This window comes from Ovis canadensis, chromosome 16 (genome assembly GCF_042477335.2).
Source record: "Ovis canadensis isolate MfBH-ARS-UI-01 breed Bighorn chromosome 16, ARS-UI_OviCan_v2, whole genome shotgun sequence".
Lineage (NCBI taxonomy): Eukaryota > Metazoa > Chordata > Mammalia > Artiodactyla > Bovidae > Ovis > Ovis canadensis.
The window spans coordinates 84,692,338-84,831,087 of NC_091260.1; the positions used below are offsets into that span (position 1 = coordinate 84,692,338).

At 55.8% G+C, this 138,750-nt stretch overlaps 3 protein-coding genes, 2 long non-coding RNA genes and 1 other non-coding gene across 23 annotated transcripts; 4 read left to right on the forward strand and 2 right to left on the reverse strand.

Annotated features, from left to right (window-relative positions):
- The first annotated feature begins 7,927 nt into the window (after positions 1 to 7,927).
- Positions 7,928 to 45,067, forward strand: LOC138421734 (probable palmitoyltransferase ZDHHC11B). 3 transcript variants are annotated; one of them, XM_069556095.2, is made up of 14 exons: positions 7,928 to 9,114; positions 9,505 to 9,606; positions 10,220 to 10,344; positions 12,015 to 12,170; positions 14,239 to 14,351; positions 15,553 to 15,587; positions 23,272 to 23,365; positions 24,266 to 24,307; positions 26,675 to 26,709; positions 31,491 to 31,581; positions 34,155 to 34,189; positions 34,613 to 34,706; positions 42,357 to 42,429; positions 44,187 to 45,067. In XM_069556095.2, exons 1-14 carry the CDS (start codon positions 9,041 to 9,043, stop codon positions 44,639 to 44,641), a joined length of 1,524 nt encoding a protein of 507 aa, XP_069412196.2. In that variant the 5' UTR covers positions 7,928 to 9,040; the 3' UTR covers positions 44,642 to 45,067. The 3 variants fall into 3 exon arrangements, with proteins under 3 accessions (XP_069412196.2, XP_070145439.1, XP_070145438.1); XM_070289338.1 differs by lacking the exon at positions 24,266 to 24,307 and having other exon boundaries at positions 7,929 to 8,606; positions 8,939 to 9,114; XM_070289337.1 differs by lacking the exon at positions 24,266 to 24,307 and having other exon boundaries at positions 7,929 to 9,114.
- TRNAS-GGA (transfer RNA serine (anticodon GGA)) lies at positions 29,039 to 29,110 on the reverse strand. Its single transcript has one exon. It is a non-coding gene; the product is annotated as a tRNA-Ser (tRNA).
- A 4,868-nt stretch (positions 45,068 to 49,935) lies between the features above and the next one.
- TPPP (tubulin polymerization promoting protein) lies at positions 49,936 to 70,643 on the forward strand. Of its 2 annotated transcripts, none has more exons than XM_069556343.1 (4): positions 49,936 to 50,042; positions 61,652 to 61,972; positions 66,644 to 66,797; positions 66,908 to 70,643. In XM_069556343.1, the coding sequence occupies exons 2-4, from the start codon at positions 61,656 to 61,658 to the stop codon at positions 67,100 to 67,102; spliced, it is 666 nt and encodes a 221-aa protein (XP_069412444.1). In that variant the 5' UTR covers positions 49,936 to 50,042; positions 61,652 to 61,655; the 3' UTR covers positions 67,103 to 70,643. The 2 variants fall into 2 exon arrangements, with proteins under 2 accessions (XP_069412444.1, XP_069412443.1); XM_069556342.1 differs by lacking the exon at positions 49,936 to 50,042 and adding an exon at positions 50,403 to 50,568.
- On the forward strand, positions 53,237 to 55,107 carry LOC138421888 (uncharacterized). The gene is made up of 3 exons (XR_011249671.1): positions 53,237 to 53,427; positions 53,819 to 53,981; positions 54,546 to 55,107. It is a non-coding gene; the product is annotated as an uncharacterized lncRNA (long non-coding RNA).
- A 2,644-nt stretch (positions 70,644 to 73,287) lies between the features above and the next one.
- On the reverse strand, positions 73,288 to 112,179 carry CEP72 (centrosomal protein 72). Of its 15 annotated transcripts, none has more exons than XR_011249670.1 (14): positions 112,009 to 112,116; positions 109,259 to 109,411; positions 105,604 to 105,731; positions 104,571 to 104,763; positions 102,012 to 102,120; positions 93,112 to 93,290; positions 91,610 to 91,771; positions 85,691 to 85,965; positions 83,761 to 83,899; positions 83,103 to 83,299; positions 82,802 to 82,952; positions 76,136 to 76,262; positions 75,339 to 75,450; positions 73,288 to 74,275 (listed from the first exon to the last, which is right to left on the reverse strand). XR_011249670.1 is itself a non-coding variant. In XM_069556331.1 (13 exons), exons 1-13 carry the CDS (start codon positions 112,085 to 112,087, stop codon positions 74,062 to 74,064), a joined length of 2,067 nt encoding a protein of 688 aa, XP_069412432.1. In that variant the 5' UTR covers positions 112,088 to 112,113; the 3' UTR covers positions 73,288 to 74,061. The 15 variants fall into 15 exon arrangements, 11 of the variants coding, with proteins under 11 accessions (XP_069412432.1, XP_069412431.1, XP_069412434.1 ...); XR_011249669.1 differs by having other exon boundaries at positions 73,873 to 74,275; positions 91,610 to 91,774; XR_011249668.1 differs by lacking the exon at positions 82,802 to 82,952 and adding an exon at positions 75,042 to 75,162 and having other exon boundaries at positions 73,873 to 74,275; positions 75,289 to 75,450; positions 91,610 to 91,774; positions 112,009 to 112,114.
- A 211-nt stretch (positions 112,180 to 112,390) lies between these two features.
- On the forward strand, positions 112,391 to 119,349 carry LOC138421769 (uncharacterized). The gene is made up of 2 exons (XR_011249627.1): positions 112,391 to 112,655; positions 117,549 to 119,349. It is a non-coding gene; the product is annotated as an uncharacterized lncRNA (long non-coding RNA).
- The last annotated feature ends 19,401 nt before the right edge of the window (positions 119,350 to 138,750 follow it).

Sequence of the window (138,750 nt, forward strand, 5' to 3'; positions counted from 1 at the left end):
GATTTAGGGCTGAAGTCTTCAGTCCCCTGCAACACACACACGCTTCCCTTGTTTCTTTGTTTCTTCTTACACCCTCTTCCTTTTCCTCACCTGGAAACCCTAACAGACCAGCGTCATGCTGTGTCTCCAGCTTTTAGTCTCATAACGATTGCTTCCCCACACCTCTGTCCAAGACCTGCAGGAATCCTTGACGCGACCTTCTGCATGCCTGCTGCGTGGGGGGTGATGTCAGCCCTTCCATCCCATGTTTCTATCTGGGAATCATGTTTCAGCTTCAGGCCTGCCCCTCAGGGTTCCAATTCCCAGGTGCCTTGGCCTTGTTGCACACATGTGCCATTTGATTCGCTAGACCCCAGCAAACTCAGGACTGCTGTGGCCTCTGTCCGAGTGGCATCTCATCCGAGGACCTGGGTGGACGGCCAGCAGAGGCAGCAGCTGAGATTTACCCTTAGGACAGCCCCCAGGGGGAGTCACAGCTCACACAAGAGCTGGAATCTTTTTCAGTGTTTCTGTCTCTTCCTAAAGTGATGAACTCCTGTCAGCTACTCTTGCTATGTAGGCTGTGCACAGGGTCTTCTAAACTCCCCCAAGTTCCACCTGTAGCAGCTGTTAACAGTGTCACCCCTCAGTTCAGTTCAGTTCAGTTGCTCAGTCGTGTCCGACTCTTTGCGACCCCATGAATCGCAGCACGCCAGGCCTCCCTGTCCATGACCAACTCCCGGAGCTCACTCAGACTCACGTCCATCGAGTCCGTGATGCCATCCAGCCATCTCATCCTCTGTCGTCCCCTTCTCCTCCTGTGCCCAATCCCTCCCAGCATCAGAGTCTTTCCCAGTGAGTCAACTCTTCGCATGAGGTGGCCAAAGTACTGGAGCTTCAGCTTTAGCATCATTCCTTCCAAAGAACACCCACGGCTGATCTCTTTCAGAATGGACTGGTTGGATCTCCTTGCAGTCCAAGGGACTCTCAAGAGTCTTCTCCAACACCACAGTTCAAAAGCATCAATTCTTCAGCGCTCAGCTTTCTTCACAGTCCAACTCTCACATCCATACATGACCACAGGAAAATCCATAGCCTTGACTAGATGGACCCTAGTCGGCAAAGTAATGTCTCTGCTTTTGAATATGCTATCTAGGTTGGTCATAACTTTTCTTCCAAGGAGTAAGCGTCTTTTAATTTCATGGCTGCAGTCACCATCTGCAGTGACTTTGCAGTGACACTCCATGGCCTCTCCAGGACACATCCCTCCCGTTCCTGGCAGGCCTGCCCACCTGACAGGCCAGAAGGCCCCGGTTCCCTCCCACCCCTGCAGGGCACACCCATGGGCCAGGACCCTGGCCTGCAGCCCTCCTGCCCTGGGGAAACACACAGGGCTTCTGGTGGGTGAAAGCATCTGACTGACCTGGCTCCAGCTGCCTTTTGCTCCCACTCTGGGCTTTCCCAGGGCTTTGGACCTCCTCCTCATGTGGGTCCCCCGCATCCGTGGATTTTCTGATGAGGTGTGTGCATTTGGAAAGTGACCAGCAGATGGTCGCTGCAGGTGGCCCGCCGGCTGCAAGGGACTAGTAATGGCCCACCCTGGGGTCCCGGCAGGGGCGGGGGCCCGGGGACCACACACAGCCTGGAACTGCTGGCCCAGCTGTGGCGTCCCGGGCTGCATGGGCAGCGGGCAGCGCCCACGGCCCCCTGCGCCCCTGCTGTCTTGCAGATGGTCTTCTGCGCCAGGAGGCCGAGGCAGGTCCTCCCAGGAGCTGCGTCCAGCAGGAGCACGCAGGTGTCGCCACCCCGCCTGTCCAGGGTGAATGGCTGGTCGCGGCCCTTGCATTCCTTCCAGATCGTGGCCTGGACGGTGTTCCTGATTCTGGCCTTCACCACCTTCCTGGTCTTCATCCCCCTCCTGCCCCAGGACTCGAGATACATCGCCTACAGTGTATCCTTTTCCCCGGGACAGCGCTGCGGTCTAAGCCGGGAGGGGCTTCCCAAGGGGCCTCCAGCAGGCCTGGCTCCGCCCACAGGGGTGGTCAGACCTGCCTCCGCCCCGGCTCCCACGGTTCAGTCGTGGTTCACGCCTGCTGCCTGCACCAGAAACCCCACAGCCGCCCTGCGGCGGCTGCTCGATCGGGGTCCCGGCTGCCAGTGCCCACCTGTGCTGGGCAGGGGGAGGGCGCCCAGCTGGCAGCAGGGATAGGAGGGTCCTTGGTGGGCAGAGACCCCAGGAGGGGAGGAGCTGCAGACAGGCTGCAAGCTGCCCTGACTGTGGCTACACAGCCAGTCTGTGCTGTCCGAGAGGAATGGCGTGCGTGTGTGTGTGCGTGTGCGTGTTGTGTGTGCACGTGTGCTTGTCATGTGCGCACTGTGTGTGCGCGTGCATGTTGTGCATTTGCACACACGTGCGTGCGCGTGCATGATGTGTGTGTGTTGTGTGTGCGTGTGCAGGTGTGTGCAGGTGTGCATGCGTGTGCATGTTGTGTGTGCGTGCATGTGTGCACTTGTGTATGTGAATGTTGTGCGTTTGCACACACATGCGTGTGCGCATGTGCATGTTCTGTGTGCATGTGTTTGCGTGTGTGCGTATGTGCATGTGTTTGTGTATGTGCATGTGTGTGCATGTGTTTGTGTTTGTGCGTGTGTGCGCATGTGTTTGCGTGTGTGTGGTATGTGTGCATGTGTTTGCGTGTGTGCGCGTGTGTGCATGTGTTTGTGTATGTGCATGTGTGTGCATGTGTTTGTGTATGTGCGTGTGTGCATGTGTTTGCGTGTGCGTGTGTGCATGCATGTGCGTGTGTGTTAGTATTTGCTTTCTCCGTCTGTCTGGCTGCACTGGGTCTTAGCTATGGCTCTCAAGATCTTTAGTCACAGCATGTGGGGTCTCGTTCCCTGGCTGGGGTGTGAAGCTGGGCCTCTTGCGTTGGGAGTGCAGAGTCTTATCCACTGTACCGACTTGAGGTGCTCACATGCCCCGCTCAGTGTCAGGTGCGTGGAACCCCGCCCCCGATGCCTTCCCACTGAGGCGCTGTGTCTGTGACCCCCGGCGTGGCCTTGTTCTGGGCACAGACATCTGATCCCTCAGGTGGGCATCAGGGTGGTGTGGGGCTCCGCCAGGAACCCTGGTCCCCACCCCAAGGGCCACTGCACATCAGAGCCGGTGGACCAGCTGTGTGTTAGTCACTTCAGTCGTGTCTGACTCTGTGACCCTGTGGACTGTAGCCCAGCAGGCTCCTCCATCCATGGGATTCTCCAGGCAAGAATACTGGAGTGGGCTGCCATTCCCTCCTCCAGGGGATCTTCCTGACCCAGGGATCAAACCCACATCCCTTACATCCCCTGCATTGGCAGGCGGGTTCTTTACCACTGGCGCTCCCTGGGAAGCCCCGTGGACAGGCTGGGCTGCTGTACAGTGGGCGCTGGAGCCGTCTTCTGAAAGTGGGGTGTTTGCGCCTGCACCATCGCTCTGCACTGAGGAAACGGGCTACTCCACCCACCCGCCAGGCATCTGTGGCCAGGTGGTGGAGGTGGCAGGGCAGGAAAGGCTCTCGCAGACTCACAAAGCTGCCCAAGCCTTGAGCTCAGCATCTTTCAGCTTTGAAAAAGCAGGGAGAACAAAGCAACGGACCTCAAATACTGGGTGCTAATGAAGACTGCCAGTCTTGCATCCCGCCTCACACACGCTGGGCATCCCGCCTCATACACGGGCGTCCTGTCTCACATGTGCTGAGCATCCTGTCTCACACATGCTGAGCCTCGTTAAAGCCCACCCCCCACCCCCCGTGATGAGATGTCGCCGGAATGCCCAGGCTGCCTCTGACAAGACATCTGTCTCCGCACCATTCTGTTTTCTCACCTACAAAAGTCCCTGGGAAGTTACCACATGCTCCCTAATACCAAGGTTGGCACTCCTCCATTTCTAAAGTCCTTCTGCAGATGTGGGGCTACACTGAGCCCCAAAGCACCCGCACCCCGCCCTGCCTCCATCAGCCAGAGACACCAGGGCATCTGTGTGGGTATCTCTCCCTCAGATGAGGACTGTCTGTCCCTGCCCCGAGTCAGCAGAGACTTCTTTGTGATAAGACTTGTCATGATCAATTTCCTCAGTAGGAAAAGGGCGTTTCAGCTCCTCTGTTTGATCTTGTCTGTTCTGGCAAGTTGTGCTTTGGGGAAACTTAAGCATGTGGCCTGCACTGTCCTGTTTCTTGGAGTAAAGCTCTTCGCGGGGTTCCTTGTTGCCCGGCCAGTGTCTGTAGCGTCTGTGCTGATGGCACCAGTGACCATCTTCCTAGGGTTTATCACTTTTGTTGATTATTCAGGTTATTTGCTTTTGGACTTACTGATTTTCCCTGTTTACTTTTTTTGAATTTCTGCTTTTATTTTTACCATTTCCTTTCAATGTACCAGCTTTAATTGCTCTTTTTCTGCCTCCTTAATGTGGAAGCTTCAGTCACTGGTTTTATTGTATCTGAAGCACACAGACCCCCCCCACACACACACACATACACATAGAATGCACAAGTGACCCACTGGCTGCACGCATGAACACCCAGTGCACGCATGAACACCCAGTGTCACGCATGAACACCCAGTGTCACGCATGAACACCCAGTGCACGCATGAACACCCAGTGTCACGCATGAACACCCAGTGCACGCATGAACACCCAGTGTCACACACGCTGAGGCGCAGATGCACAGGAGGGGAGAGAGAGCCCTAGGACGTTCGGGGGGAGGGGGCCATGCCCCCTGAGAAGCTCCTGGGAACCGTCCCAACTCTGCTGGCCCCAGGCGTCCACTGGCTTCAGATCTGGCTGCCTGCGTGTCCTCACAGGGTCGTCCCCATGCATGTCTGAGTCCTGGGCTTCTCATCTCATAAGGATACCAGTCCCATGAGGTCCAGACACATCGCAAGGACCTCAGCCTAACTCGATCATCTGCAAAGACCCCATTCTCAAGTGAAATCACGACAGCTCCTGGGGTTGGGACTTCAGTGCCGTTCAGGGACACAGCTTCACCTCACCCGTGCGGCTCTGCTTACGTTGTTGGCCTTCAGTCGCTCAGTCGTGTCCAACTCGTCGTGACCCATGGATGGCACACACAGGCTTCCCTATCCTTCACTGTCTCCAGAGCTTCTTCAAACCTATGTCCACCGAGCCGGTGATGCCATCCAACTTTCTCATCCTCTGTCGTCCTTTCTCCTCCCACCTTCACCATCTTCCACCATCAGGATCTTCTCCAGTGAGTGAGTTCTTTGCATCAGGTGGCCAAAGTATTGGAGTTTGAGCTTAATCATCAGTTCTTTCAGTGAATATTCAGGACTGATCTCCTTTAGGATGGACTGGTTGGATCTCCTTGCAGTCCAAAGGGCTCTCAAGAGTCTTTTCCACGACCACAGTTCCAAAGCATCAGTTCTTCAGTGCTCACCTGTCTTTATGGTCCAACTCTCACATCCATACATGACTACCGGAAAAAACACAGCTTTGGCAAGACGGGCCTTTGTCAGCAGAGGGTTGTGTCTGCTTTTAACACGCTGTCCAGGTGAGCTTTGTGCTGGGCTATAACCCAGTCTCTTTTGACCCAAAACTTAGCTGCGTTTTGGCCCTGGGAGTCTTTTCAAGGGACCCACGTGCCCTGTCCAGTAGCCCCTGTGAGTGCGCACCTGCTTTGGGCCCAGCAAGGAGCCCCAGGTGGACAGTCCTTTCTCCCCCACCCCCGTGGCCCCCGCCCCTGGGTGGCTCCGTGAGCCCCTCCTGCCTGTCCCAGCCGTGGACACAGGGTGGACTTCCTGGCTGCCCAGAGCTCAGTCTTCCTGCGGGACATGTTTTCTGGCCAAGCCTCCTGCGGCCCGGACCCGCCCTGTGTCAGCGAAGTCCCTGAAGGGTGGCAGTGCACTGAAGTGCTGCTCTCTGGCCACGGCAGGGCGCCAGCGCCCCTTGGCACCTGTAGGGAACCAGGAGCAAAGCCAACGGAGGGCCAGGGCCAGGGCCAGGGTCAGGGCTGTGGGGCTTCCAGAAGTCGGGAGGCACCCCGCAGGCCCCCTGGAGATAGGGGGGTCAGCAAGTTGGACCCTGGCCACCCTGTGTGTGCAGGAGGGGCCGGAGGGGCGGGGGTCTTCGGGGACTCAGGCGGTAGGGAGGCAGCCCCAGTGTGGGCCCCGCCCCCGGCCCAGGGCCGGCCCGGCAGCCAGGGGGCAGGGCGGGTGTCCTGGGCTGCGCCCAGCGCCGTTTGTTTACTGAACACAGATAGTTGCTAGGGACCAGCCGAGTCCTCCTCCTGGAGCGGCTAGGGTCCTGTTTGCTGGAAGTGAGACGCCGGACCTGGTTCTTTGTATTATTAACTTGAACCTAAGACTCTCCTCAGATAAAATTACTTCTGAAAGTGAAAGCCAGTAACTGGAGGGTGCGCCACCCGCCTGCACCCTTCTGTTTTGGGGCTCAGTGCCACTCCCCCTTGGTGCGACCAACGGGCCTGGCCAGGCGATCGCGGGCAAGCATGGCCGACCTGGCCTCCCCACCGGCAGACAGACCCAGGTGTATGCCTGCCCACCTGCAGACGGGCCCAGGTGTGTGCTTGCCGTGGACTCTTGGTGTCTGAGGGGCCCCAGCAGCTTGGCCCACTGTGTCTAGGCGGCACACTGTCCTGGGGTCCCTGGCACCTGCAGTTTTGGGAAGTCTGCAGAGCTACCTGTCGGCTGTGGGTCGGGCATCTCCACATAAGGCCGAGGGTCTGAGCGTAGGCGCCATGCCCACACTCCCTGCCTGGTCTCATGGGGAGAGAGCACGTGGGCCACCCGCCTGCCATCCTGCCCATTGTCCCAGCCCTGCCAGAAGGTGCCTGGTGGGGTCAAGCCCACTGCGGCCTGCAGAGCAGGGCCTCACCTGGGCAGTGAGCCACTTCCTGCCCCGCCCATCCCGCTGGCCCCTCCCGTCTGCGCTCCGGATGCATCCTGTTGCCCCGGGAACCACACAAACAGAGCAGCCCGCTGTGTTCTGGGAAGTGGGTGCCGGGGGGTCAGCGGGCACAGACCATGTGGTGCCCCCAGCTGTGACACCACAGGTTGGCCATGGAGCCCCGCCCACCGCCCCACACCCTGCACGGGGCAGGGCCCTGTCTGCTGGTCAGCATGGGCAGAGGCGGGCCTCACCCCCAGCCCAGCCCTGCAGGGTCCCAGTGGCTCTGAGGGATCCGGCAGCCCCGCCTCCATGGGGGTCCCTGACCCAGCTGGTCCTCGGTCAGTCGCGCTTCCCACGTCCTTCAGGCCGTGCGCCTGGTCAGCCCTGACCCGGGCGACAGGTCCGACCCGGGCACCAGCCCTCCGGTCGGCCTCACCCTCTGACCCCACTCACTGCAGCCCGCGTGGTGGTCTCCATGCCCCCTGGCCGGCCCGGGCCCCTCTCGCCCCATGCCTGGCACCCAGGGCCCGAGGTCTGCACTGGAGGCTGGAGGACAGGGGGCCAATCGGCTTCGGTCAAAGCAGCCCCCAATTGAGGCCAGCTGCGCCCTGCAGGTGGTGGGTCCAGGGAGGCCAATGCAGGCCGTGAATGGACTCCCGAGCCCAGGGGTCCCTGCCGAGCCGAGTGGCGCAGGGGCCGCAGGAGCCTGGACCCGACGGCAGTGCTGGGGGCCCAGGAGGCTGGCCCTGCCCAGAGCCCACACATGGCGCGGCCCTGCAGACCCTGCCGGTGGGCGGGGAGTGGGCCGGAGGTTCTGCCCGCCGCACCCAGGCAGCCCTTGCGGAGCAGGCCTGTGCACCCAACCCCGCCCCCCCCCCCGCAACAGGACCGTCCTGGGAAGCAGGGCAGGGCTGCGGGGGCCCAGAGCGGGCTTCCTCCCGTCTGTTTGGTTTCCATGGGAACAGTGTGTTGGTCCCTGAAGAGAACGTGCAGAGGGTGGATCTGAGCGCGTCAGCTCACCCTGGGAGCCGCGGGGGTGGGGGAACGCTGAGAGGGCTCGGGGGCAGACAGACAGACAGAGACAGAGAGAGACACAGACAGACAGGCAGACAGAGACAGAGAGAGACGAGAGACACAGAGATACAGGGACAGACAGACACAGAGAGACAGAGAGAGAGAGACACACAGACAGACAGACAGAGACAGAGAGAGACAAGAGACACAGAGATACAGGGACAGACAGACACAGAGAGACAGAGAGAGAGACACAGACAGAGACACAGGGACAGAGACACAGAGATTCAGGGACAGACAGACACAGAGAGAGACAGACAGAGACAGAGAGGGAGTGGAAGCCAAGAGGGCTGGGGGAGAGAGAGGGACAGAGAGACACAGAGACACAGGCAGACAGACAGGGAGATAGAGACACAGGGACAGAGAAACAGACAGAGATACAGGGACAGACAGAGACAGAGAGAGACAGAGACAGACAGACACAGGGGCCGACAGAGACAGACACAGGGAGACAGAGACACAGAGAGAGACAGACAGAGAGAGACAAATAGAGAGAGGGTGGACGCCAAGAGGGCTGGCAGGGAGAGAGAGGGACAGAGAGACACAGAGAGACACAGACAGGGAGACAGAGACACAGAGAGACAGAGAGACAGAGGCAGGCAGGCAGACACAGACAGTGGAGGGCCCACCGGCCACAGAGGCTCACTGGCAGGTGTTTGAACCCTCCCACCCTCCTCGTTTTCTGAGGACTCAAGCTCAGCATGGCCGCCCTGCCCCAAGGACCCCCATGGGCACGCATAGGCCTGATCTGCGCCTCCCTGAGGCTCGGGGGATCTCAGGGCCATGGGCCACTCTGCTCTTGCCCTGGAGGATGGGAGGGCTCGAGGGTCCTGCTGGGCACGCAGCTGTCAGAGGGGCGGGCCTGCTCCCTGCCGCCAGCCATGCACGGGCCCCCCCCCCGGCGGCTGAGGGCCCGACCAGGCACCTCCTGGGCGGGCCCCGCGCGTGCTGCCTGGGCCGAGTTGCTCCTTGACACCCTTGCAGGTGGCCGGCGGGATATTCTTCTTCCACTTCTTAGTCCACCTGATTGCCATTTCCATCGACCCGGCCGAAGCCAGCGTCCGCTTGAAGAACTACTCCCAGCCTATGCCGACCTTCGACCGGTCCAAACACCTGCATGTCATCCAGAACCAGTACTGTCATCTCTGCGAGGTCACCGTGTGCGTGTCCGGGGTTAGCAGTCATGGCAGGGGCGCCGCAGTGTGTCCAGGGTTGAGGAGGGGGTTGCGAGCGGGCTGGACTCAGGCGCCCCTGTTCCCCTGCAAGTGCCTAGCACAGCCCCCTTCAGAGAGGCGGGGTCCTGGGCACAGCCCCCCACCCTCTCCTGGGCCAAGTGCCTGCCTGAGGTCTCAGACGAGCCGCTGACCCCGGCCCGATCACGGCCTGGGCTGCTCAGGGCCCCGGGGACGTCCGTGGGCGGGCAGGAGCGACCTGAAGCAGGCCCAGGGAAGGCGCCCACTGTGTCGGGTGGGCCCTCTGAGCAGACAGGCTCTGTCCGGCCCCCCACCGCACAGCCTACTGACAGGGTGCCCGTTCACCCTTCCTCCCAGGAGCGCCAAAGCCAAGCACTGCAGCGCCTGCAACAAGTGCGTCTCGGGCTTCGACCATCACTGCAAGTGGCTGAACAACTGCGTGGGGAGCAGGAACTACTGGTGAGGCCCCCCCCCCGGCGCCCTGGTGAGGGGCACGACCAGGGCAGGGCCCGCCTCCGCAGCCTGCTCAGGGCCCCTCCTCTGGGGCACAACCCCTCAGGGTGCCTGCTCCCTGCCTGCACGCCTGGAGGAGGGCCGAGGGGGCTGAGCTCACGGGCGCTGCAGCTCCTGACACAGAGCAGGCTCAGAGGGGCTCCGGGCAGGGCAGGTGAGCCCGGGAGTCCCCATGTCCACAGACAGCATTGGCAGGACGGGGCCATCGGGGACAGGGGGCTGGAGGCCTGGCGGCAGGTGTAAGGGACCTTCAGGAAAAGCGGGGAACCAACTAAGTCTCGGGTGAACTAAGACCCTGTTTAACGCTGGAAATGCTAACGGCGTAACAGCAGGAAGACTGAGGGAGACACTTCAGTGAAGCCCCTCTGAGGGCTGCTGCCTGGGGCTTACTGTTCTCATTCTGGTCACAGGCTCTTGACAAGGGTCCGGGGCTCAGCGGGGTCCCGGGGGCTCGGCGGGGGTCCCGGGGGCCCGGCGGGGACACTCCAGAGCTGGCGGCACCCCTGCTGGGCCGGCGCCCCCCCCCCCCCCCCCGGGCGCTCACCAGCTCCGCCCGCAGGTGCTTCTTCGGCTCGGTGGCCTCCGCTTCGGCCGGTCTGCTCTGCGTCATCGCTATCCTTCTGGGCCTCTTCTTCCAGTACCTCTTCAACCCCGCCGCCCTGCGCACCGACTCACGCTACCAGAGTACGCACCCCCTGCCCCCAGGCCGGCCGCCGTGCCTGCCCAAGCACCTGTCCAGACCTAGCTGTGCGGTGAAGACAGTTCAGCTGAAACTCGGCCTTCAGTGGCCCGCACACGACCCCTCCCTGCTTCTCCTCACTTGGTTTTGGAACCTGTGTGGTTGTGGTGTCAGGCCCCCTTGTCACACAAGACTGTGTCCTGGAAATGCCCCAAGGTGGTAGCTGTGGCCTTTCAGCTCTAGGGACAGTGGAGAGGGCCCAGCACAGTGGGCACCAGGGTCAGGCTCTGTGACGTGGGCATTTAGTTGCCCTCTCCCAGCCTTACCTTCCAGACCCACAAGGGGAACCATAATGCCCACTGTAGAGAGGAGGGGCTGCAAGGGTACTTAACTCAGGCAGAGCAATGAGGAGGGGCCCACCTCGGCAGGGAGGAGACCACCTAGGCAGGGAGGAGCTCGCCTGGGCAGGGAGGGGCCCACCTGTGCAGGGAGGAGCTCACCTGGGCAGGGAGGGGCTCACCTGGGCAGGGAGGGGCTCACCTGGGAAGGGAGGGGCTCACCTGGGAAGGGAGGGGCTCACCTGGACAGGGAGGGGCTCACCTGGGAAGGGAGGGGCTCACTTGGACAGAGAGGGGCCCACCTGGGCAGGGAGGGGCCCACCTGGGCAGGAAGGGGCCCACCTCGGCAGGGAGGAGCTCGCCTGGGCAGGGAGGGGGTCATCTGGACAGGGAGGGGCTCGCCTGGGCAGGGAGGGGCTCACCTGGGCAGGGAGGGGCTCACCTGGGAAGGGAGGGGCTCACCTGGACAGGGAGGGGCTCACCTGGGAAGGGAGGGGCTCACTTGGACAAGGAGGGGCTCACCTGCCAAGGGAGGGGCTCACCTGGGCAGGGAGGTGCTCACCTGGACAGAGAGGGTCTCACCTGGGAAGGGAGGGGCTCACCTGGGAAGGGAGAGGCTCACCTGGGCAGGGAGGGGCTCACATAGGCAGGGAGGGGCTCACCTGGACAGGGAGGGGCTCACCTGGACAGGGAGGGGCTCACCTGGACAGAGAGGAGCTCACCTGGGAAGGGAGAGGCTCACCTGGGCAGGGAGGGGCTCACATAGGCAGGGAGGGGCTCACCTGGACAGGGAGGGGCTCACCTGGGCAGGGAGGAGCTCACCTGGGCAGGGAGGGGGTCATCTGGGAAGGGAGGGGCTCACTTGGGCAGGGAAGGACCCACCTGGGCAGGGAGGGGCTCACCTGGGCAGGGAGGGGGTCATCTGGGAAGGGAGGGGCTCACTTGGGCAGGGAAGGACCCACCTGGGCAGGGAGGGGCTCACCTGGGCAGGGAGGGGGTCATCTGGGAAGGGAGGGGCTCACTTGGGCAGGGAAGGGCCCACCTGGGCAGGGAGGGGCTCACCTGGACAGGGAGGGGCTCACCTTGGCAGGGAGGGTCTCACCTGGGCAGGGAGGGCCTCACCTGGACAGGGAGGGGCTCACCTTGGCAGGGAGGGGCTCACCTGGGAGGCAGGGACTCACCTGGACAGGGAGGGCCTCACCTGGGCAGGGAGGGGCTCACCTGGGCAGGGAGGGGCTCACCTGGGAGGCAGGGAGGGGCTCTCTCGGGCTGGTGTCCCCTCCCCCACTGCCCGGCGCTGAGCCCAGGACGCACCTGACGAGGTGCTGCCTCCACAGGCATCTCCAGCAAGGACACGTGGCTGCTGTTCCTCCCGGGCTCCCCCGTGAGGACCAGCACCTGCGTCCTCCTGGCGCTCGGGCTCCTGGTGCTGCTGCTGGCCCTCATCAGCCTGCTGCTGCTCGGCCACCTGCTCTTCTTCCACCTCTACCTGAGTACGCGCCCCAGGGTGCCCCCCACCTCCACCTGGGCACGTGCTCCAGGCTCCCCTCCACCTGAGCAGGTGCTCCACGGGTGCCCTCCACCTGAGCAGGTGCTCCACGGGTGCCCTCCACCTGAGCACGTGCTCCCCGGGTGCCCTCCACCTGAGCAGGTGCTCCAGGCTCCCCTCCACCTGGGCACGTGCTCCCTGGGTGCCCTCCACCTGAGCACGTGCTCCCCGGCTCCCATCCACCTGGGCACGTGCTCCCCGGGTGCCCTCCACCTGGGCACGTGCTCCAGGCTCCTCTCCACCTGAGCAGGTGCTCCCCGGGTGCCCTCCACCTGAGCACGTGCTCCCTGGGTGCCCTCCACCTGAGTACATGCTCCCCGGGTGCCCTCCACCTGGGCACATGCTCCCAGGCTCCCCTCCACCTGAGCACGTGCTCCCCGGGTGCCCTCCACCTGAGCACGTGCTCCCCGGGTGCCCTCCACCTGAGCATGTGCTCCCCGGGTGCCCTCCACCTGGGCACGTGCTCCAGGCTCCCCTCCACCTGAGCACGTGCTCCCCAGGTGCCCTCCACCTGAGCACGTGCTCCAGGCTCCCATCCACCTGAGCAGGTGCTCCCCGGCTCCCATCCACCTGGGCACATGCTCCCAGGCTCCCCTCCACCTGAGCACATGCTCCCCGGGTGCCCTCCACCTGAGCACGTGCTCCCCGGGTGCCCTCCACCTGGGCACGCGCTCCCAGGCTCCCCTCCACCTGAGCACGTGCTGCCCAGGTTGGCTGGCCTTCACCCCTGTGCTCACACGGGTCCCCGGCAGGCCGCCCCCTCCAGCAGTGAGTTCAGGGTAGAAAGGAGGGGTATGTGCTCACGCCGAGAGGGCCGAGGGCTGAGTTCTGCCCTGAGACCTGCAGAAACAGAGGGCTAGAAAGCGGGCGGTGCCAGTGTTGAGAGAGATGAGGGGAGGAACAGGGCATTTAGAGAAGCTCCCGCCAGAATCCCTGATGATGAAGAACACTGGACCCACCGACGCCGTCTCCAGCTCCCGTGTGGTTGGGGGCCAGAGGGGTGGAGGACGGGCTCCTGCAGACACGGGGCCCGAGGCAGAGCCACCAGGCCAGCACACAGACGTGGCCGCGAGGAGCCTGGCCCCACTGTGGCGAGTCCTCAGCGAGCCAGGCGGGAGACGGCCTCAGGCGGAGGCGCCAGAAGGCCCCGGGAAGCCGCGCGGAGGCCCTTCCTGCATCTCCTCCTCTGTGTGCTCGCCGCCGTCCATGCCCGAGTCACACCAGGCAGGTTCTGGGAGACACGCAGAGCCTGCCGGCAGCCCTCGTCTGGGGGCCTTTGTGCAGACCTGGGCAGAAGACGGGATGTCTTCACTAGAATGTCAGCAAGGCCCAGTTCGCATCCTCAGACTGCAAGGGCCTCTGAGGGAGTGTGTGCAGTTAATGGAGAAAGAATTCAAGGTCCAAGAAGACACAGCCATTGTAGGGGCCCCCGGGGAGGGGTGAGCCCAGGCCCCCCTCGGGGAGCAGACCCCCCGCCAGGGGCCGTGGGGGCGGCGGCCTTCCGTCTGCTCCTCAAGCTGCAAATAGGCTTCTGTGGGTGGCCTTTTCTCTTTCCAGAAATAATTATAAACCATCTGTTCCCATGTTTGTCAGTTTTCAGAGAAAGAGAAATGGAAAAGTTAGCCCCACCCCACACCACCAGGGCGGAGACGCGTGAGTGGGTCGTGCTTGCTTTCATTAGTGGTGGTCTTCTGTTGACTGAGCACGTTGGAGACTCTAATTACCTGAGTCTGTCTGCCATGTACTGGCTGCTGTCTCCCCTTAATTAAGACAGAGCTGGGCTCCGCGCTTGCTGCATCCACACTCACTTTACGGGCCTGTGAAGCCCCCTGGGGCCAGGGCTGGTGGGCTCCATGGGTGCAGGTACCTGCCGGCTTCGGCCAGAAGGTCAGCCGGGCTCAGGGTGGCCTCCCGGCCGCTCCCCAGGCTCCAGGTTGGGAGCCAGCTCCCAGCACTGCGGGCGGTGGACGGGGGGCGGTGACTCTGTCTCTTGCCTGCATTCTCCTTTCTAGTGGCCAAAAGGTTGAGCACGTTTGATTACATGACACAGGGCCGCCAGCAGCAAAACTCAGAACACCAGACAGGCAAGAGGAGTGTGAATTTACAGATGGAAGATTTGTCAGAGGTACGGGCGCCCCTGCCCCCATCTATCCGTCTAGCACTGGGGGCGGCCCCAGGCCAGCGGGAGGCTGGGACCTCCGTGTTGGTGTGGTGAGTGTGGGTGCACATATGTGTGAGTGTGTTTGGTGTGTGTGTGTGTGTGTGTGACGCAGTGCACGTGTGGGGTTCTGTGTATGTGGGTCTTGTGTGTTTGGTGTGTGTGTGTGACGCAGTGTGCCTGTGGGGTTCTGTGTATGTAGGTCTTCGGTGAGTGTGGGTGCACATATGTGTGAGTGTGTTTGGTGTGTGTGTGTGTGATGCAGTGTGTGTGTGGGGTTCTGTGTATGTGGGTCTTCTGTGTTTGGTGTGTGTGTGTGACGCAGTGTGCCTGTGGGGTTCTGTGTATGTGGGTCTTCGGTGAGTGTGGGTGCACATATGTGTGAGTGTGTTTGGTGTGTGTGTGTGTGTGTGTGTGACAGTGCACGTGTGGGGTTCTGTGTATGTGGGTCTTTGGCGAGTCCTGAGTGTGTGTGTGTTATATCGTTTCTGAATTCACTCTCCAAAAGATCAAGCCAGCGGGGCTGACTCCTTTCAGACCCACCCATTTCTGCAGCTCCTTAACAGAGTTAAGTCTTAGTCTTTAAAGGTCACCATTCAGAAAATGAAAATATAAGCCGCAGAGAGAAATAATTATTTGCAAATCATATACATGTACCCAGAATATGTATAGAACTTTCAAAACTCAATCACAAGAACACTGACTAGGTTTTTTAAATGGGCAAAATATCTGAACACACTTCACCAAAGGGGGGTGCCACGGGTGGTAGACAAACCCTGACGGCCAACATCAGCATCATCCCACGTTAAGGAAACACGATTAGACACCGCTGCTTGCCCCCCAGAGTGGCCGTAATCGAAAAGCCCAACCCCCGGGCCTGGCACGGCCAGACACAGCAGGCTCACATGTGGCCGGCAGGCTGTGAAGCTACAACCCTTTGCAAAGAGTTGGCATTTTCTTCTAAAATAAACACATGTCTCGTGACCCAGCCTTCTCCTTCTTGTCTCTTACCATTGAGAAGTGGAGACACACACACGAGCAAGGGCATGGGGAAGGGGGGCCCCGTGAGACCCCGAGGCGCCTCCCCTTCACGTCAGCTGCAGGCGTGCGGGTGCTGTGCTGGCAGGCACAGCGCCCAGAGTCGTCACCGTGTGCTCTCCCCCCGCAGCCTCTGGACAGCCCCCTGGGACCCTCCGAGCAGGGGTAAGTCGCCATTTCCCTAGAGCTCTTTTGTGCGTCTGAAGTAGCTATATTCTCCTCTGCTGCCTTGCTTTAAATAACCGTTCTTTTTTCACAGAATACCCTCCATACTCCTTGCCAACACTTTTGGAATTTTTATTTGCTTCATATTTTGGTTTTCAAACCATCTTCAATTAATTCTTTTATTTAGTGAAGTAGGAGCCAAGGCCGTCTTATTACAGCCTACCTGGTGGTGGTCGTCTCGTTAACTAAATGGTCCTCTCTTCCTCATCAAATCCAAAGGCGCCTCCCTGACACCCCAAGTTTCCCTGGAAGCTGACCCGTCTGCCTCCGGACGCTGCTCCGCCCGTCTGCGGCGTGCGCTGCAGGACTCCACGCTGTTTCGAGGGCTGGCCCGCGCTTGGCGCTGCTCCCTCACTCAGTCGAGTCCGACTCGGCCTCTGCAGCCCCATGGACTGCAGCGCGCCAGGCTGCTCTGTCCTCCACTGTCTCCCGGAGTTTGCTCAAACTCACGTGTACCGAGTCGGTGATGCTATCTAACCGTCTCATCCTCTGTTGCACCCTTCTCCTTTTGCCTTCAGTATTTGTCAGCATCAGGGTCTTTTCTAGCGAGTCATTTCTTCTCATCAGATGGCCAAAGGACTGGAGCTTCAGCTTCAGCATCAGTCCTTCCAGTGAATATTCAGGGGTGATTTCCTTTAGGACTGACTGGTTAGATCTCCTTGCTGTCCAAGGGACTCTCAAGAGTCTTCTCCAACACCACAGTTCAAAAGCATCAGTTCTTCAGCACTCAGCCTTCTTTATGGTCCAACTCTCACATCCATACATGACTATTGGAAAAGCCAGACCTTTGATTAGATGGACCTTTGTCGACAAAATGATGTCTCTCCTTTTTAATACATGGACTAGTTTTGTCATTGATTTCCTTCCAAAGAGCAAGTGCCTTTTAATTTCATGGCTACAGTCATCGTCTGCAGTGAGTTTGGAGCCCAAGAAAATAAAGTCTGACACTGCTGCTACTTTGTCCCCTTCTATTTCCCATGAAGTGATGGGACCAGAGGCTATGATCTTAGTTTTTTTCATATTGAGTTTCAAGCCAACTTTTCACTCTCTTCTTTTACCCTCATCAAGACTCTCTTCAATTCTTCACTTTCTGCCATTAGAGTGGTTTCATATGCATTCCTGAGGTTGTTGATATTTCTCCCGGCAATCTTGAGTCTAGCTTGAAATTCATCTAGCCCGGCATTTTGCATCAGGTGCTCTGCATATAAGTTAAATAAGCGGTGACAATATGCAGCCTTGACGCACTCCTTTCCCAATTTGGAACCAGTCTGTTCTTCCATGTCCAGCTCTAACTGTTGCTTCCTGACCTGCATAAGGGTTTTTCAGGAGGCGGGTCAGGTGTTCTGGTATTCCCATCTCCCATCACTTGAAGAATTTTCCATGGTTTGTTGTGATCCGCACATTCAAAGACTTTAGAGTAGTCAGTGAAGCAGAGGTCGATGTTTTTTTCAGGAATTCTCTTGCTTTTTCTATGATCCAACAGATGTTGGCAACTTGATCCCTGCCTCCTCTGCCTCTTTGATACCTTCATGGTCCACTGGAGAAGGAAACAGCAACCCACCCCAGTATTCTTGCCAGGAGAACCCCATGAACAAGCAGTATGAAGAGGCGAAAGTGTAGGACATCAGAAGACAAGTCTCCCAGGTCGGAAGGTGTCCAGTGTGCCCCTGGGGAAGCGTGGAGGACAATTACTACTAGCTCCACAAAGAACAGAGCGGCTGGGCCAAGGCGGAGACGACGCTCCGCTGTGAGTGTGTCTGGCGGTGAAAGCACAGTCCGATGGCTGTAAAGAGCAATATCGCATAAGAACCTGGAATGTTATGTCCATGAATCAAGGTAAACTGGACGTGGTCAAGCAGGAGATGGCAAGGTTGATCAGTGACATTTTAGGAATGGGTGAGCTAAAATGGATAGGAACGGGAAAATTTAACTCAGATGACCATGATATCTACTACCACAGGCAAGAATCCCCTAGAATAAATGGAATAGCCCTTATAGCCAATCAAAGAGTCTGAAATGCAGTACTTGGGTGCCATCTCAAAAACGATAGAAAGATCTCAGCTTGTCTCCAAGGTAAACCTTTCAACGTCACAGTAATCCAAGTCTATGCCCCAGCCACTAATTCTGGAGAAGATGGAGTTGAACAGTTCTGTGAAGACCTAGGGCTTCCCTGGTGGCTCAGAAGGTAAAGCGTCTGCCTGGAATGCGGGAGACCCGGGTTCGATCCCTGTGTCAGGGAAGATCCCCTGGAGAAGGAAATGGCAACCCACTCCAGTATTCTTGCCTGGAAAATCCCATGGACTGAGAAGCCTGGTAGGCTACAGTCCATGGGGTCGCAGAGAGTCAGACATGACTGAGCGACTTCACTTTATGAAGACCTATAAGACCTTCTAGAACAAACTCCAAAAAAAAAAAAAAAGTCCTTTTCATCACAAGGGACTGGAATACAAAAGCAAACAGTTGAGAGATACCTGGAATAACAGGCAAGTTTGGCCTTAGAGTACGAAGTGAAGCAGGGAAAGGCCAACAGTTTTGTCAGCAGCCTGCCTGAAGAACTATGGGCAGAGGTTGATAACACTGTACAGGGGGAAGCGACCAAAAGCATCCCAAAGAAACAGAAATGCCAGAAGGTGAAGTGGTTGTCTGAGGAGGCTTTGCAAATAGCTGAGCAAAGAAGAGAAGGATATGCCCAACTGAATGCAGAGTTCCAGAGAATAGTGAGGAGAGGTTAGGAGGCCTTCTTCAATGAGCAATGCAAAAAAATAGAGGAAAACAATAGAGTGGAGAATACTAGAGATCCCATCAAGAAAATTGGAAATGCCAAGGGACTATTTCATGCAAGAATGGGCGTGATAAAGGGCAGAGACAGTAAAGCCCTGACGGAGGCAGAAGAGATGGAGAGGCGGCAAGAACACTCAGAACAGCTGCACACAAATGGGCCCTCGTGACCCAGGTGACCACGAGGGTGTGGGCACGCACCGAGAGCCGGGCGTCGCGGGGTGCGGAATCAGCTGGGCCTTAGGAGCCGTCAGTGTGAACAGAGCCAGCGGCGGTGATGGAATTCCAGCTCAGCTATTTAAAATCCTAAAGGGTGATGCTGTCAAAGTGCTGCACTCAATATGTCAGCAAATTTGGGAAACTCACCAGTGGCCACAGGACTGGAAAAGTCAGTTTTCATTTCAATCTCAAAAAACGACATCATTTAGCTACCTTTTAACACCTAGTAGTTAAATCCTCCTCTCATATTTTTATTTCTGCTTTTTTTTTTACATTTGACAATTCTTTCACATTTATTTTTCCCTATAAGCTTACAGATCATTTTGTGCAGTTCCAAGAAACCTGGGATTTGAACTAGAGTTAGGTTAGGTATGCACTTTACATGAGAGGGACAAAGCCTGCCTTCCCACCTCCCCGCTCAGCATCTGCATTGAGAAGAACCAGGAAGCCAGTCTCCCGGGGGTGGCGGGGGCATCGAGGGCCTGGAAGTGCCGGGCGCACCCACCCCTAGCGGGCTCCTTCTTCCTGGAAACTTGCAGGGCAGGTGCTAGCGTTCCTGGCGGAGAAGATCGGGCCTCTGGGGGCTCCACGTCTCCCCACCCTCCAGCCCAGCTGGCAGAGAGGCCTGGAAAAGGGAGGCGTGCACCATGGGTCTGTTCCCCCAAAGCTGACAGTCGATACAGATTTCTGCTTAGTTTAATGATCAAGGAGTATAGTTTAGTGTGAAAAGTCAGTCCCTTTCGAACGCGTTAGAAACCTGCTGGCACCAACACTGTGAAAACCTTAGTCAGTTTGAATTCCACCTTCACGAATCACACGGCTGTATAGCCCTTTCTTTATCCCTTGGTAAGAAACTGACCAGAATCAGTCTGGAAACTTAGCTCTAAAAGTAAGCAAGACAAAAGCCTCTTTTTTTCAAATTGCCTAATCAATGTATATTCATTACAGGAAATTTGGAAACTGCGAAACTTCCCAGTGTGAAAACGAACATCCCTTCTTTCCCCACCCCCCAGTCGCCACTGCTGGCATTTCAATTAGTATCTTTCGGGTCTTCCTTTAAAAATTTTTTGTGTGTATTAACATACATCATGTCTTATAAAGTTATAATTATATTGTATAACTCTTTAGAAGACTTGAAAACTTCATATATTGTGAATATATGGATTTTTATGAATATAAGTTATTGCATCTTTGGAACATATTGTATTCCTCATTTTTAGAATCCCATTTTTCATTTTCAATCTAATCCTGTGTTCCTTTACTGAAAGGTTAATTGTGTGGGAAGTGTGCAAGTTTCCAGCCCTCCAGACCCAGTGAGCAAGAGAACTTGCGTCCCTTTTGCTGCGGAAATCTTCCTGGGCTGGTCTGCAGTCAGCCTAGCAACTGACTAGTTCTTGTTCAGTTGCTCAGTCGTGTCCGACTCTTTGTGACCCCATGGACTGCAGCACCCCAGCCTTCCCTGTCCTTCACTATCTCCTGGAGTCTGATCAAATTCATGTCCATTGAGTCAGTGGTGCTATCCAACCATCTCATCCTCTGCCGCCCTCTTCTTTTGCATCACATGGCCAAAATATTGAATATTTTGCTTCAGCATTTATCCTTCCAATGAATATTCAGAGATGATTTCCGTAAGGATGGGCTGGTTTGATCTCCTCGCAGCCCAAGGGACTCTCAAGAGTCTTCTCCAACACTACAATTCAAAAGCATCATTTTTTCGGCACTCAGCCGTCTATCCAGCTCTCACAACCGTACATGACTACTGGAAAAACCAGAGCTTTGACTACACAGACCTTTGTCAGCAAAGTGATGCCTCTGCTTTTCAATGTGCTGTCTAGGTTTGTCGTAGCTTTCCTTCCGAGGAGCAGGCGCCCGTTAATTTCACAGCTGCAGTCACTGTCCGCGGTGGCTTTGGAGCCCAAGGAGGTCAAGTCTGCCACCTTTCTGCTCCCCCCTCCTTCTATTTGCCATGAGGTGATGGGACCTGATGCCGTGGTCTCAGATGTCTGAACTGAGCCCTCTTTCCACCGGCCTCTTTCACCCTCAGCAAGAGGTTCTTAATTCCTCCTCTTTCTGCCGTTAGAGTGGTATCGTCTGCATATCTAAGTTAAACAGAGTGAGGATGTATCCTTTGATGTAGTCCTTTCCTGATTTGGAACCACTCAGCTGTTCCATGTCCAGTTTTAACTGTTGCTTCTTGACTCTCATACAGGTTTCTCAGGAGACAGGCAAGGTGGTCTGGTATTCCCAGTCTCCTGAAGAATTTTCCACAGTTTGTCGTGATCCACACAGTCAAAGGCTTTAGCATAGTCAATGAAGCAGAAGTAGATGTTTTTCTGGAATTCCCTTGCTTTCTCTATGATCCAATGAATGTTGGCAATTTGATCTCTAGTTCCTCTGCCTTTTCTAAATCCAGCTTATACATCTGGAAGTTCTCAGTTCATGTACTGCTGAAGCCTAGCTTGAAGGATTTTGAGCATAACCTTACTAACATGTGAAATGAGAACAATTGTCCTATAGTTTGAATGTTCTTTGGCATTGCCCTTCTTTAGGACTGGAATGAAAACTGAGCTTTTTGAGTCCTGTGGCCCCTGCTGAGTTTTCCAAATTTCCTGACGTATTGACGTGCTGACTTTAACAGGACCATCTTTTAGGATTTTAAATAGTTCAACTGGAATTCCATCACCTCCACTAGCTTTGTTCATAGTAATACTTCCCAGGGCCCACTTCCTTTCACACTCCATGTTGTCTGGCTCTAGGTGAGTGACCACACCATCGTGGTTATCCGCGTCATGAAGACATGTTTCATATAGTTCTGTGTGTTCATGGGGTTGCAAAGAGTTGGACACGACTGAGCAGCTGAACTGAGCTGGACTCTGTGTGTTCTTGCCACTTCTTCTCAATCTCTTCTGCCTCGGTTAGGTCCTTACCATTTCTGTCCTTTTCATTCCCTTGATAGCTCCAGCTTTCTTGAAGAGATCTCTAGTCTTTCCCATTCTATTGATTTCCTCTATTTCTTTGCGTTGTTCATAGAAGAAGGCCTTCTTATCTCTCCTTGCTGTTTTCTGGAACTCTGCATTCGGTTGGGCATATCGTTCCCTTTCCCCCTTGCTTTTTGCTTCTCTTCTTCGCTCAGCTATTTGCAAAGTCTCCTCGGACAAGCCCTCTGCCTTCTTGCATTTCTTTTGGGGGGCGGTTTTGGTCTCTGCCGCCTGCACAGTGTTATGAGCCTCTGCCCACAGTTCTCCAGGCGCTCTGTCAGATCCAGTCCCTTAAATCTACTAATCACCTCCACTGTATAATCACAAGAGATTTGATTTAGGTCATACTTGAATGGCTTGGTGATTTTCCCTACTTTCTTCAATTTAAGTCTGAATTTTACAATAAGGAGCCGATGATATGAGCCAGTCAGCTCTAGCTCATGTTTTTGCTGACTATATAGAGCTTCTCCATCTTCAGCTGCAAAGAAGATAGTCGGGTTAATTTTGGTATTGATCATCTGGCGATGTCCACATGTAGAGCTGTCTCTTGTGTTGTTGGAAGAGGGTGTTTGCTATGACCAGTGCGTTCTCTTGACAGAACTCTGTTAGCCTTCGCCTGCTTCACTCTGTTCTCCAAAGCCAAACTTGCCTGTTAGTCCAGGTATCTCTTGACTTCCTACTTTGCATTCCAATCCCTTGTGAAGAAAAGGATGTCTTTTTATAAGTGTTACTTCTAGAAGGTCTTGTAGGTCACCTTCAGCATCTCTGGCTTCAGTGTTGGGGCACAGACGTGGATTAGTGTGATGTTGAACACGTGGCCTTGGAAATGAATGCCGAGCAGCAGACACAGCCTGGGGGGACGCTGCTGGAGCAGGCCAGGCAGCTGGGCTTCTGGAGACCCGGGCGGCCGCTCGAGTCCTGGGCACTGCCGTGCCTCACGGGCGCTTAGCGGAAGCACTCTGTAGCACGTTGCGGAGTGTGTCTCTAGCAGCAGTGATCCGACCGACTTACTGGGAGTGTTCCTTTTGGACTGTTTGCTGCCGCGGGACTGTAACTGGACTGGATGATTGGGGCTGACCGGCCAGGATCAAACGTGAGTCCGGATGGCCACACACGGGCAGGCGTGCACTGTCCAGTCTCGCAGGCGTGGCCTGCGCCCGTCCCTGTCGCTACTCAGACCGGGTGGCAAAGCGGACACGGTCCCGGCGGCTTGCACGCCAGCCGGCGCGTCAGGCTGTGCTCAGTGCTGTGCGCGAGCGGTCAAGACTCCCGGGGCCGCGTCCCCATGGATGGAGGGCCTGGAGCCCTGGCTGGCCCGAGCTGCCCTCACTCTCTGCCGTCAGGTTGGCAGTGCAGGGCCGAGCCCCTCTCCTGTCCGTGTGATGACGCCGCCCCCCGAGGGTCCATCTCCCGGGGACTCCGTGGGGAGGGGCCGTGCTGTGGCCGTGGGCCCAGCACTGTGCCCTTGTGTGCTGCTGCCGGCTCCTGCCCCACTGCCGCCAGACTGGCACATGCAGGGGTCGGGGTGCTCAGGGTGGGGGACAAGCCCAGGGAGCCGCTCGGAGCCCTGCGGGTGAGGAGGGCCGTGTGCCCGGCCCACCCGCAGCCAGGCCCCCCCCGCTGACCGCCCCCCACCCCTGTCCTCACAGAGAGACGCCCAAGGAGCCCCTGCCCTCCTCCCGGCACCCGAGTCTGTGTTCCACCGCCACCACACAGCCAGAGGACACCCCGCCGTCTCTGAAGGTGAGCCCCCAGCCCCCCGGCATGAACCGGCCCACCGGGCCAGAGCCAGGGCTGGGCCCCAGGCCCTCCAAGAACCAGGCCAGAGCCATGTTTGGAACCGCTTGTGTGAACTGCAGCCCTATGCCGTGCCTGGGGAGTGCCACTCACAGGGGGATGAGGTGGGGACAGGAGAGGAAGTGAGGGACAGGACTCAGCTGAACCGTGGGCGAGCACTGTGAGTGTGAGTGTGTGAGTGTGTGAGTGTGAGTGGTGTGTGAGTGTGATGGGATGCGTGTGTTTTCTGTGGGATGTGAGTGTGTATGATGTGTGAATTCTGTGCATGTTCTATGAGTGTGAAGTGTGTGTGTGTTCTGTGTGTGTGTGTATCCTGTGTGTGTGTATGTAGTCTGTGCGTGATGTGTGTGTATTCTGTGTGAGTGTGTATTGTGTGTGTGTGTATCCTGTGTGTGTGTGTGTGTGTGGTGTGAGGGTGTGACGTGTGAGCATGCTCCATCATCTCGGCCATCCCAGGATGGAGCCAGCGGGGCTGCCACCTTCCCCTTTGGCGTTCAGGAACGTGAAACCCAAATTGCCAATGCACCAATGAGTTGCTAACGCAAAAATAGTAACGCCATGGGTCTGGGTCTCTTAAACTTTTCTATACTTAATTATAAGTGTTCCAAGGTTGAAACATGCTTTATTACTTAAGAAAGGGATTTACCATTCTACTTAATTGATACAAATTACTAATCGATTCAAGAAGAAATAGAAAATTCAAATGGACATATAACAAGTAAAAACTGTGAACTAGTGATTTTAAATTATCCACAAAGAAAATCCTAGGCCCTAATGGCTCCATTGGCGAATACTACCTGATGTTTTAAGGGAAAAAACCCAAATCAATCATGCATAAACTTTCAGAAAATGGAAGAGGAAGAAACACCACCCAGTTCATCCTACGAGGTGAGTACATAATCAGTTCAGTTCAGTCGCTCAGTCGTGTCTGACTCTGCAGCCCCATGGACTGCAGCACGCCAGGCTTCCCTGTCCATCACCAACTCCCGGAGCTTACTCAAACTCATGTCCATCAAGTCAGCAATGCCATCTAACCCTCTCATCCTCTGTACATATATGATTTACATAATACTAAGGCCAGATCCTGTTGCCAAAAAAGAATCTTATAAGCTGATGTCACCCATGACTATAGAGGCAAATATCATTGACCAGACACAGGCATATATGCACACACATAACAGGTTCGTACACTGAAACTATGGGAGGATTAGTCCAGAAACGCAAGGTCGGCTTAGCATCTGAAATTGTATTAATGTAATAAGCATATTAATAAAATAAAGCACAATAAACAGGAGCACACCCAGTCAGAAAAGCATTTGTGAGCAGCACAGCTAGATATGATGGAACAGTCTCACAACCTAAGGCTGGAGCCCCCTGCATCTGGTAAAGAACTCCGGTGAGACTTGCCACAAACGCATACTTAGCTCACACTGAAGCTTTTCCCTTAAGACTGGGACCGAGACAGAAATGTGCACTCCAAACTCTACCTGACACTTCACTAAAGCTTCCAGCCAGCACAGTGAAGCAGGAAATAGACGTTAGACGCACATAAATCTGAAGGTGAAACTGCATTTATTTGCAGGTATCATGATCCTAATAAACCTGCAGAAAAGCTAATAGAAATGATAGGATAACTTAGCAAGGTGGCAGGATACAAAATCAATATTAAAAACTTGAATTATATTCCTGTATACTAGCAGTGAGAAATCTTAAAACAGCACTGAGAAAAGTATTCCCTTCACAGCAGCATCAAAAAATAATAAAACAACAAATACAAAATCCGTGTATGTGAAGCTACAAGCGATTGTTGAGAAAAATTAAACACAATCCAAATAAATGGAAAGATTATAATATCTAAGGATTGGAGTACTCAGTATTGTCATGATAGGAAATTTCCCCCACACTGATCTATAAACTTACATGATCCCCATTGAATTCCCAGCAAGCTTTTTCCTTTAAGGGAATATCAAGCTGTATGTGGAAATTCAAAACCCTTAAGAATGACCAAAATAATTTAGAAAAAGAAGAAACAAATTGGAAAACTTCCATAATCTGATTTCAAAATTTACTATGAAGCTACTGTATGGTTCCAGCGTAAGGACAGACATGCAGCTCGGTGAAACAGAGTCGAAACTCCAGAAATGGAACATTTACACTTCTGGTCATTGGGTTTCAAACCAAGAGGCCAAGGCAATTCAATGGGGAGAGATGTATTTTCAATAAATGGTACTGGAACAATCAGATAGATACCCACAAGGAAAAAAAATGAACCTAATGTGCTATTTCACAGCAGATACAAAAATAACTCAAAATCAAGAAGGTAACGGCACCCAACTCCAGTACTCTTGCTTGGAAAATCCCATGGACGGAGGAGCCTGGTGGGCCGCAGTCCATGGGGTTGCTAACAGTCGGACGCGACTGAGTGACTTCCCTTTCCCTTTTCACTTTCACGCATTGGAGAAGGAAATGGCAACCCACTCCAGTGTTCTTGCCTGGAGAATCCCAGGGACGGGGGATCCTGGTGGGCTGCCGTCTATGGGGTCGCACAGAGTCGGACACGACTGAAGCGGCTTAGCAGCATATATATACATATATGGGTGGCAAATAAGCACGTGAAAAGATGGCCAACACCACTGGACATTAGGGGAATGCACATTAAAACCACAGTAAGACACCACCGCGCGGGAGCCAGGGCTTCCCAGGTGACTCAGTGGAAGAGAATCTGCCTGCCGATGCTGGAGATGCAGGTTCGATCCCTGGGTCGGGAAGACCCCCTGGAGGAGGGCATGGCAACCCAGTCCAGGATTCTTGCCTGGAAAATCCCGCGAGGAGGAGCCTGGCGGGCCGCAGTCCACAGGGCTGCAGAGAGCTGGACACGACCGCGCGTGCACACACTCGCGCACGCGTGAGCCAGAACGGCTGATGCTGGAGGCCGCGCCACGCGACGGAGCTGCAGACGGACGGGTGTCTCCTGCATCGGCAGCAAAGAGAGGGCTTCGGTGACACCACTTGGGAAGCCGTTTGGCAGTGTCCTTACCCTTTAAATAGCCATGCTCACTAAGGAGAAAAGAAGCCCGCCCTGGCCGCGCAGCACGGCTGGGGAGGACAGAAGCGGTGCCCGCGGTGAGAGCCCTCCCCGGGCCTCAGACACCCCGGCAGCAGCATCCGGTGGAGCCGCTGATGACAGCCGGAGAGAGCCTCAGCGTCGGCACTGCCTTCTTGTGCAGCGTTACTGATTCTTATTTATTCTCACAGAAACCAGTTGCCAACCCGAGTTCATCTGTACAGAGGTAAGTCAGATAAAAGAGTTCGCTTAACATTACTAACAATTATTCAGTTTTACTTACTTTGCAAAAAGTACAATAATTCTTCTCAGCCTGCTTTACAACTAACGTCTGAACGAACACACAAAAGTGAGACAACGCTCATCTGTTTTCTACGCCACCTGGAGAACGTGGGCAGTGTTGAGTCTGAATGTGTTCTGTACGGTCCGTGATAACATTTGGCTTTTGTTAAGCTCCTAAAAGTCAGGATGGCTCATTCTGGGTCCGTTGATCAGTTAACGCTTACGCTTCGGGGCTCCAATGCAGCCGTCCTTCGTTCTCGTGGAAGGTTGGCTCCAGGAGCCCTTGTGTTTAACAAAATTCACGGATGCTCAAGTCCCGTAGTTAGCCATCCATATCCATGAGTTCTGGATCCAAGGGCTCAACCAAACACAGACATTTCAGTCCAAGGTTTGGTGAGCCTTGGGTATGAGACCCATGAGTCCAGAGGGCCAAGGGTATACTGAAACACACACACACATGTTAACCTGCACAGTTCAAACTCGTGTTGTTCGAGGGTCAACCACTCATCTTTTTTGAAGAGACACAATTTGGTCCATACCGTCTGCCCTCTGGCCCCCGAAAGCCCACCGTCTTCTGTCACACAGAATAATTCATTGCATCGCAACTTCCCTGAGTTCAACCATCAGCTCTAAGTCCCAAAGCCTGTCACCTAAGCCGCACAGATCTGCGATGGCTGAGACTGTGGGCAGGATTCATCCTGGACCAAAGTCCTCTCCATCTGTGAACCTGTGAAACCAGACAAGCCATTTGCTTCCAAAATGCACTGCGGGCACCATCATAGGCTAGACACACCCATTCAAGAAGGAAGAAATCTGAAGGAGCAAAGGTCACCAGCCCCAAGCCAGTCTGAAACCCAGCAGAGCAAGTGCCTCAGATTCCAAGTGTTGAGAGCAACCCCCTTTGGCTCAGCCATCTGTGGCCTTGCCAGACCCCCCAGCTCCATGCCAGGAAGCCGGACTGGCTACCCCTTTAGTGTGAGAATCAGTTGAGATTAGTTCCTCACCACTTCTTCGTTATTATATCGTGACACGGGCTCGTGAACCAGTGTAAAGACAGTGGCCCCCCAGCAGAACCTCAAGGGTGACGCCCGAGCAGCTCTCGGCGCTCTCCATCCATGTGAGAAACTTACGGGGTTAGGGTTAGATGATACCGCCCCGTCCGTCTGCCGCGCCCTCGTTCACACCCCCCACCGGAGGTCCGGGGCGGCTCCTGTGACCCGGGGGGCGGCTCCTGTGACTGGGGGGGCGGCTCCTGTGACCTGGGGGGCAGACGCGGCCGCCTCTCATCGGCAGACCCCACGGGCAGGCCAGGATTTAGTCGGCCACCCCCCGACAGGCCGTGGGGCTCCGGCCGCGTGGCTTGTTTGGCCGCGTGGCTTGTTTGGCCGCGTGGCTTGTTTGGCCGTGGGGCTCCGGCCGCGTGGCTTGCTCAGACAGTTCACCAGAAGTGACTTGGTGCCAACTTTGTCAGGCGCACGCGTGTGCTAAGTCGCGTCCGTCATGTCTGACTCTTTGCTACCCTGTGGTCGGTAGCCCGCCAGGCTCCTCTGTCCATGGAATTCTCCAGGCAAGAACCCTGGAGTGGGCGGCCACGGCCTTCTCCAGGGGATCTTCCTGACGCAGGCACCGAGCCCGCGTCTCTCGCGCTGTAGCTGGACTCTTCCCCGCTGAGCCTCCGAGGGGCCCTGGTGTCAGGGGCAGCTGGTTTTACTTCTGTCGGACGTCCAAAGGCAAAGGGCTGCCTGTGCTAAATCTTCATAAGTCTGCACGATTACTTCCTCCAAAGCTAGAGTGACTCACACTCCACCGGTTTCCCCAGCTTCTGCAGCACAGGGACAGTGTATCTGGTTTAATCCAAGGAAAACAAGTGACTGTCTCTACGCGCGTTCCTCTCAGCACCAGTGGGAATGTCCATCGTCTCATCTGTTGTAACTGTCTGACAATCTCTTGTGTGCATTGCATTAGGTTTTCAAATATTTTCCCCATTTTTATGCTGGGGTATTTGTATATTATCCATTTTAAGAGCTCTTGACTATTGAAAATACTAATTACTTCTTTGTTCCTTGTGTCTCAAATACATTTCATCCAATCTGTCATTTTAAAAAGTTTCTTTATTATGTCTTTTGCAATGTGAAGTGAAGTGAAGTGAATTTGCTCAGTTGTGTCCTACTCTTTGCAACCTCATGGACTGTAGCCCACCAGGCTCCTCCCTCCATGGGATTCTCCAGGCAAGAGTACTGGCGTGGGTTGCCATTTCCTTCTCCAGGGGGATCTTCCCAATCCAGGGATCGAACCTGGGCCTCCTGCATTCCAGGCAGATGCTTTAACCTCTGGGCCACCAGGGAAGCCCCTTTTGCACCGTAGGGGCCACAGATTTTTCTGAAGCCAAATGTGTCAAATTTTTATTTTTCTTTTAAAAATCTTCTTTGCTCCCGAGTTTTCCAAACATCCCTCCAAGTCTTTGTGAGATTCTCGCAGTGTTGCTTGCTTTCTTTGCACTTTGCTCCTCAGGACATCTTGGCTTTTGGATACAACAAGAGAGGGAACAAGCTCAGTGGTCCCCGTGGCATAGACGGCCCACGACCCTCCGTGTCTGGACGCGCCAGCTTCTGCCTCCTCCGTCCTCTCTCTCTTCTGCAGCCTCTCTTTACTCCCTAGTAGACAAATTCCTCCCAAGCCTTTTTCATTCTCAGATTGTTTGACAATTCTTGCACAGTTGTTTTCCCGTGTAAACTTTCAAGTGATTTTGTCAGTTCCAAGCCACCTGCCTTTGGGGTTGGCGTTGTGCTGAATACACTTTCACTCGCGGGAGACTAGGCTCCTCCCGGCGTCGCTGCCCCAGGTGGGGGAACAGAGTCGTCTCCCCTGGGGGCGGGGAAGAGGCCTGGAGTGCCTTCAGCAGGGGCGCCCTGGGGCCGGGGTGGGGCGCTGGGGCTGTGGCCCTGGGGTCACTGCGTCCCCGTCCTGCATTCAGGGGGCAGAGAGGGCCCACTGAACCCCAGGAGGCGGAGCTAAGAGAAAGACAGCACTCGGCAGTGTCCCAAAGGCTCAGAGTTCCTGAGGTTCTTGCTTAGTTAACAGCTGGCCAGGAAACCCAGTTCACTGTGCAAGGACTGTTCTCTTTCAAACAACCCAATAAGTTTTCTTCCAGTTTTCCTTCCTTAGAAATCTGATTGGCAACACTAACGTGTAAACCCTCATCATTTTGAATTTCACTTCAAAGTATCATTTAACCGTGATCCTTGAAGGGAAATCTAAGAGCACTTTCTACTTCTCCCTTTTCTGGTAAGAAAGGCAGAAACTTAACTGGAACCAGGACGGTAGACTTTTGCCTTAATTTTTTTTTTTTAGAATCAACATGTATTTATTATAGAAAATTTGGAAATACAAATTCCCAGTATAAAAGCAGAAACACACAGATTTCCCCGCCCACTAATGACTATTGCTGGGACATTGATTTGTATCTTTCACATCTTTCTTTCCAGTACCTTTTCTGGGCATATATATATATATATATATATATATACAATGTTTTATTTTATAAAAGTGATCATGTACGATTCCTTAGGAGCCTCTTGTTTTGCCTCATGTATTGTGAGGTTCTTTCTGTTAAAAGAAAACAACACGACTTTTACGGGTCCACTCACCCCCCTTGGGCAGCTGCCTCATGCATATTTTTACGGGGACATTTGTTTTCATTTCCGATCCAGCTTGTGTTCTTTCTCCTGGAGAGGAGCTGGCCCTGTTTAATCAAGGGTTGACAATGGGTAAAATGTGATACAAGCAAGTTACAAATCCTCTAGATGAGACGGGAAGTAAATTCTGGTAGTCTCTTTTGTCGCAGGGAATGTTTTCCCGGTAACGCAGTTTCTGGGTCCAGTTGAGCAAATTGGCACTACTGGCAGCCATTCCCAGCCCCACCCCCGAGGCTGATCCTCTTAGAGCCAGTCAGAGCCGGTGGGATCGAGTTCACAGCGATCAGAGGAAGTTTCTAAGCCTCGTGACACCTGCTGAAGAGGAACACGCCCGGCACACACCCATGCGGTGTGCGGGGGCTCCGAGGGCACGTTTCAGAGGAAAGCCTCTACGGAGGACTTTACCAAGTGTCCCTGGTGGTGGTGATTGTCCCGTTTCTAAGAGAGTTTCTTCTGGACTGTTCCCTCTGTTCTGAAATGTGAAGTGGGTGGGATGAGAATATGAACAAGGATCACGGCCTCTCACGTGGAGACACACCGGCACGCATCCTCTCCTGGCTTCCTCGGAGCAGAAGCCCAGCCAGGTGAGCCTGGCCTCTGCTCTGCCCCCGCGGGGGAGGACCCGGGAGTGCCGGGAGACAGGCTCCTCCCGCCCTCCGCAGCGGTCCCAGTCCTCCTCCCGTTCCGATCTCTCCGCTAGCCTTCCCGGGTCTCCGTTCCTCAAGACTCAGATGACCACACGCGGATAATTCAACGGGACCCTCCTGTGTGCATTTTGGGTTCAGTGCGACAAATTCCCACAAAACGGGGGCTGAAGACAGGAGGCCCCGGTTCTCCGTCCACTCGGAGGCTCCGGGGCTCAGCAAGGCTGCTTGCTTTCTGACTTTTCTGGGGCAGGGGAGCCCGCGACCCATCCCAAGCTGTGAGGTCCTCAGGAAAATGGAAAACCACGACCGTGAGACTTGCTGGGCCCCCAGGAATCCCCGTCTGCTGACACGCGCTCTCTCTCTCTCCTGTGCGTCCCCGCCAGCGTGAAGTCCATGCACCTCTTGCCAGCAACCCCGGACTACTCGCAGGCCTCCAACCTCGGCATCCGTGCCAACAGCTGCTCATCACAGCAGGTGAGCCTGGTGCGGGGGGGTGGGGGCCGGGGCCAGGGGCGCGGCCACCCCAGGACCCCGCAGAGGGCCGCACGGCACAGGCGGTGCCGGTCTCGCACGCCCGCTTCAGGTGTTTGCAGTGTTTGGGGGCCGTGCTCCTTGCCCGGGAACGGTGGTGGGCGCGTGGCATGGTGTCTGTAGCCGTGAGGCACGCGTGCGAGAGAAGCAGATGTGAGCCATGTGCTGTGAGGCTTGTAGGGCCAAGCGCACCGTGTCTGCGTGGCCCCAGCCCGTCTGCTGCGGGTTCGCCCCTCGGGGGCTCAGCAGCCCGTGGGCGCAGTGCGAGGCCCTCCGAGGCCTCCCGGGGCAGCAGCGTGGACACGGTCTGCCTCTGAGGACACGCTGGTCCTGGGCCCTCACCGGGTTGGCCTTCAGCACAGAGGCTGGTCGGTCCCCGCCGGTCCTCGCGGGCCTGGGTGTGAGCGTCTGGAGACGCTGCAGCTGCCCCACCTTCCCCGCCCCGGTGCAGACGCGGCACCGCGTCTGAGGCTTGGGTCGGGTGAGGGTTGGACAACCATCGTATTGACGCGGCTGTGCAGAGCGAGGACCGGATGGCAACAAACTCCCACTCATGATTTTAAAGCAGCCCCAGCTTGGGAACGCAAGGACAAGGTCCCATTCCCTCAGGGGGCACCTTGAAAGCTCACAGCTTACATCTTACCTCGCGATGAAAAGCTGAGAGCTCCCCCTTGAGACACGGGGTCCACACTCCGTACGTTTACCCAATGTTGTGCTCGAGCCCAGCCCAGGTGAGGGTGAGGGTCTGGGCTCCTGAATGTAGGTCCCTGGTCACTCTTGAGACACGTGTCTGTGTGGGCGAAGCAGGGTTCTGTGTCCGTTCTCAGGCCCAGACGGGCACTCACACACACACCCGTCTCTCCCCGGTCACTGCTCTGGAGGAAATCGCGTGTGATCTTGTGTTAAGATTTCCTGTGTAAGGCCTCCTTTGATACGGTGCAGAGTGCTACCTACTAAAGAGGAAAGTGACCCGTGTGTCCATCGTGAGATGACTGCAAGGTGTCACCTCTCGTCTCCTTCGTGTGTGGGAGACGACCTTGAGATGCACCCTGAAACTGCAAGGTCAGTCACCATGAGGCATGTTAGGTCACTGGTTTGCTTTTAAAGGGTCTTCCTTTGGGTAAATCCACTGATAAACGTTTGGACCCAGGAAGTGCACTCCCAAGAATGAAAATAGACTCCAAGGCTTCCCGGGTCCAACCCTGTTCTGCAGTTACCTGGGCAGGGGGCCCCGCACAAACCTCTGAGTGTGTGGGTGATGATTACAGGAGGTGACCCCGGCACAGCCCTCAGCACGTGGGAGCATCGGCTGTCTACCACCATTAACTTAAAGCCCAATCTTAGAAAAACAGACAAAGCTCTATGACAGAGATGTTCCCTGTAACATTTTATAAACATTGTTTATAAAAACAAAAATCTGAAATAACCTGAGTTCAGTCAGGTCAGTTGCTCAGTCACATCCACCTCTTTGTGATCCCATGAACCGCAGCACGCCAGGCCTCCCTGTCCATCACCAGCTTCCGGAGTTTACTCAGACTCATGTCCATTGAGTCGGTGATGCCATCCAACCATCTCATCCTCTGTCGTCCCCTTCTCCTCCTGCCCTCAATCTTTCCCAGCATCAGGGTCTTTTCCAATGAGTCAGTTCTTCACATCAGGTGGCCAAAGTATTGGAGCTTCAGCATCAGTCCTTCCAATGAATATTCAGGACTGATTTCCTTCAGGATTGACTGGTTTGATCTCCTTGCAGTCCAAGGGACTCTCAGGAGTCTTCTCCAGCACCACAGTTAAAACTGTAGATTTGAACAAACTCTTCACTGAAAGCAATTTATTGGATGGCAAATGAGCACCTGAAAAGATGCCCAGAATCGGGCCCCGAGGACGCGCAGAAGAGAGCCACAGGGAGGGTCACCACACACCTGCCCGTGAGGCTCCAAACTGCGGATGCCAAGTCTGAGTCAGAGGCAGGGAGGCCAGGCCCATGCCCGGAGGCCAAATGGGCGCCTTCTGGGGCCAGGCTGTCCTGCCCCCCCGACCAAGGAGAAGTGCGCCCGAGCGCCTGTGACGCTGCGCTTCGCTGCTGGGGCTGCAGAGGCCAAGCCGCCCAGGCAGCTCACCTCCTTCTCCCGCCCTGGAGCTAGAAGTCTGCGGTGGGGCATCGCCAGGGCTGGTGCCTCTGAGCCGTCAGCGCCACCTGGGCCCACGGTCTTCGTCCGGAGCTCATCCTCCTGCGAGGACATCAGGCCTCGAGGGCCGGGACCCACACGGGTGACCTGGCTCCCCTGTTGATAGCCTCCCAGCGGCCCGGTTTCCAAGGACGGTCACGTGCTGCGTCATGAAGGACAGGACTTGAACCACGGAAGGGAGGGGGCGCAGCTCAGCCAGAGCTCGCGGGTGGGGCCGGGCGCCATCCTCCAGCGCCCTCCCTGGACCCGGGGCCCCCAGGAGCCCTGACGTGACGGCCAGGGCGGGGCTTGGCTCCTTCTGACCCGCTGCTCTTCCCCTCCTGCCTGCAGGAAGCGAGCGCCGGCAGGATCGCGTCCGCAGTGCGGTGAGTTGCCAGCCTTTCCACCCGACGGGGGCTGGGAGCGCGCCTCGGCGCAGGTCTCCTAGGAGAGAGAGCATCTGTGACGGAGCATATGGGGCAGGAAAGCCCTGTGCGGAGCTCAGTCGCTGCCTCTGCCTCTCAGCTCTGCCCCAGCATGGAAGGCACGACCCCTCGAGGTCACTCTGCTCACGGCTGGCGCCTGAGCTGGACACCAGGCATCACGCTCGCTTGACTTCTGTCTGTGGAAGTGTAGGCGTGCGTGTTCACACACACACGAGCACACACGCCCAAGCGTGCACACACACGCGCACGGGCACACACACACTCTCCCCTGCAGCCCTCAGACACCCCAGCCCCGGCCCCCCGGCTCCCTCGTGGCGCCGCCCCACGCCCGATCCCGTGTCTCCGTGTCTCTCGGTCCCACAGAGTCAAGCGGAAGGAGTTCCTGCCCCCGCTGTCCGGGTGCTCCAGCCTGACCTCCGTCAGCACCATCACCCCTGAGAGCTCCCCGCCACCCCAGGTGAGCCCACGAATATTTCAGAGATAGTGCTTTGGCGCTCTGTTCACAAATCTTGCACCCAAAGACCTAAAGGAGCGTGTTCGATACCTCCCACCGAAAGTCTAACATTTCGACCTTCCTCTCCTATCTGTGGTTGTTGGTGTGTGTGGTGTGAGGCAGGGGTCTGGCTCCCCGATTCCCATGGGATTTCTACTTTTTCCCGCTTCATTCATGTTGAAGGTGATTAATCAGTAGATAAGGACTTACTTCTGCTACTCAGCTATCACATACATTGTTCCTCAATCCTCCATTAGGGGTTGAGGAACAAGAGCAACCGACTTTTTGTGTTTAATTGCCTTTTTCTACGGTGCCCAGCGATCACCTTCTTCCTCCTTTTTCTGCATGGCCTGTAGTCATCATCTTAACGGTTGCCTTGAGGATCACAGTGAACATTCTAAATTTAGAACAATAAAGTTCTACTTTATTGAATTGAATAATACTAATTCAGTTTCAATGGTATTTTAATTCAGTATTCAATAGTGTTCCAAGACTCTCTTCTCACACATTTCTGTCTCCCCTCCTTTATTTGTTAATGTCACAGATTACATATTTGTATATGGTGTGCCCATGAACAGAAATTTATAATTATTGTTTTATGCATCTGCCTTTAAATCATATAGAAAAGGGGAAGACTTACGAATCAAAGTACAGTAATACTGGCTTATAAACTAACATATGTGGTTTCCTTTACCTGTATTCTTTATTGCTTTTAAGGCTTTGGTGTCTGGTATCTTTTCATTTTAACCTGAAGAATTTGGAGAGGCTAGTAAACTGTGTTATGTCTTTTCAGCGTTTCTTGGATGGCGGGTCTATTGTAATAAAGTGCCTCGGCCCTTGTTTGCCTGAAAATGTCTTAGATTCTCCATCATTCTTAAAAGATAGCTTTGGGGGGCTTGGAATTCTTGGTTGGCAGTTTTTTTTCCCCTTCATGACCTCATGCGCCCCCAGTGCCTTCTGGCCTGCATGGAATCTGATGAGAAGTCGCTGTTTATCACACTGAGGAGCTCTCCTCTGTGATTAGCTCTGTCTCTTGCTGCTTTCAAAATTCTCTCTTTAGGTTCTGAGAAGCTGGCTGTGACGTTTCTCACTGAGAGTGTTCGGTTCACTTGCTTGGAGTCACGTTCAGCTTCTTGACTGTTGCTGTTGTTCAGCCGCTCAGTCGTGTCTGACTCTTTGCGGCCCCATGGACGGCAGCACGCCAGGCTTCCCTGTCCTCACATCTCCCGGAGCTTGCTCAACATGTCCACTGAGTCAGTGATGCCTTCCAACCATCTCATCCTCTGTCGTCCCCTTCTCCTCCTGCCTTCAATCTTTCCCAGCATCAGGGTCTTTTCTAATGAGTCAGCTCTTCACATCAGGTGGCCAAAGGATTGGAGCTTCAGCATCAGTCTTTCCAGTGAATATTCAGGACTGATTTCATTTAGGATTGACTGGTTTGATTTCCTTGCAGTCCAAGGGACTCTTAAGAGTCTTCTCCAACACCACAGTTCAAAAGCATTAATTATTTGGCGCTCAGCCTTCTTTATGGTCCAACCCTCACATCCATACATGACTACTGGAAAAACCATAACCTTGACTATATGGGACCTTTGTTGGCAAAGTAATGTCTCTGCTTTTTAGTATGCTGTCTAGGTTGGTTTAATATGCTTTTCTTCCAAGGAGCAAGCATCTTTTGATTTCATGGCTGCAGTCACCATCTGCAGTGATTTTGGAGCCCAAGAAAGTAAAGCCTGTCACTGTTTCCATTGTTTCCCCATCTATTTGCCATGAAGTGATGGAACCAGATGCCATGATCTTAGTTTTTTGAATTCTGAGTTATAAACCAGCTTTTCCACTCTCCTCTTTCACCCTCATCAAGAGGCTCTTTAGTTCCTCTTCAATTTCTGCCATTAGGGTGGTGTCCTCTGCATATCTGAGGTTATTGATATTTCTCTCAGCAATCTTGATTCCAGCTTGTGTTTCTTCCAGCCCAGCATTTTGCATGATGTACTCTGCATAGACGTTAAATAAGTAGGGTGACAATATACAGTCTTGATGCACTCCTTTCCCAATTTGGAACCAGTCTGTTGTTCCACGTCCAGTTCTAACTGTGGCTCCTTGACCTGCATACAGGTTTCTCAGGAAGCAGGTAAGGTGGTCTGGTATTCCCATCTCTTGAAGAATTTCCACTGTTTGCTGTGGTCCACACAGTCAAAGGCTTTGGCATAGTCAATAAAGCAGAAATAGATGTTTTTCTGGAACTCTCTTGCTTTTCCTATGATCGAACAGATGTTGGCAATTTGACCTCTGCTTCCTCTTCCTTTTCTAAATCTAGCTTGAACATATGGAAGTTCTTGGTTCATGTACTGTTGAAGCCTGCTAAGTCACTTCAGTCGTGTCCAACTCTGTGCGAACCCATAGGCGGCAGCCTACCAGGCTCTGCCGTCCCTGGGATGCTCCAGGCAAGAGTGCTGGAGTGGGTTGCCATTGCCTTCTCTAATGCATGAAGGTGAAAAAAGAAAGTGAAGTCGCTGAGTCGTGTCCGACTCTTAGCAACCCCATGGACCCCAGCCTACCAGGCTCCTCTGTCCATGGGATTTTCCAGGCAAGAGTACTGGAGTGGGGTGCCATTGCCTTCTCCAATGTTGAAGCCTGGCTTGGAGAATTTTGAGCATTACTTTACTAGCATGTGAGATGAGTGCATTTGTGCAGTAGTTTGAGCATTCTCTGGCGTTGCCTTTCTTTGGGATTGGAATGAAAACTGACCTTTTCCAGTCCTGTGGCCACTGCTGAGTTTTCCAAATTTGCTGGCATATTGAGTGCAGCACTTTCACAGCATCATCTTTCAGGATTTCAAATAGCTCAACTGGAATTCCATCACCTCCACTAGCTTTGTTCATAGTGATACTTCCTAAGGCCCACTTGACTTCACATTCCAGGATGTCTGGCTCTAGATGAGTGATCACATCATCATGACTATCTGGGTCATGAAGCTCTTTTTTGTACAGTTCTTCTGTGTATTCTTGCCACCTCTTCTTAATATCTTCTGCTTCTGTTAGGTCCATACCATTTCTGTCCTTTATCGAGCCCATCTTTGCATGAAATGCTCCCTTGGTGTCTCTAATTTTCTTCAAGAGATCTCTAGTCTTTCCCATTCTGTTGTTTTCCTCTATTTATTTGCATTGTTCACTCAAGAAGGCTTTCTTTTCTCTCCTTGCTGTTCTTTGGAACTCTGCATTCAGATGGGTATATCTTTCTGTTTCTCCTTTGCCTTTTGCTTCTCTTCTTTTTCAGCTATTTGTAAGACCTCCTCAGACAACCATTTTGCCTTTTTGCATTTCTTTTTCTTAGGGATGGTTCTGATCACCACTTCCTGTACAATTTACCATCCTTCATCTATGGTTCTTCAGGGACTCTGTCTGTCAGATCTACTCCTGTGAATCTATTTGTCACTTCCATTGTATAATCATAAGGGATTTGATTTAGGTCTTACCTGAATGGTCTAGTGGTTTTCCCTATTTTCTTCCATTTAAGTCTGAATCTGGCAATAAGGAGTTTATGGTCTGAGCCACAGTCAGCTCCCAATATTGTTTTTTCTGACTGTATAGAGCTTCTCCATCTTCAGCTGCCAAGAATGTAATCAGTCCGACTTCGGTGTTGACCATCTGGTGACGTCCATGTGTAGAGTCATCCCTTGTGTTGTTGGAAGAGCTGACTTCGGTGTTGGCCATCTGGTGACGTCCATGTGTAGAGTCATCCCTTGTGCCATTGGAAGAGGGTATTTGCTATGCCCAGTGCGTTCTCTTGGCAAAACGCTGTTAGCTTTTGCCCTGCTTCATCCCGCATTCCAAGGCCAAACTTGCCTGTTACTCCAGGTCTCTCTTTACTTCCTGCTTTTGCATCTCTGTCCCCTATGGTGAAAAGGACGTCTCTTTTGGGTGTCGGCTCTAAAGGCCTAGAAGGACTTCCCTGATAGCTCAATTGGTAAAGCATCTGCCTACAATGCAGGAGGCCCCGTTCGATTCCTGGGTTGGGCAGATCCCCTGGAAAAGGGAAAGGCTACCCACTCTGGTATCCTGGCCTGGAGAATTCCATGGACTGTATAGTCCGTGGGGTCACAAAGGGTCAGACACAACTGAGTGACTTTCACTTTCACTTTCTAGATGGTCCTGTAGGTCCTTCATCAGTTCAGTTCAGTCGCTCAGTCGCGTCCGACTCTTTGCGACCCCATGAACCGCAGCACGCCAGGCCTCCCTGTCCATCACCATCTCCCGGAGTTCACTCAGACTCACATCAATCGGGTCGGTGATGCCATCCAGCCATCTCATCCTCTGTCGTCCCCTTCTCCTCCTGCCCCCAATCCCTCCCAGCATCAGAGTCTTTCCCAATGAGTCAACTCTTCGCATGAGGCGGCCAAAGTACTGGAGTTTCAGCTTTAGCATCATTCCTTCCAAAGAAATCCCAGGGTTGATCTCCTTTAGGATGGACTGGTTGGATCTCCTTGCAGTCCAAGGGACTCTCAAGAGTCTTCTCCAACACCACAGTTCAAAAGCATCAATTCTTCGGCACTCAGCTTTCTTCACAGTCCAACTCTCACATCCATACATGACCACAGGAGAAACCATAGCCTTGACTAGACGGACCTTAGTCGGCAGAGTAACGCCTCTGCTTTCAGTAGGCTCTCTAGGTTGCGTAGAACCATTCAATGTCTACTTTGGTGTTACTGGTCGGGCATAGACTTGGATTACTGCGATACTGAATGGTTTGCCTTGGAAACGAACAGAGATCATTCTGTCATTTTTGAGATTGCACCCAAGGACTGCATTTCGGACTCTTGTTGACTGTGACGGCTACTCCACTTCATCTAAGGGATTCTTGCCCGCAGTTGTAGATATAGCGGTCATCTGAATTAAACTCACCTATTCCGGTCCATTTTAGTTCACTGATTGCTGAAATGTAGGTGTTCACTCTTGCCACTCCTGTTGGACCACTTCCAATTTACCTTGATTCATGGACTTAACGTTCCAGGTTCCTATGAAGCGTTGTTCTTGCAGTGTTGGGCTCTGCCTCCACCGCCAGTCACGCCGGCAGCTGGGCCTCGTGGGTGTCTTGCTTCGGCTCCATCTCTTCCTTCACGCCGGCAGCTGGGCATCGTGGGTGTCTTTCTCCTCCTTCTTTGCGGAGCTGGTCCTCCCCTCTTCCCCAGCGGCGTGTCGGGCGCCTGCCGACCTGGGGAGCTCATCTCTCAGTGTCCTATCTTTCTGCCTTTTCGCGCTTGCCTTGGAGAGGGCAGACTGGATGTAGATTCATGCTGTGATCAGTTTGGGGAAGTTTTCATTATTTATTCAGCAATTTTCCTGCTCTGTTTCTCTCTCCTCCTCCTGGGGGTCCTGCGAGGTGTGTCTTGATGGAGACCCACAGGCCCACCAGGCTCCGTTCACCCCCTTTCATTGTTTTTTCTTTACAGTTCAGGCTGGATATTAATAATTTCAGTTCAGTCAAGCTGGTTTTTTTTTTTTTTTTATCCTTTTTTCACTGGTCAAATCTGTTGAGCTCCTCTAGTGAATTTTTAAATTTCAATTGTTATACTTTTCAGCTCTAGAATTTGTTTAGTTTCCGTTCATAATTTCTACTTCTTTGTTGATACTCTGATCTGTTCTTACACCGTTATCCTGATCTGCTTTAATTCTTCGTCCGTGATGTCCTCTGACTCATTGAGTATTTCTGAGGCAGCTGATTCAATATTCTTGACTATGAACTTGAAAGTCCAGACTTCCTATTTCTTTGTAGTAAATCATGTGGTAACGATGGAAGTCAGATTTGCTCCAGCCTGTTGAAGGCTGAATTTTGCAAAGAGTGTATTTCTTGTCACTGAAAATTTTCTTCCATTGCCTGTTTGGTCAGCCAGTGGCCTGAGGAAGACATCCTTGACTGGCTGCAAGCAGGAGGGGGAAGGTCCTGTCTCTTTAAGTCTTCCCCTGGGTGGCACGTGGGAGGCTGTTGCTGCCAAGGGGGCCAGAACCAGGACAGCAGCTGTGCCCACACCCCAGCGAAGGGCCAGGCGAGCCAGAGCGCACACCCCACACCTGTGACAGGCCAGCCGCCAGCACTGCACGGAGTAGGGAGTGGGGACTGGCCTCGCTGAAGCTGCAGCTGGGCCCCGTGGGCTGTAGCCCACCAGGCTCCTCTGTCCATGGGTTTTCCAGGCAAGAACACTGGAGTGCGTCACCGTGTCCTGCTCCCGGGGGCTTCCTGGTCCAGGGATTGCCCGGTATTTCTTGCGTCTCCTGCACTGGCAGGCAGGTTCCTTACCACTAGTGCCCCCTGGGAGGCCCCTCGGTGGAGGGCAAGCTTCTGAAGGTTCCTACAGCTCCCCTCTCCTTTTGGCAGACTCCCGTGCCCCCCGTCCTCCCGCAGGCTCTGCTCCACACCCTCCAGCTTGCCGTCCGCCCGCTGCGTTGCCTTCTCTTCACTCCACGGCAGCGCTTTGCTCCTGATTCCCAGCGGCACTTGGGTGTCTGGCGACACCTCGAGCCGCCTCCGCTTCCTGGGCGCCACGCCCTTGGGTGTGCATGCGCTCGCACTGCCCTCTGTGCACTGAGGTTTCCGTGTGCACTTGCACTGCCCTCTGTCCACTGAGGTTGCCGCTTTCATGCGGGGCAGGCACCCCACTGTTGCTGTCGATTCAGGAGGCTTTGCAGCAGCGACCCGCTGCCTGCCTGGCCGCTGGGCCCACTGCGGCCCCAGCAAGCTATCCATCAGGGGCCCCACTCCCGCGGCCGCCCCCACCTCCCTTGCGGTGGATTCTGCGAGGGCCTCTCCCGCCGTCCACAGCAGCCTCCTCTGGGCCTTTGCTTTCTCCTCTTGGGGCGTGCGTACTTCTGGCCCAGCGAGGGCCCTCCTTGTTTCCCCTGAAGTTGTATCTTCACGCACTCACATTATCTATCGATATGTGTACCTTGACGATACTTTTAAAGTCCTGGACCAGGGAAGGGTCGAGAGCATTTACAGGCGTGCTGTTTGGACTGAGAAGTCTCCCAGCTGCAGACCTGCTTGTAAGTCTGTCCAGACTCTCAGAAGTTTTGCACAGGCCCAGTCTCTGGGACCCGCACACACACCGCTGAAAGCTGGGATCAGCGCATCCCTGACCGGTCAGCGAGTCCAGCGAGAACTGCGGTCCCCCTCCGACCTGCCAGCTGGCAGACGCAGGACAGTGCCGCCGTCAGTCTGCAGGGCCAGGGCAGGAGAACACGCCTGTGTTCAGATGCCGGTGAAATGCTCAGGCTTCTTGGTAGGCAGAGCCCCGCACAGGGAGCAGCCAGCCTTTCTTGTGCTGGGAATCACGAGGGTCTCCCTGGCTTCCTGAGACCCTCGCATGCGTCAGACAAAGTGCCCCTGTGTCCGTCCTGACACACCGGGCGGAGAAGGGTCAGCCTCTCGCCGAGGCTGCCAGGCTCCAGCCCCAGCTCGAGGGGAAGATTCTAAAGTGCTCGGTGCCCACCGCAGCTCACGAAGGGTGGAGGGCAGACCTGCCTGTCTCTGGAGTGTCCTCCAAAGTGTCACCTGTTTCGCTCTCTTTGGCAGTATGACAAGCCCTACATCCTGGGCTCCCTGTGATTTCTCTTTCTGTAGAACACAAAGGATCGGAGAGAAAGAAAGCAACTGAGGGCAGGAGACGCGGCTGAAAACCGAGGCTCCGCCTCAGGTGAGACCCTCTGCAGTCTGGGCACGTCGAGACCTACCTAAATTTGATTGTCTAGAATGTCCAATATTCCCAAAAGAAAAAGGAGAGAAATCACCAGAGAAAGCCAGGGCTGGGACCCCTGTGTCTGTGATGCAGACAAGGGGGAGCCTGCCAGGGGGCCCACAGACAGCGCCCGCCCCCGCTGTGTGCCCGACAGCGGTGGGCTCCAGACGTAAAGCTGGGCATGGGTCTAAGCAGCAGCAGCAAACGTCTTCCCGGGCTGAGGGCCGCCCTGGTGGCCCCACCAGAGCTGAGGAGCCCGAGAGTGACGGTGGCCGCGGGGCAGGGTCCTGCAGACCCTCGGGCTCAGCCCCACTGCGCCCCGCCTGCCGGCGTCTCTGGAGCTCTCACACAGTCCTCTTCATTCGTGAGTCTTCATCCTTTCAGAGTGTAAACAACATCCACCACTCAGCTTTCCAACAGTGAACGTTCACGATGCTAACTTCTCACGAGCGTGCGTCCCTGAGCACAGGACACCTGAGCTGTTAACTTTTCAAAACGCTCAGCGCCTCTGACCCCTGGGAGGGAGCTGGCGGCCGGGAAGGCTCGTTCCACGTAAGGTGGTTTTGGAGGATCACAAAATACGAATGTGCTGTCAGTGAAACTGGAGAAGAAGGGAGGTTGTTCTGTGAGCCTGAGCGAGCAGACTGACTCCCAGGAGGGGAGGCGCGGGGGGCGCGGGGGGGCGCCCCGTACCGCAGGGAGGGCTTCCTGTGGGCGGTGAACCCCCTGGGAGGTAAGGGAGCCTCGGGCGGGGACTGAGGCAGAGAGACATCCAGAGAGATGCCCGGGGCACCAGCCCCGATGAGTTTAGCCTTCACAGACGTGCAGGAGGCAGACACAGAGGGCCAAGTCCAGGGCTGACTCGACGTTATGGGTTAAGATGTCCCATAAAACCGGGACCCCCAGGTGCAGAGGTGAACAAGAGGGCCCCAGCGCTCCACCCCCGGCCTCAGCCCTTGGGGAGAGGGGAAGGGAGCAGAAGCACCGCTGACCTTGGACGCCGGCCGACCCCGACTTTGTGAAAGGGGGTGACCCCTTAGACTTGCCCTTCATCACGCAACGCTGCTTCCTTGCAGACGACATGGACAGAACAGGGAAAACCGGCCGCTCCTTGTCCGAGTGGCTGACGCCCCGTGGAGACCAGGGTCCTGAGTGAGAGTCAGCGAGACCACAGGAGAGACAGCCCCAAGGGCCTCGGGACTCAGCAGGCGAAACCGCCAAATAACCACGGGGTTTGCTTTGCTTAGAGAATTAAAAGACAAAGTTCAAAATATCTGAAGGGAACAGAAAACTGTTCATCACCAAACACATTTGCGGGGCCTCCCTGGTGGCTCAGTGGTAAAGGCCCAACTGCCAGTGCAGGAGACCCAGGTTCCATCCCTGGATCAGGAAGATGCTCTGGAGGAGGAAATGGCAGCCTGCTCCAGTACCCTTGCCTGGAAAATCCCATGGACAGAGGAGCCTGGTGGGCTACCGCCCATGGGGTCGCAAAGGGTAGGACGCGACTGAGCGTGAGCAAAACGCGCTTGAGAAAGAATGAAACAGCTTACAGGCGTGCTGAGGGGCAGGAGAGGCGCCCGGGGCTGAGCCCGGGCTTTGCTGCCAGCGCCAGGCCCTGCCGTCGGGGGCCTGCATGCAGGGCCCTGTGCGGTGTCCGGGCTCCACTCCCATCCCTGCCCTGAGGTGCTCATGGGGACGTCTCCCTTTCTCTGCAGAAGCCCAGGGGCCCGAACCAGCCGAGTCCCGCGTCCAGGGGTCCTTTTCCACCGGGATCCCAGCTGCGGAGTCTGTCCCAGAAGCCCTCCAGCTGCCGTCCCTGCTGCAGGGCCGTGACCAGGACGTGTGGGCCCAGAAGCACCAGGACACTGTCCCCAGCTGCCAGGAGCCCCGGGCCGTGGAGTCCACGGTCATCAACATCCCTGGAGGGCTGGACGGCGAGCTGGACGTCCAGCAGATGCCTCGCACGCTGGTGGTGATGCCGTTTGTCCCGGCGCCCGAGAGCCTGCCTGCCATCAAGGAAGAGTGTGGGGAGGAGGGGACCCCGGTCACCAGAGAGGTGGGGGGCTGCACCCCGATGAAGGCCCCTGTGCCCAGCAGCCCCACCCCTGTCACCGTGATCGTGATGCCGGAGGACCCAGAGCTTGGGGACAGGGCTCCTCAGCTCGTGTAGAGCCAGGGCGCATCCCCAGGCCCCCAGGCCGCCCCTCCCTCTGGCTGGCATTGCCCATGCCGCCCAGCCTGGCTTCCACCTCGAGGAGGACACCTGGGCCCCGCCGCCCACCTTCAGAGCCCCGCCCCCTGGCATCAAGAGGGAACAGAGCCAAAGCCCGCTGCTTCTGGCCACGCGGAAGAGTCTCATGAACTCGCATCTCCCTCACTCCAGAAGCCATATCTTAAAGACCCGCCTAGTTTTCTAAACACGTCTATATGTTATTCCAGAAAGAGGGCAGATTCAAGACGGTCTGGGTGCCGTGTTTTTCCTCTCATTGATTATTAATATTTTTAACTGTATGACTTTAAGGAGCTTTTTAAGGAAATTCTTTGGAACTCTTTATTAAGTTTTATAGGAAATAATAAAAGTTAATTCTAACGGCAATGAACTTGAAATCAGCCCTGATAGATGGCTTTTGGGCAGCGGCTTCCGCGGAGGGCTGGCAACCAACCCTGACCCTCCCCCATGCTGGCGCTGGGGTCTGCAGCCTGGTGGGAACCAGGCCTGGTCTGGGCCTCCAGAACAGGCTCCCAAGCCTGTCTCTGGGGGAGACCCCTGCATTGAGGTGTGACCCTCCAGGCCTCTCTGGCTGAAACTAGAGGAAGAAAGTGAGCTTGGAGATAAGCGGTGAGTACACAGAAGGGCGGGCTTCTTTGAAACCAGGCCTCGAATCAAAAGCAGGCCTGGGTGCAAGATTCCAAGGCAAAGTCAGGGACTGAGGCAGAAACTGAAGTAAAGTGGCCAAAGCTGACATTCTAAATTTCTGAGAGCGCTAGATTTCAAAGTTCAAGATCAATCAAAACAAGCTCACAGTGAAAGATGCAAACACCATCACGAGTAGAAGCCGGCAAACAGCAAAGGTGGGTTCAGGCCCTGGGAACTCGCGATCTGGAGTCAGACGCGGAGTATTCAGCAGGCGCATAAGACATGTAAATGCATGGCAACCACAAAAGCAAGCGACAAGCGGATTTTCCGCATGATCCGAAGGACACGTGCAAGCAGACTTTTCAGAAATAAGCGCACTTGTTAAAGTAAATGAAACAATAAACACAGCTGAAGAGAGGCTCATGAAACTGGAAGATAGACGTGAAGAAATTACCCAGCAGAGAGGATGAGATGGACAGAGGAGGAAAGGTGGGCAGAGCGGGAGGGCAGAAGGGGAGGCCACGCGTCCAGCTAGAGGCCAGGAAGACAAGTGTGTGGGGAGGCACGCGTTACAAGGGGCGGCAGGGTCCCCAGGGCACAGGCACGGGAGGCATAGCGTGTGTCAAGCTGCATGGACAGGCACCTCCACCCAGAGATCCTGCGGAGGAGGGCAGAAGGGCGACACCAGGAGGGGTGGCATCACAGAGGGCAGCGGGAGCAGCAGCCCGTGCGGAAGCATGGGCCCAGCAACGCCAGCTCGGGGTAAAGACGCCGAAGGGCCAGCACGGCGGGTCTCGCACAGGCAAAGGTGGGGAGGGACGGCTGGGCAACGGGTCCCCAGACCCAGGGGGAAGCCCCCGGCCTCCTTGCGGAGCTGAAGCCAGGCTAGATTTTCTTAGAAGCAGAGTAAATAACAGGTCCCAGGTCCTGAAAATCTTACTACAATAAAAATTACGGGATCATCTTAAACCATGAGAAATTTATGTGGCTTTCTCAATAAGACTGTATGTCCAGGTTTGTGACTGCAAGGGTGAGCCTCGGCCAAAGCACGGGTCTCCGAAGTGAGTGTCAAGCACATGCTGGTGGTGGGCACCAGCCTTGCCCCAAACCCTCTGGGCGTCCTGGGTCACAACTCGGCCTCTGAGTCCCTGGGGCACTGCCTGAAATTCAGGACCCCGGGAGGCGCCGGGGCTGGTCCAGTCCTCTGCTGCCGCCATCGTGAGATCCTTCATGATCTGGAGCAAGTGTCTGGCCCCTGACAGGCCCTGGCTGGATGTCCACCCCAGGAGGCCTGTATGTGCAGGCAGGCAGGGCCCCCAGGGGCACAGAGCAGATCTGGGCATCCCCAGCCGCCACGCTGGGCCGTCCTGAGGACGTTCCTCCAAGGAGCTGGCTGTCCACCCTCCCCACACGCCTCCCACAGGGGAGGGGGCCCTGCCGGGCGCTGACCGGCCTTGAGCTCGCAGAGTGGCCCGCCCGCAGAAGGGGTCCCACCCAGGCCTCCCCCCTCCCTGGGCTGCACAGAGCTCCTCAGGCCTCGTCCATCATGAATGGCAACTCTGCCTGAGCTGAGCAGCACCACCAGGAGCCCCAGAGCTCTGCCCCCGCCCCCGGCGAGATGGACAGGCCCCCACTGCCGCTTGAGTGGGGCCTGGACACGGCCGGCGGCCCACGAGCGGCTTCCCACCTGGGGAAGACTGTGTGGTCCAAGAGGCAGCCACCCAGGCCTCCAAGTGTGTGGACAAGGATGCATTTCAACCAAGATGTCCTTCGGGATTTAAAATAAGGACCACATTCACACCCAGCATGTGGAGTTCAGTACCGCCCAAGAGCCCGATGCCTTCCTGCCCACAGCTGCCTCCCATCGAGGTGGTCCTTGGGGAGGGGGCCCAGGGTCTGGAGCCAGGCTGGCGCAGTCGAGACACGGGACGTGGAACCTGCCCAGGACACCGGGCTGGGGCCGCTGGGCCACAGAGACGGCGCCCATCCCAGGGGGACAGCACAGACGGTGGTCCCTGCAGGCATAGTCAGGGGCTCGACAGGAGGGCACCCAGACAACCCTCGTGGGCCCTAAATCCACGAGTGTCCTGGTGAGAGGCGAAGGGCAGAGGCAGACACGGGGGAGGAGGCCACGTGAGGGGGGAGGAGGCCACGTGAGGGCGGAGGAGGCCACGTGAGGGGGGAGGAGGCCACGTGAGGACGGAGGCCCGGGTCGGGCGGTGCAGCCTGGGGCCCAGGGACGCCAGGTGGCCCAGAGGCCAGAGGAGGTAGGAAGGGCCCCAGAGCCGTTGCAGGGAGCACGGCCACGGACACCCTGACTCTGGACGGTGCGGACTCCTGCTGTTGAAGCCACCAGCACGTGGTCCTCTGCCCCGTGGCCCTGAAAACCGGCAGTGTCCCGCAAGGGCAGATGGTCCTATCCGTGGGCCTCCACACGGCCAGGGTGCAGACCTGCTCCTGCCCACTCAGGATGGGCTGTAATAGCTGCAGGGTAGACGGGGATCGTCCAGGTCTTGTCAGAGGACCAAGGGCCCAGGGGCTGATCATCCCCCACAAAGGATCAGTCCGGCAGCCACAGATGGAAGAAGGGTCCCCTGATCCCAAACCAGGACGTAACCTGCCCCTCATCGAGAAGGAAATGCTCCCAGCCAAACAGCCACCGTCACTACCTCAGGTGACTTTCTGAGTGCGCCCAGAACGGCCCCCGCGCTCTGAGGCAGCACACCGTGAACTCGACCTCCACGCGCGGACCACAGAGGCAGCCTGCGGAACGGCGCCAGGGCCCGCCTTCTGGCTTCTGGCCGTCTGCGACGTGGGCGTGGGCGGGCTTGAGGGCTGCGGCTCCAGCCATTCTGTCGCTGGGGGGGGCATGTGTGTGGGAGCCCACCTTGGTCCCCAGGCCCTGTCTCTGGTTCCCGAGGACTCTGCCCCTCAAACGTTTCTACCCCTGAGGTCTGCCACGCACCCCCCGCAGCAGCTCTGGGCTGGTGGAATCACCAGGGGTCACGCCACAGCGTCAGCACTGGTTTTGAAAGATGGACTGAACACACGCCGTTTGGCTAACACAACAGTGGGGACATGATACTGAGAACTGGTCTTCACGACTCCGTTTGCGTTGTTAAGAACAACGTAGGCAGGGCTGTGGGGGCCCGGCAGGGCGCAGCCCAGCATCCACCTGGAAAGTCAGGACCAAGATTGGCCAGGAGCGGCCTCGGGTGACTCCCCGCTCTTCCTGCTCCAGGAGCCTGGGCTCACCGGGCTCCCCAGTGCGAACCTTCGCAGAGGAGTTAGAACTAGAAGCTTGTCTTCGGCCGGTTTTGAGCAGCAGCAGAAACCAGAGGGCTTGAGGGAAAGGCCCAGGGCCAGGGCGGGGAGGGCAGGACTCTCCCGCCTGCCGGGTGCCCTGGGGGAACCGCGTCCTCTCACCTGTGGGGCTGCCTGTCGGTCGCACGCCCTCTGGCTCGGCACCCTAGCTTCCTCTGCTGCCTCCATGGGCCCCTGGCCTGGCTGGAATCCCAGGTGACGTCAGAAGCTGCTGCCACAATTCTGATTCAGGTGAGACTCAAGTCAAGTTGGGCTGCAGGGGCTTTGCAGTCAGGACAGAGGACAGGTCCTGGGGGGCGGGGGGTGTGCGTGAAGTGTGTGTGTAACCGTGGGAGGGGGGTGGCTTGGCAGCCGGGAGGGGAGGAAGGGCCTGGGGTGGCTCCTCGGCCAGTCACAAGGCAGTGAAGCTGGAAGCGACTGGAAAGCCACTCTTCCCCTGGAGGCTGGGCATCCCAGCAGCCTGGGGCGGCTTCCTCCACCGGAGGGGGTCCTGGGGGACCCACAGGAAGACCCCTGCACACCGGGTCAGAGCACTCAGCACTAGCACCTCCATCACCCCAGCCCCAGAACCTCTGCTGAGCACTGCTGTCCAGGGCAGCGGGGGTGCCCGCGAGCTGACCGCCTGGAGGTGAGAGGGCAGCAGGTGTCCCGAGAAGGACGGAGACAGTGGAAGAGCCTCTGAGGTCTGCGCTTTGACACGGGCAGCCCGGGGCCCAGGCGGGCAAGAAGACCGATCGCCTCCAGCCGGAGTAAGGTTGCACCCCGCCCCCACCCCCCCCCCCACCGCCAGGGCGGCCCAACTGCGCGCGGCGCCCAGTGCCCGGCCCGACCGCGCCGGGGCGCTCACCGCGCGCTCCCGCCGTCCCGCGGCGCTCGCAGGGCGCTCCCACTCCCCGCCCTCTGCACCCGCTCCGTAGGGTCCCAACCCCGCAGCGCCGGCCCCCAGCGCGGACCCACAGCGTCTCCGCGGAGAGGCTCGCACCCGACCGGCCCACCCGGGAGGGCGGTCCGCGCGCCCCTCCGTCTCCCGGCGCCCGGGGGCGGGGGGGGGGGGCCGGGAGGACCAGGAGGGGCCGCCCCCGCCCGCCGAGCCGTGTGGCCCCGGGGCCCGCGCCGACCCGCCTTGTAAGGCAGAGGCCGGGAGGCCGGCCTCGGGGCGCCGGGCGGCCGCGGGGCGGGCCGGGCGGGGCGGCCGGGGCGCGCGGGGCGGGCCGGGGCCGCGCTTCCCAATGAGCGCGCGGCGCGCGGGGCGTGGGCCGGGCCGGGCGCGGAAGCGGGGGGCCGGGGGCGGGGCCGGCGCGGGGAGCGGCGGCGCGAGCGCAGGCCGGGCACCGGGTCGCTCGCGGCCGAGTCGCGGAGGCGCTGCCGCTGCGGTCGCCGCATCTCCGAGGTAAGTGGCCGCGGGGCGCTGGCTCGGGGCGCGGGGCGCCGGCTCCTCCGGCCTCCTGCACCCGCGCGCCGGCCGCGTCCCTTCCCCGAGGCCCCGCGCGCCCCCCCAGCTGCCGGCGCGCGGCTCGGCGCTCTGACCCCCGCGGCTGCGGGTCTGGGGACGGGCGGCGGGGCGCGGGCTGGAGCGGCCGGCGATGCAGAGGACGGGTTTGTAATCGGCCCTCGCTGGGGCGCCCCGGCCTTTCTGCCCGTCGTGGCGCAGAGGACAGAGCGCGCCCCTCGCAGCCCCTTCCCCCTCCGCGTCCATCTGCATAAACGCCGTTCACACGCCCAGGCCCGGGGTGGCGGCTGCCAACGAGACGGCAGGAATTTAGGGCTTGGAGGCTTTGAAATGGAGCCGCTGTCACGCTGCACGAATTTCAGGGCCACAGAAAGGGCCGTTTGCGTCCGCGGCCCAGAATGAGCGCGATCCTCTGGCGAGAACACCGCCCCTCTGTGTCGGGCATTGCTGTGCCCTATCGGAGCAGGTGAGTGTGTCAGGCCGACACTCTGCGACCCAGAATCCGCCAGAGGGGTGTTATGTTTTCTTATCGCATGTGGGCGCGTAACCGTCAATCCAGATAAAGAGGTTGGCGGCCAGTGTGTGCGTTCCACACGCCCCTGGGGACCAGAGCCCCGCCCTTGGAGGAGGATCCGGAGAAACCCTTTATCTGCGGCTTCGGTTATGTAAATGAAGCCTGGAAATGGGGTGGGAAGCAGGGCCCCGCGCCTGCCGTGTTGATGGGCGTTTCGTGTTCTCTGAAGACGAGACACCTCTGCGGGTGAGCGGCTGTGCCGTCGCCCATGTGTGCGTTTATTGGCTGATTCGTCTGACATTTGCGAATGATAAAAGGCCTAGCTTCCCAGGCCCCCAGCGCGCATCCTAGGGCTCCCCAGGGCTGGTCTCTCAGGGAGGGCTGCGGGCAGGGCCTCCCCAGAGCCTGGGCGGTGGTCAGTGAACCCTGACCTGAACTCCAAATGCCCTGGGACCACATCCGGGGATGGAGCGATGGGGTGGGGAGGGCGAGCTTGCAGCAGGCAGGAAACGGGGTGGGCGGCCACGGGAGGGGCGCCTTGAGGGGGCCTTCCCCTGGACTCCTGGTACCGGCTCCTGTTCCAGCCTGGCGGTTGGAATCTCAGGGCTCAGGGATAGCGAGGGGGCAAGGCGGTGCTGGTGAATTTCCTGGGAGTGTCTGCCAAGCGCGACACACCCGAGCGTGCGTGTTTTCTTGGGGAAAGGGCCCGTGGCCTTCATGACTTTCAGAAGGAGCTCAGGAAGGTGCCATCATTTAAGCACTACATGAAGAAATTCTTTCTGGAATGACGATGTGAGAGAGATCAGAGGAAGCCGTGCGGGGCCGTGTTCCTGTCGCCTCGCCGTTGTTTGCCTAATCTTTGCGAATCCTTTGAAGTAGCAATAAATAAACTTTTCACTGCATACAAGGTTATAGATGCTCGCTGTGGGAAATGGGCAAATCACAGGAGAATTTCGTAAAGAAAATTAAAATGGCTCATCACTGACTGAGGTTTAAGAGAAAGCCATGAGCAGCCAAAGTGCCCTCCGGGGCCGCTTCCCCGTGGCTCGCTTCCCCGGTGGGTAGAGGAGCCGTTCCCTGCAGAAGAGGCTGAGAATTAAACGCTTCCTCGGGAGAGGCTTGCTGACTTAGCGCCAGGGCTATTTATAGCTGGTGATGTTGCTGGTGAGGCTGGAGGAGCACGTACAAGAGATGCCGTCCGGGGATGTGGGGGCCACGAGGCACCGGGCATCAGGTCCTGCTCGGGCCCCGCCTGGCGCCACCCTGGAGCCCTGGCAGACCCGGGGTGCGGGGCATTGTGAGGAGCGACCCACGTCCATCCCTGGCTGCCCCACTGACAGGTGTTCCCAGGGCAGGAAGGAGTGGAGCCCTGGTGGGGCCTGCGGGGCCCTGGCGTGCCCGCTCACCACCCAGCCCCTCCTGGGAGAGCAGCTTCCTCTCTGGCTGTGGAGGTGGCTGTGGGGTCACAGTCCATGGATCCCCAGAGCTGGCACCCCCAAACCCCAGCATCCTCGACGGAACCTCGGTGTCCCAGCTCAGCAGCGCCTCTGTGGAGGGCACATCCTCTGCGGCATTCACGTGGCTGCTCCTGGGGTGCGTTACCAGGGGGGTGCATCACAGGGGTGTCACCAGGGGGGTGGGTCACTGGGGGGGTCACTGGGAGGATGTGTTGCTGGGGGGGTTGCGTCCTCAGGGGGTGTGTCGCTGGTGGTGGTGGGGTTGTGTTGCCAGGGGGTTGGGTCACTGGGGGGGTCACCAGGAGGATGTGTTGCGGGGGGGGGGGGCGCGCGTCGCCAGGGGTTGCAGGGTCTGTGATGTGCAGCCTCCAGGAGGGTGTGTGGGGGAGGGCAGGGCTGGGAGAGGACCTCGGCAGGGTCAGGAGTGTGCTGCAGCCCTGGCAGGGAAGCAAGACTCCTTGCAGGCTGCGGAGCTGCCCTTTGACTGTACCGGGACGTGCGGCGACATGCAGAGAAGCTCAGCCACAGTGTAATGTGTGAGTGTCCAAAGGAAGAGCCTTCTTGGCTGAGAACACGTAAGCTGACTCCCACGGGCTGTGAGGATGGCGGTGCTCCGCCTTTGGCACCGAACGCTCGTGTCTTCTGCGACGTGGGGGTGGGGAGCGCATTTTCTCACTCGCACCGCTTTCCCTCTTCTTGCTAGATTTGTGGAAAGGGAGGACTGTCCTTTCTCCAAGTCCAGGAGTTAAGAGCACCCGGGGCCCTTCCACTGCTGCGCGGCGTCCCCGAGTGTGCCCCTCCTGTCCTGTGTGCCCCTCCTGTCCCGTGTGCCCCTCCTGTCCCGAGTGTGCCCCTCCTGTCCTGTGTGCCCCTCCTGTCCCGTGTGTGCGTGCCCAGCACAGTCCCCCTGCTCCGGGCCGAGTTTCCCAGGGTCTCACCCTGTTGCACCCGTGTGTTAGGGCCCAGGTGCCCAGACGCAGGCGAATCCTGGGAGGGCCGCCCCAGCGGGAATGTCACGGAGCTGTGCGTCTCACACGCCCTCTGCCTCTGGCCGCGGCGGCCACAGCTCTGAGCCTGAGCCGCCTCCGGGAGCAGGTTCAGGGCTCACTCTGCTCCGCAGCCCTGGGCCCACGCCTCCCGGGGTACCCTTCTGTCTCCTGCAGGGGCCAGGCTCTGCCTCCTGCTGGCTTTCCAGCCTGAACCTGTCCGCCCCCCACCCCTCGTCTAGTCTGACCTCGGCTCAGGGCGCATGCTCCCGCACCGTCAGCGCGCGTCCGTTCTGTGAGCACGCCACCGCCGCCCGCTGCTCTGCTGTGCCCCACAGGCCCTGAGTTGCTTCTGATTTCTGGTTCCTGTGAGTGCGGCCACCTGGAGCCCTCCTGCTCTGCTCCTTGGGGGACAGGCGAGCGTCTGCAGGGCCGCGGGTGCCGCCTCCCAGTCGCAGCCCCATTGCCAGCAGCCCGGGGCAGGCCATGGCTGCCTGCAGGGCGTGGGGCAGAGCCTGCGCTTCAGGCCACAGTGACGGGCCCGGCGTCTCCACCAAGCCTGGCACCCGAGCCCCCCTGCACCTTGCGGATTCCTCCGAGCTTCCTGGTTGATCCATAGGGCTCTCTCTAGATTCTGGAGCCCAGCAGCGTAGGTTGCACGTAGGAGACACCTTGTCCACCCCACAGCCGCCTTTTCACTCCTTAACTGACACTTTTGGAGGAGCAGAAGTCCCACGTTTTAATCTGGGTCCATTTCAGGGTCTTCTGCTTTGGGGACAGTGGTCTTGTGTGCCGTGTACAGGCTCTCCCACGCAAGGACACCAGGTGCTCTTGAGCATCACCCACCTGGGGCTTAATGGCCTTGCCTCCAGCTGCAGTCGGCACCTGAATTAATCCTCATTTCTCGCCGTGTGTCCAGTCGGTAAGCCTGTCTCCTTTCTTGGAGAACATTTTCTTCCCTCTTTTCCTGCAGGACCACCTTGCCGTCCACACTCTCTCTGCCTTGAGGGTGAGTGGGGAGCTTTCTTCTGCCCCGTGGTTTATTCTCTGTCCTAGACCAGGACCACACACCACTTCATTTCCAGAACTTCCCATCAAGTCTCAAAACCGCTGGGCAAATCCCCCACCTGCTCTTCCTCCGAGCTGGCTGCTTAGTCCTCGATCTTTTGCCATTTCGTTTGCTTTGCCTCCAGCTTGTCTCCCGACCCAGAACAAAAAACAGGCGTGGGCACTTTTGGTTGGATTAGACTAAAGCTGGGTGACTTCGGGGACGACGGGCATCTCTGTGCGTTCAGCCTCAGTCTGTGTTCGTGGCGTTGCTGTTCTCTCAGTGACGAGTCGACGGTCTTGCACAGCTTTTACCAAGTTGACCCCTAGGAAACTGATTTCCTCACATTATTTTAAATGATGTATTTCTAAACACTGTGATTGTGTGGTTTTGCTGCTTCATGGAAATAAAATAGATTTTTGTATGTTTACCATGTAGGCAGAAATCTTGATAAACTCACGCTGATTCTGAAAAATTTCCCAGGATCCCTTTGGACTTTGTGTGTACACCGTCATAGAAACTGGGAGCGGCGGCAGCTTCACTTCTTCCTCCGTGTTTATGCCACTCTGTCCTTGTCTCACCACACTGAGCAGAGGTGAACAGAAGCGGCGACAGCAGGCAGGTGTCCTCGCCTTACTCCAGCTGGAAGAGAAACTTGTTCAGTATCCACATAGTTTTGTAGTTTTTTGTAGGTACCCATTATCAAGGGTTTCCCTGGTGGCTCAGATGATAAAGAATCCACCTGCAATGCAGGAGACCTGGGTTCGATCCCTGGGTCGGGAAGATCCCCTGGAGAAGGGAATGGTGACCCACTCCAGTATTCTGGTCTGGAGAAGCCCATGGACAGAGGAGCCCAGTGGACTACAGTCCATGGGGCGGTAAAGAGTAGCACACGGCTGAGCAAGTAACACACCGTCCATTGTGAAGCTAAGAAATGTGCTTCCTTTTCTGATTTGCTAAGAATTTTTATGATGAATAAATGCTACATTCCATCAAATTATTTTCATGTGTGCACACCAGGTGTCAGTCACTCTCTGCAGCCCCAGGGGCGGTAGCCCACCAGGCTCCTCTGTCCATGGGTGGGATTCTCCAGGCAAAAGTACTGGAGTGGGCTGCCATTCCCGTCTCTGGGGGACCTTTCCGACCTGGGATCAAACCTGGGTCTTCTGCGCTGCAGGCGGATTCTTTATCATCTGGACCAGCAGGAAAACCCGTGTGTACAGTACACACACGCGCACGCCTGTATACATGTGCGTACATGCGTGCGTTCGTACACAAGTGCACACACACGGGCGCCTGTATACATGTGCACACACGCATTTGCATACATATGTGCACACGCGCACGTGCCTGTATACATGTACGTACACGCACATTTGCGTACATATGTGTACACGCACATTTGCATACATATGTGTACGCGTGCACGTGCCTGTATACATGTGCGTACGTGTGCGCTTGTATACATGTGTGTGTACACACGTTTACACCACATCTAGGTGTTTTCTTTCGGGGATTTCTGATCCAGGAGTTCTTTAATCTGCCCTGCTGTGAAACTGATCCACTGAGTTCTGAATTTTAGTTGTGAAGCTTTTCGGGGCTAGACTCTGTGTGTTCTCTTTTCACAGCCGCTTCCTGCACTCTCCCAGCCCCTGCTCTCTTCTGGAACTCCTCACCTCGCCCTCCCCTTTGCGCATGGCATGCACCACCCATTTCTTCTGCGCACGGCACACGCTGTTACTTTGAATCAGTGTCCAGCTGAGTCCAGTACAGAGAGTGGAGCCTCTCGTTGCTTCTGTCCCCGCTTGCCTCTGCAGGCTCTTGGCACTTCCCGTTAAGCTTGGCTGTTTCTTTGCCATGTGTGGACACGGTGATCTAAAGATGTCAGAGAAGTGTCTCTGTCTCCAGTGGGAGTCTCTTCCTCTGGAGTGGGTGTGTCCAGCGGTGTTTGGGGCACCAGTGATCCAGGGCCCCCAAGTCCACGTTGTGAGTTGAGAGGAGCCCACTTGGTGGCCCTTGCTGGCTGCCTGTCCACTCCCGGGCGTCCCTCCATCTGGCAGGCCTCGCCTCGCCCCCAGCCCTGAGCGTGGGGCCAGCTGCTATGGGGCCCCCCTCCCCCAGGGTGAGCTGGGGGCTTCCTGCTCCCTGGGGATGGTGGCCCGGCCTCCACTCCAGTGCCGGGGGGCCACCTCTCCCCTCTGCGGGGCTTTGAGGCCTGCGGGCCTGCCAGCCGGTCAGGTGTGGGCAGCCGCCTGCCCTGCAGCCCTGGGCCTGCCCCTGGCCTGTGCGTGGCCTCCCACTGTCTGCAGCCCCACCGGGCCCACCCTTGGTGCCGCAGTGTCCCGGGGTCTTGGTGGTCCCAGGCAGGAGAGGCCTGGCTCTGGGACCAGCTGTGCAGGCCCATGGTGACTGCCGGGCGCTGCCGTCGGGAAGAGGCCAGGCCACCCACCACAGCCACGTCTCTGCTTCCTACCGAGGCCTTCGCCTCTCCCACCATGCATAGCAGCAGGGGGCCAGAGCCCAGGACGGGCCCGCTGCTGGCTCTGGCCGCCGGGTCTGTGTGCCCGCCTGGCACTTCACCACTTGGGCCTCCGAGAGCACTTTTCTCTGGGGCAGGGACCCCCTCCCCAGCCCCCCGGCCTCCCTGGTGTGTGAGGGTCCAGGGCTGCTGCAACAAATGCCCGCAGGACACTTATCCCGGAGTTCTGCTCTCTGTCCTGCACTCTGGGATAAAAAGGCTGCAACAGCAGAAACGTGTTCTCCTTCCGCTCTGGGCCAGAGCCCCGTCCGAGGTAAAGCTGGGGCAGGACTGAGCTCCCTCAGGAGGCCCCAGAGGGCCCCTCCTGCTGCTTCCGTCTCCCAGGGGTGCCAGGGGCCCCTGGGCTCGGGGCCGCGGCGCTCCCGTCTCTGCCTCCATCTTCGCCTGGCCTCTGCTCTGTATCTGTCTCTTCCCTCCCGTCCCTCACAAGGATGCCTGTCTCTGGACTTAGGGCCACCCTGGTCCAGAGGTCCTTAGCTTGATGACGTCTGCAGGGACCCTTCTTCCAAACAAGGTTCACCCACCTTGTGAGGGTGTGAGCGCACCTGCCTTACCCTGGCACCAGGTGGGCTGCAAGTTCTGTGTTCTCGGGCTTTGTAAGAAGCAGGCTGACGGCAGAGGCCGGCTCTGGGGCCTGGACACTGGGGCCCAGGTGTGGCTCCTGGGAGGCCAAGGGGTCCCCAGGAGGGAAACCCCCAGCCTCGCAGGGACCCAGTGACCCCTGTCCACATGAGGTCTGCTGAGGGCAGGGCTGGTAACCGTGTCCTGGCCTCTTCCTCCCCCGCCCCAGCCCAGTGGCAGCAGCCTTCAGGTTCAGGGGTGGGGCGGCTGCAGGAGCGTGGCCCTGGTCCTCGGTGGACGCCTCCCTCGGAAAGACTGCCCACCCACCCCTTTCTTCTCATCCTGGAGACGTCACCTCTGACTCCGGGACCCGGACCAGTGTGGCTGTGACAAGGCTGCTCCGAGGGACACCTCACCCTGTGCGGGAGGTCCCCACCTCTGGGGGCCTTTCCGGGCCCCTGGCCTGAAGTGCATGACGCAGGCCCTGAGTGTCTTCCTCGTCAGGCAGTGCGGTCACACGCCCCTCCCTGCCAGGGCCTCTGCAGAGCCTGTGACAGGCAGGCTGGGGCGGGGGGCTGCATCCACGCTGAGACTCCAGGCACCATCAGCTCCGAGGGGCAGGTTCCCACCTGGGAGGCTCCGCTGACTGGGACGGGGCTGGGCAGCTGTGGAGTGGTGGCCGTATCGTGATTCGAATATGCACAACTGCCAAATGGCTGCGTTGGGCTCAAATGGACTCTGGGATAAAGGGCCAAGGCTTCAGGCCGCGGGCAGCCAGCGGGTCTGCAGGCCTGGCTCTGCCGCTCCCGGGGCTGTTTGCTCAGCGACTGTGCCCTTGCTGGGGGCTGATCCCACCCTGGGAGCCAAGCTCTGGTGGGTGGGGGGCTGTAGAGTGGTGGCGTCTGCTCCCTTGGCTTGGTCTTTTGAATATACTGTCCGCCTCCTCCCCCGCCCCCGCAAGCTCTTCTGCAGGGGTCCAGCGCTCACACCTGGTGGGGGTCTGGGGGGTGGGCGGGGGTCCTCCCTGGCCTAGCTGACCCGGCGCCCAGCCTCCTCTGCGTGGCTGCAGAGTGAGCGTGCTTGGGGCTCCAGTGAGGGCAGCGGGCGTCACACCCCCAGCCTCCCTGCTCCGCCACATCTGCCCTGGGACTAGGCCCTTGGGGGCCGAGCCGGCCAGGGTGCTGAGGTGCCCTGGGAGGTGCCCGCTCACTCTGCACTGCCTCTGCTCCGTCCGCCCACTGCACAGGGCCTCTGGGTTCCCTCTGTGTGTCCAGCGGTATCTGGCATGGGGCCTTCTGTGGCTCGGCCTCCGTGGGGCCGAGGTCAGGTGCCCTCAGCAGACAGTCAGCCTGGTGGGCGGCCGGCACTCTGTTGAGGTCCAAGCTCGGCCCACTTGTCAGAGGCTCAGGGACCTGCCGTTTCCAGAGCCCATGCAGTTCTTACACAGAAGCTGGTCAGCAAGACCCTGAGCCTGGGGGTCATGCTGGTTGGCCCGGCCGTGGCCCAGGGTCGGGCTCCCGGCCTGGGGGGAGGGTGCTGCCCGTGATCTGGATTGTGGGGGCTGCCAGCCGCCAGCCACCCTGAGGAGCCCACAGCCTCTCCTGGCCTGGCTCCCACTCCCGAGCCCCCAGGGTGTGGTCACTCAGCAGGGCAGGCGCCCCTGAGCTCTTCAAGTGGGGGTTGCGATGCTGGCCCAGCAGCCCAGCCCGGTGACCAGGCAGAGCCTGACGGGTGTCCTGTGCTGTGGCTCCAGCTCCCCCGTGTTGCCAGCCCGGCTCGCTGGGTATGAGGTGGGAGAATCACAAAGCTTGGAGTTGGGGCGTCCTGAAGCCTGAAGGCCCCTCGCCCGCTCGGGGCTGGTTGGCCCTGGGTTTTGCAGAGCAGGACCTCACACAGCCCCTGGGGAGGTGCTGGGAGCTTGGAGGGTAGAGAGTGAGGGGCAGAGGGTCCCCTGTGCAGGTCCGAGCTCCAGACGTGTGCATCCTGCCCCTCTGCACACCAGCCTAGACCCCTCTCCAGCGATGCTTGTCCCCTCCTCCCAGGGAGGCTGGGTCATCTGGGCACACCTGGCACCCGCAGCAGACAGGGCAGGCGCGGGAGGCAGCGTGTCTGGTCTACACCGAGACTTCAGGCCCAGAGCATGCCGAGGGGTGGGAGGAGCCTGGGGCTGAAGGCAGCCGGATTCCCAGGGCAGGATGCGCCATCGATCAGGAAGTGCCTGCAGGCTGGGGTATAGACTGTGGGCAGGATGAGGGGCTGAAAGCTGAGGGAGCCAGGGAGTGGAGGTGTGTTCACACCTGCAGAAGAAAGAATCCACACTCCATCTTCACTCTCAGCACAGATCTGCCTTCTGCTCCAGCAAGGAGAACCAGGAGAGGCAGAGTTGATGCTGCCTTTAAAACACCACCTGGTCCAGCTCACGGACACACCCGGTCCAGGTCACAGGCACACCCGGTCCAGGTCACAGGCACACCTGGTCCCGCTCACAGGAATACCTGGTCCAGGTCACAGGCACACCTGGCCCCGCTCACGGGCACACTTGGTCCCGCTCACGGGCACACCTGGTCCTGCTCACAGGCACCTGGTCCTGTTGCAGGCACATCGCCATCATGGATTCTCAGCCCTCCTGGCTGGGACACTGTTCCTAAGTCATGCAGAGGCGGTGACTGTGGTGTGTAAGCGTCCGTCTTGTGTGAGCTTTTCTATAGGGGCTTCTTCAGGCACCCGTCTTAAGGGCATTGCCAGGCAGAGTTCTGGACATACAGCCCCTCCTCATTTCCCTCCCCCGAGGCCTCGGGCGTCTGCGGGCCGCAGCAGGGCCGGCCGGGCCACCTCACGCGGCTGCCTCCAGGTCCCCTGCCCGCCCACCTGTCCTCCCAGCCCCGGCCCTGGTCCACATGAGGACCAGCTGCTGAGAAGCCTCCCTGCAAACAGGGACAGAGCCTGCCAGGCATCCTGCCTGCAGGCGCTCACCTGCTCTGCAGCCCTGTCGGCTCCGACACGGGCCGTGTGATTCGCTCTCCCACCCAGCCCGGCTTCTCCCAGAACACCCTGGAGTCACCGAGTCCCCTTGGAGAGCTTCCCACCCGCACACAGGGTCTGACTCCTATTTTTTTCGTTTATTTTTGGCTGCGCTGGGTCTTTATGGCCGTGCACTGGCTCACTGTGGTAGCTCGTCTTCTCTCCTATGGCTTCCAGGCTCCAGGCACCCTGGCTCAGAACCTGTGATGCTCGGGCTTAGCTGCTCTGCGGTGGGCGGGACCTTCCCAGACCAGGGACCGAACCTGGGTCCCCTGCACGGGCAGGCGGATCCTTAACCACTGGATCTCCAGGGAAGTCCTGACTCCTGTTCTTTTTGCTAAAGTAATTTTCAGATTATTAGATACTGTGTGTTCACGGTGAACACAGAGCCCTGCACGGAGAGCTTGGGTCTGGGGCTCACAGCCACGTCCACCCAGCCCCGAGCCCTGGGCCCCGGCCTCCCGCACCAGCAACGGGGCCTCCGGCGCATCTCAAGCTGTGCCGACCTTTCTTTTGGGGAGCTCGTAGGTCCTGAGTTCAGCCGGGTCTGGCGGGGACTCCTGCCTGGCCGGGCGCTGCTTCCTGTGCTTAGACCTGAGGGTTTTCTGTGGGTCCGGCTGTGAGCGAGCTAGCTGTCCACGGCTCTGGCCGCCCAGCCGGACTCATGCTTGGGCTGTGTCCTGCCTTCTCTCCGCTCGCTGACCTGCTGGTTCTTCTGAGGCCACTGCTCCTCTGGGGGCTGGGCTCTCGGGTCCCGCCCCAGCCACCGGCCATGCCTCTGGGGATATCGATGCTCAGCTCCGGGCCCCCCAAAGCTGCTGGAGGTGGATGTGTCCCAGCCCCATGGGAACCCGGGCCCAGCCTTGGGGATTCACTGGGCTCTGGACCCTGTCAGCTGCGCCTCCAACACAGAGCCTCCACCCTGGGCCTGGGCGCAGCTGTGCTCAGCCCTTGGGGTCCCCCAGACGCCTGCCCTCACCTGGGGCCCCTTCTCCCCCCAGCACTCCGCTTGGCCACCCAGGTGAGGGGCACCCCGGTCAGCAGGCTGGGCCCTGAGGTGGGGGCAGTTGTGTGACTGCTCTGGATCCTCTGGGGGACTGTCACCCCACCGGTGCCCAGAGGGGTGTCGCTCGGGGAGCCCCCAGAGCAGGAGCCGGGGGGAGGGGGAGGGGATCGCTGGGGTGGTCCTGCACCCCCTGGGCTGCTGGCCGCGTGCTCCCCGCGTGACTGGGGCTGGGACCTTGGGGACAGGTGGACAGGGTGCCGGGGCCGGAGGGGCTGGGCTGTGTCTGCAGCAGACGCAGGACACTCGGTGTCCCCCACGGGTGCAGAGTGGCTTCCGGGCAGGGCTGCTGTCCGTGGGTGGCAGGGGGTCTCACACAGCTGCCCACAAAGCAGGTGACCTCTCATCTCTTCCTCCCAGCAACATGGCTGACAGCAAGCCCAAGCCCTCCAAGCCCGCCAACAAGACGCCCCCCAAGTCCCCGGGGGAGCCCGCCAAGGACAAGGCAGCCAAGAGGCTGTCGCTCGAGTCGGAAGGGGCCGGCGAGGGGGCGGCCGCGGCGGGCGTGGAGCTCAGCGCCCTGGAGGAGGCCTTCCGGAGGTTCGCGGTGCACGGGGACGCCCGGGCGTCGGGCCGGGAGATGCACGGCAAGAACTGGTCCAAGCTGTGCCGGGACTGCCAGGTGATCGACGGCCGGAGCGTGACCGTCACTGACGTGGACATCGTCTTCAGCAAGATCAAGTGCGTGCCGGCTCCGCCCGGGCCGTCGAGGGTGGGGCTGGGTCCCTGCGGGCGGGGCCAGAGCCACACCTGTGGGGCAGCTGGGTGGGGGCAGGGGCTCTAGTCCGGCCCGAGGGTCTCGCGTGGCTGAGTCCTGCCTGCGGGGGGCCGTCGCGGGGGAGGGCTGGGTCCCTCGGGCGGGGCCAGGGGCTCTGGTTGGGGGAGGGTCTCCGGAGGGTGAGTCCTGCCTGCGGGGGCTGGCGGGGGCGGCAGCCGGAAGCAGGCGTCCGTGGTGCGGCTCCTCAGCTCTGGGGGCGTTCACGTGTGGGGAAGGGCAGCGGTAATGAACAGTGGCCGCTGCATGCGTGTCCACGTGTGTCCACACGCGTGAGCACCTCCAGGGGTCAGCGCGCCCCTCCCCCTCTCGTGGCTGCCACACCCGGGGCCACACCCGAGAAAAGCACCCGCCGCGTCGCGCACGTGAACGCACACGTGGAGCGCAGGGCTCCACTCCCTGGTCAGGGCTCACCCGGAGGACGAGCGCTTTGGACAGGCCCCAAGGCTCTGTGTGCAGGACGTGTGGGCAGTGGGGGGACTCAGGCCCTCCTGCCCCAGGAAGGGTGGCCCCTTCTGGCCCCAGCCCCACTCCAGAGGGCAGAACGCCAGCTGCTCGAACACGTGGGCCACCCCAGCCCCACCCCCCCTGGCTGCCCGGACCCCAGCATCACTGCCTCAGCTCTCGGGGTGCTGGCCGTCTGGGGGCATGGGCCCAGCGAGGGTTGGGATCAAGACACAGTTCAGAGCAGCCTGTGGCTCCTTCCCGCTGCCCTCCTGAACCTAGACTCCCCGTGGGGTCCCTGTGACCTGTCCTGGGGGCGGACCCCCAGACCTCCTGGGTATGGAGTGAGGGACCCACCCTCACGCTCTTGTCCTTGGGGAGACGCAGGCGGTGCTCCGGGTAGGGTCCTGCGGGACAGGCCGGGCTCCTGGGTGCCCAGGTCTGCGGAGCGTGGTGCGGTGTGCACGTGTGCATGCTGGCTGAGGGTCCCCAGGTGGCCGCCCCGGCAGAGGTGGCCCAGCTCGTGGGAGCGGTGCTCTCGGACACAGAGCCCCGGGGCTGCCGGCGGCGGCTGTTTCTGTTTGGGGCGGTTGCCATGGCTCGGTGGCCCTGCGGCCGGCCGGTATCTGCAGCCTCTGTTTGGGCCTGTCGCCATGGCGGCGCTTGTTTGTTTTGATGTTACTATGTGTTAAGTTTTAAACAAACTTCTTGCCCTCTTCCCTAGGCCTTGATTGAAAACTATTGTTTCTGAGACGGGCTCCCCACCCCCGTCCCTGCTCCGCCACCCCAGGGCCAAAGGAGTGAGCGCAGGGCGCCATTCCCACGAGCACCCCGGGCGTCCGGCACCTCCGTCAGGGGCCCATGGGTGGCGTCGTCCCTGTGTGCATGCCCAGGTGGGGCAGGTGTGGGGGGGGCTTCCCCTCCTGGCCCCCACTCACAGCTTTCTGGCCCGTGGTCACATTCCCTGTGATTCCGGAGCCCCATCTGGGCTGACTGGGACGATGCGGGCCGGGCGGGGACTGTCTGAAGCATGGAGCGTGCGTATCCACAGGGCCTGAGGAGCAGGTGGGGTGGGATGAGCTCCTGGGACGCGGTGTCACAGGCCTGTCAGGGGGCCGCCCCTGCGTCGAGGCTGGTAGGGACGCCGCCCCTAGGTCCTGCTTCCAGCTGTGGTATTGTGGTCTCACAGGGCCCGGGGGTCCTTCTCCCGGCCCCCTGAGGCCGTGCAGGCATCCAGCAGCGCCTGGCCTGGCTTGCCGCGGCCCTCCTGGTGCATCTGCAGAGCCTGGGCCTGGGGTGGGGGCCGGCCGGCCTCCCAGAGCTGTGTGTGGGCAGCGTTGCCCTCGGGCCCCAGGCCCAGGCGGGGGTGAGGCCAGGAGGCGGCCCACAGAGGGGAGCCGGGCAGAGAGCAGGGACCGGTGTCTGGCGCTACTTATGTGGCAGCTCGCATGTCCACTGCGGTCCAGTCCCCCCAGGCCTCCCCTGGCCCAGGGCTGCTGGGGGTCAGGTCACACCTCCTTTTCTCTGAACGGGTCGCCGTGTCCGGCTCCTGCAGGTTAGGGGCGCCTGAGTCGGCTTCCTCCAGCCCCCACAGGCGGCAGATTATCTGTGGTCTGGGGCGGGTGGGGGGACCCTTGCCTTGTCCTGGGATGTGTCAGCCAAAGTCCAGGGCCCTTCGTGACGCTGGCCCGGGAGGCACAGACCTCTGTCCTCGGAGGGCTGGCTGGCCCCCCGCCAGGATCCCTGGCCGCCCGGCGTCCCTGGGTGACCTGCCCTGGGCCTGCAGGCCCGGGAGCGCAGCGCCTAGGGAGCTCAGCTTGGGGGTCACGTGTGTGCCCGGTGACCCCGTTACCGCCAGGCCAGCGTCCCCACAGGACAACAGCCTCTGACCCGGGTGCCAGGCGGGAGAAGGGGGGTCTGCTGTGGGGACCCTCTCATCTCTGCTCTGGATCTGCAGAACAGGCGCCCTGTGTCTGCACAGCTGTGTCAAAGCGCCTCCGGGGAAGAGCTGGCATTGTCACTGGAGAGCTCCCCAGGGACTGCTCTCAGCAGCAGTCCACGGGCCCCCGGGGAAGCTCCCTGCTGGTCCTGACCAGGCCCCGAACTCTGTGGGGCAGTCACGGTGGGGACGCCTGCCCCGCCCGGCACGGCAGGCAGGTCGGCCCCGGGCCCCGTGTCCACGCGATCTGAATGCGGCCTCTGACGGGAGGCCCGGGCGGTCGTGCCCCCACCCTGGCCAAGTGATTCACGCTGGTGGCGCCTGGCGCCGTGGTTCGGGGAGGGCTGTGTGCCCCCCGGCTGGACACTGGGCTGCCGGTCGGGCCTGGAGCCCATGAATAGAGACAGGCTCGCCTTTGATGGCCCGGGACAAACAAGTGGGACCCCGTGGCCGTGAAGGGTCACCCCCCAGCTGGGACAGCGGGTTTCCTGCCCACGGTGGGGCCGGGCCCGCGGCCTCAGAGTGGCCGTGCAGGGCGGTGGGGCTTCCAGGGGCGGGCGCAACCCACGGCCTGGATGTCCAGCCTCAGGAGGCCTCCTTCCGCTGTCGCCCTGACCTCGGTGTAGTCAGTCAGCGTGTCCTGTGTCCTCAGGCTCACGCATCAGGTGTGAGTCCCCTTCTGTGCCGGGGATGTCCCGAGGCGTGTCTGTCCATCGTCACCGAGCTGCTTGAGTTCTGGTGACTGAACAGGTCTGTGAACAGGAGGGTGGGCAAGTGGGCCAGGCGGGGTCGTGGGGCTGTGCGGGCTGCCGGCCTCCCAGGGGCCCCGCCGCACCCCGCTGCGCGCTCACCCGGCCTTCAGGGCAGCTGTGCTGGTGGGTGTGTGCCGCGCCGGGACGCCCCTCACTTCCCTCACGCCCGGCAGCGTGGAACGTCCTTCTTTGGCTGGTTTGCATCTGGTAGACCTTGGACAGTGTCCGGTTCGCACATTTTGCCCAGCTTTTTGCCTTGGGTTTTCTCCCTCTTGCTGAGGTGTGAGAGTTATTTGCGGTCAGATACGAACACTTCAGCCAACTGTCTCCAGTCCGCGGCTTGCCTTTTGCCTCTCTTAACAGTATCTTTTTGAAGAGCGTGGTTTTAAAAGTCTTGGTCAAGTCCAATTCATTTTTTTTTCCTGGATTGTTTTTGGGGGGTTGTTTCTAAGAAGATCTCTGCCTAAGCCAGGGTCACAAAGATTTCCACCTGTATGCTCTCTCACAAGGTGGCCGGTTCAGGCGCTGGGACAAGCGCAGGGCGGTGGTCCAGTGAGACTGTAGGCGGTGTGGGGCCAGCCCCGGCCTACTCCTCTGCACACGGCCCACCAGTCGCTGTGGCTCTGTTTGCTGAAAAGACAGTATGCGACCACTCACTGCCTCTGTGACCTTGTTGAAATCCTGTGCTCCCCATCTCTGACGCCGTCCTGTGGCTGCTGTGGCCAGCGCCAACGTGGGCGTGGCGCCCTCCAGCCAGGACCCCGGGCACCTCAGCCACGCTGACCCTGGAGTCCCGGCTCCTGCAGGAGGCCTCTCTCCTCATCCCAGGCACGTCCCCACCTTCTCTTGCTGAAACCTTCACTGACCGGATTAGCCGGGGGAGATCTCCAGGGCGCGGAACTGTTTACCAGTTAAGATTCTCAGAGGTGGAGAGCCAGTTCAGGGTCATCTTGAAGTTGGGAGAATGACCTACCAGGTCCGGGCAGCCAGGGGCTGTGTCTTCGTGGAGAGCTGCTCCCAGGCCCCTGGTCAGGCTGGGACATGGGGAGGCGGCCCCCAATCCTGTCCTCTGGGGACGGTGCTCCCTTGCAGCCTGGGAGCCCCTGGCGGGGCTGAGACGCCCTCCACACTGCGGGGGGCGGCGTGCTTCCCACCCTCTCTCTCTGTGGGTCCGTCTCCCACGGAGGCCGCACGCTTGCCTGCTTTAGAACCAGAAAGGCTGTGTTTTGATGTCCAGTCTTTCATAAACGATGTGCTTTCTTTAAGCTTCTCTGCGAGACAATTCATATTTGCTGCCGTTGCCAATGGCAACCAGCTGCTGGGCGCAAACACTGCAGGCTGAGGTGGGGGAGGGGCAGGCTCGCTCCGGGCTCTGCAGGGGAGGCGGGGGTCCCCGGTGTCATGGGGCCCCTGGGCGCCCCCTGAGACTCCACTCCCTGCAGGGGCAAGTCCTGCAGGACCATCACGTTCGAGCAGTTCAAGGAGGCGCTGGAGGAGCTCGCCAAGAAGAGATTCAAAGACAAGAGCGCGGAGGAGGCTGTCAGGGAGGTGCACAAGCTCATCGAGGGCAAGGCCCCCATCATCTCGGGGGTGACGGTGAGCGCCCTGGGCAGGTGGGCGGGACGGGTGTGGGTCCCTGCGCGGGCGGCCCCTGTCTGTGGTCTGGGCCCCAGGCTGACCTCCCCCACGCCCCTGCTCTCTTGCAGAAAGCCATCTCCTCACCCACTGTGTCACGGCTCACGGACACCAGCAAGTTCACGGGCTCCCACAAGGAGCGCTTCGACCCGTCAGGCAGGGGCAAGGGCCGGGCGGGCCGCGTGGACCTCGTGGATGAGTCGGGCTACGTGCCGGGCTACAAGCACGCGGGCACCTACGACCAGAAGGTGCAGGGGGGCAAGTAGCCGGCGGGCCTCCTGTTGTCGGGGCCCTCGCCACCTCCACTTCATTACATTCCTGTGCTCGCCGGCAGAACTCGGACCTGGGGCTGGGTGGCCGCGGAGCCACCGCCTCCCTCCCGCCCAGCCCTCGCGCCCCCTGGCCCCCAGCTTCGGCCCCTGAACTCACCTTTCCTAACACACCCGCTTCGTCCCTGCCAGGAATTAGACAGCTGGCCCTTTCCAAAGTGTCTCCCGGAACAAGACCACACCGGCCACTGGCTTGCAGCAAAGGGGTGTCCAAAGGAGCTGGTGGGACAGACCCTGTCGGGTCGGGTCTGTGCTGACGAGGGCGCCGACCTGCAGCCCCGATGACGTGGGGGAGCACAGTCAGGGCCCCGTGGGGCCCAGAGGGCACCGTGCAGGCAGGGGAGGCGGGCACACACGCACACACACATGTGCACACACGCCGCACACGTGCACACATGTACACACACGCTGCACGGGCACACTCACACGTACCCACGCTGTATGCGTGCGCACACATGTACACACGCTGCACGCGTGCGCACACGTGCCCACACACGCGCACACGTACACATGCACGCGTGTGCACACGTACCCACACGCTGCGCACACAGGCCACACACGCACGTGCACACACACGCTGCACACGCACACACGCTGCACACGCACACACACGCTGCACACGTGCACACACACGTGCACACACACACGTGCCCATGGACCAAGGCTGTGCTACGGGTGAGCGCTGAGCTGAGGGCTGCTGTGCAAAGGAAGGAGCCTCCTCCGTCGACCAAACTGACTTGAAGTGTGAAGTTATAGGATTCTGAAACTAAGGGCAATTCATTTCATTTCGCTTTTCTGAGAAGAAATAAGAAATGGTTAATAGAGTTTGCTCTCAGAACAGCTCAGGGAAGACTCAGAATAGCCCGTATCTGGGCCTCTCTTTCACAACCCCTGTGCCTTGAGTCCTGGGCCAGGAAGACTCCTGGGCTCAAGGCTGCAGGTGGCCAGGCGGCCCCCTCCATCCCCCTCCAGCCGGCCCCCTCGTCCACTGCTGCCCAGGACAGCAGAAACCGCAGGGTGAGCCCAGACCGAGGAGGGCCTGGGCGGGCAGCATCTGTGTTCGGGGTCTCTGAGAGGCCAGAGGTGGGGCCTCCGGTCGCACTGCCTCCTTGGCAACGTGCCCTTTTGTGTGAGCACGGCCGCAGCCTGGCACGTGACCCGCTAGGCCCCAGCGTCCTGGGGTCAGTCTTGGGAAAGCCCATGGCGGCCCCTGGGGAGTGCCTCCTGGAGTCCACTGCTCTACCACTGTCCGTCCTGTGTCCAGGGCAGCGGGCTGCCTGGAGCACCCCTCCCTGGACACATGGCCGGCCCACAGCACAGGTGGCTTTGAGAAGGCCAGCACTGCCACGCACACTGGTCCCTGCTGGACGTGGAGGCCCTGCCCACTGCAGAGGGGCTCAGGTCAGCGCTGGACACGCCGGATCGGCAGTGGCTCCCGCGGGCAGCTTCGTCCTAAGCCCCTGAGACCCCGCTGCAGAAACACCTGGGAAGTGAGGGATGGAACTCAGGCGTCCGGAAGCACTTGGAGGACAAGATCACTGCCATCTGGGAAGTTTCCAACTCGGGGAAGCAAGGCCACCCGGCCAGGCCCTCGCTCCACTGCCAGGAAGCCGAAGGCTGGGGGGCAGGCGGGCAGGACACCGGCCCCTGCCCTGGGCTGTTCTTCCAGAGGCAGCTGTCAGGTAGGGAAACATGTGTCCCACAGCCCCCAGGCCTGGCCTCAGGGCAGCACCCCCGCTGCGGGAGACCGGCTCCTCACGGCCGCGGTGGCCCCGCCCCCAGGCCAGGGAAGGTCAGTGCACCGTGGCCACCCAGGCCCAGCCCCAGCCCCACGCTCTTGGGCTCCTGAGGCGTCTAGAGGCATCCGGGCGGGTCTCGCGTGTCCCTGGCCTGGCTGAGGTTTCCTTCCCTAAGTGCAGCTCTGGAAATGCACCTCCAGCTCAGGGCAGGGCGCACGGAGGTCCCGGGCCTGCCAGCCCTGTAACTCAGCATGGACACGGATCGCACACTCAGCACAGACGCTGCAGACAGGCAGGTGTGCGTCTTGCTGCATGTTCTCTGCAACACCCGCTCGCTTCTACTAACCGCGGTCAGCTAGAAATTACATGTCTGTCTGTGCCAAGGAAACCACAACAAGCCGCTGGGACGCGGGGACGTGGTCCGGGCACTCCTTGTGGAGGCGCCCAGCCAGGACCGCAGCGCGCACGTGAGCACCGCCGCCCCCGTATTTATTTCTATTTAATGCTGTAGGAGAAGCAACCAGGCAACAGTCAGGTCGCCAAAACTGAAGCTGAAACCACGTATGTTTAAAATATTACAGGAAGAGGTCTATATTTGTACTGGAGTATTTTTACACCTTGAGTATCCTCAGTCTTAAGGTTCGAGCAGGTGGAAACCGGTCGGGAAGAGGCAGGTGGGGGCTTGGGCCGTCCACACTCCAGGGGCCGCCAGCTCAGGGCAGGCCGAGGCAGCCCCTCGTGGCCTGGGGGTGGAGGCTTTGTGGGAAGCCCAGCACCCTGCGGTCAGGAGGCCTCTGCGGCCATGTGGGAGGAGGGAGGCAAGGCGCAGGCCCCACGGCCCAGGAGGCCCGTGGTCACTGGGAAGGCCGCCGGTGCGGACACCCCCCAGGACCCAGCGGGCGCTGGTGCCACTGTCAGCTGTCCCCACGGCACAGGCTGACGACTCAGCCGTACTGTGAAGTGGCGAGACCGTCCTCAGAGCTCTGACCCCGGGCAGCCTCCCTCCACAGACCGACTACTGAACGTTCTGGGGCCCCGCGCCTCAGCGGTGTGGCCTTGCCCGGGGAGGGAGGGGCTGCCCCGCACTCGGGGGTGCTTTTGGCTAACGCTCTTGTCCCCAGACCAAGCCAGGCAACGAGGAAACGCACATGACTCAGACGTGAAAGGGGTCATAGGCTACTGGTTTGTACCAAGTCTTTTCAGGAAAGGGAAATAAATGTACATAGAGATGTGTCTATTTTTGCACTGTTTTCTTACTGTGAGGGAGTGATGAGAGCGCCACCTGGGCAGTGTGCTGGGGCAAGCAGCGGGTAGCGGCGTGGAATCCGGACTCAGAGCGGCTCTCCAGGAGCTCCGGGGGCGTCTGTGGGGCTCGGAGCCAGCTCTCCAGGAGCTCCGGGGGCATCTGGGGGGCTGGCTTGGAGCCGGCTCTCCAGGAGCTCCGGGGGCGTCTGGGGGCTGGCTTGGAGCCGGCTCTCCAGGAGCTCCGGGGGCGTCTGGGGGCTGGCTTGGAGCCGGCTCTCCAGGAGCTCCGGGGGCGTCTGGGGGGCTCCGAGCTGCTCTCCAGGAGCTCCGGGGCCGTCGGGGGCAGGCATGGTGTTCCGCCGGAGCTGCTGTCTGAGGCCTGCTCGCAAACCTGTGGTGAAAGCTCACTGTCTGTCTGCATACCTCCTCGTGTGCTCCCTGTTGCTAACATTGTGTCCGGTTGGTAAAGTGGCAAATAAAGGTGTTGGATCATGGCCTGTGGTCTTACAGCTGCGCCGTGTGTGCGGGCGTCACATGGGGCCACAGTGGCGGGACCGCCCCGCAGTGCTTACAGCGGGGAGTGGGGTCTGGACACAAATCACAGCACAAACGCCCGGAGCAGCCCCGGATGCGGCTGATGGCGCCCTCAGGAGTGACATAAAGTAAGGGAGGTTTTGGATTGTAACGGGCGGGGGTGGGGTGGTGGGGGTGGCGCACCACAGGGAGTCACATGCTCAGAGTTCGTGTGTGGTGTCAGCCATGCTGATCAAACACACAAGCATGCTGTGATGCCCCCATACTGGAACAGGGCACACAGCGTCCACACTTGCAGAGGCGAAGATGTGAGCGATAGAAAACCATCCAAACACAGCAACACCAGAGAAGAAAAATCACGAGAACAAGCAGCGCAGGGCGAGACGGCCGACCCAAACCAAAGCCTGTCGGTCACATCCGCTGGTTACAGAAACACACCAGAACAGGCTGCAGCACCACCCGGCTCGGGAGGGCGCAGGAGGGAGTGGGGCCTCTGCCCACAGCCAGGCTCGCCAGGGTCTGGGTCAGGGGCCAGAGGAGCCCCCGGGCGTGCAAGGACAGGCCTATAGAACAAGGGGGAAAAGCCGTGCGGCCGTCCCCAAGCGTGAGGAGAGTGTCTTATTAATAGAGTCCATCCATTCACAATGGCAGGTTCTTAGCAAACCAGCAACAGAAGGAGCAAGGCCAAAAACCTATTTCAAATTTGTCGGAGAAATGGTGAAAGCCTTGCTTGATTCTGTATCAAGACAGGCGCCCTCTACAGCTGGCCACGCATAATCCACACTGCGCCAGATGAGCCTGCCGGCGTGGAAAAGCACAACTCGGAGCAAAACCCAAACGAGCGCATACAGGAATACCCAGAGGGACGGCGTGGAACAGAGAGAAGAACCATTTCTCACGGAGCTACGCCTGTCCTAGGAAGGTCAGTACACCTACAGAAGACTGGTCAGAGTCTAACAAGACTGCTGAGTATAAAGTTAATATACCAAAAGGTCAATCATATTTCCATATAATGAAACAAACACATTTTTAAAATATATCTGTTAGATATGGCATCACAGAATAAGAAAAACCTGGGAATAAACAAGAGGTAGAGACGACCTCCACGGAGAAAAGCACAGAACTGTAATCAGAGGAGGTCTGGTCAGCGGACACAGACCCTAGAGTCTTGGCCTCTAAGACCCAATCTTACCTGTGTCCATTCTTTCCAAGTGACAATGCGGTCTCAGACAGAACCCCAGCTGCACCAGCTGATTCTAAAGTTCATGAAATTCAAAGGGTCACAAGCAGCGCAAACGTCCTGAGAGCGGATGGGAGGCTCTGGCCTGCGGCTGTGGTGCTGCTCAGGGACGGACGGGATAGCGTGGGAAGCAGACACAGAAACCACTCTGATCAAGCGGCCGTGCGAGTGATGACGCTGGGCAACTGGACCTACATGGAGGGACCCTGGAGCTGGGCCGACACGCACACGTGCGCGCAGTCAGCTCTGGGGAGCATGTCTAAAACTCAGAGCTGTGCACGCTTTCAAAAGACACACGCAGTGTGTTGTGATAACCACAAACAAAAATCATCGTGGAAAAGACTGATTAATTGCCTCCTATTCAATTTTCTCTTCCTCAAAAGACACCATTAAAATGTGAAGACTAGAAAGAGCTATTTGCAAACATATTCCATAAAGTACTAGTATCCAGAATTATAAATAACTCCTACAAATAAGTTAGAGACAGAACCTCCCGTAGGAAAACAGAAGGCTTGAAGAGGCCCTCTGGAAACCCAGGTGCTCGCCTGGGACAGGGCGGAGGCGGGGCGCATGATTGCCTCTGGGAGAGAGGCGGGGCGCAGGGGTGCGGGCTCTGGGAGGGAGGCGGGCGCAGGGGTGTGGCCTCTGGGAGGGAGGCGGGCGCAGGGGTGTGGCCTCTGGGAGGGAGGCGGGCGCAGGGGTGTGGCCTCTGGGAGGGAGGCGGGCGCAGGGGTGTGGCCTCTGGGAGGGAGGCGGGCGCAGGGGTGTGGCCTCTGGGAGGGAGGCGGGCGCAGGGGTGTGGCCTCTGGGAGGGAGGCGGGCACAGGGGTGTGGCCTCTGGGAGGGAGGCGGGCACAGGGGTGTGGCCTCTGGGAGGGAGGCGGGCGCAGGGGTGCGGGCTCTGGGCCTCTGGGAGCTAGGGAAGCTGCCAGTGGGAGCAGGGCCGGCAAGGGCCCCCAGACCGGCTGGCAGGCGTGTCAGCTGCCTCAGCACCGCCGTTCCCCGGGACCCGAGGTAAGGCTGTTCAGTATACGATTGATGAGTCACATGAAACGTGAACATATGGGAAATAAAACCTTTACAAGAAAGGCTTCTTTCCTTTATATAAAAGACCAAGTGGAATTTTAGAACTAAGAAATATACAATCTCTGAAATTAGAAATTCACTCTACAAGCCCACAGCGCATCAGGCAGGTGGCGGAATGGGCAGTGAGCTGCGCCGGACGGGAGAGGCTGAGAACGAAGGAGGAGACGGCCTGAGTGCAGGGAAGTGGGGGCCGGACCCGGAGTTTGAGGGGGCAGCATGGAGTCCCAGGAAGGCAGGCGGGAGGCTGGGCCAGGTGAGAAACGCCAGGAAACAGTGGCTGAAACTTTCCCACATTTGATGAGAAATACAAACTCAGGTTTCCAAGAAGCGCAACAAAATCCAAACCAGAAGCAAGCTAACAGCATGGTGATAATCTCCTACAGGCTGAAAATGGACTCATGCTAAAGTCGTTAAATTAAAAAAAAAAATCTGATGATGACCCCCCCTCCCCCAACTTCCCCGCGAAGTTACAAATACAAAGCGCGACCTGAAGGTGGGCGACACTCCCCGCGGGGGACCCACACAGCCCCCATCTCCACGTGCAGCTCTGGCCTAAAATCTACCACAGGCCCTTTCAGCAGATCACGTCATTTCACCAAAGACAGCAAGAGTCCCATGAGATACGTTTCCAAACTCAAAATCTAGCTCTGTGCTCTGTTAGGATGTAATTCTCAGAAATGCCTGCGAACAAGAGCTGGCGCTCGAGCAGGCATTCCCCTGCGGACGCCAGCTCTGCAGACAACAGGCTCACAGCCCTGAGGGCTCCTTGCATACAGTCTCGGTCCTAACAGCTCCTGCTCGTCAACCGTGGAGCACAGCTTATTCCATAACAGAGTTCCTTGTGAAGGTCAGTTACAATGAGAGCCGCTTTCCAGAACGTGTTTATTAAATAAGGTTGCCTGGTGCACAGTAAATTATTTTCTTCAATCGTCCTAAAGAGCTGCTTTCTTGCACGTTAGGCAGGAACATGCAACATCTTCTTTTCCTCAAGATAGCTGATGAAAAAGTAGAGATCTGACTGACACGCGAAGGGCGAGGATGAACCTGTCTTTCTAGGGCGTCTCGGGCCCTGAAGACACAGCGGAAAGGGGCTCACAGGGCGCGCGGCGGGGTGGCGGGCGCGCACCCCGGGGGCTGCCGGGGGCCCGCGCCAGGGTCTTCTTGAGCTCCTTGTAGCTCCAGTGCAGCTGCTCCACCTCGGCCTGGTGCTGCGCGCGCGCCTGGCCCAGCTCCTGCAGCAGGCGCTCGTTGGTGCTGACCAGAGAGCTGCGGGGCAGGGGCAGCGCTCAGCCCGGAGCTGCGGCCCCGCCTCCCCTGCCGCTGCCCCCGCCCCTCCGGCGGGTCTCCTCGGCCCGGGGCTGGTGGGTGCCCCACTGGCCTGTGAGCTCAAGGAGCAGGGAGGGCCCTTAGCACTGACAGCTCTGCTCCATTTCTAAAAAAGGCTCAAAGACGGAGACACTTCTAATTCCTGCTCAAACACAATTCTGATGTGGACACAGTAAACTGGAAGTCCTGATTCTGGGTCACTGGGGCCGTCTTTAACTCTGGAGGGGTCTTGGGAGGAGGGTGGGGCTGGACACTGCCAACCCCGGCCCGGCGCTGACTGAGGGCCTTCGTGGCACCACGAGGGACCAATGGCACAGGGCTGTGTTCTCCACAGAGCTGCCCCCAGGGACACACCCTGTCTGCCAGGACAGCAGAGGGCCAGGTGGATGCCCGTGCTGCCCGCGGCTCCCGGAGGCACTGCAGCCCCGCCTGTCCACTCCGGGCCGTGGCGCCCTGTGGCCGGGACCTGCCTGGCCCTCCCCCCTGGGTCAGGGGCTGGGTGGGCCCGAGACCAGGGCCCTCCACCCCCACAGGGTCATGGCCTAACTCCACTGGCCGCAGGGGAGCTGCGGAGACCTCGGCCAGACAGTGGGCAGGGGCAGGGGAGCAGAGGATGGGGGAGAGCGCCACCCGCTGGCCTCCTCCGGGCCAGCATCCCCTCTGCAGACAGACCCCACCCACTCTCCCCACAGGTCTCTTCACAAACCCTGGGCCAGGGAGTGAGGTGGGATCTCCACTTTCCTGGCGAACAGTCGAGAATCACGCCAGGGCCCGCGTGCAGGCCACCAGGCACCACCCCCTGCCCTGGAGGCTGCAGCAGGCGGGGCCTCGCTGCTCGGGGGCGGGGCCTCGCTGCTCGGGGGCGGGGCCTCGCTGCTCGGGGGCGGGGCCTCGCTGCTCGGGGGCGGGGCCTCGCTGCTCGGGGGCGGGGCCTCGCTGCTCGGGGGCGGGGCCTCGCTGCTCGGGGGCGGGGCCTCGCTGCTCGGGGGCGGGGCCGCGGCACCTGTGGCTCTCCTGCAGCATCTGCGTGAGCTCCTGGATCTTGTCGTAATGCTCCAGGTGCTGCTTGAGCTCCACGAGCTCGCCCGAGAGCCGCTTCACGCTCGCCTGGAGTCCTGACGGGACAAGGGTGGCCGTGCTCAGGGAAATCACTCACTCCTGTGCTGGGAGACTAGATGATTCTAGGGTGTCAGTGAGCATGGGGAATGTGGGGCGAGGTCATTGGGGTGGACAGCACGGCCCCCTCGTCCCACCCAGGCCCAGGGCCAGTCCTGCTGGGACGAAGTCCCGGACCCCACCCTCTGGACACCCCTGAGGGGCACGTGTGCCAGAAGCAGAGGAGGGCAGAGAGGGCTGGATCTGCTGGACGGGCTAGCCTTCAGGGAGAGCCCGGAGCCAACATAGTTGGGGTGAAGGTCGGGTGGGGGGGTCGTGCTCATACCTGGGATGCGTTTGCCCGGCGGGCCTCTGGGAGGCCAGAACGGAGCAGGTGCTCCAGCTGAAGCCCCCGGGGGACCCTGCGATGCCTCACCAACCCCAGGGCAGGCTGTACCCCAACTCCCAAGTCCCAAGGGCATGCCTATAAAACTGGCAAAACAGAACCCAAGAGACGGGAGAGAGGAAAACAGCATCGACCTGGGTGCAGACGAGGCCATGAGCGAGGGGCGCCGGGGAGGGTCCTGCAGCCTCCTGGGGTCAGCGGGCAGGCCCTGCGCATGCCTACCCAGACGCACTCACAGCTCCCACCAGCCTGGGCCCAGTGACACGGGGACGCACACACGGCGAGAGCTGCAAGCTCACCGGAGATCTGCAGGTTCAGCGCAGACGGAGCGTCAGCGGTCCTCACATCTTTCTTCATGCTGAACAAAAGCGACTTCAAGCTACTGCTCTCCTCCAGAGATCTGTCCAGATGCTGCCTCAGGTAATCCTGGACAGAACAACACACGCAAACAGGTCAAACTCTGCCCACTGCACTGGTACAAAGCCGGCACCCAGGTCCGTTTGCCTGGATGCACAGGGTAACGGGGTGCCACCTGCTCATCCGTCCAAGCCTCCAGATCCGTGGTCCTGCTTCCAGGCCGCTCTGCCCAGAGAGACGCCACGGGAGCCGCTGGTGCAGATGCCCAGCGGCTGCCGGTGCTATGTCACTGCCTTCACGCACCCTCTAAAGCAAGGCTGTGTGTGGCCTCTCTGTCTTGATAAAAGTGAGCACCAGACGTTTCTGACACTTGTCTCCAGCAACCTCATGGCTGCCGTCCCTCCTGTTCTACAAATGAGGGGACGGAGCAGAGGGTGCTCTCGCCCTGGAAGGCGCCCCCTTTAAGCGGGCCAGCCCACCACACACACGACACACCGAAGCCACAACGTGCACCCTCAGGGTGGCCTTCCGCCTGGGCACCCTTGTCGGCAGCTGTCGCGGGGTGGCTCCTGGGCCTGCCTGGAGTAAGTGCAGAGGACCCACACAGAGGATCCACCCCCATGACCTCAATGGAGGGCCCACACTCCCTTGAGCCTTGGAGGTGACCACAGCCCCAAGTTACGGCCTGATGGCAACTTCAGGAGACCCCGAGTCAGCCGCGTTGGGCCCTGACTGGAGGCCACGCGGGGAAGCATGTGTTGTCTGAGGCGTGGCCAGCTGGTAGCTTCCTGGGCTGCAACAGACAAGCTGACACAGAGGCTTGGCACCCGCTGCCACCCCCTAGCCCCCGCTCTCAACCACGGGCAGAAACCAAATGCTTCTGCATGGCCAAGGAAACCAGCAACAAAACGCAAAGCCAGCTGATGAACTGGAAGAAAAATATCTGCAAACCATTTATCTAATAAGAGGTTAACATAAAAGATACATAAAGAACTCACACAACTCAACAGTGAAAAACCATGATTTAAAAATGGGCAGAGGATCTGAACAGACATCTCTCCAAAGCATAGAAGTAGCCAATAGGAACATGAAAAGATGCTCAGCATCACTGATCACCAGGGAGACGCAGCTCAAAGCCACAGTGAGGTATCCCTACCCTTGTCAGGACGACCGTCATCAGAAAGACGAGTACAGCAAGTGCTGCTGAGGGTGCGGGGGAGGGGAGCCCTCCTCTGCTACTGGGGGGATGTAAGCTGGTATAGCCACTAAGTAAAATCGTATGGAAATTCCTCAAAAAGTTAAAAACAGGGCTACCAGATAAAGCAATTTCACTTCTGGGTATTCATCTGAAGAGAACAAAAACACCAATTTGAAAATATATGCACACCTCCATCTTCACAGAAGCATTACTCACAATTCCCAAGATATGGAACAACCTAAGTGTCCATTAACAGATGAATAGATAAAGACGTGGTATATAAATACAATGAAGAAAACAAATACCACATGACCTCACTCATACATGAGAACTACAAGGACAACAAAAGAAGTGAAGCTCATGGATGTAGAGGACTTGGTAATTGCCAGAGACAGAGGACAGGGTGGGAGAAGTGGGTCAATTGTTCTGGTTTTCTAGTTTAAATCAACTGAATTTTTAAAAAATGCTACTGCAAAGAAAAGGCAGAGGTTGTTAATTAAATAAAAACAAAAGACCCAAGTGTATGCTGCCTAGAAGGAACCCACCTTAAGTGTAAGCACTGAGACAACACTAACGTTAGGCTACGCGGACATCAGACAAAGCGGAGTAAGACAGCAAGCACGAGTGGGCACCAAGGGGAAAGCGGGAGGGGAAGGGCGGCACACCAGGGCCCGGACGGGAGTGACACGGTAGTGGGGGTCAGGCGACAGCGCCGCACGGGGGGAGAGGCAGAGAGGGGCCTGGAGGGCGCACATGGGACGGCAGCGCCCAGAGGACTCTCGCTGCTGGACACACGGGTCCCCATGGCAGCTCGCCCACACACGCGGGCACAGCCGCGGGCCCGGGCGCAGGGTGACCAGACTCACACCGCCAGGCAGCCTAGCTCCAGCGCCCACACACTCACCCTGACGACACCCGAGCCTGACCGCAGCAGCAATTATAGTATGCGAATCCAATCTGCTTCCGTTATAAACTATAAATAAAACTGAAATAACCGAACACTCTGAACAGTCCCCGTACCATTACACTGAACCGTGATCATCGGAGGCGAAAGCTGCTCACACTGAACGCACGTCGGTCTCCCTTCCTCCGGCACGCCTCCGCACAGAGGAAGTGTGTTTCAGTGATGAGAGCTCCAGGGTCAACGTGGTCCGACTAACAGGACTGCCAGCCATGCTCAGAGCCCTGGACTGACCGCTGCAGAACCGCCACTCTGCCTGGGCCCACAGCTCCCCCACCTCCCGCTGAGGGTGGCCACCGGCCTACCCTCTGCTTCTGTAAACTCAACTCTCAGGTCCCAGGTACGAGATCATGGGGGTTTTCTTTCCACGTCTGACTAACTTTACTTGGACAACGCCCTCAAGGTCCATCCAACATGACCAACTCAACGGACACGAGTTTGAGCAAGCTCCAGGAGATGGGGAAGGACAGGGAAGCCTGGTGTGCTGCAGCCCATGGGGTTTCGAAGATTCAGACATGACTGAGTGGCTGAACAGCAAAAGCTGAATAACTGGAGTAGCAAATGGCAACCCTCTGGTATTCTCAGCTGGAAAATTCCGAGGACAGAGGAGCCTGGCACATTACCATCCACGGGGCTGCAGAGAGTCAGACATGACTGAGCATGTGCATGGGACAAAGCTGAGTAGCGCCCACTGTATACGCTCATCACCTTGATCTACGTGTCCATCGCAGGCCTCAGGCTCTCAAATCTAGGCCACTGTGAGTATGCTGCTGCTGCTGCTGCTAAGCCACTTCAGTCGTGTCCGACTCTGTGTGACCCCACAGACGGCCCCACCAGGTTCCCCCATCCCTGGGTTTCTCCAGGCAAGAGCACTGGAGTGGGGTGCCATTGCCTTCTCCAATGAATGGAAGTGAAAAGTGAAAGTGAAGTCACTCAGCCGTGTCTCATGACCTCAGCGACCCCATAGACGGCCCCACCAGGTTCCCCCATCCCTGGGATTCTCCAGGCAAGAGCACTGGAGCGGGGTGCCATTGCCTTCTCCGGAATATGCTGCATAAGATCCTGATTTCACCTCCTTTGGATAAACACACAGGAGCGGGATTGATAGAGCATATGGTAGTTGAATCCTGAATATTCACTGAAGGACTGATGCTGAAGCTGAAACTCCAATCCTTTGGCCACCTGCTGCAAAGAGCTGACTCACTGGAAAAGACCCTGATGCTGGGAAGGATTGGGGGCAGGAGAAGGGGACGACAGAGCCTGAGATGGCTGGATGGCATCACCGACTCGACGGACCGGAGTTTGAGCAAGCTCCGGTAGACGGTGAGTGACAGGAGCCTGGTGTGCTGCGGTCCATGGGGTCGCAGCGCAGGGCACGACTGAGCGCCTGAACAGCATCACAGCTCCAGGGCTGACTTTCTGAGGAATCCCTGTACCGTTTTCTGGTGTCTGCACCGAGTTACATTCCCACCCACGGAGCACAAGGGCTCCCTCGTCTCCACACCCTCCACGTGCTGTCTCTTTTGGCGAAAGCTGTTCTGCAGGTGTGCGGTGGTGTCTCGCTCTGGTTCTGACTTGCACTTCCCTGGCGATTAGTGATGCTGAGCATCCTTTCCACATGTCTGTTTGGCCACACCATGTGGCTTGTGGGATTGTAGTTCCCGGCTGGGGACTGAACCCACACCCCTCAGCGGAAGTAGTCCTAGCCGCTGGACTGCCAGGGAGCTCCCTTCCAGGAGTTTTATAGTTTCAAGTCTTATACTTAACTCTTTAGTCCGTTCTGGGTTGGATTTTGTGTGTGCTGCTAAGACAAGGGTGCAGGTTCACCTTCTGCATGTGGACACCAAGTTTTTCCAACACCATTTACCGCAGAGATCCCTCTTTCACCATGGCGTGTCCCTGCTGGTTCTGCCGAAGACCAGTGGCGTCTACGTGAGGGCTTCCTTCGCCCTCAATTCTGTTCCAGCAATCTGTCCCTGCTTTCATGCCAGCACCATGCTATGTGACTACCACAGCTTTGTAACATAATTTCAAACTAGCAAGTGTGATGCCTGAAAAGTGATCTTTCTCAAGCTTGCTTTGGTGATTTGGGGTCTTTGTAGAACTAGAAAAGGAAGAACACAAGTGATAAGAAACACACAGACTTTAGAACTGTCTGCCCTGCTTCTGTGGAAAGCGCCATGGAATTTTTACAGGGATTGCACTGCACCTGTGACAGTCTTTTGCTTAAGGTCTTTGGCCTTCCTGGTTAAGCTTGCCCGTAACTGCTTCATTCTTTCTGACACTATGAATGGGATTGCTTTGGAGTGGTCACTGGTGTCAAGAAACAATCTCTGTTATGCTCTGTACCCTGCAACTCCACTGAATTTATTCTAATTTTCTCTTGTGGTGTCTTTAATGTTTACATCATTTACAAGCAGAGGTGACTTTACTTCTTCCTTTCCAATCTGGATGCCTTATATTTCCTTTTCTTGTCCACTTGCTCTTGCTAGTATACCTGACCCCTGAACACGGCGGATGGAGAGGGTAGGGGTGCCAACTCTCCTTGCAGCTGAAAATCCACAAATAATTTATAGTCAACTTCCCAAATCTGCAGTTCTGTATCCAAAGATGCAACCAACTTCCAACTGCACAGGATTACTGTATCTACTGGGCTTTGCAGGCAGTGTGGTGGCGAAGAGTCTGCCTGCCGAGGCAGGAGGCACAAGTACTACCCCTGGGCCGGGAAGGCCCCGGAGGAAGCGGCCACCCTCTCCAGTATTCCTGCCTGGACAGGGCAGCCTGGCAGGCTATAGTCCATGGGGTCACAAAGAGTCGGGACACAGCTGAGTGACTGAGCACAGCACATATACTAGTTACTAATAAAAAATGTGCATATAAATGAATCCATGTAGTTCAAACCCACATTGCTCAAGTGCCAACTGTCCTTCCAGTAGAAGAGACGATATGAGTGGACATCCTTGTCTCACACTGGATCTTAGAGGAAAAACTTTCAGTTTTCTCCACTGACCATGAGGCTGGCTAAGGGCTTCTCATAAACAGCCTTTACCATGCTGAGGCATTTTCTTTTACACCTATTTTGTTGAGCTTTTTTTTAAAATCACGAATGGATGTTGACCTTGGTCAGATGCTGCCCCTGCGTGAACTGGGCTGACAGTATTTCTCTCTCCCCATGTGCTGACGTCTGTGTGTGCACAGTCCCCTCAGGGTGTCTCTCTCCCCCTGTGCTGACGTCTGTGTGTGCACAGCTCCCTCAGGGTGTCTCTCTCCCCATGCGCTGACGTCTGTGTGTGCACAGCCCCCTCAGGGTGTGTACAGCCTTCTCACTGTGCTGCCGCACTGGGGATGCCAGCCTTCTGCTGAGTCTCGGATCCATTAACACGGTGTGTCTGCGTATGGTAAGCCAGCCGTGCTCCCCAGGGGCAACCCCGCAGGCTGTGGACAGTGTTGGGTGCAGCCCGGGGTGCCAGCCTTCTGCTGAGTCTCGGATAGCAGTCTGTACTTTCTCTTCTTGTGAAGTCTTTGCTTTGGTGTCCAGGTAATGCTGGCTTCATGAAACAGTGTGAAAGGAGGCTCCCTGCTTCTATTTTCTGGAAAAGTTTGAGAAGGATAAGTATTCATTTTTCTTTGAGTATCTGGTAGAATTCAGCCATGAAGCCATCTGGTCCTTCTTAAGAAGTTGGTTACTGTTCCATCTTATCTGTCATTGACCTATTAGGCTTTATTTCTTCTTGACACAGCCTTAGTAGGTTGTATGTTTCATGGAATTTATCCATTTCTTCTAGGTTCTCCAAAATGCTTGTAAATAATCATTCCTTGACCTCATTTCTGAGGCATTCACTGTAATGTATCCACTTTCAATTCTGATTTTGAGTCTTCTGTCTTAGTCTACCTAAGAGTTTTTTGTGTCTTTTCAAAATCCAACTCAGCTTTGCTAATTTTCCCTGTTGTTTTCTACTCTCTCCTTATTTCTACTCTGATCTTTATTGTTTCCTTCCGTTTCCTTTGGGTTTAGCTTCCTCTAGCTCCTCAAGTTGTGAAGTTAGGTTGTTTATTTGCTATTTTGAGACCTTTTCTCCTCTTCAGCGCAGGCATTCATGAATGATGGTCTCATGGTGAAGTCACAGGGCTCGAGGGGGGCCTGTCCCAGCGCAGGCATCCACGAATGATGGTCTCATGGTGAAGTCACAGGGCTCGAGGGGGGCCTGTCCGGCCGGAGCTGAGCTCCACTGCCAGGTCCATACCACGCTGGCTCTGGCTGCCCAATGGTGCCACCTGGTGGTGGAGCTGTTGCAGGTCCCACAGGACCCCCCGGTGTCATGCTGGCTGGGGCGGGCAGGACAGCAGCAGGGACCCGGGTCACCCAGGTCCCTGGAACCTCCTCCCCAGTGGTCTCGGAGCCTGGGCCAGGGGACACCGAGAGCAGAGGCCCCCCAAGCCCAGCCTCACCTCCCGCCTCTCTCAGAGCAGAACAAGGCTGCTGGGGCCGGCAGAGTTGGGCCGGCAGCAACGCAGACATCTGCAGCCACTGTCATGAGGGTCCTGCAGCGAGCGCCAGGCCGCTCTCCTCCAGGGCAGCTGGCGTCCTGGACGGGGAAGCCTGGTGGAAGAGGGGGTTCATGCTCTGCAAAGGCAGGAGGGGCCCCAGGGTTGTGCCTGACAGCTGTCAGGGGAAGCAGAGTTGAGAAGCTACGCTCATTCTGTGATGTCAAGACTGTTCTTGCCCCTACTGAGAATAAATGGAACAAACCATCTCCTTCCGAGTGTCGCTGAGTTCCAGCACCACCTCAGTCATCTGCATGCCGTACTGTTGCTGCAGCTCAGCAAGGCGACTGTGCAAAGACTTATTTTCCAGAGTCAGGGAGCTAATTTCTTCATTCAGAGTTGTCGAAGTGTCCTGAGTGGTTGTAAACTCTTGAACAGATGACAAAATGTGTCTCGCCTGAGCTAGAAGAGAGAATGTCGAGAGAGTAAGTGTAGACAGAACATGCTCAACGCATTTTGAAAAATACAGGCTGCACACCTCGAAACACTGACAGGCATGAAGACGAGAAAAGGGACATGCATGCCACTGAAATGACCTCGTCAGGCCTGTTTACCCCCAGGTGTGGACGGGGACGACCCGCAGACAGCAACGGCTCTAGGGACCTAGAGGGAGGAGGAGCCAGCGTTGCTGGCTGCCGGTGCCTTCCAGGGGGCTGGGCACCAGCAGGCGGGCAGCAGCAGCCACCGGCCACTGGCGCCTCCTTGTCTGCTCCTCCCGAGCACCCAGACACCGTGAGCAGGGCCCTCGGGATGCCCCCGCAGCCCAGAGGGCAGAGAGGCCGGGGACAGGTCCAGCGAGGCCAGGGGACCAGGGCCCAGCAGTGGGCACAGGCGCCGGCATGCTGCACGCTGGGCCAACTTACCAAGGAAGGCTTCGCTGCTGTGCAAGGACCTGTGGCCACTCCAGTGCCTATCCACCAGGTCGAGGAGCGCTTCCAGAACCAGCGCCTCCAGGGTGGCCTTCTTCCCGGGCAGCGCGGCGGAGTGCGATTTGGGACACGCCTGCCCAGAGACAAACCCCCCTTGGCTCCCGTGCCCAACCCAGTGGGTGCAATGCAGTGTCAGGCTGCCGCCCCGTCCGCTGCCTACGCCGTGGAGGAGGGTCACGCTGCGCACACCTGCAGGCACGGTGCGTGGGACTCGCCTCCCTGCCCCTGCATGCCTGTCCATGTCTGGGGGGCGGGGAAACCATCCCTCAGCGGGAGGAACGGCTGAGTTGTGGCCTGTGTCAGTCAGAGGCTGGTCAGGCTGGGCCCTCCTGACCAGCCCCCGCCACTCTTGTGGGGTGGGGAGGAAACAGTCTCGGCCCGAACGCTCACTGGAGCCCGGTGGCCTGGAGTAGACCAGTGCACACGGGACCAGAGGGAGGGCTGGCTGGGCTGGTGCAGCAACAAGCTGCCGGGCAGAGCCTCGTGGCCCCACCCGGCCCCAGCCACGCTGGGCCCACAGCCACAGGCATTTCCATCAGAGCTCACTTTTCTTCCCTTTAGAAATCATTTCATCAGTTTTAAGGGATTACTGCAGAAAGGGAGCTGGCTCCTATCCGCCGGCTCACTTTCTGAGTGTCCAGGGAACATTTCCTGAGAAGCAGGGATTTAGCGAGTCAATACCAGCAAGGCCAGAGCTGGGATGAGGCCTGGTGCCCTCACTGTTAGAGAAAGCAAAAGTTTCCTCCCAAAGAGCATCTTGGGACAGCCAGCCAGACCCAGAAGGGGGTGCAGGAGCCACTGGGCCCCTCACTCCCGCCACTCCCCACCCGCGGGAACCCAGGGCTCGGGAACGCACAGGCCCACGAGGGGTCATCGGGCCGGGGCAGCTGTCCCCTGGGGCTGGTCGACGTGCGGACACTGAGGCCAACAGCTGGCCACAAGCAGCAGAGGGTGAGAGCATCCAGGAGCACCGCACCAACACTTCCGTCAGAAGCTGCACCGACGCGGCCTCAGGCGCAGGAAAAGAGCCCAGTGGGGTCAGGCTTCTGCCTCCCACTTGAGGAACCGGGGTCAAGCCCTCTCCAAGACAACCACCTGGGGTCACAGTGCTGGAAGGAGGGGAGCTGCAGGCAGCACCCCCTTGTGCAAAGTCCCAACCCCACAGTGAGTGGGGTCCATCGAGGCGGCTCCATTCGGGGACAGGAAAGCCCCAGCAGAGTCCTGACTCAAGCGAATCTCCATTTTCACTCCTTCCCTCAGCCCAGTGAGAGACGGAAGATGCAGCCAGACCAGCCGTGGGAGCAGACCCCGGCCCGTGGCCTGCGGCAGCCACGAACCACCCAGCACCTACGAGCGCAGCGTCCCTGGTTCTGCTGGTCTCCATTCAGGACCAACCACAGGGGCTCAGCGCCCCCCCAGGCCCTCTCAGCTGGGGTGCTCTCCCCTTCTCTGCCCACGCGGGGCGCTGCGGCAGGGCTGCCCGCTGCCCTATGTCTGCACGCTGGTCTTCACTCGAGCCCCAAACCTTTGAGAACGTCTCAGTCTCCAACTCGGCCATAACAATGGCAGCGAGGCACAGTCTACAACCGCTGTGGGACAATCTGGGGAGAACCTCCTCTCCTGAACCAGGGGAGGCACAGCACACACAGCTGGGACTGCGGTCACGACAGCCCCGGGGGAGCACCAACCGCGGGACCAGCGGCCGTGTGGGCAGCAGGCCCGAGACGACACCTCAAGGCACCCCGCCCCAGAAGGCAGCCCAGAAGGGCATTTTCTAACGGCAGCCGTGACCGCGCCACGGAGACGGGCACGTGAGGGCAGCATCCACTCTGGGGGCTCGGCGAGCACCCTCAGCCCTGCTCACCTCGCTGGCGCTGGGTGGTCTTGGCTGCTCGGGCCCTGGGGTGGCCGAGAGGGAAGAGGCGGCCTGGCCCCAGGCCTCCGAACCGCTCCTCCGGCTCACACTCAGGCTCCCCTCCAGAGAGCTGAGACAGGCCTCCTCCGCAGGTGCCTGGAACCTCCCGCCAGGCATCCTCCGCTTCCTGTACTTCTCAGGAGCAGGTAAGGGGTTTAACATCTTTTGTGTCAACACACTGGACTTCTGAGAAGACGCGCCTGAGTCCTCGGTCTCCGTGGAGTCTGTAACAGAGAAGCGGGCAGAGCCCTCACCACGGGCTCCCGGGGCTCAGGGACCAGTGCTGCAGCTGTGTGCGCACAAATACGGGAAACTAACCGGCAAGTGGCAAACTGGCCAATCACTGTGTCTTCCTGCCAAAGCTCTGTGTAACAGACTGGGCCAACTGGCTCTGTGAGCGGACAGGCCACTGCTCTCTGGCCGCCTGGGTCAGAGACCACCTGGACATCAAGGCCCCCCGGCTCCACGTCCGTCACCAAGTCCACCTGACCAGTGTCAGCGGGCCACCACCACCCCCTTGCCAGGACTGGTCTGACTCACACTCAGAGGGACCCAGCCCCCGCCTTCCACAACCCAAAGGCACACCAGTCACTCTCCATGCTGCTCGGCCCACTATGTGACACGGCCCCACTTCCCCCTGACCTGCAGCAGCCTGGGGCTTCTGCACGAGCCCACGCCCCACCGCGCCCCACTATGCCCCACTACACCCCAGCGTGTCTGGCCACCAGGAGCCAGCAGAGCAAGCCGCCTGGGACTGAGGGTGACCCCACAGAAGTCCAGTCTGAACACTTCAAAGCTCCAGGACAGACTATGGAAACTGAGAACATGTTCCTGCTCACAAGCATCTGAGATGTGACATTAAGATACTCCACGTGCGCTGGATGGACCTGGACCAGAACACGCACACATGCACCCCCACGTGAATCCGTGTGAAGGGACACACGTGAGATCTCACGACACAAAGCACATGAAGCGAGAGGCCGTGACTGCGGGCCACGGGCGCTAGGCAGGCACCGCCACGACCCGCGCTGCCTCCAAGGTCCCCACGAGCTCACCTGGATGAAACTCAGGAAGGGACCAGGTTTGCTCTCACTCGGGAGGTTTCTGATGCCTTTTCCACGTTCATGCAAACAACACTCTCAATTAACTTGTTTAGTTTCCCTCGTCTTGGTGTCGTTCAGTTGCAAAGTTGTGTCTGACTCTCTGTGACCCAAAGGATCGCAGCATGCCAGGTTCTTCTGTCCTCCAGAGCAATCTCCCAGACGTTGCTCAAATTCACGTCCATTGAGTCAGTGAGGCTATCTAACCATCTCATCCTCTGCTGCCCCCTTCTCCTTGTGTCTTCAATATTCCCAGCATCAGGGTCATCTCCAATGAGTCAGTTCTTCACATCATCATGTGGCCAAAGTATTGGAGCTTCAGCTTCAGCATCAGTTCTTCCAATTAATATTTAGGGTTGATTTCCTTTAGGATGGACTGGTTTGATCTCCATGCAGTCCAAGGGACTCTCCAGGGTCTTCTCCAGCAACATCATTCAAAGGCATCAATTCTTTGGCACTCTGCCTTCTTTATGGGTCATACCTGAATGGTCTAGTGGTTTTCCCTACTTTATTCAATTTAGGTCTGATTTTGGCAATAAGGAGTTCATGATCTGAGCCACAGTCAGCTCCCAGTCTTGTTTTTGCTAACTGTATGGAACTTCTCCATCTTTGGCTGCAATCTGATTTCGGTGTTGACCATCTGGTGGTGTCCATGTGTAGACTTCTCTTCTGTTGTTGGAAAAGGGGGTTTGCTATGTGTTCTCTTGGCAAAATTCTATTAGCCTTTGCCCTGCTTCATTCCGCATTCCAAGGCCAAATTTACCTGTTACTCCAGGTATTTCTTGACTTCCTACTTTTGCATTCCAGTCCCCTATAACAAAAACGGGTTATAGAGTGCACATCTTTTGGGGTGTTAGTTCTAGGAGGTCTTGTAGGTCTTTATAGAACTGTTCAACTTCAGCTTCTTCAGTGTTACTGGTTGGGGCATAGACTTGGATTACCGGGATACTGAACGGTTTGCCTTGGAGACGAACAGAGATCATTCTGTCGTTTTGAGACTGCATCCAAGTACTGCATTTCGGACTCTCTTGTTGACCATGATGGCTCCTCCATTTCTTCTGAGGGAGTCCTGCCCGCAGCAGTAGATATAACGGTCATCTGAGTTAAATTCACCCTTTCCAGTCCGTTTTAGTTCACTGATTCCTAAAATGTCGACATTCACTCTCCTGTTTGACCACTTCCAATTTGCCTCGATTCGTGGACCTGACATTCCAGGTTCCTGTGCCATTTTGCTCTTCACAGCATCGGACCTTGCTTCTATCACCAGTCACATCCACGGCTGGGTGGTGGTGTTGCTTTGGCTCCACCCCTTCCTTCTTTCTGGAGTTATTTCTCCGCTGACCTCCAGTAGCATATTGGACACCTACCGACCTGGGGAGTTTACCTATCTTTTTGCCTTTTCATACTGTTCATGGGGTTCTCAAGGCAAGAACACTTAAGTGGCTTGCCATTCCCTTCTCCAGTGGACCACGTTTTGTCAGAACTCTCCACCATGACCCGTCTGTCTTGGGTGGCCCTACACAGCATGGCTCACAGTTTCATTGAGTTAGACCAGGCTGTGGTCCACGTGATCAGATTGACTAGTTTTCTGTGACTGTGGTTTTCAGTCTGTCTGCCCTCTGACAGAAAAGGATAAGAGGCGTATGGAAGCTTCCTGATGGGAGAGACTGACTGAGGGGGAAATTGGGTCTTGTTCTGATAAGCATGGCCAAAGTTAAATCTTTAATCCATTTTCCTGTTGATGGGTGGAGTTATGTTCCCTCCCTGTTATCTACCTGGGGCCAAACTAAGAACTGAGAATACACAGAAGAACTGCAGAAAAAAGAGCTTCACGACCCAGATAATCACGATGGTGTGATCACTCCCCTAGAGCCAGACATCCTGGAATGTGAAGTCAAGTAGGCCTTAGAAAGCATCACTACGAACAAAGCTAGTGGAGGAGATGGAATTCCAGTTGAGCTGTTTCAAATCCTGAAAGATGACGCTGTGAAAAGTGCTGCACTCAATATGCCAGCAAATTTGGAAAACTCAGCAGTGGCCACAGGACTGGAAAAGGTCAGTTTTCATTCCAATCCCAAAGAAAGGCAATGCCAAGGAATGCTCAAACTACCACACAATTGCACTCATCTCACACGCTAGTCAAGTAATGCTCAAAATTCTCCAAGCCAGACTTCAGCAATACGTGAACCGTGTGTGAACTTCCAGATGTTAAGCTGGTTTTAGAAAAGGCAGAGCAACCAGAGATCAAGTTGCCAACATCTGCTGGATCTTGGAAAAAGCAAGAGAATTCCAGAAAATCATCATTTCTGCTTTATTGACTATGCCAAAACCTTTGACTGTGTGGATCACAATAAACTGTAGAAAATTCTGAAAGAGATGGGAATACCAGACCACCTGACCTGCCTCTTGAGAAATCTATATGCAGGTCAGGAAGCAACAGTTAGAACTGGACATGGAACAACAGACTGGTTCCAAATAGGAAAAGGAGTGCATCAAGGCTGTATATTGTCACCCTGCTTATTTAACTTCTATGCAGAGTACATCATGAGAAACGCTGGGCTGGAAGAAGCACAAGCTGGAATCAAGACTGCCAGGAGAAATATCAATCACCTCAGATATGCAGATGACACCACCCTTATGGCAGAAAGTGAAGAGGAACTAAAAAGCCTCTTGATGAAAGTGAAAGTGGAGAGTGAAAAAGCTGGCTTAAAGCTCAACATTCAGAAACCTAAGATCATGGCATCCGGTCCCATCACTTCATGGGAAACAGATGGGGAAACAGTGGAAACAGTATCAGACTTTATTTTTTTGGGCTCCATAATCACTGCAGAGGGTGACTGCAGCCATGAAATTAAAAGACACTTACTCCTTGGAAGGAAAGTTATGACCAACCTAGATAGCATATTCAAAAGCACAGATATTACTTTGCCAACAAAGGTCCGTCTAGTCAAGGCTATTGTTTTTCCTGTGGTCATGTATGGATGTGAGAGTTGGACTGTGAAGAAAGCTGAGTGCTGAAGAATTGGTGCTTTTGAACTGTGGTGTTGGAGAAGACTCTTGCGAGTCCCTTGGACCGCAAGGAGATCCAACCAGTCCATCCTAAAGGAGACCAGTCCTGGGTGTTCATTGGAAGGACTGAGGCTGAAGCTGAAACTCCAGTACTTTGGCCACCTCATGCGAAGAGTTGACTCACTGGAAAAGACCCTGATGTTGGGAGGGATTGGGGGCAAGAGGAGAAGGGGACGACCGAGGATGAGATGGCTGGATGGCATCACCGACTCGATGGACCTGAGTTTGGGTGAACTCCGGGAGTTGGTGATGGACAGGGAGGCCTGGCGTGCTGAGACTCATGGGGTCGCAGAGTCGGACACGACTGAGTGCCTGCACGGAGCTGAACCTACAGCGGCAGTAGTGGAGATAATGGCAATCTCCTGCCACGCACACACTGCCACACTCAGTGCCTCCAACCCTGCAGCAGGCCATTGCCGACCCACGCCTCTGCTGGAGACTCCCGGACACTCACGGGCAAGTTTGGGTCAGTCTCCTGTGGGGTCACTGCTCCTTTCTCCTGGGTCCTGGTGCACAAGGTTCTGTTTGTGCCCTCCAAGACTGTTTCCCCGTCCTGTGTGAGTTCTGGCAGCTCTGTGGTGGGGTTCATGGTGACCTCCTCCAAGAGGGCTTGTGCCACACCCAGGCCTGCTGCACCCAGGCCCTGGCCCTGCAGCAGCCCACTGCTGACCCGCACCTCCTCAGGAGACACTCAGACAAAGCTCTGTCTCAGCCTCTGTGGGGGGCTCTGGGCCCTGGTGTGCACAAGGTGTGAGCCCTCCGAGCGTCCCTGCCGGGGATGGGGTTTGATTCTAAATGTGACTTCATCCCTTCTACCATCTTGCTGGGGCTTCTCCTTTGGGTAGAGTTAACCTCCTGGATTACTGGAAAAGGGTGTTCACTATGACCAGCATGTTCTCTTGACAGAACTGTTAGCCCTTCCCCTGCTTCATTTTGTACTCCAAGGCCAAACTTGCTTGTTACTCCAGGTATCTCTTGACTTCCTACTTTGCATTCCAATCCCTTGTGAGGAAAAGGATGTCTTTTTTCAGTGTTAGTCCTAGAAGGTCTTGTAGGTCACCACAGAACCTTTCAACTGCAGCTTCTTTGACATTAGTGCTTGGGGCATAGACTTGGATTACTGTGATACTGAATGGTTGGCCTTGGAAATGAGCAGAGATCATTCCGCCATTTTTCAGACCACACCTAAGTGCTGCATCTTTAATTCTTCTGTTGACTATGATGGCTCCTCCATTTCTTCTAAGGGATGCTTGCCCACAGTAGTAGATAAGACGGCATCTGAATTAAAATTTCCCATTCCCATCCAGTTTAGCTCACTGATTCCTAAGGTGTTAACGTTCAATCTTGCCATTTCCTGCTGACCACAGCCAATTTACCTTGATTCATGGACCTAACATTCAAGGTTGCAATGCAATACTGTTCTTTACAGCATCGGACTTTACTTTCACAACCAGACACATCCACGCCTGAGTGCTGCTTCCCATTTTGCCCGGCTGCTTCATTCTTTGTGGGGCTACTAGGAATTGCCCCCCACCCTTCCTCGTAGCATACTGGACACCTTCCAACCTGCAGGGCTCATCTTCTGGGGTCATGTCTTTTTGCCAGCTTCCCTTTGTAAAGGAGCATCTTCCCTGAACACACCTCAGGGTCACACACACACACAGTCGGGAGAAGACGAGCACAGCACACCGGGGGTCACCTGGGGTGAAGAGCTGCGGGGGGAGCTCGCCGCAGCGCTGGTCCTGCAGCCTCGGCTCCACGCAGCCCGCCCTGGAGCTGCTCCTGCGCCGCTCAGGGCCCTTCCACAGCGAGTCTCCGCACTGGTGCTGGGCTGCCTGAGAGCTCAGTCGGTGCCGCGACTCTGCTGTGTTAAAAACATTTAAAAAGTTTATTCCACTAAAACTTACACTTCCGGTCTCTGACAGTGTAGCATACCTGTCAAGCACACTCCTATGTGGGGTAAACAAGAAAAAAAGCTGGTAACACAGCACTGGCCACCCTGTAAGGAGCATGCGGGCGGCACTGCCCACAGCAGCCCAGGCGAGGGGACCCCGCCCCACATCCAGCGGGAAGCACCATCCAGCCGATGAGTCGGGACAGACACAACGGTCAGCGGATCCAGAGACTCCAGCCACTGAATGGACAACCTTGCAAGGTTGTCTTTGCAATAAATGGCACTGGTACAGCTGGATACACGTTGGGACAGACGGACAACCTGAGCCACCACCTCACACCACAGCCAGAAATTCGCTCGAGAGAGCGGCTCTCAGACCCAAGCGCAGGTCCCCAGGAGGTGGACAGGTCCACGGGAGGAGCGCCCGCAAGCACGACCAGCACGCTGGGAAGTACAACAAGGAAGGGGGACAGGGAGGAGCGGCCTCCCTCAGACAGAACCGCTCCTGGGAGCGCTGCTGAGAAAATGAAGGGCAAGCCACAGGGAGGGCAGAAATCAGAGACAGGCTGTGTTCCACCAGCATAATGGAGTCCGGGGCATCAACACCAAGAAAGGAATGGGGGGGGGGGGGCAGCGGGAGCAAAAACGGCTCAGAAGATGCCATGAGTGCACGAGCAGGCTGCTGGGACTCATCTCCAGGAGATGCGAACTAAAGCCCTCGGTAGACGCCGCCACACGCTCAGGACGGGCGCCGCCCTGGAGGGCCCGACGGGCTCAGGAGGTGGCGGGGAGGCGGAGGCAGGGTGCTGCTGCAGCAGGAAGACCCAGATGCTGTGACTTCACGAAAAGCTCCTGGGACCCACGAGAGAAGCCGCAGCAAAGCAGCTGGAGCTCACACACGCGTCCTGGCGGAAAAGCCAGCACGCGCATGAAGGAGCTCACGTGCCCGCGCTCATCAGGTGTCACCCCCTCACTCACATGCAGCCGGAGCCAGAGGGGAGCCCCCTCGAGGCCGGCGGCGGGGACTCAGCCCCTCCAGCACAGGACGCCTCACGTCTTCGCTACCCCTGCAGCTGACCTGAGAGGGACCTGAGGTTAGAGACTTGCAGTGTGACTGCCTCCACCTAAATATACTGACTCCTCCTGGAACTCCACGATCAAATTACGGATATTACAGGCACAGGACTTCCTGAAGAGTCTACATTTAACAGCAAGTTCTCTTAAAAAGGCAGCGTGAATCCTGAGGCAGCAGACGTCAGCCTCCCAGCCGGGCTGTGCGCCCATCCTCTCGGTGAGGAGCAACCTACCTTGGGAGCTCTGGAGGCTGGCCTCTGACTCCTTCTGGCTGGAACTCATGCCCCCAGGAGGGTTGCTCAGGTCCCACTCACACTCGGCAATGAGGCTCAGGACCGCCTCGTCATCCGCGTCCATGACCAAGCACTTCTTGGCGGAGGAGTCAGTGCCCTTGACTCTGGAGTGATGAGGTCTACAAAGACAAGCAAACTTGGCTCTGGTGCCCCCACTTGCACCCGGCGCCCCACTCGCACCCAGCGCGTGCAGACCCCGGGACACAGCCGCGACACCGCTGACCCTGTCTCAAGGTCTCTGAGGAGGAGCAGCGGGGCCTTCTGCCACAGGGAAAGCGGAGCGAACTCAGCCAGGATGACTGGTCGCCACACCTGGCTTCATAAAAGGGTGGCAGTTCCAGGAAGCCCCCCGTGCGAGGGTCTCCTAGCACTGTGGTATACATGACCAGCAAAATTCAAGGAGGGACTTGCCTGGCAGTCCAGTGGTTAAGACCCCATGCTTCCAATTCAGGGGGCACGAATTCTATCCCTGGTCAGGGAAGCTAAGATCCATATGGACCAACCAAACAACAAAACAACAAGAGAGTTCAAGAACACAGTGTTCCAATGTCGACTCTCACATTAAGTGAATATCTGTCTCTCTCTAGCAAATGAAATGTGAAGCTGTAGAATAGAGGTCCCTCCACACAAAGGCAAACATTCACAGGGACCTAATTTCCAACAAAGGCAGTTTAAGAATCACTCTTCAAAACAGAACTCAGTCACACACTATGAATACTGGCTTTATGTCCCTGATCACACCTAGAGAAGTAAATGACACTCTATTTTCTGGAGCTGAGAGTCTTCCAGGCCCCTGCAGAAAGAAGGGGACTGGGTTCTCCTTCAAGGTCTGCCACAGACACCTGCTGGTGGGCACATGCAGCCTGTTCGGGCCTCTACTGGCACATCTGGATGATAAGGCCACTGCGTCAGATCATCTAAACTCTGCGATAACTTAGTCTCGAGATAATCAAGGCTGGTCAACTGAAAACACGCTCCCCAGGTGGCTCAGTGGTAGAGAATCCATTTGCTGATGCAGAAGACACGGGTTTGATGCCTGGGCTGGAAAGATCCCCTGGGGGAGGAAATGGCAACCCACCCCAGGATTCTTGCCTGGAGAATCCTGTCGACAGAGGGGCCTGGTGGGCTACAGTCCATGGGGTCGCAAAGCGTTGGACATGACTAAGCACACACACAGACTGCGGAACATTGCTGAAACAAAGTAAAGACAACATCAGCTCAGTCCAGTCGCTCAGTCGTGTCCGACTCTTTGCGACCCCATGAACCGCAGCACACGAGGCCTCCCTGTCCATCACCATCTCCTGAAGTTCACTCAGACCCACGTCCATCGAGTCAGTGATGCCATCCAGCCATCTCATCCTCGGTCGTCCCCTTCTCCTCCTGCCCCCAATCCCTCCCAGCATCAGAGTCTTTTCCAATGAGTCAGCTCTTTGCATGAGGTGGCCAAAGTACTGGAGCTTCAGCTTCAGCTTCAGCATCATTCCCTCCAAAGAAATCCCAGGGTTGATCTCCTTCAAAATGGACTGGTTGGATCTCCTTGCAGTCCAAGGGACTCTCAAGAGTCTTCTCCAACACCACAGTTCAAACGCATCAATTCTTCGGTGCTCAGCTTTCTTCACAGTCCAACTCTCACATCCATACATGACCATAGGAGAAACCATAGCCTTGACTAGACGGACCTTAGTCGGCAAAGTAATGTCTCTGCTTTTGAATATACTATCTAGGTTGCTCATAACTTTTCTTCCAAGGAGCAAGCGTCTTTTAATTTCATGGCTGCAGTCACCATCTGCAGTAATTTTGGAGCTTCCAAAAATAAAGTCTGACAGTTTCCACTGTTTCCCCATCTATCTCCCATGAAGTGATGGGACCAGATACCATGATCTTTGTTTTCTGAATGTTGAGCTTTAAGCCAACTTTTTCACTCTTCTCTTTCACTTTCATCAAGAGGCTTTTTAGTTCCTCTTCACTTTCTGCCATAAGGGTGGTGTCATCTGCATATCTGAGGTGATTGATATTTCTCCTGGCAATCTTGATTCCAGCTTGTGTTTCTTCCAGTCCAGCGTTTCTCATGATGTACTCTGCATATAAGTTAAATAAGGAGGGTGACAATATACAGCCTTGACGTACTCCTTTCCCTATTTGGAACCAGTCTGTTGTTCCATGTCCAGTTCTAACTGTTGCTTCCTGGCCTGCATACAGATTTCTCAAGAGGCAGGTCAGGTGGTCTGGTATTCCCATCTCTCTCAGAATTTTCCACAGTAAGTGGAAACACACCACATGAGCATGGGCTGGAAGACTCAACACTGTTAGAACATTCATTGCCCAAAGAAATCTACAGAATCAGTGCAATCCTATCAAAATCCCAGTGATATTTTCCCCAGAAATAGAAAAACCACCCTAAAATGCCTCTGGAATCCCATGGAGCTCCAAACAGCCATAATAACATTGAGAAGAGCAAGCACTAGAACCAGGTTCAGAAACGCTGGATGAAATCAGGCTCTGATTTTAGACAACTGTGAGTAATAATGTTACAGGATCTAATGGAAAAAAGAGACAACGTGCAAGAATGGACGGGAAATGCAAGCAGAGACGGGGAAATTCCAAGGAAGACCCTGACAGAAATGCTGGCTGGAGACACTGCAGCAGACGGAAAGTGCCTCTAATGAGCTCGACAGTGGACTGGGCGTGGCTGAGGAAAGACTCTCTGGACTGGATAACAGAGCAACAGAAACTCTAAAACTGAAAAGCGAAGCTTAAAAGAGACAGGAAAAAAGAGAAAAACCAGAACAGAATACCTAGAATCGTGGGCCAACACCAAAAGGCATGACATTCACACAGGAGGCTACCGGCAGGAGAGAGGGGGACTGAAGATGTATTTGAAGATGACCAAGAATCTTCAAGTGAATGTCAGACACCAAGTCACAGAGACAGGAAGCTCTGAGAACAGCGGCAGAGTAAGTGCTGGGAAAAATTAAAGCAAGGAACATGCCCAACTGGAGAAAAGCTAAGACAAAGAAGAAAATTTCGAAACAAGTCAGAAGGAGAAACTCTTTATGTACATTATTGTTGTTCAGCTGCTAAGTTGCGTCTGGCTCTTTGTGACTCCACGGACCTCAGCATGCCAGGCTCCTCTGTCCTTCATCATCTCCTGGTGTTTGCTCAAAATCACCTTCATTGAGTCCATGATGCCATCCAACCATCTCTTCCTCTGCCGCCCCCTTCTCCTCCTGCCTTCAATCTTTCCCAGCATCGGGATCTTTTCCAATGAGTCGGTTCTTCACATCAGGTGGCCAAAGTATTTATTGGAGCTTCAGCTTCAGCATCAGTCCTTCCAATCAATATTCAGGATTGATTTCCTTTAAGAATGACTGATTTGATTTCCCTGCAGTCCAAGGGATTCACAAGAGTCTTCTCCTGCACCACAATTCAACAGCATCAGTTCTTCGGCATTCAGCCTTCTTTACGGTCCAACTCTCACATCCATACGTGACTCCTGGAAAAACCACAGCTCTGATTATGTGGACCTCTGTCAGCAAAGTGGTGTCTCGTCATCGCTTTTCTTCCAAGGAGCGAGCGTCCTTTAACTCCATGGAGTCCAAGGTAAGAACAATCTGTCGCTGCTCCCGCTTTTTCCCCTTCCATCTGCCATGAAGTGACAGGACCAGATGCCATGACCTTAGCTTCCTTACTGTTTACACTGCACTTAGTCTACTGAGTGAGCAACAATATTATGTTAAAAAACAATGTATACACTGTAATTTAAACTGTGCTGCTGCTGCTGCTGCTAAGTCGCTTCAGTCGTGTCCGACTCTGTGTGACCCCATAGACGGCAGTCCACCAGGCTCCTCCGTCCCTGGGATTCTCCAGGCAAGAACACTGGAGTGGGTTGCCATTTCCTTCTCCAATGCATGAAAGTGAAAAGTGAAAGTGAAGTCGCTCAGTTGTGTCTGACTCTTCCCGACCCCATGGACTGCAGCCCACCAGGCTCCTTCGTCCATGGGAGTTTCCAGGCCAGAGTGAAAAGTGCTAAGTGTGCTGAAAAGTGCTACCCACCATCTGAGGCTTTTGCACGGCATGGCAGCAATGGGATCACAGGTCACCATAATATAGAAAGCTGGAAGAGTTTGAAATACTGCAAGAATTACCAAAATGTGACACAGAGACGTGAAGTGAACGGAGAACAAACGTCACTGGGAAAACGGCACGACAGACTTGCCCGACTTGAGGTTAACACCTTCAACCTATGAAGACACAGAATCTGCACAGCACAGTGAAGCAAAGCACAGAGAACGAGGCCTGCCTGTCCTGTGTGCTCAGGGCGGCCACCGAAGTGAAAACCTGCCCACGGCTGACGTGCTGAGGGGGAAACGGAGTCACTGGATGATCAGGTAAAACCACGAAAGGAAGGGAAGGTCAGAAGACAAAGTAAGAACAAGGGCATCAGACAGAAACAGCGAACACAGCAGCTGTCAACCCAGCTGCATCAAGAATCACTTCAGACAGCAGGGTCTAAACACACCACGTGGAGGGCAGAGACGGTCAGTGCGGATCAAAACACAAGGCGGACTACATGTTACCTACAGAAACCCCCTTCAAATATAAAGATGCGCAGGTTTAAAAGTAAACGGACAGAGAAAGGAAAACAGACTATGCTAACAGCGGTCAGAACAAAGTGGAAGTAGCTACGTCACTTTCAGACAGAGCTGACTTTGGGCAGCGAGAGCGACCTGGGATGAGGAGGGGCAAGGGCTCAGGGCAGCTCTGCAGGGAGCAGCAGCACTGGACGGGCTTGTGCCAATAAGGCAGCATCAGGTTACCCAGCACAGACGCTGAGGAGCTCAGGAGGACGCATCCACATCCCCCGCCTCAGAAAGGGGCAGATCCCGCGGGCAGGCAGTCACCAAGGACACAGCTGGGCTCAACACCACCACCTGGAGGAGCCGGCGTCCACCTTGTCCAGACAGCAGGATGCTCACCCCACAGTCACAGGGAACACTCCCCAGCACAGATCCGTCCTGGGCCACAAAACACGCCTCTACACGCTAGAGAGGAAACAGGTCGCACGAGGCTCATTCTCAGGGCACAATGGAATTAAACTTGTAATAAAATAAGTAACAGAAAGATAACTGGAAAATCTCAAAAAAAGGAAGATTAAACAACATATTCCCAAATAACATGAGTCAAAGAAATCTCAAAAGTATTCTGAACTAAAGTACTTCAAAATAAAAATATTTTCAACTAAATTAAAAAGAATAGACACCTCACCGAAATGTGTGGGACGCAGTGAAAGCAATGTGTGCAAGGAGATACATAATATTGAATGCACAGCAGACGCAGTACAACCCAGAACCAATAACCAAAGCTTCCACCTTAGGGAACTAAGGAAGCACGTTAGATCCAAAGCAGGAGGGACAAAAGTAACAGTAAAATTTAGAGCAAAAATCAGTGAAGTTGGAAACAGGGAAAAAAGAAAATCAGCAAATCCAAAAGCTAGTTCTAAATTTAAAAAGAAAAATAAAATGGAAAAGCCTCTATAACAGGTTAACTGGGAACAAAAAGACACGTCCCTGACACAGGAATGAAGAGCAGCAGCACCACCAGACAGCCCATGGAGAGCAAGAGGGTAACAGAGAACTCCAGGACACTCTGCCCGCAGACGGGGCAGCCCGGATGAAACGGACCGTTCCTGGAAACACACCCTCTTCCAAAACCCACACCAGGACAAGTGGGCACCAAGAACAGACTTGTACCGATTATAGATCTTGAATCAATAATTGATAGCCTCCTAAAATACCAGGTCCAGACAGGTTCACTGGTCAATCCTACCAACATTCAAGAAAGAAACTGTACCAATTCTCTGTAAGACAGAGGGGAGACAGGGGGGTGCACCCTGACCTGTTCTATGAGGCCAGCATTACCGTGATGCAGAACCGGCAAAGACAAGGCAAGGAAACGACAGGCCCTTCACCTCCCACGAACACGGATGCAGAAGACCCCCAGCAAACACCAGCACCTTGAGGCCAGCAAGGTGTGGCAAGTCTGCGCCACAGCCGAGTGGGGCTTACTCCAGGTGTGCACAGCTGGCTCAACATTTGGAAGAAAGTCAGCGCGGCCCATCACATCAACAGGCTCAAGAAGAAGAGTCACATGACAGCATCAGTAAAGACAGAAAAAGTATCCGACAAAGTCTAATACCCATCCATGATAAACCGGTCAGTAAACTGGGCATCGATGGGAACCTGCTCCACTTGATAAAGAACACCGGCGGAAGCCCGCAGGTGGCGGCAGCCCTGGTGGGAGAGGCCCGCTGCCATCCCGCCAAGACCAGGAGCACGGCAGGCACAGCCCCGCTGCCCACGGCCTTCACACCGTCTGGATGTCCCAGCCAAGGCAGTGAGACGGGAAAAGGAAATTAACGGCATACATCCCCTAAAAGGGGATGCTGAAGTCCCCACACCCCACACCTCAGAGCACGACCTTATTTGGAAATAAGAGTCTTTACAGGGGTAATCGAGTTAAAATGAGGAAATTATGGGGGGCCCTCACCAATGTGACTGACATCCTTAAGAACGGGGAAAGCTGGACACAGGACAGACGGCACAATGAGGAGCTCTGTGAAAAGACGCAGGGAGAAGGCAGCCGCGGGGAGAAGGGCTGGAGGGAACGCTGGAGACGGGCAGCGAGCCGTGGAAGCTGGAGCCACGGAACGGACTCCCTGTCAGAGCCCCCGGGAGGGAGCAGGGCTGGCGGCTCCTGACTCCAGACTTCCAGCCTGAGAGGCGTGAGGCAGAGACCCCTGCTAGCTCCGGCCGCCCTGTCTGTGGTGCTCCGCCACTGCCAGCTGCACACGAATCAAGCGCTTCTATGTACTCTCAGCAATGAGCAGCTGGAGTTCAGATTGAAAAGCCCAAATCGGCCTCGAAAGACCGACACACTGAAGCATCAGTCTGACAAAATATGCACAGCATCAAAGCAGGAAAACTGCAAACCTCTGATAACTTAAGTCAGAGACCTAAATACACGGATATTCCACGTCCATGGATACGAAGACTCAACAGTGTTAAGATGTCAGTTCCTTCTCATCCGTAATTCAACACAATCTCAATCAAAATTCCAGCAAGGTCTTTTGTGGATCCCGACAGGCTAATTCTGAAAGGCGTATGGAGAGTAACTGGCAACGCCACATAAAGGGGGACAAGGTCGCAGGACCGACACTGGGCGACTGGCAAACGCCCGTGGGTGTGGACCGGGCTCGAGAGCTCCGTGGGGTCTCTTCTGCAGGAGGCACCGACTTCATCGCAAGGGCTCCACCCGCAGGACCTCACCGCCTCCAACAGGCCCTGTCCCCTGGAGCCACGGAGTTGGGGTTGGGACCCCAGCATGAAAATCCGGGGCACACAACACTCAGACCATCCTGCAGGGTCAGTTAGCCGGGTTTGAAATAGGGATGTGAGGGGAGGGGAACTCCAAGCGAGGCAGCTGAGGGAAGACGAGATTCCCGGAATTTGGAACTGATCTTAAGATGTTAGAACACAAGTTGGCAAAGTATGGCCCACAGGTCAAATCCAACCCACTGCCTGTGCTGTAAATAAAGTTTTACTGGAGCACAGTCATTAGTTTACGCATTGTCTATAGTTGCTTTCATCTACATAGTCAGGGTTCAGAAGTTAAAACACAGATCATACAGCCCACGGAGCTGAAAACATTCTCTCCAGCCCTTTACAAAAAGAGCCAGCTGACCTCTGCGTTAGAGAAGCTTACAGACGAAGGTGTGTGATGCAAGAGAAAGGGAACTTCCGAAAGCTTCCGACAGAACAAAACGCCATCTAAGGAGGAGTAGATAACCTCACACATTACGGGCTAGGTGAACACCACTGACTGACTGACAGATTTAGAATCAACCAAACACATGAAGACTCTGCTTTCAGAACACACGTGCTACCACCCCGACAACCTCAAGTCAGACATAAAAGTGCAGACGGCAGGCGCTGGGAGGCGCTGAGAAGCCAGGCACAGGCTCCCACAGCCTGGCACAGCGAGTGTGAGCCCTGCCCTCAGAGCAGAGAAAGGAAGGGGGGCACCAGAGGGCGCGGGGCCCGAGAGCTGGCACCGCTGGGGTGCAAGAGGCGGCCCCAGAGCTGCCAGGCCTGTCAGAGCGCCCCCATCCACAAACAGCAGTGTCTGCCCCGGCCGAGACCAGGGAGGAACAAGCAGAATCTGGAAGCAGCAACCGCTGGAGAAGGGCCAGTGGCTGCCTGAGGGGTGGGCGGGAGCTGGGAGGCAGACCGCGGCTTCTCACCACAGGCCTTTCCTGCTACCTATCCGACATCAATCACCTTAACAACGTTTCCAGTATTGGGTTGGCCAGAAAGTTCTTACCATCTTACAGGAAAACTCAAACAAACATTTTGGCCAACCTAACACTGAAAAGTAACCTACAGACACTGTGATCAACAGGAAGAGAGTCTGTCCCAAGTGTCCGCGATCGCCAGCTGGCGGGGGCGTCTCTCCCAGCCCCACCACGCCCCCGCAGGCCTGGCCTCTCGGGCAATCCGCAGGCAGAGTTTGCATCTCCGGCTAATACAGAGGTTGGCATTCTTCTATGAACAATGAACACTCCTCAAGATGCTCAAACACCACTTCTGTTCATGGCCTTCCCTGATAGCTCAGCTGGTAAGGAATTCCCCGGCAATGCGGGAGACCCGGGTCAGGAAGATGCCCTGGAAAAGGGCAAGGCCACCTGCTCCTGCTCTCTCGCCTGCGGAACGGCACTGCACAGCGCACGGGGCCACAGAGCTGGGCGAGACCGAGCGACTTCCGCTCTCACTTCCCGTTCATACCTTTCTTCTCTGAAAACAGATGGGAAGCTCTGCTTTGAGTCCAGTGAGTCCTCCGAACCAAAAAGCAGCTGGGACGCTCTCCGCTCACTCTCCCTCACGGGGCGGTCATCTACAGAGAAGACAGCAGGGACAAGAAGCAGGAGGCAGGTGCCAGGCCCCTCCACGGTGCGCCCGCCGGCTCCCATGGAGTAGGACGTCCGCTGCCCACCCGGCCTCTCACACACTTGACCAGGGGCACTGCCCTGCTCTGCAGCCCTCCCCTCTCCCGAGGGCCGACCCACCACAGGAGCCTGCAGATGCTGAGCGCGACCCCGGGGGCGGCAGCTCACGCCAGGCTTGAGCCTCAGGCGGGAAGGGAAACACACACCAAGTTCACACGCAGGCATGCCCTTCTCGCCTCCTCTTGACACATATCCTGGACGCTGGGCAAGGGCCCCAAACCACCCCTAGCAAGTGAGCACCCCTAGCAAGTGTCCCGAGGAGCCCAACACACCGGAGAGAACAGGCCCAGGCCACGTGCTGGCACCCAGGGCTCACCTCCTCGAATCCCGGGGACTGGAACAGGAGACAGAGCCAAGCTTAACCGTTTCCGCATGTGCCCTGGACCCAAGAAGACCTCCCGCATCCACAGCCACACCTCCTCACGAGTACCCGAGGGAGGCTGCCCTCCCAAACGCTGGAGGCTGGCCCTCAGGAACTTGTCGGGACCGCCCCAGAATTGCTCAGGAAGCTGAGCCCACAGCGCCCAGAGGCGCATGTCCCAGTGAGAAACAAGGACCAAGGTGTGGACTCTGCACGGCAGCCCCAGCCCCATGCGGGGTGCCCCCGGGAGCCCCCTCCATCCCCTCGGGGACTCCGTCCGCCACATGCCAGTCTGAGGCCTCCTGAGCTCTGCGCTCTCACAGCCTGGATGTGGCCTTCATGCCAACAACTCACAACTCTGCTTGCTCAGCCTGAACTTCACTGAGTCAGCACCATGCCCCTCGCTGAACTCAAGCTCCATGTGGCTAAGACCAGTGCAAACCCCTCTCACCCAGAACACACCCTCTCTGCACGGCAGCGGCCCCCAGGCCTGGCGAGGGCCTCTTCTGCTCCCGGCCAGAGCGCTTGGGTTACTCCCGCGGAGCTCCCACGGCACCTGGCGGGAGAGCGGGCCTTCCAAGAGCTCCAGGGTTCCCGGAGCACGGGCTCCAGCGACTCTCCTTTCTCATCTGAGTGCCGTTCAGACTGGAACAGCTCTGTAAGCTGGATCTAGAACTTTCATCACAAGTAGAAACTCATCATTTAAGACTGAAGGCTGCACAACCTTCAAGAAGGATTGTAATGCTTCAATAGTTTACAGAATGCTTACACAGTCAGCTAAGGACACAAGCGTTTAATCCTCCCAAATATCTAAAAACCAACATAACGTTTAAACCCAAAGTAGGTCTGAACAAACAGTGCGCCTCTGGGGGTCAGCGGCCCAGGCCCAGGCCAAAGTGGCCTAACCACGCAGCCAGGCTCCCTGGAGCCAGCGCCACCAGCCTGGGGACGAGGAGGTGCGCCAGGGCAGCAGGGCCAGGGTGCCCGCGAGAGACGCTCCGTGCAGCTGAGGGGGCAGAGCCGGAGTGTCTGCAGGTCCTGCGGACGCTGGACGGGCAGGAGCCACGGTCTGCCCACTGCCCAGCGTCTACCTGACAAGCGCTGCCATGTGGGTCTCATTTCATTATCTCAGCACCTGGGAGGTGGAGACACCCTGGAATCCCTCTAGCCTCCCCAAGCGGTCAAAGGCCCTCTGAGTGGAGAACACGCGCTGATCACTGGGGGCACAGGACCACCACCCTCCAGTCAGACAGTCCTAACTGCCCTCAAGCGGCACTTCCACAGGAGGAACAGGCCCGAGACCCGAGGCCCTCCTTCCCCAGGGCCTGCGGCTGGCACACCCTCGGCTCCCGCTGCAGCGCCCGCCCTCCTCTGACGCGGGACGTGGGGCGGGGCCGGGTCGGCGAGCGGCGCCTGGGCCACAGTGCTCACAGCACAGCAGCTCCAGGGCGCCAGGATAGCGGGTGAGGGCTCCGGCCTCCCTGAGCACAGCGCTCCTGACCGGGCATGGCTGGTTGGCACCCTGGTAGCTCGTCCCGCAAGCCTGAGAGATTCGGTTCTTCCCGGGCCACAGTGGCAGCTGCACCTCCCACGAGGCCCTCCCACGAGGCCCTCCCGCTCTCTCACGCTGTCGCCCGGGGCCTGTGCAGCACAGTACCTCTTGTTCCTATGCCCCAGGCGCAGGCAAAACCAGGCTGAATCCAGCCGTCCGGCTGAGCCTGGGACAACGCCCAGGAGGCCGTGTGAGGAAATAGACAGCAGAGCTCGAGAGCAGCTGGAGAGCCAAGCCAGCCCACACCTGCACCCCGGCCAGCCCGGCAGGCACTCGTGGCCTCAGAAAGTGGCTCCCTGCCACCTTCCCAGGCGGCTTTCCTGTGAGAGGAGGAAACCAGCTCCCCTCTCCAGAAAGGCCAGCAGCGCGATCGCCCCAAGAGCACGAGCGGGGCGCCGAGCGAGGCTGGAGCGCGGCCGGCCTACCCAGCTGCTGGAGACCCGGGAGCATGCGCACCACGAAGAGGCGGAAGTCAGACTCGCTCTTCGCCACGGGGTTCAGCCGCAGGTCCACCTCCGAGAGCCCCGCCAGGGAGTGGAGCCGGAAGACCTCCGCCAGCGAGGAGATGCGGTTGTAGTAGAGGTTGAGGCTCTCCAGCGCCGCCAGGCACTCGATGCCCTGCCAGGACAGACGCGCGGTGAGACGAGCGCTGACACGCATGACGTCCGCACACACGCCCCCTTCCCCATCAACAGGCAGCAGGGCAAAGGTGAGCCCCATTGCGAGCGCTGCGCCCGGGCCGTGAGGCGGCCGAGCGGGTCAATCCCTGCGGGGCCTCACGCGCCAGCTGAGCGACGCATCAAACGCCACGCTTTCACACCCAGCCGCATCAGCAGAACCGCCGCTGCCCCTGCTTCACAGGTGAGGACTGAGTGCAGCCTGGACGAGATCTTGCACCAGACGCTAATGCGAGGGGCAGGGCTCCCAACCAGGTCAGGGGCGCTGACAGACTCGCACTCCAGGCAAGGACGTCCTGCCTCCCTTTTTCCCCACCGCAGGCCCCGGCAGTTCCCACTCGCCATCGCCTGGTGACTTCCTGTGTCCTCTCCATCACCATCGCCTGCCGCGTCAGGCACGCGAGCCATTCAAGGGCCCAAGGTCGCTAACAGTCAGACACACACGGATGAGAAGTGCAGCGTAGATGCAGAGGACAGCTGATGCAGGATGAAGACGGGCACACACACGCTCATCTTTCGGGCCTTTTTTCCTTTACAGACACAGCCATCTTCATCAGAGCGCGGTGATTTCATGTTATAGTCGGAATACAATGTGATGCATAAGAAACCCAGCTCACAGCAAACACAGGAGAAGGAGCATGGCACCTACAGTCCCTTTACGTGTAGTTTACAAGTTTAGAAGCAGTCATAAAGCAGATTGCACTTTTTTCTTACCATAAATGTACTTGCCACTGCTATTACAGTAATAAATTTTCATTTAAGAAACAAACCTAAAACTTACCTCTAGACTAACCAAGGAGTTTCGTGAGAGATCTAGAGATTTTAGACCTGTTAAATTCATCAAAGAATTTCCCAGGTGAGTAATCTTTTCTTGGTAAGTTCCCGGAATAGATAATGACCGAAGTTCAGCTAAGAATAGAAAATTAAGAGATTTTAACTTTATTATCTTACTGAAAATAAATTATTACAGTAATTTATTTTCCCTCCAAAACCCACTCACCAGGAAGCCCTCCTAAGGGGGCTGCCAGCCCACTGCCTCTAAGCCTCCAAGCAGGGATCACATCTGAAACCCTCTCAGGGGCTGACCTGAGGTCACGCCACTTTGGGTGAGGGCCAGCGGCACTTGGGGGGCACCACACACTTCTCTGGGACACATCTAGCAAGCACTCATAAGACAAATGTCACTACAAAAGCAGTGGCATTTGGAGGTGGTGATGGACAGGGAGGCCTGGCAGGCTGTGATTCATGGGGTCGCAAAGAGTCGGACGCGACTGAACTGAACTGAATGAAACAGACACTCTGTGTTTGGATACACCAAATATTTTCCTGGGAACTTTTGTTTTAAAAGGTTACACCAAATATTTTCCTGGGAACTTTTGTTTTAAATCACATTTTGATTAAACACAAAACTGGTTTTTGGGCTTCCAGTTTCAGACAAGACAGAGCAGACACATTTCACCCTATTCCTCCCATTAGACCTAAAAACCCTGGACAACAGCATGGGGAGCAAGTGCCTGGCAACTGAAGGGTGGGGGCGGAAGGCCAACCGTCTAGGGACCTAAAAAAAAGGGTCAGGCACCGAGGGTTGGTTTTGTTGTCTCCTATACATCCCAATCTGAATGCAAGAGAAGCTGGCCACCCAGAAATGCCCACCTACCAGGAGAGACGGGTAAGCCTGCTGTCCACTGTCAAAGACGGACAGTGATGGCCTTGCAGGACAGACTCCTGACAACCCCAGCCCCACTCCCACCCAGCGCCAAGGGAAAATCATGGACCTTGTACCCCTGGCCTTGCACAGTGGCCAGCACTGGGGCCGTGAGAGTGGACCTGACTACTGTCCTGGGCTGTCTGTAATGAGCCAGCTGTAGATGTGTATGGCAGGGGCCTGGCCACTGCCTCAGCAACAAGGCAGCATCCAGGCAGTGACAGAAGCGAGTAACAAGATTTAAACAGGAAGCAGAATCCCAATCAAAATGATCAATCAAAAATGATGAAGAACTAGGAAAATCTCAATCTGAATGAGAGAAAACAATAGACACCAATAATGAGATGAGATGAGAGAAACCATAATTATCTAACAAGGATTTTAAAGCAACTGATACAAACATAGTTCAATGAGCAATTATGAACATGCTTTAAAAAATGAGAAAGTAGGGATTCTTGGCAAAAAACCAGAAGATATAAAGAAACAGAAATTTGAGAATTGAAAAATACAATAACTGAAAGAAACAAACACCAGGGGAGCAGCTTAGTAACAGAATGGAGACGACAGGAAAAAATTCAAAGAGAGTAAATGCAAAGATAAACAAAACTGTCCTATCTGACCAAGAGAGAAAAAGACTGAAAAATGAACAGAGCTTCCAGGTCTTATAGAAAAAGAGAAAGCAATCTAACATTCATGTCCTTGGGAACTCATGGAGTTCCAATTAGAGTTTCAAGAAGAGAAAAACAGCATGGCTTAAAAAAAAAAAAAAGAAGTAACAGCTGAAAACTTTCCAAATTTGGCAAAAACACAAAAACCTACACATTCAAGAAGTTGAAAAAATACCACGCAGAATAAAGGCAAAAGCTAACATATCAGCATCAAAAACACTAACAGCAATGAAAGAATCCCGAGAGCCACCAGGGAGAAAGGCATCACCCAGAGGGAGAAGCAACCGTCACGGTCGGGAGTTACTCTTCAGAAGCCCTGGCGGCCTAAAGGAAACACTCTCACAGTTTCCAATTGCTGAGAAAAAGAAGTTTCATCCTAGAAATCTATATTCTCCAATAACAGTCTTTATGACTGAAGGTGAAATACAGGTACTCTTAAATGAAGAAACATTAAGAGAACTTTTCACCAGCACACCTGCCGGAAGATAACTACTTAAGAAAGATCTTTAAACATTAAGGAAAGATAAAAGAAGGGAACCTGGGACATCAGGCATGAAGAAAGAAAAATGGAACAGGTGAACATGGGGGTACTGCTTCCTCCTAAGCTATTTAAACCGTCAGATGACTGTAAAAAGAAAACAGACCCATCATTACTGTGGTTCTCAGGTATGCAGATGAAATATCTAGACAAATCATGTAGTGGGAGAATAATGAAACCGAAATGGTGGTACACTTGCCGAGTACATCATGTGAAATGCTGGGCCAGATGAAGCACAAGCTGGAATCAAGATTGCCAGAAGAAATACCAATAACCTTAGACATGCAGATGATATCTGCATATATCATATAGGGTGGCTGCATTCCCTGGTGGCTCAGAAGGTAAAGCATCTGCCTGTGAGGCAGGAGACCCGAGTTTGATCGCTAGGTTGGGAAGATCCCCTGGAGAAGAAAATGGCCACCCACTCCAGTATTCTTGCCTGGAGAATCCCATGGACGGAGGGAGCCTGGTGGGCTACAGTCCATGGGACTGCAAAGAGCAGGACAGGACTGAGCGACTTCACTTTCGCGCAGACGACACCGCCCTGATGGAACGAAGTGAACAGGAGCTAGAGAGCCTCCTGATGGCGGTGAAAGAGGAGAGCGAAACAGCTGGTTTAAAGCTCAGCATTCAGAAAACGAAGATCACGGCATCCGGTCCCAGCACTTCACAGTAAGCAGATGGGGAAAAATGCAAACAGTGAAGAGACTCTATTTCCTTGGGCTCCAAAATCACTGAGGACGCTGACTGTAGCCATGAAATTCAAAGACACTTGCTCCTTGGAGGAAAAGCTATGGCAAACTTAAGACAGCGTATTAAAAAGCAAAGCCATCACTTTGCTGACAAAGGTTCATATAGTCAGGCTCCGGTTTTTCTAGTAGTCTCGTACAGGTGTGAGGGTTGAACCATAAAGAAGGCTGAGCACCAAAGAACTGACGCTTTTACACTGTGGTGCGGGAGGAGACTCCTGAGAGTCCCGTGGACGCAAGGAGATCCAACCAGTCCATCCTAAAGGAAATCAACTCCAGATATTCACTGGAAAGACCGATGCTAAAGCTCCAATACTTTGGCCACCTGATGCGAACAGCTGCCTCACTGGAAAAGACCCCAGTGCTGGGAAAGACTGAAGGCAGGAGGAGGAGAGGACAGGAGAGGATGAGATGGCTGGATGGCATCGTGGGCTCCACGGGCCTGACTCTGAGCAAGCTCCAGGAGACACTGAAAGACAGGGGACCCTGGGCGTGCTGCCACCCACTGGGCCTCAGAGCCGCACACAAGTGAGCAACCGGACGGCAGCAGCAGCAGCAACACGAGTGGTGGAGTTTCTATCTTCACCTGACGTGGTAAACCGTCCACACAAGGAAGCTGTGTTAAGTCACATAGACACGTATGCTGCAATATATGTGTTAGAGCAATGACTAAAAAGGTATCTGGAGAGACACGCTCAGAAATGTGACAGATAAATAAAACGAAACGAGAAAAGAATGCTCAAGGGAGGGAGGGAGGGGCTCCCCTTGTGGCCCACCTGGTGAAGAGTCTGCCGGCAACGCAGCAGACTCGGGTTCGATCCGTGGGTCGGGAAGGTCCCCTGGAGAAGAAAAAGGCTGCCACTCCAGCATTCTGGCCTGTAAATTCCATGGACTGTAGAGTCCGTGGGGTCGCAGAGAGTCGGACACGACTGAGGAAAACGAAGGAAAGAGGAAACACAGAAAGGAAGGAAACAGGAAACGAAAGAAGAAAAACAAAGGGAGTAAACAGAGGAATAAGGAGCGGCACAGGTAAGCCATATGAATATTAACAAGCGGTCTAGACTTACCGTAACAGGGAAGCTTCCCTGATGACTCACATGGTAAAGAACCTGCCTGCAATGCAGGAGATGAGGAACCAATGCAGGGTCCGATCCCTGGGTCGGGAAGACCCCCTGGAGAAGGGAATGGCTGCCCACTCCAGCATTCGTGCCTGGAGAATTCCACGGACAGAGGAGACTAGCAGACTACAGTCCATGGGGTCACAAAGAGTTGGATACAACTGAGCAACTAACATTTTCACACTGTAAAAGACAGAGGTTAGCAGAGATTGTGTATAGTGTATCCTGACTTCCCTGTTAATTCAGTCAGTGAAGAATCTTTCTGCTATGCAGCACTGCGGCCACCTCATGGGAAGAGCTGACTCATTGGAAAAGACCCTGATGCTGGGAGGGACTGGGGGCAGGAGAAGGGGACAACCGAGGATGAGATGGCTGGATGGCATCACGGACTCAACGGACATGAGTTTGAGTGAATTCCGGGAGTTGGTGATGGACAGGGAGGCCTGGCGTGCTGTGATTCAAGGGGTCGCAAAGAGTTGGACACGACTGAGCGACTGAACTGAATTGAATATCAGATAAAGTAGATGTCTCACTGTAGAAAATTGTCAGGAACACGGAAGAATATCACATATGCTACAAAGGTCACTCCAATATGAAGACATAAAAATCCTAAATATGTATGCACCAAATAGCAGTTTCAAGACACATCAAGTGGAAAGAGAAACGGACAAATCCACAATTACAGTTAGGGGTCTCAATACCTATCTCCTGGTAATTAAGAGCCTCACTGGACTGAAAATCAGCAAGGATGAAAAAGAACCGAGCAACGTAAGTCAACAGAACCAAACTGATGTTTATGCAACACTCCAGCCAGTGGCAGAGTACCCGTTCCTTCCAGCTGCACTTGGTACATACAGGCCAGATCCTGGGCCATAAAGCTGACCTCCACAAATTTAAAACAAGATCATACAGAGTGTTTTCTCACCATAATGGAATCATATCAGAATCAATAACAGAAAGAAAAAAAAACCAAACAACCTAGGAAAACCTCCAGTCACACAAAAAGGAAAAAACACATTTCTGAACAATCCATAGGTCTAAGAGAAAGTCAAGGGAAATGCAAAAAACGCAGTGAACTAAATGAAAAGGCAACGAAACTTTTGGATGCAGCCAAAGTTGCGCCCACAGGGAAACTTACAGCACTAAAATAGAAGTCTCAAATCAGAAACCTAAATTTTCATCTCAAGAATCAAGAAAAAGCAAAACAAATGCAGAGCCGCAGGAAGAAGAAAATAACACAGAGCCAATGAAATGCAAAACCAAAAAACCTGTGAAGAAAGCCCGAAAGCTGGCTGACTGACAAGCGTAACAAAATCCATAAACCTCAAGAAAGACCAAAAAAGAGAAGACAGAAACGACCAATATCAGGAATGGAATAAGGGTATCACTACAGACCACACAGACATGAACAAGCTAATATGGAAATGCCACAAACTCTATACACATACATTTAACATGTTGGATGAAATCAGTTTTGCAAAACCCCACACAACCATAATTCACTTAAGATGAAGTCGATAATATGAACAGTTCTGTAACAACTGCAGACATCCTATCTGTAATTTAAAAGCTTCAAATACAGAAATTTTCAGGAGCATAAGGTTTCGTTGGAAAGTTCTATCAAGCGAAAAAGAACTGGCACCAATTTTACAGAATCTCTTCTAGAAAACCGAAAAGGCACTTTACCCACGATGTCATGAGCTCGGTATTACCTTGATATCAAAACCAGACAAAAATTAAAAAACTAGCGCCCAACATCCGTCTTCAACACGAGTCCAGAGATCTCGGCCTGGGAGGGGCGAACGAGGCTTACCGCAGGAGAAACGAAGGTGCTTCAAGCTTTCGCAGAAAACCAACCTAATGCAGCTGACTAACCGGTGAAAGAAAACCCGAGCCGTCTTACCAGTTAACGCAAAAAACACCGCCGCAAAGGCTCCGCAGACGCGCCCCGGAGGAGCTCCCCTAGGACGGCGCGAGGGCCGGGCGGCCCCGCTCCTCGGGGGCCTCCGCTCGGGACCCCAGCCCGCCCGGCCCGCTCCTCGGGGGCCTCCGCCCGGGACCGCAGCCCGCCCGGCCCGCTCCTCGGGGGCCTCCGCCCGGGACCCCAGCCCGCCCGGCCCGCTCCTCGGGGGCCTCCGCCCGGGACCGCAGCCCGCCCGGCCCGCTCCTCGGGGGCCTCCGCCCGGGACCCCAGCCCGCCCGGCCCGCTCCTCGGGGGTCCCTCTTCGCGCTCCCCGCGCCCCCGGCCCGCGCCCCCCAGCCCAGCCCTCTCCCCCGCCCCTCAGGCCTGGGGCGGCTCGGAGCCGAGCGGTCTCTTTCGACCTCTGGCCTGACCGGTCCTCCGCCACCGCAGCGGGAAGCTCGCGCCCTCCACCAGCGCCCCCCGCCGCCCGCCGCCCGGCGCGCACCCAGGTCGCAGTGAGGCGCCAGGCCGCTCTTCTCCCGGATCTTCTCCTCACACAGCACCAGCCGCCCGCCCGGCGCCATACTTTCAAACGGCGCGCAGGCGCGGGCGCAGGTGCGCGCCGGGGACGCCACGGGCCGCGGGGCGGGGCGGGGCCGGGGGCGGTGCCAAGGGGCGGGATAGGGGCGGGGCTGGAGGGAACGGGCGGGGTCGAGGGCTAAGTGGGCGTGACCAAGGCTTGTAGGGCGTGGGGCTGAATGAAGGGGCGGGGCAGAGGGCGGGTGGGCGGAGCCAAGGCCCGTAGGGCGCGGGGATGTGGGTCTGGCCGAGGCAGCCTGGAGGCGGGGTTAGGGTTGGGGCCCACCCCAGGGCATACCTGAGTTCCCGCCCCACTTGGGGACCTCGCCTCACCAGGGCACCTGCCCCAGCTGGCGCACCTACCCACCCCCAGATTGGTCTGCATCCTGGGCTGCAGGCCCGCGGGTTCTGCCCGGGGTTGCGGCGGCTTACGCGGGGTCTCGGGGCTCTCCCGTCCGCCACTTCGGGTCGGGCTCTGCCCACGTCCGCAGTTTCCAGGTGACGAGCCTGGAGTCTGAACCCCGGGGGTCACGGTGTGTCGGGCTCCTTGGGCCTTTTGTGGACCGCCTCCAGGTAAGACCTGCATTCTCGTCTGTCTGACTCTGCCCCAGGCAGCCTGCGTCCTGGGGCTTCCCTTGCCCGGGTCTCCTGGTGCCTGGGGCGCCCCTGCAGCCACTCAGCCCAGATTAGCCTGGCTTGTTGGTAGCCTTTCCTGGCCTGTCACAGCCTGGGTGGTGGCACCTGGGGTGTAGAAAAGATTGTAGGGGCAGGTATAGCCACTGGTGTGGGGCAGTATGGCAGAGTGTAGCAGAGGTGTAGACAGAGCGTAGGGCAGGGTGTAGACAGGGGCTGTGCTCAGGAGGCTGGGGTGTGGGTCGCCTGCAGGGTACCAGAATCTCTCCTGAGCAGGGCGGGGCTTCACACCTGCTGGGCGCCCTGTGTCAAGTCATCTATGGAGACCAGCAAACACTCAGTGATACTTCCTAACTGCCCAGTGTCCCGCTTCCCACAAGACCATGGAGAGACTCTGGCACAGCCGAGGGCATGTGGTCACCAGCCGCGGCTACCTGAGTGGAGCTGGTGCAGCAAGGACGCTAGAAACAGCAAACATCCTGGCTTTCAGAAGTAAGCATGGGCAGACAAAAGGCTTCTGTCACTGATTGCCTCCCCTGCAAAAGCAGCTTGTCAGTCAGGGCACGACCCACACTCCAAACACCACTGCTTCCTCCTGATGCCAGTCACTTCAGGTCGGGCAGCCCAATCCTGAGTCCTCTACAGATTTCTAGAACATTCCAGGGAGGCTTCCAGGGCCCTCAGCCTTGAGCCCCAGCCCACAGGGTCAGTCCATCCCAGGGAGAAGCTGGCCACAGAGATGGGGACCTGAGGATAAGCCCATAGCAGTCACGTGCTGGGCAGTCAGAGGGGTCCTGCAGGGCGTTGGTGGCCTGGGATGCCTTGCACTTTTCCTGCCCTTTATCTGGCCTTGGCTGGACGGTGGGGGGCGGGAGGAGGCAGGGCGAGCACCTGTGGCCTGGCCGCGGGCCCTGGGAACCGTGGCCTGTTGCATCAGTGTCTCTCCGCCCTGGGGTGGACGCCCGCACGGTCACTCCACCTCCGAGGAAACACCAGCTGGCTAGGGGCACCCGGACCAAGAATCAGACTTGAGCTCAGCCCAGGGGTGCTTCTGCACCAGGCCCTCCGCACGGGAGGCACGGAGCCATACAACCCCACCTCCACTCCACCGAACGCCTCAGGCAGCCCGAGCTCCAACTCAGGCGGCCATTCCCCTGCCAGATGGCAGGGAACCCCTGGTCACGTGCAAAGCATCACCCAGCGGCCAGGGCTCTGGGGCCTCACCCGTCAGGCAACAGGATCTGGTCAAGGACAGCTGCCCACTGGTTCTTGTGCTCATTCGTTCATAAATGTTGAAAGAAAGAGCCCTTTCCCAGCGGTTTTTATACACAATGTCAACACCAATATGTGTGAATGCATCATTTTGCCAACTGGCCTGTATCCAAAGTGTGGCATACGATGGGGTGTGATGATGCCTGCAGCTGTTTGGAAGGTGAACAGGATTGAGAGTGGGCAGGGGCTCATGTAAACATCTTACTATCATGACTACCTCAACTGAACACAGAACGGAGTCTGTGTTCACACGTGCCTGTAAATGCTTATATCCAACTGAGCCTTCAGTGAAGATGCAAGTAACCCACTGGCCTCAGGAGCTATCGGGGGATCTGACGTAAGGACAGCCGGCTAGAATCCCTAAAGTGGGCTGGGCTCCGCTTGGCTGGCTGGCAGCCAGACCTCTCTCCTGGACACTTGGCCACGCAGCTCGGCTCACAAGGCAGGGCTCCTTCCTGGCTTTGTCCAGCTAGAGACCCTGCCCTGCCCACAGAGTCACAGCCCTAAGAGCCCCCTGTTCTGCTGACCTGGGTGGACCGTCCCCAGGGCTCCTGAGCCGCCTCTGTGCCCACCTATGCTAGGTGAGGGGGTAGCTGAAGCCAGCTTTTCCCTACAGTTCCTGACACCTAAAAGCCTGAGTTCCATTCAGCCGCTCAGTCGTGTCCGACTCTGTGACCCCACAGACTGCAGCACGCCAGGCGTCCCTGTTCATCATCAGCTCCCGGAGTTTACTCAAACTCATGTCCACTGAGTCAGTGATGCCATCCAACCATCTCATCCTCTGTCATCCCCTTCTCCTCCTGCCTTCAATCTTTCCCAGAATCAGGGTCTTTTCCAATGAGTCATCAGGTGGCCAAAGTATTGGAGTTTCAGCTTTAGCATCAGTGCTTCCAATGAATATTCAGGACGGTTTTCCTTTAGGATGGACTGGTTGGATCTCCTTGCAGCCCAAGGGACTCTCAAGAGTCTTCTCCAGCACCACAGTTCAAAAGCATCAACTCTTCAGTGCTCAACTTTCTTTGTGGTTCAAAGAACCATGTCCATGTATGACCACTGGAAAAACCATAGCCTTGACTATACAGACCTTTGTCGGCAAAGTAATGTCTCTGCTTTTAAATATGCTGTCTAGGTCGGTCATAGTTTTTCTTCCAAGGAGCAAGTGTCTTTTAGTTTCATGGCTGCACTCACCATCTGCAGTGATTTTGGAGCCCAAGAAAATAAACTCTGTCCCTGTTTCCATTGTTTCCCCATCTATTTGTCATAAAGTGATGGGACCAGATATCATGATCTTAGTTTCCTGAATGTTGAATTTTAAGCCAACTTTTTCGCTCTCCTCTTTCACTTTCATCAAGAGGCTGTTTAGTTCCTCTTCATTTTCTGCCGTAAGGGTGGTGTCATCTGCATATCTGAGGTTATTGATATTTCTCCTGGCAATCTTGATTCCAGCTTGTGCTTCATCCAGTCCAGCATTTCTCATGATGTACTCTGCATGTAAGTTAAATAAGCAGAGTGACAATATACAGCCTTGACATACTCCTTTCCCAATTTGTAACCAGGCTGTTGTTCCATGTCCGGTTCTAACTGTTGCTTCTTTACCCACAAACAGATTTCTCAGGAGGCAGGTAAAGTGGTCTGGTATTCCCATCTCTTTAAGAATTGTCCACAGTTGGTTGTGATCCACAAAGTCAAAGGCTTTGGCGTAATCAATAAAGCAGAAGTAGATGGTTTTCTGGAATTCTCTTTCTTTTTCTATGACCAGATGTTGACAATTTGATCTCTGGTTCTTCATCCTTTTCTAAATCCAGCTTGTACATCTGGAAGTTTTCTGTTCATATACTGCTGAAGCATAGCTTAGAGAATTTTGAGCATTACTTTGCTAGCATGTGAGATGAGTGCAATTGTGTGGTAGTTTGAGCATTCTTTGGCATTGCCTTTCTTTGGGATTGGAATGAAAACTGACCTTTTCCAGTCCTGTGGCCACTGCTGAGTTTTCCAAATTTGCTGGCATATTGAGTGCAGCACTTTCACAGCATCATCTTTCAGGATTTGAAATAGCTCAGCTGGAATTCCATCACCTCCACTAGTTTTGTTTGTAAGTAATGGTTCCTAAGGCCCACTTGACTTCACATTCCGGGATGTCTGGCTCTAGGTGAGTGGTCACACCATCATGATTATCTGGGTCGTGAAGACCTTTTTTGTACAGTTCTTCTGTGTATTCTTGCCATCTCTGCTTAATATCTTCTGCTTTAGGTCCATACCATTTCTGTCCTTTATTTTGCCCATCTTTGCATGAAATGTTCAGTTGGTATCTATAATTTTCTTGAAGAGATCTCTAGTCTTTCCCATTCTGCTGTTTTCCTATTTCTTCACTTTGATCACTGAGAAAGGCTTTCTTATCTCTCCTTGCTATTCTTTGGAACTCTGCATTCCAATAGGTATATCTTTCCTTTTCTCCTTTGCCTTTTGCTTCTCTTCTTTTCTCAGCTATTTGTAAGGGCTTACAAAAGCCTGAGACTTCTCAGGAAAATCAAAACTTCCAGCTCTTTCTGAAAGCACGGAGACAGGACCACCGGGCGTGAATCTCTGCATGGGCACACAGGCGCGAGCAGCGGCTGCCCCACAGGCAGACCATGGCTCCATCTGCACAGCCCCTCAGGCCTCTCACCAAGAGAAGCGGGACTCGGTGTACCTAGCCTCTTCCAGGTGGGAGCTGCCCTGCCCACCCCTCCCTGCCACACACTCCTGCGCATCCCACCGGGGGAGACACAGGGATGAGGGCAGACCTCAGCCGAGACACGAGGGCCAGGGCCCCTCTGTCCTCTCTGGAGCCCTGCAGCCTTCTCCCCACCTCTAAGGCTCCAGTGAAGGGCCCTCTGGACCAGGCAGAGTATGACCTGGGGTCAGCAAGCCTCACAGGCCTGCTCCCTCACCACCAGCCTCGGTCAGCCGCCTTCACTCCTCCCCAAGAACCTGCCTGTGCGGACCCTGAGGATTCCAGCATTGCCCTGCCTGCCCTGGAAGCGCTGGTTCCCACTGGGCGTGGAGCCCTCGGGTGGCAGAGCCTGGTGAGCTCCCAGCAGGGGGCCAGGCGCTGCCATGTTTTTGAGAGCCATTGGCTGCCTCTCCTTCACAGTGGGCAGTGGGGAGGGCTGCAGGGCTGAGAGCCAGGCACCCAGGCTTAACAGTACAGCTGGAGGAGGGGCCTGTTGTGGGGCACGGGGGAGCCAGCCTATGACCAGGCAGGGGTGCCCTGGGCTGGCTTTCTGGCCTATGTAGCTTGGGCAAGCTGCTCTCCAAACACAGTCTTGTCATCTCTAGAAAAAAAATTAACAAGGTTCTCCAGGGGAGCAGTGTCTCCTAGCCCTCTTCAACCTTGTCTATGTACAATGTAGGGGGTGGAGACCCTCTCTACGTCTCTTACAGCTGTGGTTGGCCACTTCTGACTGATAGGAACTAAGCAGGAGGCTGCAGCGGCACTTGGGGGTAAAGTTTGGATTTTCTGGAGAAAGGAATACATATAGGTGACGTATGCCAGGACCTTCTCTTTTTGCCTTGACACAGTTGTGATGCCTGGAGCTGCAGCAGCCATCTTGGTGCAATGAAGGAGGAAAGAAATTGATATCACAGAGGTGCCCAGCCTGTGCTCCAAACCAACGCCAGTCGCTGCCCTCCAGCCTCCTGGCTCAGTGAGAAGAGACTAATGTGGAGTGACCTGTGCTGCAGCTGAAGGCTTTCCCACCTGATCCTGGGGTCTGTCGAGGTGGGAGATGAAGCATGAGTGTACAGACTAGACCACGCAGGCAAGCGTGTTCAGAGCACGCGCAGCTGCAAGGCAGGCGTGTAGAGGCGACTGTGCCAAAGGAGGGCTCCCTTTCCACCTGGGGGAGACAAGACGTGGTCCCGAGGAGGAAGGGAGGGGCTAGGGGGTGGGCGCTCCTAGCAGAGGAGTGGGGAGGGAGAGGCCCCCAGGCTCAGTCAGGGAGGAGGAGGCGGACCCGGTGGGCCCGTTACTCCCTCTTCTCGGGGGCCCGGTGTGGCTCTGAGTGTGGGTCCAGCCCGGCCCAGTCCAAGCTTCTTGGTGATGATGGAGCAGATCAGGGCGAAGTACATACAGAACCTGAAACTTAGCTGACTGGTTTCCCAGCTACAGAGTGAGTGTGAATTCTGAAGCCATGCCTTCTGCCCTTTGCCACTCATAATGATCAACAGTTGGAATGAATAGTCCATGATGAGGCTTCCAGAGAAGCAGACAGACGTGGAGGGAAATCTTTGCCGGGGAAGCTTACAGTTTCCTGGATAGTGTGTTTTGTGAAACTGAAAAATGCCCCTTTCCCCCCAAAGAATCCATGTGAAGCCTCTGGCGCTCCCGAGTGTTGCCTGTGTGTCAGAAGATGAGAGTAACCTCAGGGTCTTGGGGGGATTTTCTCCTGGGTTTCCTGGGAGGGCCCGGGCACCATCGCAGGTGTCCTGGTAAGAGGAGAGCGAACGCAGACACGCACACGCCGAGGACCGCATGAGGATGGACGCAGAGCGGGCGCAAAGCAGCCGCGGCCCCAGGGGCATCCGGAGCCCCCAGGAGCTGCGGGAGGCGGGGAGGCCCTTCCCCGAGGCCCTGTGCAGGCGGGCACGGCCCTGTGACACGGGTACCTGTCCACGTGGGCACCGTGACCCTACACGTGAGCCTCTGCGAAGAGGCTCCCTGGGGTTCTGCACCCTCTCATGTCTCAGGGGCACCTGGAGGGACCCGGAGGCCCAGGCAGGTGTCCGGAGAGGGGCTTTGCTAGCCACGGAATCTCAACCGACAGCCACAGGACCCCCGGGGTGAGGGGCATCGCTCGGCACTCACTTTAGCTCCACTCTCCAGCAGTGACGGAGACCACCCCCCATGAGACCCTGGGCACCAGAAGGGAGGGGCGGCCACATGGCCAGCCTGCCACAGAGGGCCCAGGCACAGGCTTCCTGGGGTACGTCCCCCTGGAACCACATCGCCTGAGGTGTGCAGCTTCCTCGGGACCCCAAGGGAAAGGCTGAGGTGTCACCTGTCCTCTGCGCTTGTGTGCGCTCCCAGTCATGTCGGACTCTTTGTGACCCTGTGGACTGCAGCCAGCCAGGCGTCCCCGGGATTTCCCAGGCAAGGACACTGGAGTGGGTTGCCATTTCCTCCTCCGGGGGATCTTCCACCTGGGAAGCCCCTTTCTGTACTTACTTAACCTCAAGTAACCGTTTTCAGAACGCAGTCTCTGTTAATGGGTTCGTTCAAAGGGCTCTTTTCAGTCTCAGGGAGCAGGAAGCAATATCCTTTCAAAAACCAATTAGCTCCATATTTTGGCTCATTAAATAAAGAGTTTCCCTTTGGACTCCATTGATTTTTGAGATAGTGAACAATGGGCTGACTCACCTGTTTGCAGCCCCTTTCCTCTGGGACCTTTGAAGTCCCAGGAGGCACCTGCTCCTCACAGGGTGGGGCCCGGTCAGTCGCACAGACACACACCTGAATTCTCACCAGCTTCAAGGAAGTGAAAAAGTAGGCTTTGATTTGCTGACATCTCCCTGCAGGGAAAATGCCAAGAGGACTCAAAGGGCCTCGAAGGGGCAGGAGAGAGACGAGGCGCTGGGCCAGGTCCAGCTTTCCATGTGGGTGTCTGAGCTGACAGCGAGGTCAGCTGTGATTCCCTGCGCGGGGGCACAGGGCAGAGAAAAGCCAGTGGCGGCGGCCTTGATGCGGAAACGAGACAGCTCCATCACCCGAACACTTCCTTTGAGCTTCCCTTTTGTAGTCAAACCCTTCCTCCAGCCCAAACCCCTGGAAACCAGCCGTGTGTTTCCCCATCTGTTTGGTCTTTCCCGGAAGGCCATGTGAGTCTACCTTCCGAGGCCACCGTCTTCACTCAGCAGCGTGCGTTCGGAGCCGCCGGCGCGGGCATGGGGTCCAGTCTGCTCCTTCTAACTGCTCCCTGGCGCTCCATCCACAGACATCCGCTCCCTGTTGAGAGGCCTGAAGCCGCTTCCAGATTCTGATTGTGGGTAAAATTACTAAAAAGAGTCAGGTATAGAGTCCACTGTGAACCAGGTTTTCGTTTCTCCAGGGTGAATGTCTAGGGATGACATAGCCGAATCATATGGCAAAAGAATGTTGAACTTTAAAAGACAGCGTTGCAAGCGCCCTCTGCCAGGGCGGCTGTGCCGTGCGCGCCTGCGCCAGCAGCGCGGTCCGCCCCGTCGCTCTGCGTCCTCGTCGGCAGTGCGTCCTGGGGGTGCTGCGGCGGTCCGTCCTTTCCTGTTTCCTCTTGTGCTGTTCTAATAAATGCAGAGCAGCGTCACGTTGTGACTTTATTTTTTATGATGTGCGCAGAAGCGCACAGACAAACGCCGTGGTTTCCATTCGCACTTCCCTCACGACTCACAGGGCTTCCCTGCTGGCTCAGAGGGTAAAGCGTCTGCCTGGAATGCGAGAGACCCGGGTTCGATCCCTGGGTCGGGAAGATCCCCTGGAGAAGGAAATGCCACCCCACTCCAGTACTCTTGCCTGGAGAATCCCATGGAGGGAGGAGCCTGGTAGGCTATAGTCCATGGGGTCACAAAGAGTCGGACACGACTGAGAGACTTCACACCACTACTACCACCTTCACTAACAATGTTGAACATCTTTTTATGTGCTTATTTGCCATCTAAACGGAGAAGGCAATGGCACCCCACTCCAGTACTCTTGCTTGGAAAATCCCACGGAGGGAGGAGCCTGGTAGGCTACAGTCCATGGGGTCACAGAGTCGGACATGACTGAGTGACTTCCCTTTCACTTTTCACTTTCATGCACTGGAGAAGGAAATGGCGACCCACTCCAGTGTTCTTGCCTGGAGAATCCCAGGGACGGGGGAGCCTGGTGGGAGGCCGTCTGTGGGGTCGCACAGAGTCAGACACGACTGAAGCGGCTTGGCAGCAGCAGCATGCCATCTAAAATTCTTTAGTGAAGCGTCTGATAAAATCTTTCACCTTTATCAACAGAGTTGTCTGGTTGTCTGTTTGATACCCGCTTCCCAGGCGGCGCAGTGGTAAATAATCTGCCTGCCAAAGCAGGAGATGCAAGAGACGCCGTCCCCTCGTTGGGTTAGGAAACTCCTCTGGAGGAGGGTGCCGGCACCCACTCCAGTATCCTTGCCTGAACAGTTCCACGGACAGAGGAGCCTGGCGGTCTACAGCCCGTGGGGGCGTGAAGAGCTGGACACGACTGAATGACTAACACTTTATCTGGAAACATTTGCTGAGATTTTTATTGGAATTGCGTGAAATACATAGATCGATTCGGGGAGAACTGCCCCTTTACCTTACCGAGTCTTCCAGTCCACACACACTTTGTGCCTTCTTTGATTTCTTTCATCAGCTGATTGTCTCTTTCAGCCTGCAAGCCCTGTCGCGCTTCGTTAAACGTGTGTGCTGGCTGCTAGGTCGCCCAGTTGGGTCCGACTCTTTGCGACCCCGTGGAGTGCGGCCCGCCAGATTCCTCTGTCCATGAAGTTCTTCAGGCAAGAACACTAGAGTGGGTTGCCATTTCTGAGCACTGAAGAATTGATGCTTTTGAACTGTGGTGTTGGGGAAGACTCTTGAGAGTCCCTTGGACTGCAAGGAGATCCAACCAGTCCATTCTAAAGGAAATCAGTCCTGGGTGTTCATTGGAATGACTGATGCTGAAGCTGAAACTCCAGTCCTTTGGCCACCTCATGCGAAGAGTTGACTCACTGGAAAAGACTCTGATGCTGGGAGGGATTGGGGGCAGGAGGAGAAGGGGACGACCGAGGAGGAGATGGCTGGATGGCATCACTGACTTGATGGATGTGAGTCTGAGTGAACTCTGGGAGTTGGTGATGGACAGGGAGGCCTGGCGTGCTGCGGTTCATGGGGTCACAAAGAGTCGGACATGGCTGAGCGACTGAACTGAACTGAACTGAACTGAACTGAACTGAACCAACAGGTATGGCTTTATTCCTTCTTTTCCAATCCGACAGTCTTGGTGCCTCTATCTTCTTTGCGCTGGGGTTCCCAGCACGATGTTGGACGGGGTGGTGAGAGCAGACGCACTTCCCTTAACCCGGATTTCGGGAAGAAAGTGCTCAGAGTTTAGGCACCGAGTCTGGTGTTAGGTGCACGTTTTTAAACAGGCGTTGTTCATCAGGTTCAGGGAACTCCCTTCTGTTCCTAGTCTGCTGAGACTTTTTGTCATGGATGGATCTGACGTTTTATCTTTTTTTTGCATCATCTGAAATGATCACATGGTTTTCTTCTTTATCTGCTAAATATGGTAGATTATACCGGCTGAATTTTGAGTGTTTGTCCAGCCCTAACCCCCTTAGTCGCAGCTCATCGTCACTCTTACATCTCGTTTGGTCTGGCCTTCTGATCTACTGCCGGGCACTTTGGCATCTCGGTTTACGAAGTGTATTCCATGCAGTTTCCTTTCTCGGCTGTCACTTGCCTAGTTTTAGCTGTCAGGGTGATGCTGGCCTCGGAACGTCAGACAGGAAGAATTGGTCTTCTGTCTTCTGGGGGAGATTGTGTAGAGTTGGTTGTTTCTTCTTTAAATATTTGTAAAATTCACTAATGGAACCATCTGTATCTGGAATTTTCATTTTTAGGTTTTTCAATACGAATTCAATTATTTTACTCAAGAAGGATTATTTGAGCTGCTTATTTCTTCTCGGATGAGTTTTGGTAATCTGTTTCAAGTAACTGGTCTGTTGCCTCTGATTTGCCAAGCGTACGCACTGGAGCAGCTCTCAATGGTCCATACGATGCCTTAACATCTGTGGGGTCGCCAGGCGCCTGCTCTCCACTTGCTTTGTGTCCCCTGTCTCCCTCTCTCAATGGTCCATACGATGCCTTAACATCTGTGGGGTCGCCAGGCGCCTGCTCTCCACTTGCTTTGTGTCCCCTGTCTCCCTCTCTCAATGGTCCATACGATGCCTTAACATCTGTGGGGTCGCCAGGCGCCTGCTCTCCACTTACTTTGTGTCCCCTGTCTCCCTCTCTCAATGGTCCATACGATGCCTTAACATCTGTGGGGTCGCCAGGCGCCTGCTCTCCACTTGCTTTGTGTCCCCTGTCTCCCTCTCTCAATGGTCCATACGATGCCTTAACATCTGTGGGGTCGCCAGGCGCCTGCTCTCCACTTGCTTTGTGTCCCCTGTCTCCCTCTCTCAATGGTCCATACGATGCCTTAACATCTGTGGGGTCGCCAGGCGCCTGCTCTCCACTTACTTTGTGTCCCCTGTCTCCCTCTCTCAATGGTCCATACGATGCCTTAACATCTGTGGGGTCGCCAGGCGCCTGCTCTCCACTTGCTTTGTGTCCCCTGTCTCCCTCTCTCATCCGTTTGGTTAAAGGTTTGTCAGTCTTATTGATATTTTCAGAGAACAGCTTTTAGCTTCAATGATTTTTTTCTGAACTACCTTTCTGCTTTCAATTTCATTGATTCCTCTTATCTTTATTATGTCTTTCCTTCTGCTGGCTTTCAGTTTAGCTTGGTCTTCATTTTCTAATTTCTTGGTGGAAGCTTACATTGTTAATTTCTAATTTTCTTCTGTCCTTAATACTTCTTTTATTCCTTCTGGTTAAATGCTTCTAATACAAGCAGTCATCTCTATCGATGTCCCTCTAAACACTCTTTAGTTTTGATATATTGCCTCTTTATTTTCACTCCGTTCAAATAATTTCCCGTTTTGCTGAAATATCTTCCCCGGCATGTAGATGACCCAGAGGCATGCTGCCTAATTTCCACACACTCAGGGAATTTCCCAGATGTTTGTCGGTTGTTGATTTCTTCATTAACTCCTTTGAGGATTTTGTTTTTAAGTTTATTAAGTGTGTTCTGAAGGCGGAAGGAGAAGAGGGCATCAGAGGATGAGACGGCTGGATGGCATCACTGATGCAAAGGACACGGACTTGGGCAAAATGTAAGAGATGGTGAGGGACAGAGAGGCCTGGTGTGCTGCAGTCCATGGCGCCACAAAGAGTTGGACACGACAGCAACAGAGTGTGTTTTATGACCAAAGAAATGTCTATGGTGGTGAATGTTCCATCAGTGCTTAAAGAGAATGCATGTCTTGGCCTTGTTTGGTGTGTTCAATAACTGTCGATTACGTCCAGCTGGTTAATGCCCCGGGTGGGTTCTTATATAACCTTGCTAATTTTCTGCCAACTGTTTTGTCAATTACTGAGAGAGTAGTTGTTATGGACAGAGCTATGCTTCCCCCAAGCATATTTTGAAGCCCTAACCTCCAGTGTTTCTGTATTTGGAGAGGGGATTGCTAGGTGGTAATTAAGGTTACATGAGATCATGAAGATAGGTCTGTAAGCCACAGGACCAGAGGGGGACATGTCAGGTCTCTCTGTCTCTCTCTCTCTGTGTCTCTCTGTCTCTGTCTCACTCTCTGTCTCTCTTTCTGTCTGTCTCTCCATGTCTCTGTCTCACTCTCTGTCTCTCCATGTTTCTGTCTCTCTGTGTCTCTGTCTCTCTCTGTGTCTCTGTCTCTCTCTGTGTCTCTGTCTCTGGGTCTCTGTCCCTGTCTCCCTCTTTCTCTGTCTCACTCTCTGTCTCTGTCTCTCTGTGTCTCTGTCTCTCTGTGTCTCTGTCTCTCTCTGTGTCTCTGTCTCTGGGTCTCTGTCCCTGTCTCCCTCTTTCTCTGTCTCACTCTCTGTCTCTGTCTCTCTGTGTCTCTGTCTCTCTGTGTCTCTGTCTCTGGGTCTCTGTCTCTCTCACTCTGTCTCTCTCTGTGTCTCTGTCTCTCTGTGTCTCTGTCTCTGTGTCTCTGTCTCTCTCTGTGTCTCTGTCTCTCTCTGTGTCTCTGTCTCTCTCTGTGTCTCTGTCTCTGGGTCTCTGTCCCTGTCTCTGTCTCTCTCTGTGTCTCTGTCTCTGGGTCTCTGTCCCTGTCTCTGTCTCTCTCTGTGTCTCTGTCTCTCCGTGTCTCTGTCTCTCTCTGTGTCTCTGTCTCTCTCTGTGTCTCTGTCTCTGGGTCTCTGTCCCTGTCTCTGTCTCTCTCTGTGTCTCTGTCTCTCCGTGTCTCTGTCTCTCTCTGTGTCTCTGTCTCACTCTCTGCCTCTCTCCCCCACAAGCACAGAGGAAGGTCACGTGGGGACGCAGCAGGAAGGTGACTGTCCGTCCACCTTGGAGAGGACTCTGGCTGGGGCCAGCCCTGCCAGCCCCGGGATCTTGGGCCCGCAGCTCCAGGATGTGGGACGGTGGTGTGGCTCCGGCCGCTCCGGCCCCACGGAGCCGTGCGGGCCGCAGCTGGGGGAGACTGGCGGGTGGAGCCCTGCTCGCGGCGGTGGGGCCACCACCCCTCTCGAGTCTATTCGTGGGCCCCTGGGACCTGCAGCTCTGCGGGCAGAAGCCCATGCGTCCAGGCCTGCTGCGTCCTGGTGACGGTTATCTTGTCATCACGTAATCTTGACTCTGAACTTTACTATGTAGCCTCAGTTTTTTAAGTTGGTGTTTGCTCAGTGTCTTTTCTATCTTTTTGTTTGCAATGTCTGTGTCTTCATATCACGGCGGGGTCTGTAGGTGCCTGCAGAGAGCTCCTGTTACCTGTATCCAGGCTGACCGTTTCCGTCTTCATTGGATTCTTAGGTCGTTTGCCCTCATTCTCATTGTTGATGAACTGGATTTAGAGCAACTGTCTTAATGCATATTCTCTATTTGTCGCCACCCCGTCTTCCCCATTTCCTGTCTTCTCTTGGATTATTGGAGTATTTTCCAGTATTTCATTTTGATCTGCCTGTTGGTTTTTTAACGAAACCCAATTTGCACAGGGATAACTATACACACACTCGACTTATCCGTCTAGCAGAATTGGAGTCTCACCATTCCAGGGGGACGTAGGAAGCTCATCCATCCCTCCCTTACCCTGCGTGCTGTGCTTGTCACGCGTGTTGCATTGGCACCCACTGAACTCCACTGTCACGTTAGAGTTGCCACTCGTAACAGTCATGTCTTAGAGACACATCCACAAGCTACCCGCAACTTAAGATAGAATGGTGTAGGCAGGTTATAAGGGAAGAGGTTCTATCAGACAAACACCAGTTAAATAAAAATCCTCCAATGGCCTCGTCACTGCCCGCAAATGGACTTCAGGACCAGGAACACGCGCAGGAGTGATGAGGAAGAGCCACGTGCTGAGCCTGCCCCCCTCCGCCGCCTCCCTTCCCTCATTTTGATGGTGAACACACAACTCTGACTAGATGGCCCTTTGGGTTTGCCTTAGGTTTTTTTTGAAGTAGACTTGATTCACAGTGTGGTGGTGGTTCCAGGTGTGTGGCCAGGTGACTTAGTTTTATGTACATACACATCTATATTCTTTTTCAGACTCTTTCCCATCTAGGTTATTATACAATATTGAGTGTAGTCCCCTGTGCTACACACTGGGACCTCGCTGTTCATCTATTTTATATGCGGTTGTGTGCATATCTCTTGACTTCCTGCTTTTGCATTCCAGTCCCCTGTGATGAAAAGGACATCTTTTTTGGTGTTAGTTCTAGAAGGTCTTGTAGTCTTCATAGAACCGTTCAGCTTCAGCTTCTTCGGCATTAGTGGTTGGGCATAGACTTGGATTACTGTGATATTGAACAGTTTTGTCTTGGAAACGAACTGAGATCCTTCTGCCATTGGTGAGACTGCACCCAACTACTGAATTTTGGACTCTTTTGTTGACCATGAGGGCTACTCCATTTCTTCGAAGGGATTCTTGCCCACAGTAGCAGATATAATGGTCATCTGAGTTAAATTCTCCCATTCCCATCCATTTTAGTTCACTCTTTGCTAAAATGTTCACTCTTGCCATCTCTTGTTTGACCACTTCCAATTTATCTTGATTCATGGACCTAATGTTCCAGGTTCCTATGCAATGTTGTTCTTTACAGTGTCAGCCACCTGATGAGAAGAGCCAGTTCATTGGGAAAGACCTGACGCTGGGAAAGATTGAAAGCAGGAGGAGAAGGGGACAACAGAGGATGAGATGGTTGGATGGTGTCACCAACTCAATGTACATGAGTTTGAGCAAGTTCCAGGAGATGGTAAAGGACAAGGGAGGCTGGCGTGCTGCAGTCCATGGGGTCTCAAAGAGTTAGACACAACTGAACTAACTGAACTGAACTGAACATCAATCCCAAACGCCTGATTTATCCCTCCTCCTTTTCCTCTTCGGTAACCGTAAGTTTGTTTTCTTTCTTCCCCCTTTATTTCGTAATGATTTATTGAAGTATAGCTGATTGCCAATATTATATTAGTCTCAGGTGTACAGCATAGTGATTCAATATTTTTACAGTTTATTTAAATGTGATTACAAGGCAATGGCACCAATTCCCTGTTCTCCTCGCATCATGTGGCCCATGTATTGGAGTTTCAGCTTCAGCATCAGTCCTTCCAATGAATATTCAGGACTGATTTCCTTTAGGATTGACTGGTTGGATCTCCTTGCAGTCCAAGGGACTCTCATGAGTCTTCTCCAACACCACAGTTTGAAAGCATCATCTCTTCAGCACTTAGCCTTCTTTATGGTCCAACTCTCACATCCATACATGACCACTGGAAAAACCATAGTCTTGACTAGATGGGCCTTTGTCAGCAAAGTGATGTCTCTGCTTTTTAGTCTGGGTTTGTCATAGCTTTTCTTCCAAGGAGCAAGCGTCTTTTAATCTCATGGCTGCAGTCAGCATCCTCAGTGATTTTGGAGCCAATAAAGTAGTCTTTAGATAGTGGCACTCACTGTACCCAGGAAGACAGATGTGAGAATGAGATGTCAACAGAAGATTGGAAACTGTCAAAAGATGACACAGCAGATCTGAACAAGAGCCAAATAGAAATCCTAGAACTTTACTACAATAACCAAAAATTAAGAACCCACAGAAAATAAGTTTAACAGAAAATTAGCAAGAATGAAAGAGCAATTCAGTAACTTGGAAGATAGTTCAGAAGAAATGATCCAGAGTGAAGTCAGGAAAAGAGAGGAGGGCAAAGAGGAGGGGGCCCGTCACAGTGAGATATCTGACCTGTGAGTGGTTAGAGCTGCGCGAGAAAAGAGGGAGAATCCACATGGAAGGAGATGGCATTTGAGATGTTTCCAAAAGTGGGCAAAGACACCAATCTACGTGTTCAGAAATTCCAAAGAACTCCAAACAAAATGAATTAGAAATGAAACCAGGAGTTCCTTCGTGGTTCCCAGTGGTTAGGACTCTGTGCTTCCACTAGCAGGATCCTGGGTTCAATTCCTGGTCAGGGCTCTAAGACCTTGCAAGCTGCGTAACACAGCCCCCCCCCCAAAATTATAAATATTTTAAGAAGCCACAGCTTAGGCACGTTATGTAAAACTGCAGAAAATAAAAAGGAAAATCATAAAAGCAGCTGGAGGGCAAAGTAAGTTCACTTTAAAAGGAGGAGCCCTTCCCTGGTGGTTCAGTGGTTAGGAATCCACCAGCCACGCAGGGGACCTGGGTTAGATTCCTGGTCCGGGAGGATCCCACATGCTGCGGGGCAACCAAGCCCGTGAGCCGCAAGTACTAAGCACCTTCTCTAGAGCCTGCAAGCCTCAGTTACTGAAGCGTGCATGCGCTGGAGCCTGCACCCTGCAGCAAGAGACGCCACTGCAACGAGACGCCTGTGGCAAGAGAGAGTAGCCCCGCTCCCTGCAGCCAGAGAAAGCCCACGCACAGCAATGAAGACCAGTGCAGCCGACAACAAATGCAATAATTAACAATTGATTAAAAGATACAGACAAAGAAAAAGGAGTGACACTTGGATAGACGTCTAACTTCTCGACAGAAGTAATGAAAGCCAGGGACCTCCCTGGCGGCCCAGCGGACAAGGGTCTGCCAGCCAGTGCAGGGAACATGGGCTTGAGCCCTGACCCAGGAGGATCCCGCACGCTGTGGAGCAGCTGAGCCCGTGAGCTGCAATCACAGAGCGTGCGTGCCGCAGCTCCTGAGACCTGCAGGCCTGGAACCCGTGTTCCGCGCCAGGAGAAGCTACCGCAACAAGGGTCTCTCACATCGCAAGGAAGGTGAGTCGCTGATCCCTGGAGCTATAGAAGCCCGCGCAAAGCAATGAGGACACAGCACAGTCAGAAATAAAAATTAATTGATTTTAAAAATAATGAAAGCCAAGGGCAAGGGAATCATGTCTTTAGTGCTCTAAGAAAGAAAAAATAACTCCCAACCTAGAATATTGTATCCAGTAAAGATGTTATTCAAGAATGAAGTTAAAATACAACTGTTTTCATACTAAAGATAAAAGAAAGCAAGAGTGTGGGAGAACAACAAAGGTGCTGCAAAGCAGTCTGGAAAACGCGGTCTTGTCAACAAAGAGCGTGGGATCAGTTTCATGTCTTCGTGGGAAACACTGAGACGTGCCTGACACAGGGTGTCTCCTCTGAGCCCTGAGAGGCCAGTCCTGACAGCAGGTGCCCCTCTCAGAAGTCTGAGCTTAAAAATTTTAATAATTGTAGTAATTTAAAATTTTAATAATTCCAATCTTCCCCCCTCCCCTCCCCCACAAACATGGTGGCTGCTTTTGGAAGTTTCTACCTGTTGATACAAGATACCCTTCAGGGAATTCCCTAGTGGTCCAGGGGCTAAGACCTTGAGCTCCCCATGCAGGGGCTGGGGTTTGATCCCTGGTTGGGGAATTAGATCCCACATGCCACAGCTAAGACCCAGTGCAGCCAAACAAGCTTTAAAAGATAAAAGATACCCTTCAGCTACCTGATAAACATCAGATCCAGTTAACAACACTTTCCATTCAACTCCCTGTGTAAATGTGACAGTGGGGATTTTGGAAGAAAATCTGCACCTGTAGTGTGAGAGCTGGACTGTAAAGAAAACTGAAGCCTGAAGAATTGGTGCTTTTGAAAGGTGATGTTGGAGAAGACTTGAGAGTCCCTTGGACTGCAAGGAGATCCAACCAGTCCATCCTAAAGGAAATCAGTCCTGAATATTCATTGGAAGGACTGATGCTGAAGTTGAAACTCCAATATTTTGGCCACCTGATCCGAAGAGCTGACACATTGGAAAAGACCCTGATGCTGGGAAAGATTAAAGGCGGGAGGAGAAGGGGACGACAGAGGATGAGATGATTGGATGGCATCACCGACTCTGTGGACATGGGTTTGAGTGGACTCCAGGAGTTGGTGATGGACAGGGAGGCCTGGCGTGCTATAGTCCATGGGGTCACAAAGAGTTCGACATGACTGAGCTACTGAACTGAATATCTTCAAATAATTGAGGTTCTGCTTCCTGCCTGTGCCCTCATTCACTGATATACAAGGTATATGACTCATTATCATTGACTAAAAAGGTAATTATATTTTCAAATAGATAGTGAAATTTCATTATAATACATCATTGACAGTGAATATTCTTAATAAGAAAATTATGCCTTTCGGATGTCAAGGGAAACCCTCTGATTATACCTGAGGCCTTCTCTCTGGTTGCAAGAGACCCTGATGCCGTCTCTCTTCTACCCCGGCTGCTGCATTTCCGTTTGGTCGTCTCTTGTGCCCCTGAATCAGCTTTCTTTCTTGATTATTCCAAACTGCGCCTTCACATGCTGAGATCCCCTACTTTTCTCTTACTTTCACTGTGGACCAGTAACTTCGTCTATAGTTTATGGAAAATATTGTGTCTGTGATTATTCATTCATTAGAAAGCATTTATCTTCCAAGAATTTTCTTTTCAGATTCTTCCTCAATGCAAAAGTTGTGCTTTTCTCTTAGAAATTGTGTGGAGTAGAATAGAAATGGAAATTATCTCTATCACCAGCTAATTATGCCTTTGTATCTGGGGCAGTTTCTGCATCTCTCTGCAAGGCCAATTCATTCTGCAGAGAAACATGAAAATTAAACAGTGTGACTGTTCAGTTCTTGTCAGATGTATGATCTTTTGCTACAAAACATGGCACAACATTAGAGGCATGCCAGGCAGCCGACAAATGTTCATTGAAAATAAAGGAAGTCCGCCTCACTGTGCTCCTGTGCTGTGGTCACTCTGCGGAGCCCGCGATCCTCCCGGCTTCCCGATCCTCCCGGCTTCCCCCCTGGTGTGTCGCCTCCCTCACACACCAGGGAGGCCGGGGGAAACGGCAGGTGTGAAGGGCTGTCACTGTGGGCTGGGCCGTGTTCCTCCCTGGGAGCTGTCTCATGGGGCTCTGGCTCTGGGTGTTGCCCCGGCAGCCTCTGGGGCGAAACCGATGCCTCCTGCCAACCCGTGTGCATGAGCTTGGGTGGGCATCCGCCACCCCACAATGAGCCTCCGGGTGGGAGTGCAGCTCCCTGAGACCCCCTGATTTGGAGCAGCCGGCCGACCCCCAGACCTTCACCCAGGAGCCAGGGCAGCAGAGTGTTGGTTCTTTCCAGCTGCTGAAGTCTTGGGGCAGCTAGTTATGGGACAACAGCTAACTTCTCTGTAGACACTTTGGGTGGAGACGTGGAGCTCAGAGGTTTGAGCCCTGGATGCTGCTCCCTTCAAGAAGGAACCATGACTTGGCAGTTGTCTTTCTTTGGAGAAAAAAAAACAACATGTTCCCAATTGCATCATTTATGACTAAGCAAAGCAGTGGCATGACTGCAAAACAAGGATATCGATCACAGTGTCCTAAGGATTAGCTGTCAAAGGGCCCGGGCCAGCAGGCTCAGCCTGAGCTTCTGGAGATGCTTCCTGCAGGACCAGGTGACATGAAACAAAATCTCTCTTCTGAAGGTGGGAACCTCTGAGCCATGAACAGTGAGGTGGGGACCTCTGAGCCATGAACAGCGAGGTGGGCCCCCAGGCTCTGGCACAGTAACTGAGGTCCTGAGGGGGTGCCCAGAACAACACAGGCCTCCACCTTCCATCTTGGAAGAGCTCTGGGTCTGTGGCCACTCCTGTAGGTATTGCTGAGAGCTGAGCCCCAGTGCTCAGGGAAAATCTCACTGGAAAAAGGCAAATATACAGGGAAGACAGGAAACCAACCACATATACTAAACATTCCTACTAGTTACTAGGAAGGTTAAAAGACAAAAGTAGTCAAATCATCTAAAATAAGTAATTAAGAGATACCACAAAACAAAAAGATACAAAATATAATGTCAAAAGAGTAATCATGAAGGAGGGAAAAAAGTTTAGATTTGTTAAAATGCATTGAGCTTAAGAGATTAAGTTAAAAGCAACTTAAAATAATCACATGTAAATACAGATTGCTATGTAAAAACTTCATAATAGCTGCCAACCAAAAATTTATAATCGGTGCACAAAAAAGAGAAAGGACTCCAAACATAACACTAAAGCTAGTCATCAAATCACAAGGGAAGAGCAAAAAAGAAAATGAAAGGAACAAAAACGACCTTCAAAACCGTCCCCAAACAACTAGCAAACGGCAGTTAGGGGACCTCTCTGGTGCGCCAGTGTTTAGGACTTTGCCCCCCAATGAGGGGGTGTGAGTTTGATCCCTGGCCGGGGAGCTAAAGATCCCATATACCTTGTGGCCAAAAATCCAAAGCATAAAACAGAAGCAGTATTGGAACAAATTCAATCAAGATTTTTAAATGGTCCACATAAAAAATTATTTTAAAAATGGCAATAAGTACATACCTATCAATAATTACTTTAAATGTAAATAGACTAAATGCTCCATTTAGAGTAGCTGAATGGATATAAAAACAAGACTCATATGTATACTATCTACAAGAGACTCACTTCAGAGCCAAAGACACGCAAACTAAAATTGAGGGGATGGAAAAATACATTCCATGCAAATAGAAATCAATAGAAAAAAAAAATCAATAGAAAGCTGGAGTTGTAATACTCATATCATGCGAAATAGACTTGAGGACAAAGACTGTCACCAGAGACAAAGGACTCTACGTATGATCAAGGGATCAATCCAAGAGACGACATAACATTGTAAATGTATGCGCACCCCACGCAGGAGCGCCTCAATACGCAAGGCCAGTGCTAACAGCTGTCAAAGGGGCATCAGCAGTAACACAGTAATAGTGGGGAACTCCAGCACCCCACTCACACCAATGGACAGATCTCCCAGAAAGCCAGTAAGGAGACACTGGCATCAAACGGCGTGTTAGATGAGGTGGGCTCGCCTGACTCTTTACTGCGCATCCCGTCCAGAGGCAGCAGAAGACACTTCCTCTTCAGCTGCGCAGGGAGCACTCTCCAGTGTAGGCCACATGCTAGGCCACAAAACAAGTCTCAGTGACTTTAGGAAAACATCAAAAAATAAAACATAAAATGCCTGAATGTGTTTCATCCCAACGCCGCCCACTGCACTAGAAGCCTGCCCTGAGGCACTTTGCTGTCTCAACAGCCTAGTTATTTCCTGGAGCCAATTCATGTCCCCTGTGCCATGTACAGTGATCCTGCCTTTTTTTTTTTACGACCAAAACCCCTTGAATCTGTAACCAGGAACTCTCAACAGACACATAACGTCCTGTGTGGGGGCATGCAGGCAGGGTTTAAATGCATTTATCATCTCAATGACTAAGCAGGTGCAGGAAAGACTATTTTTGTTGTCTCTTTATCTTCATATCCTATTAAACACAGTGTAGTATCTGTGACAGGCTTTCTGTTTCATGATCTGTCTGAAAAATGTTTGAGTTATTGCTTCTATAAAAAAGAAATAATTTTTCAAAGTTGAGAAAACAATGATTATTACCATTAGGAGGCATTAGAGGGTAGTGGGAACACTTAACACCCAGCTTTGGACTTGATGCGCCCCAACCTGACCTTGGGCGAATTACCCAAATATACAGTGTCCATATAGTGCTCACCCTTGCCTTTCACAGACCTGGGACCAGGTGAGATCAAAACCGGTCCGCCAGCTGTGCAATAATGCTTCCTTTCATTTCACAGCTCAGGCAACCTTGGAGGTACTGTGGGTTTGGTTCCAGATGCCAGTAAAGCTGGAGAAGGAAATGGCAACCCACTCCAGTAGTCTTGTCTGGAGAATCCCGTGGACAGAGGAGCCTGGTGGGCTACAGCCTATGGGGTCACAAGAGCTGGACACGACTGAGCACACAGCTCACACCAATGAAGCATCACAATAAAGAGCCACACAGGCTTCCGGGCTTCCACCACGAACGTGTGTATCAGAGTCATGTTCACTTTGTACTACAGTCAATTAAGTGTGTAAAGCATTGTATAAAAATGTACACAGCTAAATTAAAAGTTCAGTTCAGTTCAGTCCCTCAGTTGTGTCCGACTCTTTGCGACCCCATGAATCGCAGCACGCCAGGCCTCCCTGTCCATCACCATCTCCCGGAGTCCACTCAGACTCACGTCCATCGAGTCGGTGATGCCATCCAGCCATCTCATCCTCTGTCGTCCCCTTCTCCTCCTGCCCCCAATCCCTCCCAGCATCAGAGTCTTTTCCAATGAGTCAGCTCTTCGCATGAGGTGGCCAAACTACTGGAGTTTCAGCTTTAGCATCATTCCTTCCAAAGAAATCCCAGGGCTGATCTCCTTCAGAATGGACTGGGTGGATCTCCTTGCAGTCCAAGGGACCCTCAAGAGTCTTCTCCAACACCACAGTTCAAAAGCATCAATTCTTCGGCGCTCTGCCTTCTTCACAGTCCAACTCTCACATCCATACCTGACCACAGGAGAAACCATAGCCTTGACTAGGCGGACCTTAGTCGGCAAAGTAATGTCTCTGCTTTTGAATATGCTATCTAGGCTGGTCATAATTTTCCTTCCAAGGAATAAGCATCTTTTAATTTCATGCCATGAAATTAAAAATTAAAAGTAGTTTACTTCTAAACCATGCTGGCCATCTTCTGAGTCTTCAGAGAGTCACACTCTTTCTGCTGGGAAGAACTTAGACTATTTCAAGACTCACCAAAAAGTGACAGAGGCGGTGAGTGAGCAGGTGCTATTGGGAAGATGATGCTGATGGGCTTGTTCAGCGCAGGGTTGTCACAAACCTTCAGTCTGTAACAAACCAACCAACCAGGCACAGCAACAAAAACCTCAGCGTCTGTGAGGCGCAGTAGAGCGAGGCCTGCCGGCGTCGGCCTGGAGTGGCCCACTGTGTGAGGTCAGCGGGCCTCTCCACTTGGTGTGGACAGGGCTGGCGCTGGCGGGGCCAGGAGGAGCGTTCCAGGAGCCAGTCCTAGCGGGGCCAGACCAGTCACGAAGCAAACGCGCACCCTCCTCCCCCAACAGCACGGGAACCCAGTGTTGGGGTCCTGCCCCATGACCCCAGTTTTACAGATGAGGGAGCCAAATGGGGTCAGGCCTGCCGAGGGGGTCTCTGAGCTAAGATTCAGGACCACGCTCCCTCCCTTCAGCCTCCACCCTCTCAGTTCACTCCCTCACCATCCACCAGCCACCCGTTCTCTGTCTGCCCATCCAGCCTTGAGAGTTCATGGGAGCCACGCTTTGCATCAGCTCTGATATTACAAACCCAGGCAGCCGGAGTGACCTCCCCGACAGCTAGAGTGACCACACCCTGTGTGAACCCTGCATGGGTTCCCATTGCTGCCGGCAGGGAAGGACCCGGGCCCTCCCAGTGAACCAGCCCTGCTCCCCCCAGGCACTCCGGCCCCGCCCCACGGCTCCTGTCTGCGGAGTCCTGCCCTCTTCCTGCCCCACGGCGGAGTGCGCTCCTCCTGCCCTAGCCTCGCCAGCTGGTGGTTATCTTCCGCGGCTGCAGCTTCAGCTCCCCTTCTCTGATTTCAAAGTCTGGGTTTTCCTAGGGGCGGCCCTCTTGGTCGCAAGTTTCCGAGGCACCAGGGTAAACCCCAACTCAAGGTGATCGAGGGAGAGCCTGAATCAAGACTTGCTAACTCTTAGGAAAGAGGTGGTTGGTGTTTGTACCAGACTTTGGAGCTGGGATCTATTTGCTGCTACTCAGGACACCCCACCCCTCTGTGAGAAAGTGACTGCAGAGAAGAAAATGGCTAAGAGGTGGACTCTGACAGCTCTGTGAAGTGATCACTTAGGCACCTGGGTCCAGCCATGCCTGAAGGGGTTGGGGCTGCCCCAGAGCTAGGAGCAGGAAGTCACCGTGGCTCCTTTACAGCCTCTGCCAAAGGGGCAGCGCCTAGAGGTGCAGCTTGCTTTCTGTGCAAGTCGAAAACCGCCAAGTTCTGTCCTATGAGTCCACCTGTGGCTTCAATTACAAAATGTCAAAATGAGTTCTGTCCACGACTTGAAAAATTACCCTGAAAGCACGCGTGCTGTTCCAAGAGGAAACACGTTGCTAACTCACACAGTAATTTTAGGGTGTAAATCTGCTTTAACAGTACAGTTATGAATAATGAACACTTGGTTTTCCTCAAGCTCCTCCCGTCTCCCCTCCACCCAGCCACTTTAGCACAGTTTCGAAAGGCCTGGTGGTGTGACACCTTCCACACCTGCCCGGGTGGCTAGGGTGCTGGGCAGCCACCCTAACAGGAACCCCAGGGGTGAGGGCCACGGGAGCTTGCCACGCAAAAGGCATTGCTTTGTCTATTCTCTTCCTGCCTTTAATTCTGTAGCAAACAAGAGCATAATACCCGTGTGAAGGCTCAGGAGTGGGGAATATTAAGTATCAGCAGAAATCGAAGGATTAAGAGCAGAGAAGGGAACGCCTTATGCTGGGTGTCGCGTGATGCCCTAACTAGGGCAGAGCAGATGTGAAGAAACCTTTAAAACACAGTGTTCTGAGACTGGGTGACATTCAAAACAAGGCTGAGCTTATCAGAGGAGGAAGCTTTCTGCCAATTTAGGGATTAGGACGGAGGATGCGGTGTTGCCCACGTACTGCCTTAGCTCCGTGCCGCTCCCAAGCCTGCAAGGAAACCCTGACAGCCCTCTCGGTGGTCCTGGGACTTCGTCAAAGGTCCTCATCCCGCCAAGGGAAGTGAGAACTTCCCTGGGCCTCGCTCACACCTGGGGTCTTAGGGCCAAGGTGGGTCCACCCGCTGCCCAGGGTGGGCAGGGCAGAGCCCGCCTGGTGAAGTGTCCCAAGGCAGGATGGCCTCAGAGGCCAGGGTCCCACGTCCTCATCACAGGCAGCCCCGTGATGTCCCCACACTTGGGCGATGCGGGGAGGCTGCGAGTCCCGGGCCCTGGTCCCCGGGAGCCCACCTCTGGGTTGCCATCCCCACCTCCCCTGACCCCAGTGCTTCAGAGCAAAAGCACACTCCAGGGTTAGCCTGTCTGAGAATGAAGACAGAAATCCCCAAAGAGTGGTCTACAAGGGCTATTAGGCCTCCACTCCACTGAGGGGCAGGATGGTGAGAAGGAGACAAAAGCGAGACCTTGGACACCCCTCGCGCACGTGCGGTGAGCGCCTGGGGCCCAGCAGGGTCTCTGTCCAGCTGGGTGACTCTGGGCCAGGCCAGCAGCCTCTCTGTGCCTCAGAGGGGTGCCTCCTTCCCTCTTGTGGGGTGAGGACTCAGAGGCTCCCTGTGTCCCCTCCCAGGCCGAGCCACAAGGGGTAGAACAGAGCTGGCACTGGAGCCATTAACGCTGAAGGCTGCTTTCGGAATCAGGGTCTCCCCACGCCCCGCCCCCGCCCCAGATCCGTCTGACCCGCCTGGAGTCTACAGCCCAGCTGGGGGACCACTGGCGACCATCAACCACAAACGTCCCAACCCAAGAAGGCCATCTCCCTGGGTCTCCTGATCTTTCATTTCCTCTCGGTGAGTCTCAGAGAGGCCCTGCAAACTTCTGTTAAATTTACTCCTAAGTATTTTACGGTTTTGATGCTGTTAAAAACCGAGTAATTCAACATTTCTATTTTCAAGTTATTTGCTGTCACTGTATAGAGACTTAACTGATGTTGTATTCTGAGACACAGCTAAGCTCTTAACAGCGCTAACTGTCGTTTTAGAGATTCCTGAACAGTCTCTGCGCTAACACTTGCATCGCCGGGGGATGGTTACATGAGGCGAGTGTATGCTCCTCGGCGTTTGTCTCGTCACAACAAAGGTTTGGAGTGACGGTTAGAAGGGGTTTTACCTTTCCTTGGCCAGTCTTTACTCCCATTTCTCTCTTGCTTTCCTGCTCTAACACCTGCAGTAAATGTGACCTAGACACGGTCAGAACAGGCTTGCTTTCCTTGTCCCTGGGCTCGGAGAAGCATTTGGCATTTGGCCACTAAGTGCGATGTTAGTTGTTGGTTTTACCCTGATGCCTTTGTTGCTGAGCCCTTTTGTCTTGCAAGGGTTTTGAATTTTGGTAAATGCCCTTTCTGCTTCTATTTTGATGTTTATGTGATGTTCTCCTTCACTTTGCCAATGTGATGGGTTCCCTTGATTTGGTTTTCAATGCCAGCCTAGCCCTGCGTGCATCCCTGGAAGAGCACTGCTCTGTCAGGCTGTGTCGCCTTTTGCAGGGCTTCCCAGGTGGCTCGTGGCAAAGAGTCTGCAGGAGATGAAGAGACGAGGGCTCCATCCCGGGGTTGGGAAGACCCTCTGGGGGAGGAAATGGCAACCTACTCCAGTGTTCTTGCCTGGAGAATCTCCATGGACAGAGGAGCCTGGTAGACTACAGTCCATGGGGTCACAAAGAGTTGGGCACAACTGAAGCGACTTATCACAAGCACACAGGCCAGGCATTCATAACAAATTCAGTTTCTCGAGTAAATAAGGTGCTATCTGTAATAGTATTCAGTTCATCAAAGTTCTCGCCCAGGAAACAGGGCGTTCTGTCTGTCTGCCACCTGTCTCACAGTCTTGGTGAGTTACGTTTTTAACAGGACTTGTGCACTGTGTGAATGGCCGAATGTATCAGAGTGAGCTTGTTTATA

Coding starts and splice junctions, on each gene's coding strand:
- LOC138421734 (XM_069556095.2), top strand. CDS start 9,041: ATGCCGACCTTCGACCGGTCCAAACACCTGCATGTCATCCAGAACCAG. Junction 9,115..9,504: donor CATCTCTGCGAGGTCACCGT/GTGCGTGTCCGG, acceptor CCTTCCTCCCAG/GAGCGCCAAAGCCAAGCACT. Junction 10,345..12,014: donor CACCGACTCACGCTACCAGA/GTACGCACCCCC, acceptor CTGCCTCCACAG/GCATCTCCAGCAAGGACACG.
- TPPP (XM_069556342.1), top strand. CDS start 50,501: ATGAGCGCGATCCTCTGGCGAGAACACCGCCCCTCTGTGTCGGGCATT. Junction 50,569..61,651: donor GCTGTGCCCTATCGGAGCAG/GTGAGTGTGTCA, acceptor TCTTCCTCCCAG/CAACATGGCTGACAGCAAGC. Junction 66,798..66,907: donor CCATCATCTCGGGGGTGACG/GTGAGCGCCCTG, acceptor GCTCTCTTGCAG/AAAGCCATCTCCTCACCCAC.
- CEP72 (XM_069556330.1), bottom strand. CDS start 112,087: ATGGCGCCGGGCGGGCGGCTGGTGCTGTGTGAGGAGAAGATCCGGGAG. Junction 109,412..112,008: donor GGCGCCTCACTGCGACCTGG/GTGCGCGCCGGG, acceptor CGTTTTCCTCAG/TCGTGTCCGACTCTCTGCGA. Junction 83,300..83,760: donor CAGCAGCGAAGCCTTCCTTG/GTAAGTTGGCCC, acceptor TCTCTCTTCTAG/CTCAGGCGAGACACATTTTG.